The sequence below is a fragment of the Phascolarctos cinereus genome, unplaced genomic scaffold (assembly GCF_003287225.1).
Source record: "Phascolarctos cinereus isolate Bilbo 61053 unplaced genomic scaffold, phaCin_HiC Scaffold_726;HRSCAF=1367, whole genome shotgun sequence".
NCBI classification, from domain to species: Eukaryota; Metazoa; Chordata; class Mammalia; order Diprotodontia; family Phascolarctidae; genus Phascolarctos; species Phascolarctos cinereus.
Window position 1 is genome coordinate 36,044,736 of NW_027556098.1, and position 144,179 is coordinate 36,188,914.

General features: G+C 37.6%; 1 protein-coding gene, 1 non-coding gene and 2 pseudogenes across 3 annotated transcripts; 1 reads left to right on the top strand and 3 right to left on the bottom strand.

The window, feature by feature from the left end:
• Window positions 1-21,461: 21,461 nt before the first annotated feature.
• LONRF2 (LON peptidase N-terminal domain and ring finger 2) lies at window positions 21,462-110,860 on the bottom strand. Of its 2 annotated transcripts, XM_020992856.2 has the most exons (12): window positions 110,053-110,860; window positions 62,667-62,785; window positions 54,046-54,168; window positions 51,905-52,066; window positions 50,899-51,124; window positions 48,864-48,963; window positions 48,176-48,290; window positions 43,348-43,469; window positions 41,873-42,031; window positions 33,564-33,726; window positions 31,273-31,422; window positions 21,462-27,074 (listed from the first exon to the last, which is right to left on the bottom strand). In XM_020992856.2, exons 1-12 carry the CDS (start codon window positions 110,858-110,860, stop codon window positions 26,916-26,918), a joined length of 2,406 nt encoding a protein of 801 aa, XP_020848515.1. In that variant the 3' UTR covers window positions 21,462-26,915. The 2 variants fall into 2 exon arrangements, with proteins under 2 accessions (XP_020848515.1, XP_078002506.1); XM_078146380.1 differs by lacking the exon at window positions 51,905-52,066.
• On the bottom strand, window positions 36,674-39,155 carry LOC110212772 (phosphatidylinositol transfer protein beta isoform pseudogene; annotated as a pseudogene).
• A 21,370-nt stretch (window positions 110,861-132,230) lies between the features above and the next one.
• On the top strand, window positions 132,231-141,065 carry LOC110212801 (AP-1 complex subunit mu-2-like; annotated as a pseudogene).
• On the bottom strand, window positions 137,358-137,464 carry LOC144454728 (U6 spliceosomal RNA). Its single transcript, XR_013483230.1, has one exon. It is a non-coding gene; the product is annotated as a U6 spliceosomal RNA (small nuclear RNA).
• Window positions 141,066-144,179: the final 3,114 nt, after the last annotated feature.

Here is a 144,179-nt window from a genome sequence, read left to right on the forward strand (position 1 = left end):
TGCAACATTCAATATTTCTAGGGTCATTAAAAATATTGCCTTAGCCCTGTTTTCAGGCCTTTGTCCAAGGCCAAGAGCCTGAGTGTGAAGAAAATGACTGACTTCTTTCTGTATCCCACCTTCTGCCTCACCAAAGGTACAGCTCAGTATAAGTCTTGCTGGGTCTCCTATACCACCTTTTAGTGGAAGATCTGGACCTGTGATTTTGATGACTAGATTTAGAGCAAATGAATCTAGATCTGAACCCTGTCACTACCATTACACTACCTGGGTGACTGTGGACTGGGTAGTTGAGTAAATCCTCCTGCCTCAGTTTCCTCAACTGTAAAATAAGGGGATTAGACTAGATCAGAAGTTCTTAACCTGGGGCTCATGGACTTGTTTTCTTAAACACATTTTGATAATTGTATTTCCATAGAATTGGTTTCCTTTGTTCTTGTATTTATTGAATTTTATGTATTTGAAAATATTATTCTGAGAAGAGGTCCACAGGCTTCACCAACATAAAAGTGGTCTATGACACTCACAAAAACATTAAAAACTCCTGGAATAACTAGTTGCTGGATTACAGGACCATAGATGGACAGCTGGGAGGGAACTGACAAACCCTTTCATTTGGTAGATGAAATTGAGGCTCCCAAAAGGATAAATGGCGTGCCGGAGGTGACACAGGAAGTAAATGGCAGAGCTGGAGTTATTAGGATGCCTTCCAGCTCTCAGTGCTATGATCCTATGATCCTATCTCCAAGGTTCTTTAGATCCTGTGTGGAAACTCCCTCCAGTAAAGCTGATCAGCAAGTAATCAATAACTTCTAGAAACAGCTAGGATAGAGCATTGGCTCTGGAGTCAGGAAGACCCGAATTCTAATTTTACCTCAAATACTTCCTAACTACATGACCCTAGGCAAGTTATTTAACTGCTGTCTGACTCAGTTTCCTCAACTGTGAAATGGAGATAATAATAGCACCTACCAAACAGGATTGTTATGAGGATCAAATGAGATATTTGTAAAGCTCATAGCACTGTGCCTGGCATATATCAGGGCTTAATAAATGCTTCCCTTCTTGGTTACCTAAGGGACACCGAGCAGTTAAATGATTTGCCTAGGGAGTCTCAGCTAGCACTTTTCCAAGGCAAGTCTTGAACCCGTCTTTTTGGCTTTAAGGCTTTCTGACTTTCCCTATTTGTTATGCCCTGCTGCTGCTGCCAGGTACAAGGTCCCTAGCTGGGCACACTTTTTGCCACACACTGTCTCCGGGATTCCAGAAATCCGGCCAGCTGCACTGGCTGTTTGGTCCCCTGGAGAGATCTCCAGTCACTCCCAGCAGCCTGGTGACAGGAAATCCCCGAGCTCTGCCTCTAAATTCACTATTATTATTACCCAACCTCCGTTTACGCTTTTCGCTTGCTGCCTGAGTCTTTTAGTGGAAAATAGCACCTTCTGCTGAAAGGCCTATTTCTGAAATGGCATCTAAGTGGCAAAGAACAGAAGACAGGCAGAGTCTGGAAGGAACCGGCGCCTCGCTTGTCTGTACCCGGGCTGCACGTACTGTTCCGAACGTCCGCACCCGCAGCATTCAGGTGACTGCAACCAAGCCCGGCCAGGACACAGACCCATTACGTTACTGCTGCGTGGGGAAGAAATCTGTGACTTGTTTCTGTTTCCTGGCGATCACTGGCTGCCTTCTTCTTTTCTTTCTTCTTTCCCTCTTGGCACCGCGCCCCCAACCCCCCAGACCACCTTCCTTTTGGAAACAATGACCCAGTCACACACAGCGGTATTCCAAAGCTTCCCAGGCAAAGGCCCGTTTCTACAAGACTCCTGAATTTTGTGTCAAGTCCATTCGGGCTGGCTGGCCCTTGGCAGATTTCTATTTGGGCAGGCTGTGGTTTCTTGTCGCTGGCTTGGACGGGAGGGATAATGCCGCTGCCGCCCTCCTCGGAGGAAATAGCAGAGTCTCTGCTGGACCTTAGAGCTGAAAAGGACCCAAGGCACCTTCTAGCCCAGCTCTTTCATTTTATATGCTGTGAGGGAGAGGAGCAGACAGCAAGTGGCACGATTACAGCTCACTCTTTACACTCCTAGCACCAGAAATGACTTTGCATTTTATACACACACACGTAATTTAAAATTTTATTTGTGTTATTCTTCCCCCTTCTCCACCCCTCAAGAGTTTCAGTTTATTCACAGCAGGGCTTACTTCGTTTTTGTAAGCTCCAGTCCCTATCACAATATCTTACACATAGTAGGTGTTTAATGAATTCTTGCTGAATGAAATGAACCAACTGCAGGGTGTGTATGAATAGCCTCTTAGCCCTTAATGTCTATAGACATAAAGACATTAAATTCGACTCACATAAATTCAAGTTCAAATACAAGGTTAATGATTTGCATTTCATGAGCCATCCTGGAAAAAAAAGTAACCTTACCAATTCCTGGTCCCTTAGTACAGTGCCTATCAAGACTGGTGGCAAATATATCAAATAAAGCCTTGCAGTTTGGAATAGGATTTTGGGTGTGGGTTTATTTTTCCCCAGTTGGGGGAGGTGGGGGAAAGGAGGGACAAGATGTGTGTATGTGCACAAAGCTAATTCCAGGTCGATGAAATCAGGAAAGGGGAGGTCTGGAGCAATTCTTGTGCCTTCTGCCTTTGCTCCCCTTCCTTCTGGGCAGAAACAGCTGCATGTCCCCCATCTCTGGTCTGCTGACCTTAGCCAACAGGTGGGGAGTCATTTGTTTTCGAATTTAAAAATGAGCTTGACTTCACAGAATGAAGACGACCTCTATACCACGATCTATTCAATAGCACAGCAAGACATTTACTAAGCATGTATTAATTGCCTCCTAGGTAGAAGGCATTGTGCTATTTGCTAGAGATGCAAAAATAATAATAGCAAGCATGTACTTAGTACTTTAAGATTTGCAAAGGGCTTTAAGATACCCTGTCATTTTAGTCTCCAAAAGTACTATAAGTATCCTCAAGCTAGGCAGCAGCAGTGGATAGGGGGTTGGACCTGAAGTCAGGAAGATGAGTTCAAATTCTGCCTCAGACACTGTGTGAATGTGGGCAAGTCACTGTCTGCCTCAGTTTCCTTAAATATAAAACTGGGATCATAATAGCACCAACCTCCCTGGATTGTTGTGAGGATCAAATGAAATAATATTTGTAAAGTGCCTGGCACAAGTAGGTACCACATAAATGTTTTCTTCTTCGTTTCCCCACTCACAGATGAGAAAACTGAGGCAAATAGAGGTTCAGTGACCACCCAGGGTTGTACAGCTATTAAATGTCTGAAGCTAGATTTGAACTGAGGTCTATCTTGACACTAGGTTCAATCCTTTGTGCCTGCTACCATTCAACTAGGCAAACAATCCCTGCCCTAAAGGAGCTTACAGTCTACTTTCTGGTTAATAATACCTTCCATTTATATGGTCCTTTAAAGATTGTCAATGTGCTTTTAAAGTACATTATCTCTTTGATGCCCAATAACAGTCTTGTGAAGAAGATACTCTATGATCATTCTCAATTTATAGATGAGGAAATTCAGTCTCAGGAAGTTTAAAAGATCTGCCCATTGACTGGGCAGAGTGTCAGAATGCAGGATTTGAATCCAGGTCTTCCCAAAACAAAATCCATACTTCTATTATACAAAATCTACCTCCCATATGGTGATGCCTCAGAGCAGCCTGATGGTGAAAAATGTTCAGTCAGACCCATCTAGTCCAGTCTAAAATGATCACTAAACTGTCAACAGACTTACACAATAAGTTTATAGCTTTTAACTTTTCAGAGCACTTTGACATTCATTGTGATTCATTTTATCCTCATAAAATCTCTGTGAAGTATGCAGGACAGGCATCATAACCCCATTTTATAGATAAGTCAACTCAGGCTTTTTGAGAACTCACAAACCCTGGGAGGTAGGTGTTACTGCGATCCCTATTTGACAGTTGAGGAATCTGAGGCCGACGAAGTTAAGTGACGTTTCTGTCATGGTCACATAGTAAGTTAATGACTGTCCAGACTAAAACCGCCATCTCCTAACTCTTATGCACACTCCAGCATTCTTTCTGGTAAGCCATAGTTCAGCTTACCTTTATACACCACTTCAGAGTATAAATGCACACAGTAGGGATAGGATGAAGATAATAAGACCTGTTAGGCATCTAGGTTTTAGAGGACTAGAACCAGAACTGAGAATTTTGGCATGTGAAGCAAATTTACTTGAGCTGAGAGAAGAGGAAGGGACATAACCACCTGAGACCCCCTAAGGCTAGCACATGTTGCTAGACGTGTCCGTGGCTGGACCTAGCTATCTCAGGTAGTATGCATCCTCAGGCCAGGATGTATATAAGCAGTCTGCCACTGTTGGGTGGTTTGCTAGTGCAGTGGTGGGGGAAGGCAGGCCCCAGGTAGTCAATTTTAATGTGGCAGGACCTTGGTCTTATTGTCCCTGCTACAAAGCTCCCCTCCACTCAATGTCAATGCCTTGGAAAAAGGAAGTGCCTTCCTTCTCTGTTTATACCATTGGATAAAGCCCCAATGGCCCTGTGTTAGCTAAAATTATAAAAAAAAAATTACAAAAATTATAAAATTATAAATTATAAAATTATAAAACCTCTACATGGAAGATTTCAATGGCCAATCATTAACTATGTATTAATGATTAATTATGTGTGTTCAAAAGACAAAATTTTGTATAACAGAATAGGATAAGTCATGGGGTGCAATGGATAGGAGGTGTTTAACAGTATGTGACACAGAGTTAGTTTTGAAGAATGCTTTGATTTGCTCCTCAAAGCCTTCCATGGGGCTATACCTAATGCTTTCATCACAAAGCATCCAAATTTTTCTGGCCCTAGGGGAATTACAACATGTGTTTGTGTGTTTGCATGTGTGCACATATATGTGTGGGGGGGTGTATGCGCGCTTGCGTGCTGGATGGAAACTTAAAAATCTTCCAGACCTATTCCCCCCATCCTCTGCCTCATTTCACAGATGAGTAAAATTAAGCTTGGAATTTAGTGACATAGCTGCCAAGTGGCTATTTCAAATCCCAGGCATCTGGGATTTGAAACCAGGATCCCTGACTCCTAGCCATTATTTCTCATAATTCTATGAATTGGGTAATAAAGCTTAACAAATAGTTCTTAACATGGTGCCTGGCATATAGTAGGTGCCTAATAAATGTCAGTTGCTTTTTGGACTGTTGGATTACTTCTATTATACAAATAAGAACAGGGATAATGATAATGATGACCACTAGAGACTTATCTTCCTGTGACTACTAGATGGCAGGGCTAGGAAACAAACCCAGAATACCTAGTATCTTTCCAGGACACCAGGCTGGTTCTCATGCCATTCAACCACATCCATCAGTATTTTGATAAACTGCAATGGAACTCAAGGTGACTCAGACCACCTCTATCCCCATAAATTTATGAAGCACCTGCTGTTTGTGCGTCATCCTAAGAAGCCTCACTACTACCTTGGTTAACAAATGATCACATCTTAAAATATAGCAATGGTAGTCTCTTGACTAGGGATGGAGTTCATCTAACAAAAATGGTAAAAATATAGATGTCTGGAGTCAAAAGGGCTGCTTTTCAGACACGTCCAACTCTTTGTGACTTCTTTTGGGGTTATCTCAGCAAAGATAACGGAGTGGTTTGCCATTTCCTTCTCCAGCTCATTTTACAAATGTGGAAACTGAGGCAAACAGGATTAAGTGACTTGCCCAGGGTCACACAGCTAGTAAGTATCTTCGGCCAGATCTGGACTCAGCTATTCCTGGCTCCAGGCCCAGTGCTCTATCCATTGTACCGACTAGCTGCCCTAGTTGAAAGAGATTTCAGATCAAAATGAAAAGGTAGAGATAAAACCGTGTATATAAAATCTACCAAGTTAAATGTCATAGCAGCATCAACAATGATGATAACAATAATGATTTATGAGCTCCTTCACCTTCAAGTCAGCACATTCTCTTCAATTTATGGCCTTAAAGAGTTGCCCAAGGCACTGAGGGGAAGGGACCAGGGTCACAAGGCCAATACATGTCAGAGCTAGGTCCTCCTGACTCCAGTCCCAGTGCACTCTCCACTGCACCATCTAGTCAAAGCCAATGCTTTTTTTTTTTTATCAGTGACTTTGATAAGGACAAGGGCAACTTGGGTGGTGCAGTGGAGAAAGCACTGGGCCTGGAGTCAGGAAGACCTGAGTTCAAATCCGGCCGAAGATACTTATTAGCTATGCGCAAGTCACTTAACCCTGTTTAACCTCAGTTTCCTCCTCCATAAAATGAGCTAGACCACTCCAATATTTTTACCAAGAAAACCCCAAATGGGGTCACAAAGAGTCATACATGTCTAAAAAACGGCTGAATAACAACAACCTATAAGGGCGTGGATGGCATACTCAATGGCATACAAATTGCTAGATGACACAAGGCTTTGAGGGAAATAACCACTGGATAATCAAGTTAGGATCTAAAAAGATCTTGGTATCCTACAACATTTGGCCAAATCTAATGAGATGGAAATCTAATAGATATAAATGTAGTCTTACACTTGAGTTCAAAAGGATCCAGGTCAGAAAAGCTTAACTCAGCAGCTGTTTACATAACAGAGATAATAGGCAGCTAGGTCGTGCAGTGGTTAAAGTTTGGAGCTTGGAGTTGGAAGACTTGAGTTCCAATCCAACCTCAGACTCTTACTAGTTGTACTTAATTCGTGGATGAGTCAAAAATAACCCTTACCTCTCAGGGTTGCAGTGAGGATAAAATGAGACAGTATTTGTAAAGTGCTTTGCAAACTCCAAAATGCTACCTACATAAATGTTATTAGTAGATCAGGAAGTTTTAGTGCACAGCAAATTCCATGAGTCAATGAATAACCAAGAGAGGTGATCTCCCTATTTATTGAAGGCTGCATGAAGAGAACCATTTTGTCCAGAACAAAGAAGATAAAAATCTCACTCTGGTCTGCCCTGCTCAGACTACACCTGTTCAGTTCTAGGTGACCCATTTCAGGAAAACATTAATCATCTGAAGAGAATCCAGAAGAAGGTGACCAGGATGGTGAAAGACCTTGAGACCATGCTGTATGAAGATCAGTGGGGAAAATTAATCTGAGAATATTTAGCTTGGATAAGAAGGGAAGGGAAAGGGAGGAAGCATGAGAATCATCTTCAGGTATGTGGAGGGCTATCTTGTGAGAGATTAGCCTTGTTTTCCTGGGACCCTAAAGACAAGGCTAAGGCAAGAGGTAGATGTTGCAGAGAGGCATGGAAGAAAGTCTTTTTAACAATTAGTTATCCAAACGTGGCTTCTTTAAAAGATAGTGGATTCCTCTTCACTTAGGAATCTTAAAATGAAGGATGATCCCACCTCAGGCTTGTGGTAGGAGGATTCTTGTTCAGGTTGGATGTGGGCTGGATGGTTTGAACTTTCATCCAATGAGATTCCCAAGGGCATTCCCTGAAACCAACATTGTAGTGCCCCTGCCAGAGTCAGACTGAACCCTGAGCATCAGCCCTGGTTTGAGACCTAGAAGGGTCAGCACTTCTTGAGATATTTGTATGAAAAGGAGCAGATTTCAACTTGGTCAAAGCACAGGAACCCCATGTCGTGTTGTCTTCTTTTATTGGCAGAAAATACCTGCAAAGTAAGCTGAGGCACTGAAGGGGTAGTCTAATGAGCTTGGAGTCAGGTATCCTCCTCCTTACCAGCCATATGCTGTGTGACAAAAGACAAGGTACTTGACCTCTGAACCTTCATTTCCGGTAAAATGGAGATAATACTTGCGCTACTTACTACATTGATTTGCTGTGAAGAAAGTGCTTTGTAAAGTGCTGTATAAATGTGAGTTATTATACCCGAAAGCATAAGAATTTCCCAGTTCTTGCAAATGTAGCCATCTATAGCATTTAAGAAAATTACCTCATATGTACACATGTGAATGTATGTATGAACCTGTGTCATGTGTATGTATATACAGCATTTGAGGAAATTACCTTATACATATATACATACATACATGTATAACACATGTATGGATATAAACGCAGGAGAATTTAAATATGTGACATTTGGGAAAATGACATACAGACACATAAATGTATATATGCATGCAGATATATACACATATGTGCAATATGATTATACATGGTATGGATATGCATACATATGTGTCTGCACAGAAGTCAGCTCTTTTTACTGTAATGGTATATAAAAACAGGAATCGCCTACCTGAGAACCATTTCTTCCTATGGTTCAGGTTTGCTTAGTCCTCCTTTTACAGGTTGGGAAAAACTGGGAAGGGGCTAGGGGCCAAACTTGGCCTGGCAAACTGAGGCTAGATGGGACATGCTTTGTTTGCTCAGTAGCTTGAAAGGTTAGGCTCATGAAAGGAATGAAGGCTCAGAGAGAGGTGTTTCAGGGGCAAGAAGGAGGTTGCAAACAAGCTAAGTGTTTGGAAAGGAGAGAGACTTCCCAGCAGACGATGCAACAGTTCAACCAGGCCATGGAAAGGAAACAGAAAATCAACATTTTTTTTTTTGCTTCTTACTGGCTATTATCAATAGGAGAGCTACTTGTCCATACCTAGCCTTCTGAGGCAAGGAAGGGTATTAGTAAGCTATTGCTGGAATAAAGGTCTGAATGATGTCTGCTGGCTCCTGGAAAATTAAAACACAGTAGTTGCCATACTGGTTTAGACCCAAGGTCTGGGTAACCCAGTATTTGTTGCTAAAAGTGGCCCCACAGGTGAATCTGGTTGATTCTTTCCCAGAACCACCTTAAAGGTTTTGCAGAAAATCCAGAATATGGTGCTGTCATTCACAAATTTGCCTGAATGCTTTTTAGAGTCCACATACATTTCCTACTTATACTACTTCTTGGGGGTAAGAATGAGGTAACAAATTGGACAAGTTAATTACTAGTTGTGTGAAGGAAGATTTCCTTTTCTGTGTCCTAAACTTACCTGTTCAAGTTTTGCTGTGTTCCTTCATCCTAATATTTTAGGGTTTGTCAACTGAGGCAAAGATCACCTTCTTCTTGGTGTTTTTATGATGCTGATACCCACTCTACATTTCAGTCAGGCTGGCCCATTTGATGCTGCTGGTCCAAAGCATTCTATTTCATCATTGGACTTTTGAAAAATCTGACCCTCTTCCCATCCCATGTCTGAATGCTCTCCCCTTCCCCCTTTGTTTTTTGGAACCTGTAGGTCAGGCTCAGCTCAGGAGCCACCTCCTATTAAGTTTTTTTCTGATTTCCCCCTGTTGTTAGTAGCTCCCTACCCCCCAAATTACAATTCTTGACAGTTTGTATGCATTTTGCATTTACCAATATGGATACATGTTATTCCATTATCAAATCTATCAACATGGATGTACTACTATGGGCTAGTCACTTTGCTAAGTGCTGGGGATACAATAACAAAAAATTAAATAGTCCCTGTCCTCATTAGAATGTAAGTTCCTTAAGGACAAGGACTGACTCATTTTCTATCTCAGGATGTCCAGCACCTAGCACACAGTGCCTGATGTTTATGGAATAGAATTGAGGTTTATAGATTTTGATTATGTCCCTTCTCAGCCTACTCTAGCCTAGTGTTCCAATTTTTTTTTTACTTTGGCTTCTGATACTGACCATTTCTTTCCCCACTCTCCCTAGAATCCCTTATTTTAGCTGTTGTTTGGTAGATCCATCCTATCTTTCTTGAGGTTTAGCCCTCAGAACTCTCACTCGCAGTAGGTAGATGTACATACCTTCAAGTAACCAAGTGGAGCTTAGCACTAGAAGGTTCTAGCATCAAAGCCACTTAGTATGTGGTAGTACTTCAAGAGATAAGGTTTGGTGGGCTTGGAAAGCTGAAGCAGAGCATGCCCGAGAGAGAGAGAGAGAGAGAGAGAGAGAGAGAGAGAGAGAGAGAGAGAGAGAGAGAGAGAGAGAGAGAGAGAGAGAACCAGCTATAGAAACAAAGCATAGGCATGGGAAAGGATTGCTGTTCACAGAATAACACAATCTACCCTTATTAGAGGATTGTTGGCTGGAAGACTTTAGATATCATATTTCAATGGGAATGGAGATTATGTGAGGCAGGATGACTTGCTCAAAGTCACAAAGCCAGTAAGTGGCAGCACCAACATCAGAACATTGTTGACCTCACCCATTTATAGAAAACAATAGATTCATAATGTCATGTGCAATCTTCTTTTTCTATTCTTTGGACAAGGAAATGTGTTTCTCAATTTCATAATAAACTTTAAAATCTCTACAAACATAACAAAAAATATTCTCATAGAAACCCAAGTTCAAGTGGAAGAATAAAAAGTAGATATTATTTCTCACTTATCTTGTCAGAATTTGGCTAACCTTGAAGGATGGGATCTGGAAATTTAAACACACACACACACACACCCCTACAGACAGACAAAATAAACATATATACCCTCTTATGGCCAATCTCTGACTTCAGTTGTATGTGAGGAATGACCTGTACTCCTGGATGAGTCAGGCTCAACCTCCCCAAAGTGGCCTTGCAAACATGGGCAAACTAAGGTGTTCTGTTTCCAGAGATGATTTTTTTTCTTTTACCCCATTTCTGACTAAGCCAGCTAGTGTATTTGAGACGTGAGCAGGGAGTGATTGTTCCAGGAACTACTCCAGTGAAATACGTGATTCCAAGCAGCCCGGCTCCCAAAGCAGGGACAAATGACTCATACTTCAGTTAAGAAATATTTAACCCTTTCAGGGCTGGCAGTTAAGATTTTCCAGCACAGAGTCCTTAGGATGGAACAAATACTTGCCTGACTCAGACAGGCTGAGAGGTGAGGGGTAGAGGGCAAGGCAGGGAAGGGAGGAAGGAGGTAATACCAGAAAATCTCCTGACTTGAAAAGAGAAAGTGTGCTCTAATTACATTATCCAGCTTTGTCAACCCTGGCTCTCACAGACTGACGACACATATCTTGGTATTCTGGAGAGAATGTTAGACCTGGGGTCCAGAAGAATCTGAGTTAAAATCTGATCTCACTCTGGGGCAAGTCAATTAAGTCCTGTCTGCATCAGTTTTTCTCTTCTGTAAAATGGGGACAATGATAGCACTGACCTCATAGGGCAGGCAGTTAGGTGGTACAGTGGATAAAGTGCCAGACCTGAAGTTAAGAAGACCTGAGTTCCAATCCAGCCTCAGATACTTACTAGCTATGTGATCCTGGGCAACTTAGCCCTGTTTGCCTCAGTTTCCTCATCTCTAGAATGATCTGGAGAAGGAAATGGCAAACCACTCCAGTGTCTTTGCCAAGAAAACCCCAAATGGGGTTTATGAAGGGTCAGACATGACTGCACAACAACACGGGGCAGTTGTGAGGGTAAAATGAAGCACTTGGCAAACAAGGTCCTAGCTAATACTGGCTATAATTATTATTGTTGATTGGTATTGTTAAGATCCTTGTTTCTTGTAGTACTATGCTACCCAAAGTGTTTATCAAGTTCAGAATAACAAAAACCAAATTAAAAAAAAATTTACCTAAAGAAAACTAGAAGGATCTAGGTAGCTGAACAGAACTCGGAACTTAAGATGTCTGCTCACGAATTGTATAGAGATCAACCTTTTTGCTGAATATGTTGGGCTGGAACTCAACTGTGGGCTTTTTGCATTGCTTATTTTAATGCTACAAAAGTAGGCACAGCCCAGGATTCCCATAGCCTTGTAACCTATTCACAATTCATCTTGTCTCGTGGTCTTCCCCAGGGCCCCACTATTCATTTTGGCACTTTGATGTATTTTAATCACCTGCATATATGGTTGCTCCTAGTATAACTCTATCCTGCTGGGGACCTCGAAGGAGGGTGTCAGCCATTTCCTCATTCCCGAGATGGTAAGAAATCAAGCCCACTCTGGCTCCATTTGGCTTCTCCACTGTTTCTTGTTTCCTGCCAGTTTAAGGAAATCTCACTCACTGTGCCTAAAAGACAGTGTTATACAGTGGCAGGAACACTGACTCTGGAGGTACAAAATCTGGATTCAAATCCTGCTCTGCTACTTACTATCTGCATGTCCTTGGGCAGTCAGAAACTCTTTGGGCCTCGATTTTCTCAGGATTCTAAGGTTTCTTCTGAGATAAGGTTTCTTCCAGGTCTGTATCTCTGATGATATGACCTGCTTGGTCCAAGGGCACTGGATTCACTGAATCTCAGTTTCCCCATCTGTAAAATGAAGGATATCAACCTGCCCTGTCAACCTCATGGGTCTGCTGTGAGAACCAAATGATACAGGTACAAAGTGGAATACTAACCCTAAATAATGACTTAAATCACAGCTTATGTGAGGACCAAAACTGTGAAAAACTCTTAAATTACTGTACTGTACTTTAGAAAGTTAAGCTCTCATGAAAGGGAGGAAGGCAGTGTTCAGTCACAAAGACAACCATACCATCAGACCTAAGAGTCAGTGCAGGCACACATACCAGTAATCCTTGCTACTGAGGAGGCTGAGCTTGGTAGACTACACAGGCTCTGGAGTTCTCAGCTAGGCTCTGCTAAGCTGTTTGGGCATCTACTCTAAGTCTTGGCACCAATATGTGAGAGCATACTGAGAGCAGGGGGCCACCATACTGCTTCAGGAAGGGCTAACCAGCCCAAGTTGAAAAGAGAGCAAGTCAAAACTCCCATGGTAATCAGCAGTGGGGCTGGGTCAACAAGTGTCCGCTGCGCTTCTGGCCCAGATGAAACAGACCCAATCTCAAAAAGCAAAAAAAAAAAAAAAGTCAATTTAACTGGGTGCAGGTGTCCTCTGGGTACCAGTGTCAAGGGTGAAATGGGGATGATACTATTTGCATCAGCAACTTCATAGGGTTGCCGTGAGGACCAAATAACATCTGAAAGGCAACATGGCAGTGGACGGAGCATTGCCTGGAGTCAGGAAGACCTGGATTCACATCCTGATTCTGTTTAGTTGCTTGTCAGTCGTTTTTGACTCTTTGTGACCTCTTCTGGGGTTTTCATGGCAAAGATATTGGAGTGGTGTGCCATTTCCTTCTCCACATCATCTTACAGATGGGGAAACTGAGGCAAACAGGGTGAAGTGACTTGCCCAGGGTCACCCAGCTAATAAGAGCTAGTAAGAGGCTGGATCTGAACTCAGGAAGAGAAGTTTTCCTGAATCCAAGCCTGGAGCCCTATGCACTATGGGGCTGCTTATCCGCCCCCTGATTCTGACACTGGCTGTTTCAACCTAGGCAAACCACCTAAATTTTGAGCCTCAGTTTCACCTGAAAAATCAAGATAATAAATATCTGGTATACCCATCTCATAGGGGTTCTGTAAGGCTCAAATGAGGCAACACATGAAAAACAGTTTGGAAACCTCAAAGCCCTGTATGTCAGTTACTATTTTTTAATTCCTTTGTACCCAGTTAATGACTCTTTAAGATACATTGCGAGTGTTATTTTCTCTATTTGAGAGACCATTCTGGAGACCCCTCCCCAATACACTGATGAACAGTATTCCTGTAATGAAACCTGCACTGTTTTAAAAATGTTATTCAAGCGGCAGCTAAGTGGCACAGTGGATAGCGCTTTGGCCTTGGAGTCAGGAGGATCTGAGTTCAAATCTGACCTCTGACACTTGACACTTACTTACTGACCCTGGGCAAGTCACTTAACCCCAACTGCCTCACCAAAAAAAAAAATGTTATTCAAGAAGGGGGAGCTAGGTGGCATCTGGCCTCAGATGCTTACTTAGCTGTGTGATCCTGGACAAGTCACTTAAGGCCAACTGCCTCCAAAAAAAGTTATTAAAAATGTACTATACTGTGGTCAAAGACTCCAACTTTCAGAAAGCAGTTTATAAAAGTTGCAGGATTTTAGGGAGTTGTTAACACCAATATTCTTCCAGTGTTACAAGGCTGGGGATGCTCTGCCCTACAAGCAGATCTGGAACTAGGTATATCTTTACCTGGGGCAAAAGCAGTTGATAATAGGGATGAGTGACTTATTTAAGGTCACAGTGATAGTAAGTGGCAGAGCTGTGGTTTGAACCCCATTCTTGGAAGTCCTGACTCCATATTCCGTGTCACAGACAACATTTATATACCACAGAGTTAAGCATAAACTGAGACTGAGAAGGCAACCAATTGACCTACCTGCCTACCCAAGGAGCAGACCCAGGATGATAGCTGTCTTCCAATATTTGAAGAGTTGTCTCCACTGAGAAGGCATTCAACTTCTGCCTGGTCTCAGATGGCAGGACTGGGAGTAATAGAGAGAAGCCACAGAGAGGTAGATTTGGGTACAAAGCAAGGAAAAATGGCTCGCCATGTGAGCCGTCCCAAAGGAGAAGAGGCTGCCCTGGTAGGTGGCGGAGTTCCCTTAGCTGGAGGTCCACAAAGGCTGGATGGCCATTTGCACGTTGGATGCGGGTCTTACTTGGCCGAGTCAGCTGGGTGGCACATCGGATAAAACATGGCACTCGTGAGTCATTAAGACCAGTTCTGATTCTATGTCAGACACTTCCACTAATTGTGAAGCCCTGGACAATTCACACTAACCTCAGTCACAGAACTCCCTATAAAATGGGCATGATAACAGCATTTACTCCAACATAGTTGGTATGAGACTCATATGTAAAGCTCTACGTAAATGCTGTTATTATTATTCAGGTAGGTGTTGCACTACCCAGCCTGGCCTCTGAGATCTCTTTCAACTGAGATTCTGTGGTAACCACACCATAACAAAGCATCAGGAGACATTAACAGAGAAACAGGACAAAGACTTTAAGGGTTAAGGGAAAGAAGCCTAGTGTGAATACAGGTGGAGGTGGGGGTGGAGGTGAAGGGAACAAGAAGCAGAGACAATCTGTGGGTTACTCAAGGAGAGGGGGTAGTCTGACCCTTGCTCCTGTGAGATTTAGGTAGGGATTGGCAGCTTCACAAAAAGGGGTGCCACAATACCAAGAACTTTGGTGGATGGGAGAGAAAACTGGGGGAGAAGTATTCCAGGGTGGTATCCCAGGGGAGTGGGATACCTGGATAGGAAGGTATTGCCTTTCCACGTTATTGCTCTAGGGCAAAGATGCCCAGTCTTATACTCACTACATCTCTTCAGAGCCAGAAGATACTTGTCTCCAAAGAATTAAAATTGTGTAACACCCAAAGGACAAGAGAAGACAAGGAAGCGGGTACAGGGTGGTTATAGGTAGGTTGCAACATGTGACCAAAGGACTGTGTAAGTGAAGCATGTTACTGGAAAGATGTATGGCCAGAAACAAAGCAGGTTTGTCATGTATGGGTACACCCAATCCACACGCTCTCTAAAATGTTAAAATATGGGAGTTCTTAACCTAGGGTACGTTTACTTAAAAAAAATTTGGATAATTATTTTAATGGAATTGATTTCCTTTGTAATCTTACACATTTTATTTTATGCATTATAAAAACCATTCTGAGGAGTCTATAGGCTCTAGCAGATTGCCAAAGTGGTCCACGACACAAAAGAGATAAAGAACCCTGTATCTAGACAATGGCCTCTTGCATTTTGGGTGCACTTATGGAAAATTTAAGGAAGGACAGGGTCAAAAGGACAAGGAGGAGGCAAAGTCTTTCAGTTCACAATTAAGAACAGGGGCAAATACCTATGGGAGATTTAACAGGCTGACTGAAATGAATAGAGATATAAACTGAGAGCAACTACCTGATCCTTTCCAGATGGCAGTTTTGACAGTGGGAGTGGGGATCAGGAGAGGAGGAAATTATCACAAACGAAATTGAAGGGGAATGCGAGAGGTCCATGGGGAAACATTCAAAGAGTAGAATTAGTCACAGAAGGGTTTCATCCTTGATGTAAAGATGCTTTCTGTGGAAAGGATGAAAAAGGAGGCTCTGAAGGAGCCAAAACCTTTGGAGAAATCATTTAAGCAGCAGACTAGCTTATGAAGGACAGCATTCACAAGAATGATTACTTCAGTTGATGAATCTGTATTAAAGCTGCAAAGCCGTTTGACTCCAAATTGGCTTTAAGTCCTATAGGTATGGACAAGTACCAGGAAGAGGGGTGGGGATGGAGGTCTGACTCCAAGTCTAGGACTTGAGTGTCAAAAAGCAGGGTGGTATAAAGGAAAGAACATGGAACTGGGAGGAAGGAGACCTAGTTTTTCCATCACCATAGTGCAATATCACAGCTAGAAGGGACCTCAGGGGTTTAGTCCAACCCCACCATGTTCAAAGATTAAAGGAAATGAGGCTCAGAGGGACTAAATGACTTGCTTATGGTCACAGTGTGTGGCAGGGTTGAGATTTTAACCCAGATTGACTCTGAATTTAGAACTCCGTTTATTGTACCACACTGGTAATCTTATTTGCTCTTCCATTTCTTTTAAACATGGAAATGGTGTGTTAATCTCAAAATACCATCTGTAAAAGCAAAAGACTCAAGGGAACATAATGAAGCCTTTTGAAAAACTGAAAAACTACTACTGCTATTACTACTACTACCAGCTAGTATGTACATAGAGCAGTAAGATTTGCAAAAGTGCTTTACAAGTACCTCATTTGCCCCTTCATGACAACCCTGAGAGGATGGTACAATTATTATTCTCACTTTATGGATAGGATAACTGAGGCAGACAGAGGTTAGTTGACTTGCTGAGGGTCCACCCAGCTAGTAAATATCTGAGGCTGGATTTGAACTGAAGTCTTCCTGACTTTAGGCCTAGTGCTTTATCCACTGAGTCACCTGATTTGGTCTTGACTAGGCCAAGAAATAATGCAGTTAATCAGTTCTTTGGGGATTTCCTCCCAAGTTTTATTTGAGAGTGTGTGTGTGTATGTGTTGTCCCTCTACCATTTGCTTTACATGAAACGTTGCATGTAATTATTTCCCAATATTGAACATGTGGACATACAAGAACTAGACACATACATTTTAAAATTATTTTACAATAGGATTTTCTCTACTGCAAATTTTATATTTTCCCATCAATAATAGTTCATATTCATATATTTTTATTAGTTAAAAAACATTCTCTCACAATAAACCTTTTTAGGCATAGTACAAATATTAAAACCTCATTTTGCAGATGAAAAAACTGAGTCTTCGAGAAGACTGCTCATGGTTTACAAGGTAAGTAGTAGCAGTCAACACTAAAATCCAGGTTTCCCTACTCATAGACCATTACTCTTTCCATTCTAACACACTACCTCTGAAATCAGTTTACATTTATAAAGTACTTTATGACCACAAAGCGCTTCCCTGTATATTATCATTTGATTCTCAATACTCTCCCCTCAGCAGTAACAGTTTCAAGTATCATTACCCCCATTTTATAGCTGAGCAAAGTGCAACTCCAAGGAGGGGACGTTTCTTGCCCAAGGTAATAATCGGCAGGGCCTGTGGTCTGTTGGTAACTCTAGGTTTGGTGTTTAGAGGATGCCAATTTTAGCACAAAACACTGGTAAACTGAACCAAAATGGCATTCTTTGCTTGATCCTGGTATCATTTCCCTACATTTTCACTTTGGGGTTGGAGGTTCTTTATAAAAGTACTAATAAAAGAAATCTAACCCTGCCATGTTTCTTTTTTTCATTTGCTTAATATATTTTTTCTCCAATTAAAAACAATTTTTAACATTTAAAAAAAAATTTGAGTTTTATATTCTCTCCTTCTTTCTCCCTCCCTGCCCCTGGCCCCGAAACAGTAAGCAATCCAATATAGGTTATACATGTGCAATCATCACATAAAACATCAGCATAATAATAATTTTTGTGGAAAATTGCCACCCAAATGAGGGGAAAGTTTTAAAATGGAACATCTATTGGTAGAAAACTTTTTTGACGCTCCCATTATAGATATCTATTTGAATCTGAGTTTGTTAAGCTGAAATTTTGTCTTATCAAACAAAAAAGGTGGTGAAGCAGGTTGCTTCCTTAGTTTATAGCTCGATAATTTATGAGTATGACCTCTATAGATTTAATTTCTTACAACTGCATTCATCACACACTACCACATTTCAATATCTAGGATCAAACAAATGTACTTGAGAGATTCCCTTTCTACTTTCCTCTACAAAAAGCATGGCATACAATTTCACTGGATCCTTAAATCAAGCTTCAAAATCTTCCAATTGTCTTTAATACTATTTACGGTGTCAAAGGCCATAGTAGCACTGTCATGCAGACACTCTGGCGAGGACCAATCTGAGCAGCTCCAGTAGCCTTATGGTCACATGACACCCCACTCAATGCCACTTTCTAAACACTTCAGATATAATGAGTGTGGACAATAGGCGTATTTGATTTCTAAGAATTTAGTTTTAAAAGAAATGTCTTAATGACCATAACACTATTAAAACAAAAAGAAACAACATGTAATAACACTTCAGATATAATGAGTGTGGACAATAGGCATATTTGATTTCTAAGAATTTAGTTTTAAAAGAAATGTCTTAATGACCATAACACTATTAAAACAAAAAGAAACAAATGTAAAATAAAATAAATTGCACCAAGGAAAAAAATGTTGAGGGAAAATATTTTTAAGAAAATAATCTTGGTATATATGTAGTTTCAAGTTGAAGCCTCTAACCTATCAAAAATCAAGCTGAAATTCAAGACATGAGTCACTAAAGAGTCGTTGGAAATAGAATCTAAGAGTAGGAGGAGAATGTATAGAATTACTACTAAAGGGTTATAAGGGATTTTAAGAATTCTTTTTTTGGGGGGGTTGGGCAATTGGGGTTAAATGACTTGCCCAGAGTCACACAGCTAGTAAGTGTTGTATGTCTGAGGTTGGATTTGAACTCAGGTTCTCCTGACTCCAGGGTCAGTGCTCTATCTACTGTGCCACCTAGCCACCCCTGGTTATAAGGGATTTTACATCCTCTAGTTCCACTTTCTTTCCAATGGAGAAATCCCCTTCACAACATTCTTAAGAGATATTTAGCTTGAAGTACTTTCAGTGATGACAAGCTCATTCATTACCTTATAAGGCAAGTTCACCTTTTTTTATGTTCATCTGAAATATGCTTCCTATAATTTCAACTCATTGTCCACAAGTTTTATACTCTGGGGCTATGTAACATTATCACTCAACTTCCTGCACATTATAACCTTTCAAATGCCAGATAACGATGATCACATCCACTGTCTGCTTTTTTTTGGTCAAATGTAACCAGTGTCTTCCAATATTCCTCTATGACTAGAAGTATGCATTCAGTTCATTGATTTGATTCCCATTGACATTATTCACATGGACAGACTGAACTAACCTGCTCCTCCATGATTTCTTACCACAAGACTGGACCTATCCAATCTTATTTCCCCACTTCTGCCAACTCAAAGCCTGAGCTCTAGTTTGGTTTCCTTTCTACTGTACCTGCAGGGACCCCCAACAAACACGGCAGCTAGGTGGTGCAATGCATAGAGCACTAGGCTAAGAGTCAGGAAAATATGAGTTCTAATCCTGCCTCATACCAGCTGTATGACTCTAGGCAAGTCACTTAACCTCTGTCTCAGTTTCAAAAAAATGGGGGTAATTGCATTTATTTCCATAGGGTCATTGTGAGAATCAAACGAGATAACACAGCGCCTAGTATATAGCAGACACTTAAAAATGCTTATTCCCTACTTTTCACTTCTGTCTCTCTGCTTCTGTCAACAGCTACTCCCTTCCCCTTAAAATGCCTTCCCTATCCTTTTGGTTTCTTCAAATCTTTCCCATCCAGCTCAAGCACGAGTTCCTTTACACAAACTTCCTCTAGCCCATATTTCTTTCTCATTTCTAGAGAAGGACGAGAAGTATCAAACTCAAGATGGTTACCAGGCTCAATGCATAAAGCTGTATGAACTCAGTTATTATGAATTCCCATTGACCTCTCTGAGTTTGGTCCCATCTTAATGTGTGTGATTTAGCATTTCATGAAAACTATCATGAATGTTTTCTAATTGTTTCATTATTGGAAATTGTTTCCTCAATAAAAGATTAAAAGCTCTCTAAAGGAAAGAGTTGTATTCTCTGCTTTTTTGTTTGTTTCAGAGTGAAGAACATAATGATGTAGTTAAACTAGAAATATCTGTTGAAATCAAATGGGAAATACTGAACAATGAATTCTGCATCAGACTAAATCCAGGAACTTACAAAAATAATTGAGAGAAATCCATGCATTTGGACACTTAACGAATAGCAAGTCTGCATGATATGGAGGGTGAGGCAGGGTTTGAGCTGTCCTTTCCCACATACAACCACTGCCCTATGGATGCAGGAGATAACACACCTAATTGGCATCAGTGGGGCAGAAACTGGACCTGTGACTTTACTGGCATAGGTAACTCCCAGGTGAGGTAGCTCCTCTACCAATGCAACTTACAAATGTTAGAGAGCCCTACAGCAGAGGTATCAAACTCAAATAGAAATGGATCCCTGCAGGCTGCATACTGATTTAGAAAACTACAAATTAACATTATTGATGTTATATTATATTTTTATTTATTTTGTCAGACATTTTCCAATTATACTTTAATCTGGTTGATGCCCTTGGGGAGTTTTGCAGAATAAGGGTGCTCCGAGTTTGATACTCCTGGCCCAGAGCACTCATAGGGCTCTTGTTTGAGTCACAGAGCCAGTACACGTTTGAGGCAGAACTCAAACCCAGGTCCTCCTAGCTTTAAAACCAATTCTCGCTTCACTACAATACACTTCCTCACACAAGGTATAAATCAGTGTTAATTATTTTTATAAACACGATATGAATAAACTAATTCTTCAGTGGATTATTCATACTGCTCACTGTAGAAACACACTGAAATCACCAAAACAGGAAGCCTTCCATATTGCGTGGTTTCAATAGGCTCAATTTTTGAGTGTGATTGGTGGCCTGATATTTCATTTTCTATTTAAATATGTCTTGGGTAAGGAGAAGTGTTATATCCTTCCTGACTAGGTAAGCAAAAACTAGGAGTTCTCCAAGGACAACGTGCAGCAGGAGATCCTGAGGTCCCAAAGGCCCTTTTGAGCAGCTGCATTAGTAACTGAGCTTGAAGAACAATCAAAGGGTGGTTTGTGGGCTGCCCGAGATCCTGCCCAGATGGAGGACGGGGGAGTCAAAAGGAAGGACAACAGTTTCACAACACTGTCCTAAAAGGAGAAATGATCTTAACTAGCCTCGACACTGTGGCAGTCAAACAAGTCCTGGCTCGGATGCTCGATCCCTGTGTGGCCTTGGACAAGTGGACCTCTTTCAGTCCCAGCTACGTTAAGGGTAAAATGAGACGGCTGGACCATATGCTTCCAGAATCTGGGCCACCCCTAGATCTATCATCCTCATTTTGGCCCTGAAAATAGGCTATAAAAAACATCAGTGAAGAATAACCAGTACAAGTGAAGAGGGTGAGGAAAAGATAGTAAATGGGATCTCACTTCCAAGTCACTATCTTCTAATTCATGAGAGGTTTTATTACAGCAGATATGCAACAATGAGAATTTGATTTATTTATTCCAAACATCACATAAATTAAATACACATTTCCAATGAATATTACAAATATACATGAAGTGAATATTGCAGCATTTCAGTTTGGCTTTACTTATGCAACAAGAATGCCAAACACTGTTATGACAACATGGACCTGTCTTATACTTAATATAAAAGAGAAGGCGCAGATTAATAATTTATATTACACAGATGTAAGAACACATTGTCTATCTTTAAACAGGTAAGAGCATGATTTCATTTCAAGTTTATCTATGTTAAAACTTACTTGTTCAAACCTGCTCATTTAATTATATAAAAAATACAGATCAGATTCTTAATTGGTACAATCATTTCACAACTGCAAAATTAAGGCGCTACCAATACCAACTCCACTAGCATGAAAGCTACATGTGAATATAGTACACAACTTTCCATCTTAGCAAGAACAGTTTTTCCATGTATTTCAGTGTGAAAACTGTGTGGGGGTACGCAGTGAGAGGTATGAAAGTCTGTAACTGATCAGACTGTTAGTAGTATAAAGCTTGACAAACTATTAATGTTATCATGATAGATGGCAAAGGCCCCAAATGGCATTTTTAAAAATGGTCCCTGAAAAGCAAAAAGTTAGAGTCTATTCATGTTAAAAGCTGATTTTCATTTTTTCTTTCTAAAGGCTTATATTTGCCAATCCAGCCTCATTAACTGGGCAACATATTCAGGGCAGAATCTTGGTCCAAATTCCCTTACCTAGAAGTTTCCATACTCTCTGTCCTTGCGTGCACACCTCTGATATTTAATCCTTCATGCAATCAAAGGCTTTTCTTCTACTTCATGATGGAGACAAGTGGCTACTTCATTGAGATGTCATACACAAATTGCATAGTTGGGGTGGTTGCAGTCACAAGGCCTACCTACATATCACACTTTTACTTACTTGCCAAGGGTAGATGTCTTCCATGAGCTGAATCCAGATACACATATCTTGGCATGAATTATGATCCCCAACTTTGCCAGAGTGGAGCTGTGGCACTTCTACGTGACTATCTCATGCCAAAATATTATTTTATAAAATGCAGAACATATACTAAAGGCAGAACTGTTACTGAAAGGCTATTCTATGGGTTGGTCAGACTTGGGACAACACTTCTTAGCATTTAAACTTTTTCGAGTACTTCAGTTGGTCCTTTCCTAAGAGTTTAGATGCAAACTGCTTAGGATTAAATATTTAGCACCAGTGAGAAAAGGAGGTGAGAATCAGTAACATTTCAGGGTTCAGTGTTTTCTACCTGTATGGATGGCTCAATATAAGAAATGCTCCCACTTTACCTACTCATGACTGTGTCTCTGAATTAGGTTTTAATAGGCAACAGGAAAATAACTTATCCAAAATACTGTTATGCCATTTAGTGGGAAATGATTCTCGGTACAGAATGCCCAGAGAATCACCAGTTGCCATTGCCAATCTGTGACTCCTGTGCTGTTTCAGGGGAGAAGAGACTCCCATCTAGGAAAAAACAATGCCATGAGCACTGCAGAAATAGATATTACCCGTAATTTTCTGTTTCAAACTTCCTAGATTGCCTTTTCTTTTTTATTATTTCCAGTCACAATTCCTCTTTCTAGAAAGTTATTATTCAAATTTGTTTAGGTTATAACTTTATTTGATGGATAAAGTATACAACTTTTGGGTATAAATGTTGAATTGGTAGAAATTAGTCTAGCTTGAGTGATTAGAAAAGACAACAGAAAAAAGATTAGAAGAGTTAGAAACACAGAACTACTTCAATAGGGAAAATTTAAAATATTACAGTAAACTCTCTGTTATCTGCCAATTTTAAAGAACAGTGAACTCTGACTGATAGCTACTACTATGGTAGTTACAATGTATATATTACTAAATTCCAATGACTTTTAATATAATAACACCAAAACTTGATTCAGATATTCCTTACAAGAACTTTTCAAAATTGAAACCTTTCACATATATTTAATCACCTGTTCATGAAGGGTCATTACAAAACAAACTGCTTCTAGTACTTATTAATCCTAAAAATGGGTAAACATTGGCCCATTTTTTATACAGTAAAAGAATCTTACCTTGGGGCTGCTGACACAGGTCTCAACATTCCATCTTTTCATTATTTACAACTGCCAAAAAGTCTAACTTCTGCTCTGGGAAAGAAAATTGTGGGTATCTCATTTTGAAGTAAAAGTGTTTCTACTTTGATGTAGAAATATCCTCATCTTGTGAACTTTCATACTATTGCAGCTAGTGACCATTTTTACCTTGTATTTTTGCAACCTTAGATATAAACAGGCTCATTTGGCTAGGGAGAGAACATCGGGAGAACTGGAAGGAGTCGAAGGAGTCTCAGGAGTCATCGAATGCAGCTCGCCTTACTTTACCGATGAAGACCCTGAGGCACAACAAGGTAACAACCCAAGCACTGATGGGGGTGGGATCTGACCCTGGTCCTTCCTGATTCCAAATGCAGAGATCTTCTGCTATGACCATACTGTCAGTTCCAGTTTAAAGGATGTTAAATAACAGAGAGCTTAGCTGTACTCAAGGAGCAAAAATTACTCTTAAGAATTGGTATTACTATTATTAAACTTAGTACAAGTTAAAAATACTCATTAAAAAGAAAGAAAAAGCAGAAGTTGTTAAGCTGATATAACTAAAATGATACTGTTCAAGAACATTCACTTCAAAATGGAAATCAGAAGGCCCTGGCTTTGAAAAACAGGTTATATTAATTTTCAAGGAATCCTTAGAAATTGTTAGGTCTCTAATCTTAGTTAATAAAAAAGATTTGATTGGCTATTAATTCTGAGATTTTCCCAAACTACTTTTAACGCTCCCAAGTTTTGGACAGAATTTCAATGAACTGAAGTTTGGGTGTTTGTTTGTTTTTTTTCCCATTCATTTTTAACTTGAAGGTTTCCTTCAAAGAATTATTGTGGCAAATATAAATCTGGCTTTCTGGTAAGTTACGTCTTCTGTCATCCAGGTGCACTTCAAGTACCCAGGTGCTGCCAAATATTGGACAAGGTATTTTGCAACAGCACTAAAATTATGAACTTTTAAGAGGGTCCTAAGATCTTTACCTATTTCCTTTGGTAGCAAAAATACGTGTGTTGCTCTGATGTGCAGCAGCATTGTTGTATAGCATGTACTAACTTTTCAAGAAGGGAAGGAAGACAGAAATTAATATATTTGGCAAGACTCAAACAGAAATAAATGAAAGGAAGAAAGAAAAGAAAAAAGCAACAATAATGATGCTAACTCACCTATAAAAGTCTTTGAGAATTGTGAGCTGCATTTCAACAGTGCAGAGGACACTATGACATCTTATAAAGTTAGTACAAAGAGCACTGATACAGGTAACCCTTTTATTACTCTGACCATAGAAACTTAATTTTCAGAAAGGCTACCGGAGTTGTTATGCCACTGGTGATTAATTATATGCCTAAAATTTTAATAATATTCACAAGTATATGGAGTTAAGATAGGAAATATTTTCCATAAGGAAAAAGATACAGAATATTCAGTGCATACTATCAATTTTCATGAACCAGTTATAATAAAAGCTTTCTGGAACATCACACACTTGTTTTTTTGTTTTTGTCAGAAGACCAAAGACTTCAATGCCCCAAAAAGCTGAATACTGTTACAGTTGTTAAATGTTTTTATTGATGCAATATTTTAGAACTGATTTGGGCAAACTGATTTTAAACTACATCTGTACTGAGATAAGAAATTCAAAATAAGCAAGTGAGGCACTTTAAACATTTGATCATGAAATATTTTCAAAATTCCTTTTCTTAGAAGCATAACATGGCACAGGAACCCTCCATGTCTCTTGGAAAGATCAAATTTACCCCACCCCCAACCTTCTGCTGTTAAGTAGTTTTATGTATTGGAAACCCATACAACTTGAACTAAAATAATACTGTCATTTTACTAAATTCCTAATTATCTAATTAACGGACTGACAAACCAGAAACATTTGGTATTACGAAATATATTTTAAAAAACCAAATACCATATACATTGAATGAAGATAACAAAACTTGAAGTGAGATTTGCCTTTCGTTTACATCAAGTCCATGCCTTCTTTTATATTGAGAACATCAATATCATGGACCAAGAATCTGTCCACATGCACCAACTGATATGTAAATCAGAACAGTAACCAGCACAGGTTAAAATAGTTCTTTTAACCAACACTGTTCCAAACATAATACGTATTAGGTTGGCACATACAGGCATACTTCTTTAATAGATAATACCTGTTCTGATCATTGTAGGCTATCTGCTTCTAAAAACAAGAGTTAAGATTTTTAAGCTGGTGTTTTAGGGAAACTTGCGGAATGCTTACACACCCACACCAATCACACACAATCATAAATTTTCCGTGGATCTGAATTGAAACAGAAAACTCTTTCGTAGCAGCCTTTAACATCTTCATGTAGTAGTGGAGGGGTGTCAAACTCAAATCTATTCATGGCTTGCTTTCTGCTTATGAAAATAATGGTGGGCTAGACTAATATTTCACAAAACACACATCATCCATTGAATTAATAACAGGGTTATTTATATTTTTTAAATGTTCAGTGGGCCAGCTCCAGCCTATAGGCTGTATATTTGACATCCCTATAAATGTAGTGAACTACCTTGGTCTTGTTGATTCCTTACTGAATAGCTAGCTTCTGACCAGATGCACTACTTTTAGGGTTTTTCTATTTTCAAAGTACACCTCTTTCAGATGTATTTTGACATTCATTTGATGACAACATGCAAATTACAACACTAGGGACTACTACAGGCTACCAAATACGGCTCTATTTAGTAGCTATCACTTATGTAGACATTACATAGCTTTCATTGGACAAAGCCTTAACTACTCAACTTCACAGACAAGAATATTTCGTAAACACAAAAAAGGGTGGCAACATTGTACATCAGCAATGTGCTCTGGGAAAACTACTTCCATATGAAAATTTAGTTTCCCTCTGGCAAATACACCTAATTTAGCAAGAGATTTTACTGTCAAGGGAGTTCTTTTCCCCTATCAAATTCAAACTGCACATAAGCCACTTGTGGTGTTCCAGTGCTTTGAGCACAGTGTATTGCAGGCTAGAAGCATTTACTATGAAGAGTTTTTCTTAAATTGTTTCCACATCTATGGACTCCATTATAATTGTAGAATTACATTATAGAGGCTCAGGTTCCACCAGGATGGCAGGCACAGTGTTTTCACTTCTGAGTAGGGTTCAAAGTTTAATAAATTGTCCATTTTGTGACCCTATAATTAGTGTGTCTAACACACCAAAATGGATGGCTATTCACCTGTGCTTAACACTTAAAAGCATAAGGGTTTCCAACAATCTTGAGAGAGACAAAAATCTCAGTTTGTCCTCTGTCTGGTTATAAATTAGCCCTTGTCATCTGGGTCTTTTACGTGTTACAAATATTAATACACGCCTGATGGCAATTAGACGATCTTTAAGGGATGTCATACCCAGTATAGCAAGCTGAGCCCGGTTTTCTAATGGCAACACAGCCAGGAGCCACCAATACCATGCTGGACCACTAGGATTACTCTGAAGAAAAAATAAAGACAAAGAAACAAAAATTACTATTTCGAGGAGAATGCTGGTTTCACCCCCACTATATTCCCTTCAAACTAGCTTCCTGTTTATCATGAAGCCTCTGTTATAAGCCAAGTTCACATTTCACCCTATCTTCAAGATGCATGGTTTACTTTTAGACAATCACTTACCCACAGATGTTGGATGCTACACAGCGAATCAGTCAGTCAATAAACACTTATTAAGTTCCTACTATGTGCCAGTCATTGGGCTAAGTGTCAGAGATACAAAGAAAGGAAAAAGACAGTTCCTGCTCTCAAGAGTTCAGTCTAATATGGAAGAAAATATGTAAATAATCATGTACAAATAAGATATATACTGGATAAAATTGAAACAACCAATGTAGGGAAGGCCTAAGTATTAACAGAGATTGACAAAGGCTTCCTGTAGATGGTGGGATTTTAGCTGGGATTTTAAAGGAAGCCAAGAGGATAAGATGAGGAGAGAGAGTACTCCAGGCATTTGGTACAGCCAGTGAAAATGCTGAGAGTTTTTTCTTCAAAAAACTGGCAAGGAGGTCAGCTTCACCAGATCACTGAGTCAGTGTATGTGTATATATTTTTTTAAAGCAATTTCTTCTAAGAGAAAATATATCAATCAGCTGGCTCTAGAGCTCATTTTATCCTATTTACTAAGATTACTAAGATTTCTTCTAGGAAAACTGCCCTGGTATCTTACATCCAGAAACAGAAATAAAAAAGAATACATTGACTACCTCTTGAAAGAGATCCCAAAATGAAAACTCCCCAGATCAGGGAAAAAATATTGCAAGCAGCCAGCAATAAACAATTCAAATACCATGGAGTCACAGTCAGGATCACACAAGAATTAGCAGATTCCATGTTAAAGGAGCAGAGGGCTTGGAAAACATGGCAAAGTATCTAGGATTACAACCAAGAATAACTGACACATCAAAACTGAGTATAATCCCTCAGCAAAGAAAATGGATATTTAATGAAACAGAGGACTTTCCAGCATTCCTGATGAAAAGACCAGAGCTGAACAGAAAATCTGACATTCAAATGAAAGAGTAATCATAAGGACTCAATAAAACTGAACTGTTTTACATTCCTATATGGGAAGAGTATACATGTAACTCCTAAGAACTTTATCATCATTGGAGCAGTTAAGAAAGAGTCTACATAGAAGAGTGATCACCCACTCCAAAAATTTAAGGGATGTATTGGGAGATGGGTGAAGGGAATGATGGAATAGGGGGGATTTTCTCAGATATAAGAGGCTTGCAATGAAGAGTTTTTATAGTGGAGGGGAAAATAGGGGGCAGGGTTAGGGCTGGTAGGTAAAGCTTGAACTTCACTCTCATTAGAATTGGTCCAAAGAGGGAAGAATATATCTATATCTATAGATCTATCTATCTATCTATCTATCTATATCTATACACACACACACACACACACACACACACACACACACACACACACACACACATATATATACACACACACCCCTCAGCTGGGTATAGAAATCTATCTTGTAGTAGTTGTTGTTCAGTGTTGTTCAATGGTATCTGACTCTTCATGACCCCTTTTGGGGCTTTCTTGGCAAAAATACTGGAATTGTTTTTCATCTCCTTCTCCAGTTCATTTTACAAATGAGGAACTTGAGGAAAACAGGGTTGAGTGACTTGCCCAGGGTTACACAGCTAGTAAGTGTCTGAGGCCAAATGAGTCTTCCTGACTCCAGGCCTGGCACTCTATCCACTGTGCCACCTTGCTGCCCATGAGAAATCTCTTGCTCAATAGGGAAATACCAGGGAGTAAGGGGATTCTAAAAGGGGGGGATGTGATACAAATGGGAAGGTATGATAAAAAGGACAGCAGATCAAGGTAAGCAGTGGTCAGAAGCAAGAGAAACTTTTGAACAGGGACAGGGTAAAGAGACAGAAGGCTAAACAGGGAAAAAATAATGGAGGGAAATAAACAGCAATCATAAAATGGAAGTGGACAGAAAAATGTATTAGAAACCAGAATCTAACAAAATGTTGTTTACCAAAAACACACTTGAAATAGAAAGACACACATAGAATTAAAATAAAGGACTGGAGCAGAATCTATTACGAATCTATTAAAGCTGAAGTAAAAAATGCAGGAGTAGCACTCGTGATCTCAGAAAAACCAAAAGCAAAAAGATTTAATTAAAAGAGATAATCAGGGAAACTGCATTTTGCTAAAAGGTACCACAGACAACAATGTAATATCAAAAAATTTTACAGTGAGTTTCTGTGATAAAGGCCACATTTCTCAAATATATAGAGAACTGAGTCAAATTTATAAAAATAAGGGTCATTTCCCAATTGATAAATGGTCAAAGGATATGAACAAGCAGTTTTCAGAAGAAGAAATCAAAGTTATTTATAGTCATATAAAAATGCTCTAAATCACTATTAATAAGACAAATGCAAATTAAAACAACTCTAAGGTACCACTTTATACTTATCAGAAATGATAAATGCTGAAAGGGATAAGGAAAAATAATTACACTAATAAACCATTGGTACAGTTGTGAATTGGTCCAACCGTTCTAGAAAACAATTTGCAACTGTGCCCAAAGGGTTATTTATAAAATTGCACATATTCTTTGACCCAGCAATACCACTGCTAGGTCTGTATCCCAAAGAGATAAAAGAAAAAGGAAAAGGACCTATTTGTACAAACCCCCCCCAATTTTTAGTGGCTCTTTTTGTGGTGGCAAAGTATTAGAAATTAAGGGGATGCTCACCAATTGGGGAATGGCCAAACAAGTTGTGACATATAATTGTGATAGAGTACTAGTGTGATATTAAAAAATTATAAGGGGGTAGTTTCAGAAAAAAAAACCAAAAACATGGCAAGACCTATATGAACTGATATGTAAAGTGAAGTGAGAAGAACCAGGAGATCATTGCACACAGTAAGAGCAATGTTATGATGATGATCAACTGTGAAAGACTTGGCTACTCTAATCAATACAATGATCTGAGATATTCCAAATAAATCATGATGAAAAAATGCTATCTACCTCCAGAAAGAACTGATGAACTCTGAGTACAAATTGAAATATAATTTTCTGCCTTTTTTTTTGATATGGCAAATATGAAAATGTTTTGCATGATTTTACATGTATAATTAATTGATATCAATTTGCTTGCCTTCTCAGTGGGTGGGGGAGGCATGACAGAATTTGTAATTTAAAATTTAAAAAGAAAAGAACATGCAAAATAAATAAATAATTAAACTTTTTAAAGGGTGAAAAAAAGGAAAAATCAATTTGGGTTAATGAACAAATAGATGGAAAGTTTTGGAAATGTTATCTGAACTTAATCATCTTCCTTTCCCAATACTTAGTTGAGATACACCCAGGTGGTAGGAGCTACTACGAATAAACTAGTTCTACAGTTCTAGGCTGAATATTGTGCCGGGCAAACAGAAGGTAATGAGGAGCTGAGCAGGAGCTATGTTTCCCCACCTTGGCTTGGAACCACCAAATCTCAGTTCTCTCACCATATGTGGAAGAAGCTATATTCTATCATAAACATCTCATAAATGTCAAACCCTTAAGAGGCATCACTTAAAGAACCAGTTACATAGGAAGAATTTCCAGAGAATACCGAGGGAAGTCAACACTGACTCATAATAATAGAATGACATTATTACAGAAGGAAAACAAATATTCTAATTTAATAAGAACAGTTACAAGATTTTAGAATCTCATCATTCACTCAACAAATACTTATTTAGAGCCTGTGATATATAAGGTACTGTTATATACAATACACAAAAAGGGATTTGCTCTTTATTGATGATTAGATTTCAATGATATGCTGGTGTAAAGTTTCTTGCCATCAAATCTCTAAATCTTACAGTGCTTATGAGACAAACGAAGCTGTTCCTGTGGTTAACTTAATCAGGATAATCCTTTTAAATAAAAGGAAAGTTCTATATTACTTTCTGCTCCAATAGTAACAGTGTCCAATATAAAAGACACTGTATTAGATGTTTAACCAAACTTTAAAACATGTGACATAGTTGGTTACAATCATAACTAAAGTCAATAGGTTATTTCTGCCAAACACAACAGAACTGTGCAATGGAAAATTTATCTTACCATGTAAACACAGATCATGGCAACAAAAGAATAAAGGAAAGCATACCTGTGGTGCAGATTCCTTGCTTGGCATTGACCCAAAATGATTTAAAATTTGTGCTTTCATGTTCTCCTTAAGAGAAGTGAACCAGGAAACAGCTTGATCATATACAGAATCATGAAGATGGACAAGTTCTTCATAGTCTGGTCCCTCCACCTTATCCATGAACAAGAGAATACATAACTTGATCAATTCATGTGCTAGACTAAAAAACCAATTCACGTACTATGCTAAAAATCTACAAATATATGCAAAATACAGTGAATTAAGTAAGATCTTTAACTCATTCTTAAAACCCACTAAACAGAGATGTCACTAGTACTGGTCTTTCCTAATGACTAATCACATAGATATAGGGAATAAGAATATCACTTGAAATTTGTATAGAATTTTCCAGCTTTTATATTATGTAAAAGAGCTTTCATACATATGATGTCATTTGATCCTCACAACAATATGACGTTGACTGGGCAGGTACTTTTATTCCCATTTAACAAATGAAGAAGCTGAGGCTCAAAAAAGGACAGTCACCTGTCTAGCTAGATAAGTGGCAGAGCCAGAAAATGAAAACCTCAGACTTCTGACTCGTTACTCCGGTCTTACCAGATAACATCCATATTCTGGTTGATGTTAAATTGGAAATGACTTTTAACTTTAGCTTTGAGTTTTTCTGTCTCTCAACCTTTCCTCAAGAAATTAATGACCCAACAGGTCTTACAAGGACTGAAAGAGGTCCCACTTAAAGGAGTAATGCTGGAGTGGAAAGAGAAGCTAGCCTGAAAGTCAGGAGAAAGCTACCAGCTCTGCCACTAATTACACTTCTGGCCTAGGCCATAAAGCCCTCTAAATTTTATTCCAGATTTATAAAATGAATAGGCTGGAGCAGATTATCTACAAGGTTTCTTTGAATTCTTACAATTTCTGATTATATGGAATTTTGTAAATTGAAGAATCCTTCAGTAATGCAATAACCTATCCCCATCTCCTCCCTCCCCCACCCCAATCAATCTGGATATGTATTTTTTTAATTGTAAGAAAAGACCTACTTTTTAAAGACTATGGGTATTTAAATTCAATCTTAATTAAAATTATCTTTTGAGAGAAGTATCTCTGAGAACTGTTGATCTAAAAAGACAGAAGTTGAAGGTCTTCAAACATCTAAGACTGACAGCAGAGGAGATCTGCAAGGCCTGATCTGACTTCTTCCAAACTGAACTATGTTTATATCCACCTAAAGTTCTGATTCATCAACCTCAAAGTTAAAAGTCTGGAGTCAAAAACAGACCAGATGTTGCTACTACTAATTATATAGTATTCTGTGGAAGAAAGTATCCTTGGATGTGATTTTATTAGAATGAGCCACAAATAATTATCATGTATACCTAAAGCCAATTGCAATGTCAAGACCAAAGATTCTGATGGTTAAATTCTATCAGCTGAAAATTTCCAATTGTGGACCAAAGAAATTTAACACCAAACACCAGTTAACAGATATTTAAAAGTGCAGTGCGGAGCTAAAAAGAGAAGTACAACAATTCCATTAAATTTCCAGTATTCTTCAAAACCTTGGAGCATATGTAGAACTCTCAATACCTCAGTGATTGATAGAGGGCAGGTTGTCCTTCAGTTGTTTTAACCATACTCAACTCTTCATGACCTCATCTGCGGTTTTCTTGGCAAAAATACTAGAATGGTTTGCCATTTCCTTTCCAGCCCATTTTACAGATGAAAAACTGAGGCAAACAGGGTTAAGTGACTTGCCCAGGGCCACACAGCTACTAAGTGCCTGAGGCCAGATTTGAACTCAGGAAGATAAGTCTTCCTGATTCCAAGCCCAGTGCTCTACCCACTGTGCCACCTAGCTGCCCCACTCCATAAGGAGCAGATGATCCAAAACTCTTTTAGTATTTGTCACTGGAAATTGTTTTGGTAATAATATTTAAAAACAACTGTATCTGATGTTCAAGGTATTAAGAATACTTCAAACAAAACAAAAAGCTATACCACCTATACTCATCTCACACTGCAAATCTGTAAATGTATACATTCCATAGAGGCAGTGCGCTGTTTTATCTTAAAATACCTCCTCCACTAGCTTCTACTCACCTAGAGTAAACAGAACCAACTGACGTTAGACAAAACAACCCAATGCTTAAATAATTTAATGGAGTATTTAATTAAGTGGTTAATGTCAATAAGGATTTAAAAGGTCTGCAAAACAGTTCATTTATAAAAGGAAAACGGTGTGTGAATCTTTGTTTAGTACACACACCTGTACAGGTTAAATAATACATTACCTTTTTATCTTCAAGGTATTCAATGTTTGCAGTATTATACCCATCTCTCAGACCATGGCTTAAGACCCTGAAGCGACTAATGCCAACTGTATCAACGACTGAACTTCCATCAGGAAAAAATCTGACATCCCTAATTTCCAACATGCATCCAAAATCAGCAAACCTAGAATGATAATTGAGGAAGGGTGGATAGAAAAAAATTCATATCATTTGGAAGTATGGATGATGTCAAGTGATTTTCTGGCCTTTTATGAAGAATTCAATTTGTTATTGAATCTTGAAGAGAACAATTAATTATGTCACTGTAGGACTAGGAGCATATATGCCTCTAGGAAATACATGCCTACTATATATAAGAGCAAAACTTTTACCTGAGATTAGCACTCAAAATGTTTACTAGAAAGTTAAAAGTGAAGAGTAAGAAGACTCAAAGGTGAAATAGTAGAGATTTACCATCAGTTCAAACAAGATAAATGTTTAGAGACAGAAAAGCAGGGCAGGAAAGGCAGTACCTCCATAACACTATTGGTTATTGTCCCTGCCATATATAGTAAGAGAACTTCCCTCTCTGTTCTCCATTTCTTCTCTCAAAGTACTGAATTTAATTAAAATATTTTCATTCTTCTCCCACATGCTACTGGGTTCATGTGGGTCTCCTGGGAGAAGGTGGGGAAAAAGTAAAAGAGTCCTCCACAGTGCATACTTCAACCATACTCTAAACATCTAGCCCTTTCCTTTTTTTCTCCAATGCCACATACAAATATACCTACCTGTTGCTCGGCTCCCCCAAACCAAATAACCTCTTGTCATCACCACTGGTGGTTTCTTCTTCTTCTTCTTCTGGTACCAGTCAGACTACCTCAGTTGTGATGCTTAGCAAAGAAGAGACAGGCAGCAGGAGATTCTATTTCAATTCCTACTGTCTCTACCATAATCCTCTGATTATATACAATGTTTGATCTGAGGAAGATGTCTAGGCTTTGGTTGTTTTTTTTTTTAAACTAAATGGCACCTTATTAGATAAAAGCATTCTTTCAGAAAGAATATTCTTGTGATGCAAAGTTCTGTGATCTCCTTGCACAGGGGACAATATAGAGTCTCAGCACAGTATTTTACTACTCTGACCTGCTTCTAAGTAATCATCCACTCTTGTAATTACCCCAGGAAGTTTGCTTGGCAACTGGTAACAGAAACCAGCATATAATTTTACAACTAGATGTGACCTTAGTTATGGAGTTTGGTGACCAAATTTTACATAGGGAAACTCAAGCCAAAGAAGTAAAAGTGACTTACTCGGGATCATACAACTAATTAACTGCAGAGCCAGACAGTAGGAGATTGTGTCTCAGCTTTTATTAGATCAGAGTCTGCTGACCACACACACTAAGCAAGACGTTCACGTTTCTTAAATGAAATGTAACCAGATGAAAGCATTGTTCCACTAACAGAATGAATACATTTGGGATTACTCAGCTTCATGATTCCCTTACAAATAAGGGCAAAAAAAAATCTGTTCAAGTAATCTTTTGGGGTCTCATTTAATTTATCCTGTGTATATCTTATTTGTAAACAGCTGTTTACATGTTGTCTTCCCCATTAGACTGGGAGCTTTTTGAAAGCAAGGACTATCTTTTGCCTTTCTTTATATCCAAGTGCTTAGCACAATGCTTGGCACATCGTTGTTCAGCTGTTTCAGTCTATTCCAACTGTGTGTGACCCCATTTAAGGTTTTCTTGACAAAGATACTGGAGTGGTTTGCCATGTCCTTTTCCAGCTCATTTTACAGATGAGGAAACTGAGGCAAACAGGATAAAGTGACTTGCCCAAGGTCACACAGCTAGTAAGTGTCTCTGAAGTTGGAGTTGAACTCAGTTCTTCCTGACTTCAAGCCTGGTACTCTATCTACTACACCACCAAGCTTCCCTTGGCACATAGCAGAGCTTAATAAATGCTTGTTGACTTAATTAAACTTATCATGCTGTGGAGGTCACCCTGGATTCTCAAGGGTCATTCTAGTAGACGTTAAACTCTGTTAAGTCCTACTGAACAAGAAAAGCCAAGGACAGGCCTGGTTAAGGATTGCATATATGTTCAAAAATCAGCCTAAGTTTAGTGACACTTATCACACCAAATTAGCCAGAGATGATGAGTTTTTGGCCAGAATACTTTTCAAAGACCACCTACTAAGTTACAGAGGCACTGTGATCTGCATCAATGGAAAAAGCACTCACACTGATAAAATTACAGATCCTTGAAATAAGTGAATGGGTAACTCTTTCACCATTTCCCAATTTCTTCTAATTCTTTGATTGCTGGGCATTAGCTAAAGAAAGTTAGTATTTAAAGGCTGGTATGTGGTTGAATGACATTGCTCCAATCTGTTCCAGAAGTTTAGGGACTTTGGAAGTTTTTCCACAAGTCTGGCAGGGAAATAGGTAAAATTATAGGCTTTATTATACTGAGGCTAAGTTGAGGTGCTACAATAGGGGTAGCTGTATGAGCAACAGAGAGCGTGATGAGGCTGATGTAAGAGGCACACCTAAGGCTCAAAGTGAAATAATGAAGAATGGGAATTTGGGGGTAGGGGAACCAAAGCCTTCAGGCAGCTGAAGGAGGAAGAGGAAGGAGAATAGCAACAGTTCTGTTAAGAGGCTGACCTTGGATTTAGCTGGCCCAGCATTACGAGCTTTCCATCATTCTTTCTACTCAATCATCAAATGGCTATGGTCTCATCTCCTCCACACTAAATCAGCCTTGACAAGAGGCATGAGATTTATAGGAAGGGAGGTGGGTAAGCTAAGTAAGATTTATTTCTAGCTTCTGATGTCACAGGCAGAAGGATGTTAAGGATTGACTAGTGGAAGTCTCAACTACGGAAGCATGGAGCATGTACAAATTTCTAAAATGGAGTATGGAATTTCTCAAAAAGAAATAGGTATAGGCAAGAGGAGCAGACTTGTTCAGAATGGTCTGTCACAAATGCTCAGAAAAATCTCCCTAAACAGAGGTTATTGGTTTGTTGCTGTTGTCTTAACAACAAAGGCATAGTATAGTATGACACACATAGGATTTATAGTGTACATGAATTAAAAGTAACTTAAGAGATGAACTCTTTTATAGTTCATTTTTATTTTTCCTCAGAACTGAAGTAGTGGTTGGGATTATTAATGCACTCAACTTGCCAAATTATTACTGCCAAGATCTGCCAGGAAGCACTGAAATGTCTAAACCTTCTACGGAAATTTTAAGAGAATATAATTACCATCATCATTATTATCATTATTTTTTTTTCTTTGGGAGTCTGAGAGTTTGGGAGAGGCAATATAAGGTTTTAACAGAAATTTAAGAGAACAACAAAAAAGTAGATACTGGCACATAATTTGACATTCATAAAACACACTAGAAAGCATTACAGTGTAATCAATTCATGCATTAATGGTATTAATTTAATGGGAATAATTATTTAAAATCTGCTTCTGGTATGTATAATGAAAATATTTTCCTTTGCATTTTTGCTGAAGATAAGTAAAATACTCTGGAGAACAGGTACCAATCCCTTTAGCACATATATGTATGTACATATAAACACAAGTGTGCATGTTGGTATCTATTGCTCTACATGCATTTTATATATAGCTACAATTATACACACACGTACATATATGTTTGGAGAGTAGTGTGTATATATATATATACACATATGCATAACTCTGTAAAAATCAACACTGCTAGTCACTGATCACATCTCTCTTCATTTGTCATGGCAGCATTGGTTCCTCTCATTTGATCTTATTACATAAACAGCTCCCTTTGGACGCTGACCCAACATCAGCAGCCTATGCATCTTGAATGGAACTCTTCCTTCCCATGCACAGCTTCTAGTTCTCTCTGGGTTTCATCTTCCATAGTCAGGTTAATCTACTTGTCAATACATCTAAAGAGTTGGCAGAAAAAGTCTGTGAACATCTGTTCTTTTTCTTGTTCTTGAACAAAGTTTCCTCCTTTATTATAGTCTCCACTAGGTGAATCTGAGCTTGTAAATACACATCTGGGGGACAGTCTTGATTGTTTGCCAGCTCTTTTTTCCAGCTAAGTCGCAGAGATCCTTTCTAGATCTTGACTGACTGGAATGATGCTGAGTCTTCATCAGGCTTGTAATCTGTGCATTCTACTTACTTCAGCCTACAATGTTACATTGATAGGAAAATTTCAACTGTCTTCCAAACATTAGGATTTTTATGTACATTTTTTAAAGCTCCTAAATCTGGTTTGGGCAAAGTTTCAATTTTAATGGAGAATTCATATTTCATACAGTCATTCATCACAATTGTTCAACAGCAGGGATATGCATTCCAGGCTTTTTCATGAACTGCCAAAGAATCTTGAGTAAATTTTGTTTGTATACTGTCTCTTCTCTCCATCCTTTTCATAGGGTTATGCATTAAGATTTCAATCCTTCTCTACCTCCTGTTTCATTCTAACTAGCTTCTGGCAGAGTAAAGTTGTCCGCCCTGATATTCTTGAACTGACCATAGTAAAGCCAAACAGAATTCCTTAATTAGCATCATTATAGACAAACTGTACATACAAGGTATTAAATATGCATATTTCTTTTAAGAAAATAAGCTAAAATGTTTTTGTGTGTGTATGTATGTACTTTCAATAATTTTTTAATGAAATTAATGCCTGTGGGTCAGTGAACTATATAAAAATAGTATTTCATCCCTTTGCTCAATCAATTTGACCAAACTCAAGTGTCAGACTACATGCCAACATGAAAAAGGGCTGGTTTCAATTTTAGACTGGCGATATAGTACAGAAATCAATTTCAGATTAATACAGTCCACTTAAAAGATCCTATTTTCACAGATTTGGGACAAGCGAAAAGTCAACATGCTCCACTCCCTCATTTTATGGAAGAGGAGAGTAAGGCCCAGAAGGCTAAGTGAGTTGCACAAGGTCACATATGGGCAGTAAACAGCAGAGTTTGGGTTCAAACTTAGGTCCTGTGCCCTCCAAATTCAGTGTTATTCCCAGTGCTACCCTAGGCCAACTTAAAAGTCATGACATTTTCTTGAAATAACTTTAGTCCCACTGTGTTAAAAGTGTGTTTATAATGTATACAAACATACATACATGGGTTTTTTCCCCTCCATTCTGCATCTATCCATGAACATTTGTGGGAATATCTAAGCAACTTGTACAAAATGGTGATAACATAGAGTGTAGATGATGGGGGTGAGGGTGGGAAGCAACAAAGAAAATGTGAACCTAAGACATCCTCTACTAGACCCCAGCCCAAAGCTCATCACCCTGATGTCTCTCATGTAATGCATATACTGGAAGCACCCACCCCTGTGGCCCCCCTCTCTGATTGGGTAGCTACTCCCACACGCTCCATTTGAGGAGGGTGCCCAGGCCAGCCATGTCTCCTTCCTCTTCAGGTTTCTTTCAGCACTTTCTCCACTATGCCTGACATGAGGCACTGCCCTGTTCCCCAACTTTTTAGCTTCCATTAATGTGTTATCTTTCCCTATTAGAATGTAAGGTTCTTAAGGGCAAGGACTATCTTTCTATTAGTATTTCTATTCCCAGCACCTAGCACAGTGCTGGGCATGCAGTAAACTATGCTAGTAGACTGATAAGAGCACAAAGATTCAGGAGATAAGCAATATAATGCAGTACAGACTTTGTAACTTAATCATCAGTGTGGCTTTGGGGAATCACTTAATCTTTGTGGCTTAAATTTCCTCATTTATAAAATTTGTGAGCTAGACCTAGGACTTCTTAAACTATGAGTTGTGACTGAAAAATCTGGCAACAATGATAGGTTTCTAAATGCATAATGACCAAAAATTAATCTGAGGTGTTTCTGGCAGCGCTTGCCCATGTCGCATTGCACACCTTCACTGAAGCCTTGGTTCTGAACACAAAGCACACACACTTTGCACTGTGCATGCCCTCAGGCCACACAACACCAACAAATGCTGCCAAGAGGCCCTGAGCTAGACAAGACATGTTTATGATCACTTCTAGGCTTAACATTTTAATACCATTAACTCTAAGCAATCCTTATTTCTGCTAACTATAGACTAAGAAAATTTCCTAGGTTTCACTTAGTAAGAAATCTGGACATCTTGTTCATATAAAACATTATATGTGATCAGAAGAATCTGGTAGACACAACAGAAACTAAAGCTGAATCTCCAGCTATCTGGATCTTCTTTGGTAGCTATCACAGTTGATGTAGTCTAACTAGTCCTAGAAGAAACTAAAAAACTCGTAGTGGTGGTGACAGGAGCCTTCTTGGTTTGGAGGAGCTAAGCAAGACATGGGTATATTTGTGTGGTGGCACTGTAGAAAGAAGGGATAGGGCTATTGGTATTGAGTATGACTGACGTACAGCATTTCACCATGGAAGACCCTTTCACTTTCTTCCTGACTTCCGAGAGACCCGAGGAGGGGAAGGAGAAGGTAGTCAGTTGCCTAAGAGATTCCATAGTGTGACTCACTTCGTGGAACAAGAAAAAACAGGAGCTTTAGAGTCTCTGAGGAAGGTTATTAGTGACCATGTCTATATTAGGGAATTCAAATGGAATCCAGTTACTAACTGCCACCATCTTTTCTTGGCCGCTCTCTCAAGAAAGCCTTTAAGGGAAGATTCTATCAAAAATAAATACCTGTAGGAGGATGTGAAGGGAAAGCGACACAAAGCCCCTTAGTGGTCCCATCTGGTAAATTATGACAGGGAGGCATGGAGTGGCTGAGGCAAGTGCCTACCAGAGAGTAAAACCTTCTCATTTATGAGATGGCACAGTCCAACCAGCTAAGAGGATAAGCAAGTATAGTGCTAGGCCCTGAGATACACACACCAAAGGGAGAAATACCTGACCTACGAGGAGCTAGTACTTAATGGGCTCACACACCTGTGAGCAGCTGATATTTAATGGGTCAGCAGAGGCCCCTTAAGGCAGGAAGGTGGGATTAGGAGTACTGACCAAGGGCAGCTGCTGCCATGCCCTTGATTAATTTACTGCTTCCAGAGCCAGAGAAGAATCAGAAAGGAAAGTGTACCTACTGGTCAGGACAGACAGCAGGCCTAGTGTTCTGGTTATTGGCTAGACAGGATGTGCACAGAGCTGAAAGGGGCTTCAGAGGTCATCTCATGCAACCCCCCTCATTTTACAGATGAGAAAACAATTCCAGAGAGGTTTGGTAATTTGTCAAGTTATATTGGGAGATGGGGGCAAAGGCAGTAGATGAACCTGGGTCTTCTGCTCCAAAGGTAATGCTCTTTCCGTTATACATCAATCACTAAGGTCATTTCCAGTTCTAACAGTCTAGGAGTCTATGACTTCTTGGCCAATCTATTGGGGAGGGGGGAACAATTTATTGTTTTTGTTTTGTTTGTTTGTTTTTGGTTAGGCAATGGGGTTAAGTGACATGCCCAAGGTAACTCAGCTAGTGTTATGTGTCTGAGGCTGGATTTGAACTCAGGTCCTCCTGAATCCAGGGCCATTACTCTATCCACTGTGCCACCTAGCTGCCTCGGGAAGAACAATTTAAAAGTAACATCAATTCATAAAAGCAAAATCTCCTGTCTAATGTCATTGGTTACTTTAGATGTCATTGGGCCTTGTGGCAACAGAATGATGCCTTTGTACTTTATAAAACAAGTCTGATAAATTATATTAAATTTTAATTTTATCTCGGGGAGGTTAAATTAATCCTTCAGTACCAAAGCAAACATTCTAAGAGACAAAAATTCCTTCTGACATAAATATGTCTCTAAATGACAAATCCTAAAATTGAAAATAAGTCCTAGTGATTTAATAAACATATGACTATTTTTGGCTATTAGGTATATCAAACACAATTAATCTATCCCACAATTCGTACTCCTATATCTACTCAGATTTTTTTTTATCAGTTTTATTCCTCTCTCTCTTAATAATATGCTTAGGGAAAAAACTTTCTAGACAATAAAACTTCAGTGGATATCAGTGGGATTCAATGCGAAAAGCTAAGTTTCACCATGGTGATATTTAAAAGTAGATAAGTATATCATTAGCTCCCTCAAATCCCCATCACCTTACCTCACCTTCAACTTCTTGTTCTCCTCACTTTGTCTCAGACTCAAATAATATCACACAAAATAAGATAACACGTAAAATGAAAGACTAATGATTGACTGCATTTGCAAATATAGAGCAATAGAACTCAAAGGATGAAACTATTTCTTAAGAAAAATGTCAGATTATGCATTTCATTTTTAGGGCCTTTTAAAATCTTAATATCTAATTTCTTACCCTTTAAGCTCATCAGCTAAACACATGCCAAACCGTTTGGTGCCAGTTTCCATGCATCTTCTTATCATAAGCCTATATCGAGGTTCAAAGACGTGTAGTGGACAAGGGATTGTAGGAAAGGCCATGGTGCACACAAAGATGGGAACATCTTTAGTCAAACTGTAAAACAATGAAAAATTTTAACTTATTTACACTTCCTAAGCTCAACTACTCAGAACAGGTGAGAATAACTGGCAGTATATAAGGCAGATACAAAAAAAGCTAGAACTCTCTCTCTCTGTCTCTCGTTTAAATAATGAAACCTGGCTTCAGACAGTACATGTTTTTGTTGCAGTAAAGAACTGGAAATAAAATATATCTCCACAATGGACATCTGAACAAACTGGGGTGATATGAAGAAAATGGAATAGTATTGTGCCTTAAGAAATTATAAATATGGCAGACCAGAGAAATCTGAAAAGACTAATATGAAATGATGTGATGTGATGAAATAGCACCAAGACAACAAATTACAAGATGACTACCATAATGTAAAACAAAATAACTTTTAAGGACTTCTGAAATTTGATCAAAGCAGTAATCATTTACAACTTCAGAAAACTGATGATCAAGTCTGCCTCTCACTCTTGGTAAAATGGTGATGAAATATGTGTTTTTGGCTATAGCTAATGTTATTAATTTATATTGCTTGGCTGCATTTGTAGGCTGTAAGGGAAGGATTCTATGGGGGGGTGATTTTGCATGCGTTGATAGTAAGAAAAATTAAAATGTTTAAAAAGAAAAAAGCATCAGTAAAACATTTTAAAATATGCAGAATAAAACAAAGTTCACAAGGGAACATAAATGTAATGTAATGGTGTTACTACCTTGTTAATTGATAAACACTTAAAAAAACCCTATCAGTTCAGTTTCTTTTATTTTTTACATATTAAAATGTGTGTACATGCTGGTAATTGAAATAACACAGAATTTTTAAAAATACTGACAACTTCATGGTTGATTCAGTGAGCAAGGCCAAAATCTTAAGGCTTAGTGAACATTGAGGTCCTCTGTTCATCTGGGCCTTTCACCATATTCCATTTTATTTAATGGTGAAGAGGAACAATTTCCTGGCTATATAAATCATGAACTGTCGTATTAGTTTACCTGAGAAGTTTGAGGATACAACTAGGATAAGATTTCCATAATGACTTAAGTACTATTATGTAGTAGTTTACAGTAGTACTAAGAAAGAATGGAAAGGTTCTGAGATTTCAGAAGCAATAACACCTTATATTAAAAGTAAACCAAAATCAGAGTTCTTCCATACCCAATTATAACACAAACAAATCTGCTTTACCAGATTTATAACTAAGTCTCCAATTTAGAATCTCATTTTCTTTGCTACATTTAAAAATATTTTTGTGAGATTATGAGATTAACAAAAATGTATTTTCTGTCATCTCAATAAGATGTAACACATGCACAGCACTTACTTTGATAACTCCTTCATTTCATCATCATAAACTTTCTTTCTGTCGGATAATTCTTCTGGTAAATAGCGAAGTATTAATTCTTCAGTCAATGTGGTTTTTTTATAACTTCTGCTTGCCAAAAACTGAAATAAAATGTTACAGCAATAATCATATTGACATATAGCAAATTTAAAGAAATTAAATAAAATCAACACAGCAATTAATTTTGACTATAAAACTCCTGTTTCTCAGTCTTAAGGTACAAAAAAGAGCTACAGAACAAAAGCACTAAAAACTCATAGGGCAGTGCAGGACACTACAGAAAAAAAGAAATATCCAGTAGCTTACAAATATATAAAGTTGTTTCAAAATTTCTCTGTCTTTACATAGATGCATTAACTGGTATGGAAAACAGTATTTGTTATAATTTGTTTTATTTGTAAATTTTTTTTAAATTTTAAACAAATACAAAATGAGGAAAGAAAAAAAACTGCCATGTACACAGTAGATCATAAGAGAGGACTCAAAATAAAACAATAAATTTCCCTCTCCAGAAAATCTACATATAAATACAACATATTGTTTTCAAAGCTGCCCAGCTTTTCTGTTTCCTTGCTGATTTTCTTTTGTTCTCTCCTGTGTACTTTTTACTTTAATTTTTCCTATCTCTGCACCCACAACCCTATAGAAGGCTACAATTAAGCATGGATACACACACGAGTTATCTATAAACATATATACACATGTGTAAGACCATACTGTGCTTATTTCCTTCTATCATCTATTTCTCTGAAGGGGGATGGCATCTTCCTTCATAAGTCCAAGTCTTTCCATGTTTTTCTAATTCAACCAGCTGATCATTTCCTACACCACAGCAATATTCCAATCCAATCACATCCTGAGAGACTGTCTATGAAAGATTTTTCCCCCCAATTTTCTATACTTCTTCTATTCCTGTCTATATAGGTTTTATTTACATAAGAAAACTTAACTTTAAAATAATCAAAATTATTCTTTTTATACTTCAACAATGCTCTCACCTCATAACATAGTATAAGGTCTGATACCGCTGACTCTACTTCTTTCATATCTTTTTCCCCTGGTTTCTCTAAAGTTCCTGACCTTTTGTTCTTCCAACTGAATTTTATTATTTTTTCTAATACAGTAAAATATTTTTTAGTAATTTAATTGGGATGACATTGAATAAATAGATTATTAGGTAAAATTGTCATTTTAGAAATTATATTGAAAAAAAATTATACTGGCTTCACCTACCCACGAACAATAAATAGTATTTCAATTATTTAGATCCGTGTTTATTTGTATAAAAAGTGTTTTATGTTTATATAGTACTTGTGTCTGTTTTGGCAGTATACAGTCAGGTATTTTATATTAATTATTTCAAATGGTCTAAAACAATACTGAATATATTGCTGATATATAATGTAGTTTCTCTATTTTTCACTTTTGATTAAATCTATTTTAACTTTAATTTTGTCTGAGATCATGATTACTATCCCTGCTTTTTTTATGTTAATTATACTTCTGCCCTTTTTAAATTTTTATCTTTGTGTGTATCTCTCATTTTTATAATATTTCCTGAAAGCAACATATTGTTGAATTCAAATTTTTGACATGCTATCCATTTCCATTTTATGGGTAAATTCGTCCCATTCACATTCTAAGCTACAATTACTTGTTGTGTATTTTCTTCCTTACTATCCTTCTCACCCTATTTACCTAATCCCTCCTCACTTCTATGCTTTGCTTCTATCTGCTCCCTGGACCCCTCTTCCTTCACCTACCCACCTCTCCAAGAGTCCCTCCCTCATCCTCTCCCCTTGCCCTCTTATTTCTTTCTGAATTTCGAAGATTTTTACACACACACACACACACACACACACACACACACACACACACACACACGTGTGTTTCCTCTTTAACACATTCTTGATGAGAGTAAGGTTCCAGCACTATCTACTTTCCTTACTACTAGCTTCTTCTGTATCAATTTTTCCTCTTATCCCTTATTTCTCTCTCTACACATTTTTATTTTTTTAGAATTACCCCATCATGCTCAACTCATGCCTTTCTTTCAAACTACCCAAATAATGATGACAATCATAAGAGTACTGCTAATATTTTCACATATACAAGTAAACAACTTGACCTTTTGCGTCCTTTATAATCAGTCTTTACCTTATATTTCTCCTGGATGTTACATGTCAAATTTCCCCTTAAGTTCTGGGGTTTTTGTCACAAAAACCTGAAAGTCTTTGAGTTCATTAAATGTTTTTTTCTCCCATTCAGAATGATACTTAACTTTGTGGGCTAAGTTACCCTTAGTCATAACCCCAGCTCTTTTGCTTTATGGAATATAGTATTCTAATACCTATGGTCCTTCAATGTAGCTGTTGCTAGATCTTGTGTAATCCTTTTTGCAGCTCCATGATATTTAAATGGTTTTTTTGTTGTTGCTTCCAATATTTTCTCCTTAACCTGGGAGCTTTGAAACTTGGCTATGATATTCCTGTAAGTCTTCCTCCTGGGATCTCTTTCAGGTGGTGATCAGTGGATTTTTTTCTAATTCTACTTTGCCTTCCTGTTCTAGAATTTTCAGGGAAATTTCCTTGTAATTTCGTATCAAGATTCTTTATTTAATTGTAATTTTCAGGTAGTCAGACTATTCTTATATTTTTCTATTCCATCTGTTCTCCAGATTGGTTGAGATGTCCCACTTTCTATGTTTTCATTCTTTTGATTTTATATTATGATTTCTTGGTGTCTTAGAATTATCATTACCTTCCCTTTGCCCAATTCTACTTTTCAAGGAATTATTTTCTTACCTAAGTTTTTTGATTCTCTATTTCCAGTTGGTTGACTTTCTTTTCATAATTTTCTTGATTTTCTTAGATTGCTATTATTTTTTCTAGTTTTTTCCTTGCTCTCTCTTATTTGATTTATAAAGTATTTTATGAGTTCTTCCAAGAACTCTTTCGTGCTTGGGACCATTTGATGTTTCTCACTGAAAAAGGAGTGGCTTTTTTAGCTCCATTATCTTCCCCTGAATATGAACCCAGATCTTCTCTATTTCTATAGTAACAAAATGGCACATCTTGGTCCTAAGTATTGAACAAGTTCCATATGTGGGAATATGATGTGATGATATTTATTTTCAACAAAATTCTTCCATATGTCAAGTTATATATTTTCAGGGCAAGACTGAAATGCTATACTCAATGCCAAACATTTTTGTTTACTTAGACTTAGCTCAGCACACAAACTAGAGTAGCTAGGTTAAGTGAGGTTTTTTTTGGGGGGGGGCATATTTCTGGACTCAATCTTGTGTAACACTCTAGTAACTTTCCAGGAGGCCAGCCCCAGTTTCACTGTTACTCTTAAAGTCTTTGTCCACATATTTTAACTTTTTCCTAAGGAGTTTTATAAATCTCAGTAGGAAAGGCCAGATATAAAATGACAGGTCACAATACTGCATAAAAATTATTGTATTATCAAAAAAGTAGTAATATATTACTTATGTGCTTATGTATTTTATTATTTTTAAATTCTTAAAAAAATTGGTAGCTCACATATGGCATATATGATACCTTTCTATGACTCAAAAGACTTCATTTCCTATCACATCTGACAATATAAATACAAAATGCCCCACTTCTGTGAAGCTGACTTCTAGAAACCCTAGTGTCTAGTGTCATTTGTAACACTGCTATGAGCCTAGAAACAAAAGAGGCACAGACACAAATACCTGCCACAAAAATCTACATCCTTCCATAGCAGATAAGGGTACATACAACAAAACAGCACATTACAAGCAGGCTCATTCTTATAACAAAAGTGATAGTTGACAGCCAAGGGAGGATATAGAATAATTATCAACATAAAAGCACAAAACCCCAGGCCACTTGATGTAGGGACAGAGAATCCTATGTACCCCCAAATCCCCACTAACTACATTACTTTACAGTGGCAGATATGTATAATGGATAAGTGTTCAATTAAAGTGTTCAGCATACGGTTTTAGAAAGCACAGAAATGTGTATTATAGATTATTTCCAGCAAAAAATGGTTAAAATAAAAATGTTTTGGCATTGATCGCAACCTCATAGGAAATTCATTTAAGTGGAACACTACATTTTGCATAAAGAATTACTGTTAGTAACTTACATTTGCTTAGTACTTTAACTTTTCAAAGTGCTTTTATATCAAGTGTCTAATTTAATCAATGGTATGGTAAAATGGGGTATATTCCTATGATATAGAGGAAGAAACCAAATCCTGACTGGTTGTGACTTGTTCAAGATCAAACCCTAAGTTAATGAAAAAGCTGGGCCTGGGGCTCAGGCCTCCTTACTTTTTGTCTAAGTGAAGTTTATCTAATTTGAATCTATATTTTAAATCAAAAGAATAAATTACTGAGTTAGAGGTACATTTCTACGTTATTACATTTATTTCCACAAGATACAAAAAATCACTATAAATAAGGATAAGGAAGCATCTGATTTCCCAAGGAAACCTAGGTTTTAATGGTTTTGGTTCCAAACTAAATGATGTGATTACACGCTACATATATTTGAGACTTGAACCTGTTTTGTCAAGTATATGTCCTTTGTACCTTTAAATTATTTGACACTAAAAATAAATTATGTGTTCACTCAAATTATGGGTGTGCAATTAAAGAGAAAAAAGTCAGAGAGAAAAAAATAGACATGCCCATTGAAAAGTGACAAGGTCAAGAGGTGGTGAGAAACTTCACACCTTTTACCTATGTGTGGAAGAAATTATCTACCAGAGAGAAACACAGCATGCCCTATTGTATAAAGATGCTTACTTCAGAAAGCTTCTCTTTGCACAATGGACAATCTGGCGTATGGTCAAGGCAGCGCTCAAGACATTTTAGGCAGAAAGTATGTCCACATGGTGTGGTAACAGGCTCATAGAATAACCTGATAAAAGGGAGAAAACAAAATCTGTATTATTCTCAACAAAAACATGAAAATATTCAGAAAAGACTTCACAACTTAACTTCTATTCACATTAACTTTAATTACTATTTGTTTTTACATTTCTGTTGCAGCAGCAATTTCATTTTTATTTTATCTTCCTATTGAAAGGAGACTAGAGAAATATTTTCCCAAAATTTACTAATTATTATAAAATTTTATGAAGTAGTTCATAATTTGTAATCACCTACTATAGCTAGGGTTTTTAGCCTTTTTGTGTCATAGACCACCCCCACCCCAGAGGTATGGTGAAGACTATGGACCTTTTTTCAGAATAATGGTTTTAAATAAAATAAATAATAAAAGTAATATAAAAATAAAACAAAATCATACAATTACAAAAAAATACAAACAAATCTAATTGTATTGAAACATAGTTATTAAAACCCCCCCACAAATTCATGAACCCCAGATAAAGAAGCCTTGTACTACAGAATAAAATCTATTTCCTTTTAGGCACAAAATTTAACAAGATTATGTTTTATTTTTCATTTCTATAGTTCCATTATACCATACCTCATACAAAGAGAACATTCAAAGTCTGATGCATCTACAAAGATTACTGGACTCTCTCCCACTTTAGTACTTGGAATAATTTGAGGCAAGTTCTCTCCATCTAAGACAAAAAAATGACAACATTATTAATAACATTTAAGTCAAGCGCATTTGAATAACAAAATGCAACATGTATCCTTTCTTTGGAATAAAAGCAGTATGTAAATTCAACATAAATAAGTTTTATAGAATTAGAAAGATAATGGGGCAGCTAGGTGACACAGTGGAGAGAGCATTGACCCTGGAGTTAGGAGGACCTGGTTCAAATCTGGCCTCAGACACAGAACATTTCCTGGCTGTGTGACTCTCGGCAAGTCACTTAATCCCAACTGCCTCACCAAAAAAAAAAAGAATTAGAAAGATCAGATAGCAGGCTTGATAACAGGTTAAGTACATTGCTCCTCTTTTAGTTAGCAAGCACATAGAAATTATGATCATGTACACAATCACATAGATTTAAACTAGCCCTAAAAATTATTTATGAGCTATCTGCCTTAAAAATCAATCCTAGTTAACGTGACAGCTAATGGTATCTATCATTAGTAATCATTTGTTCTCTTCAGTGGTAATTAATGGCCTTAGAATATGAGCAAGTGAAATAAAGGAATTAAATCAGCTAATTTACTACTTACTAGAAGTTCTGACGTTGTTGTTGCTGTTGTGATATTTTCAGACTGACTTAGGAATTAAAATTCGAAACTAATAACTGAAAGATTTTTGTCCAATGTGGATTTCAATCCATCATGTCAATGTGTCTTTTTAATAGAGATATTTATTAACATGAGTTCGTATTGATCATCACACAGTGATATAATTTTAAATTCAATTTACCACAGCTTAAATTCTGCAAGTTTAGAAACAAAACTATACGTAATTGGGAAAAAAACCCACAAACCTCATAGTAATCACTCTTTTTAACTTAGATGAAAGTTCTACTTCCAAATACTCCCCACACTATCAGGAATTTTGATCCTCTCCAACTTTAACTGGACATAATTAGCTGGGATATACCTAACCTGATCACATTGCAAGAAACATCACAGAAATGAACTCTGCTTTCTGGACTCCTTATTTCTAAAAATTTAATTGGTTTGATGAAGAGTGATGGTATTCAAGAGTAAAGAACTTGTATCCTGGAGGCCACATGTGGCCCTCTAGGTCCTTAGGTGCAGCACTCTGACTGAATCCAGACAGAATCTGTGATGTCTGGAATCAGTCAAAAGAACACACTGAAGACCTAGAGGGCTGCATGTGGCCTTGAGGCCACAGGTTCCCCACCCCTGAAAGACATTACCATTTCAGCTATTAAAATACAGAAAGAGATTTGTTTTGCACCTTCTTCTTTAAGGGAGAGAAAACAAATCATCTGGCATATTAATAGAACATCTGATTCATGTTATGTTATGATGACAAGCACAACAAATTATTTAAAATAGATGAAAGTAAATAATTATATGTGAAAGAAAACAACACGCAAGCATTTCTTACACAAAACAACTGAAGAAAATGCCAATGCTCTGAAGGCCTTTATCACTCTTGAGTCAGTATGTAATATTTAAACAATTATGATTTCTTAGTAGTTTGTAATCTGTAGCAAAAACATGCTTATGAAGTTTTAGTAGCTTGTGAAGTGTGGGAAAACTTCACTTTGGGAAATCATTAAATTTATGCCCAGACCAAGAACCTAATAAGTACTTCTGCCCAGCTGCCACCACTGAGGAAGTTTTCATTTCTTCTTTCTCCCTTTCACAACACTGTACTATATGTATATTTTTTTAACTCAATAATGCTATGAGTTTTTCAAAGTTTTTTTTTGAGGAGGGGTAAAACTGGAAGGATTGAACCACAAAGCTGTACAAACTTTATTCAATTTGCTACAGTATAAAAACAAATATAATAGAGTATATCCTTCTTACCACCCCTTTTAAGATACACACCAGAACTTAATACTCAATGCTTTGAAGTCACATCCTCCAATGAACTGTAGGCCACTAACCTTCCTTGGAAATTTTGTTAGGGACGTTCAGATTCTGTACATCTTCCAAATCAGTGGGAAACTCTCTCTTTAAACTAGTGCTACATACACTGGAAAAGGCTGTTTTAAAAGTCTTTTTTTTATCTTCAAAATGTTGATCGAGTACATGATGTGAAACCGAAGAATCAGAGTTTTGACAGACATCAGACTCATGGGACACAGTTTTATTGAATTGGAACAAAGAATCCTGGGAATAAAAGATATAAACAATTTAAAGGGGCAATATCAGGAAAAAAAAGCTTAGTGATTTTAAAGAAACAAGAGCTTACAATCTTCTTCTGTAACCTGCTTCAACTGCTATTAGACCTTAAAATGCCAGATTTTCATGGTGAGGATTTCTTCAGAAAACCAACTGAGCTCCATTCTTCTACACAAAGAAATCTTCTCAAATTTCAAAGTATTCCCTCCGATTTCTCTTCTCCAGGCAAAATAATACAATTCAACTTTTTTCTTTCAAAGGTCATTTCTTTTAACCCTTTCTTGAGTTATTTATGAGGTATTGCACAAAGGATTCGGAACTTAGTTACAAGATTCTTGAATTAAAATTCTCCTCTGACACTTAACAACTTGGCTACCATGGGGAGGTTACTTAAATTTTCCAAACCTCAGTTTCCTCTTCTATAAAGTAGGAGTAATAACACTTGTAATAGCCACTTCACAGAGTTCTTTTGGGAACATTTTGATGTGCACAAAACCTTAAAATGTCATAAAAATGTGCACTTACTATAATTTTCATCACTCTCCTTGACATCTTCCAAATTACCTAACTTTCACAACCCAGATGTTACAAAATGCAGTACCTTAATTGGTATTACAATAAGACACAAACTAAAGCTAAGCAGAGCTCAAGGATTATTTGTAGATTTTTCATGTTGTACTTAATCTCTTAATTATTTTGCTAAATATTTTTAGAATACTACAGCAGTATTAAATCAAGACTATACCAAAAAACGTAGGGACTTCCTACCTTAGAACATCCTGCACTAGAATCATCTCGTAGTTCAGACTGGGTATTTTTGTTACTCGTAAATTTAGGTTTCAATCTGGTGTAAGGTGTTCGACTTCGAAAGGAAGATGTTAAATTTTCATGTACATTTTCCAAAGCTGGGAAAAACACTTCACACATTATCTAAATAATTACAAAGAAAAGAAAATATTTGGGGCCACCATATTTTCAGAGACAACATACCTCAGGAAGCTTATAGATTATGAAGTCTAAAAGATGTTTTGTCTAAATAACTCCTAAAAGAACTGCCATATATTGTGCAGATGAAAAACAAAACAAAAACAAATAAAAATCTAAGGTTAAAAATATCTTCCCCAAAATAGAGCTGATTTTCTCACAGAGAATATTTGCAATTAAATTCTAATCTCCTCAACTTTAAGTAGTTACAGTACCTGGTCGTCTGATGTTTAAGCATCTGCTACTGGATTCATATGACAAAAGTTTCTTAGAGTATTTTTATGAATAAGAAACAATTATCTCTCTCTGAAGTACCAGGCTGTTATGGGAAAAAATTCTAACAAAAAGTTGACCTATATTACGCTTATAAGTGAAAATCTGAATAATTGCTAAAAAAAAAGAAATTCAGGTAAATTCATTTAAACTGCATTAATATACTGCAACACTAAGACACTTTGAGGTATCCATCATTTCCTTGGTGTGTTTTCTCCACTAATGCAGACTACCACCCCATCACACCTCCCCATTCTATGCATTATCAACACTTGATCTTGTCCATGTTTTCCCATAAATCCTCCATAAAAGATCTACCCAATGTGTTAAAGGCTCTTCTCTTGTTCTTTTGGTAAACTGAGATTATTTATTTATTGTTTCTCATTCTCATTATTGGAAACATCTCATAAATAAATATTCTCAATAACATATTTATGCCCTTTATGCTCAAATCTTATTTCCACTAACATCACACTGATGATGGCATGGAAGCAAGCTTGAGTTTTTGAAGGCTATGCCAGTGAAACACAAGCTCTGGCAGTCTATACCAAACTGGAGAGGCTTTGAGAAAGCTCCAACAACAGACTATTGTTGTTGGTCCTAGAACCAGTCTAGTTAAACGCAAAAAGACTCAGCATCAGAAAGGTGGCCCCTGAGTGATTTTTTTTTTTTAGAACAAATATATGATACAATGAAAAATTTATTGAGATTGAATTTTTGTCCCCAACTATAAAAACTGTAGTTACTTCAGTTATTCACGCCAGGGGAAAATGATCTAGACATCCATGCCTATTGCATCACATTAAGTCTCTATTTCCCCTACTATATTATCATTATTTCACACAGAATTAAGTCACGTGTATCTACTACCATAAGGCACTATTGGCCATAGAGGGGGAAAAGGGTATCCAACTCAGATACAAGAATAGTAAAATTCTTAAATTAATAGAATGTAGAGAAAGTGCTTCTTAATAGCTAAGTTTAAGAAAAAATGTAGAACTTATAAATGCATCCCAATGGCAAAGAACTGGAAATTGAGGGGATGCTCATCAACTGGAGAATGGCTGAACAACTTGTGGTATATGATTGTGATGGAATACCACTGTACTAAAAGAAATGATAAGCAGGATGGTTTGGGAAAAACCTGGGAAGACTTTCTGAGCTGATGAAAAGTGAAGTGAGTAGAACCAAGAGAACACTGTACACAGTAACAACAATAGTGTAACAATGATCAAATTCTGAAAAGACTTAGCTACTCTGATCAATACAGTGATCCAAAATAATTCCAAAGGACCCACGATGAAAAAGGTTATCCGTCTTCAGAGAAAGAATTGATGAACTCAGTGCAGATTGAAGCATCCCCTTTTCACTTTATGCTGCTTGCTTTTTGTTTGACAACATGGCTAACTTTTGCATGACTTCACATGTATAATTAATATATTGCTTGCCTGTTCAATGGGTGGGGGAGACAGTAAGGAGGGGAGAATTTGGAACTCAAAATTTAAAAAATCAGCATCAAAAAATGCAATTGGAAAATATGTCACAAATTTATTCACAAAATAAATAAAACAATAAAACCTTAAAAAAAGAAAAAGAAAAAATGCAGCCCAATTTTAAGAAAAAAAACAAACACATTCAAATAATCACTCTACCTTTTGGGCTTCTTTCTTTATTATTCCTCGTGCAGGATTTAAGGCAACACAATAGAGAAACTCCTTCAATGCCTCCTCATTTCTTCCCAATCCAGAAAGAGCCTGAGCTTTCACATAATGTCCCTATTTGTAGCAAACAAAAAGATAAATACTTAAAATGCAATATGCATGTAATTCATCCTACTTTAAGAATAATAAGCTTGAAGAATAATCACTGAAACTAATTTGTTAAGCAAATTTTAAAATAAATGAGCCATGTGTGAATGACTTCTACTATATTCCTTTGACAAAGTCAATGCCAAGTTATTAAAGTCTAAATTTCTCCAAACTATCTACTTACTAGATTATGAAGGAACTTCTAGTATTTTATAGCTGGAAGAGACAAACTACATATAGGAGGCTTGACTGTTCTAAGGCCAACCTGATAGCTCAGTTTTTGCTAAGAGGAATACACATATATTTTATATATTTTTAAATTAATTTACATGTTTTACCAGTGTCTGCTTGAAAAGAAGCAGGACTTCTTTTCATTTATCACAAATTTACCTCATTTGAGTTTCAAATTGTTGTACTTTTCACCAAACAAATTAGACTTAATTCCTTACAGAGAGTATGCCATCTTTTTTTCCTCAGTGGAATATTCTGGTTTAAGTGATTAGTAACTTGTTATATGTTCACATAGATTTTTCCAAAATCAAAATTAAAATCACTCTATAGTTCTTTTTTTCCCCCCACATTCTTCACATTGTCTCAATTCAAGGTTTTCATATAAAAAAAATGACTGTGCTCTGGGCATATAAGCTATTAATAAGGGATTACACATGTTAGCAATAGTTCCCCAGTTTCAGCCCTATATTTTTTAAAGTCTCTGCTATATGTCATACATGTCATTTTCTCTTGTGATTTATTTTGTCAATTTAGCTTAGAACAAGTAGACTTTAACTAATTTGCTTATTCTAATTTTAAATCAAAGGCAACCATTTTCATTAAAAACACACACAACACACAGAACATAAATTGGAGATAATCACTGAACAAATACACTAGCACCAGAAAGACTATAAAAAGCCTTTTGAAAGAGGTGGAATTTTAACTGAGACTAGATAGAAGCCAGGAGAGTCAGGAGGCAAAAATGAAGAGGGAGAGAATTTCAGGCATTGGAGACTCAGTGAAAAGGAACCAAGTCAGGAGGTGGAGTGTTGTATGTAAAGAACAGCAAGGAGGGCAGCATCACTGGATTATGGAAGATTATGGAAGATTACTAAAATGTAAGAAGAATGAAAAAGTAAGAGGGCCAGATTATAAGGGGTTCATCTCTGCCTCCTGGCCTCCCTCAAGTCTCAACTAAAATCCCACCTTCTGTAGGAAACTTTTCCCACCCCCTTTTACTTCTGATGCCTTCCTTCTTTTAATTATTTCGTATTTACCTTGTATAGCTTATTTGTAACATATTATTTTGCTTGTTTTTTTCCTCATTAAATTGAGAGCTCCTAGAAGGCAGGAACTATCTTTGCCTTTTTTTAAAAAATATATATATTCCCAACACATAGCACAGGGCCTGGCACTTAATAAATGTTTACTGACTGACTCTGAAAGCTAAAAGAAGATTTCCTATTGCGTGCTGGAAGTGGTAGGGGCCTGCTGGAGTTTATTGAGGAGGTAAAGGGTAACATGGTCAGACACATGCTTTAAGAAAGATCATTTTGGCAGCTGAGTAGAAGACAGGGTGAAATGGAGAGAAACTTGCGGCAGAGAGACCAAGCAACAGGCTATCATAGCAGTCCAAAGTAAGGAGAGAAGGGAATGTATAGGAGGAAAATTACAAATGTAAAACTGACAAGATTTGACAACAGACTGGAAATAAGGGATGAGAGAAGTTGAGGATGACAGTTAGGTTATCAGCCTCGGGGACTAAGGATGGTGATACTCTCTCCACAGCAATAGGGAAGTCATGAAGAATCCATAGTTCTGTTGGGCTTCAACTTTTTGGAACAAGATGCCCTACCACCAGTTATTCCTTGGTTCCCCCTGCTCCTATTCTAGCTTCTTTTTGTGAGCTGTCCCTCCCCATTAGATTGTAAGATACTTGAGGGCAAGGATTGTCTTTGTCTTATCTGCATTCCCAGTGTTTAGCACTGGCAGATAAGAGGTGCAAAACAAATATATATATTTGTATAAAAATGATCATTGAATATGAGGAGACTTGAGATCACCAAGCAAAAATAATATAGAGGGCAAAAAGAAGAGAAAAGGACACAGGACATAACCATGTGGGACACTCATGTTTAATGGACTTGACTGAGATAAAGATCCAGCACAGGAGACTGAAAAGAAATGGTCACACAAGCAGGAGGAGAACCAGGAAAGAGCAGTGTCATGAAAACTTAAGACAGAAGAGAATATCAAGGAAAAGAAGATGATCAACAGTGTTAAATGCTGTAACAAGGTCGGAAAGATAAAGATGAATAAAAGGCCGATGACAGATTTAGTAGTTAAGATTTGATCGTAGGTAACTGGAGACAGTAGTTTCATTTGAATTATGAGGTCAGAAATCAGACTGTAGAGAGCTAAGAAAAGGGTAAAAGGAAAGGAAGAGGAGGCACTGACTGTAGGCAGCTTTGTGAAGAAGTTTAGCTATGAAGAGTAGCAAGATATAGGATGATATCTAGTAGGGATGGATGGATCAAGTGAGTATTTTAATGGATGGGAAAGACACGAGTATGTTTCTATGCAGCAGGGAAGCAGTCAGACAGGGAGAGATTAGAGATTAATGAGTGGGGATGATAGTGGAAACAATCTACTGGAAAAGATAAGCTAGAATGGGATCACTTGTTCAAGCAAGAGATTTTGCTTGGCAGAGAAATGGGCCACCACTTCATGTGATACAAGAGTGAAGGAGGAAATAGTGGGAGAAGATATTTGGATAATGTGAGATGGAGAAGAGGGAACTCTCAGTGAATGGCTTCATGTGACATTTAAAAGAGCAGTGGACTGTGAATGAAGAGATTTGAGTTCTAATGGTTCCAAAATCAATTAGTTGGTTATCTCCCTTATTCTCTCTGGGCCTTAGTTTGTGTTTGTGTGTGTGTGTGTGTGTGTGGTGTTTAAACTGTAAAATGAAGGAGATGAACTAAACTATTTCTAAGAAATTCCATGGCTGAATGGGGAATGGCTGAATAAGCTGTGGTATGAGTGTGCTAGAATACAATTGTTCTACAAGAAAAGATAAGCAGGATGGTTCCAGAAAAACCTGGGAAGATTTATGTGAACTGATACAAAGTGAAGTGAGCAGAACCAGAAGACTGTACACAGACACATCAATATTTTAAGGAAGATCAACTGTGAAAGACTTAGCTACTCTGATCAATACAATGATCCAAAAACATTAAGAAGGACTCATGAAGAAAACTCCTATTCACCTCCAGCAACTGAACTGATAAAGTCTAGGTGCAGACTGGAGTATAATTTTTGTTTTTACTTTCTTTATTCTTCTTGTTGTTACTTTGCAACATGGCTAATACAGAAATATACTTTGCACCATTTAACATGTATAACTTATATCATATTGCTTTCCTTCTCAATGGATTGAAGGGCTGGAGGGAAGGAGAGAATCCAGAACTCAAATTTCGTATTAAATGAATGTTGCAAATCATAAATTTTTAAAAAAGAAATTTCAATAATTGATAATTCAGGAAGGGTAGTAGTTTCTTTTTTTCTTAGAATTGAACTTTTTTTTTCCTTTCAGGATAGTTTGCAATTGCCATATCTGAGAAAGACCAGATAGATGGAAATTACATAGATAGTTGCACTGGAGCTGACACATCTTTTTTTTTTTTTTAATTTAGCATTTTATTTTTTCCCAATTATCTGTAAAAAAAATTTTAACATTCTTTTAAAAAAAATTTTGGGTTCCAAATTCTCTCCCTCTCTCCCCCTTCCACTTTCATTGAGAAGGCAAGCAATGACGTTGGTTTTATATATGTAGTCTTGCAAAACACATTTCCGCGCAAGTCATTCCGTAAAGAAAACACAGACCAAAAAAAAAAGAGAGAGAGAGAGAAAAGAAAAGAAAAAGAAAAAATGAAGAAAGTAAAGAAAAAGTATCTTTGATCTGCATTCAGGCTCCACCAGTTCTTTCTCTGGAAATGGATAGCACCTTTCATCATAAGTCCTTCAGAACTGTCTTGGATGACTATGTTGTTGAAAATAGCTAAGTTATTCACAGTAGATCATCCCAAAATATTGCTGTTATGTACAATGTTCTCCTGGTTCTGCTTATTTCACTTTGCATCAGTTCATGTAAGTATTTCCAGGTTTTTCTGAGAACATCCTGCTCATCATTTCTTGTAACATGATAGTATTCCATCATAATCATACACAACTTGTTCAGCAATTCCCCAATTGATGGACATCTCTATTTCCAATTCTTTGCCACCACAAAAAGAGTTGTTATAAACATCTGTGCACAAATAAGTCATTTTCTCTCTTTTAAAAAAATCTTTTTTGAGATACAGACCTAGTTAGTGGTATTGGTTGGTCAAAGGTATGCACATTTTTGTAGTCCTTTGGGTATAGTTCCAAATTGGAGCTGGAATATCTAATCAAATTTAAGCTCCTTAAGGGTAAAATGTGTTTATTTTTGTTTTTATGCCCTCAACACCTAGTAGGCACTTAACAGAGAACTGTTTTTTCAATTGAACACATGCAAAAAAGTCCAAAGAGTCTTCAAGAAAAAAAAAGAAATTGCTACAGTAACTCTAAATGACATTTTTCCATGTGAAAAAGGTTACTTCTAGAAATAAGGCCCAAACAGAACTAGGACCAATGTACAGTAGTACAAGAAGGAAGACTTTAGTTTCAGTTAAGAAAAACTTTCTGGGAACTTCCACTTCTGGGAGCCAAGATGGCAGAGCAAAAAGGTAGTTGCTCTCACTGTCTCCTATCAACCTCTGAAAACCCAGAAAATATCACCCCAGAAAAAAAAAAAAAAGAAGAAGAAAGACAAGGAACAGCAGTGCAGCAGCCCAGAAAATGGGTCTCCCAGTGCCTTAGCAAAAATAAGGGAAACAGCACCACAAAGGGCCCCAGGCAGATAAATACCCTGCAGCATTCATCTGGAAGGAGCTGAAGAAAGCAACCTAGAGTCTTCCTAAAGTCCCAGACTTGCTGATTCCAATCCAACACCAGGTAAGTTGCCAGAACCCTACAGCCTCCAACTGTCAACCAGCAGGAGATCCTGAAGCCCAGGTGGTAGAGCAGGCAAACACCAACATCTGAACCTCCAAGTGCCTCAGTGAGGGCAGAGGAAATGGTGGAAACCAGCTCAGAAAACTACCAGGTGCCTCAGCACTATACCTCAAAGGAATCTCCCAGTGCTTTAGTAGAAAACAAAGGAGGCAGCAATGTAAGGGACCCCAGGCAGATAAACACCCTGCAGCACCCATCTAAAAGGAGCAGAAGAAAGCTAAAGGAAAGGAAAAGCAGGTAACCTAGAATTGCCTGAAAGTTCCAGCCTTGCTGATTTCAACCCAACACAAGGTAAGCTGCCAGAAACCTACAGCCTCCAAATGCCAACATAAGAGGCCCCAGCACACAAAGCCAGGGACCAAGACCTAGGCTCCCAACACAAGAAGCTTGGGTCAGTGCCTTCTGTTCCCCAGCAGGAGAGCTCAATCTCTTTAAAGGCTGGGGGATAATGAAATCATGAGTAAAAAGAAATATACCATAGATGCATATTATGAGAAGAGTGAAGATCAAGACAGAAATTCTGAAAAGGACAACATTGTCAACAAACCCACATCTGCAACATCAAAAGAGAATATGAACTGGTCTGAAGCCCAAAAAGCCTTCTTAGAAGAGCTCAAGAAGGATTTTAAAAGTCTAATGAGAGAGATAGAAGAGTCCTTAAAAAATACAACTGGCCAACTGGAAAAAAATACACTGAAGAAAACAAATCCCTTAAAAACACAATTGGCCAACTGGAGAAGGAAGTACAAAAACTAACAGAAGAAAACAATCTGTTAAAAACTAGAATTGGACAAATGGAAACTAATGACTCTATGAGAGAGCAAGAATCAGTCAAACAGAAACAAAAAAATGAAAAAATAGATGAAAACATAAAATACCTCATCGGTAAAACAACTGACCTGGAAAATCGATCCAGGTGAGACAATTTAAAAATTATTGGACTACAAGAAAAACTTTCTGACAATTAAAACTGTTCTAAGTAGGATGGAGTACTTTGAGAAAAAAACGGAATTCTCCATCATCAGAAGTCTTCCTGGAGAGATCATCTGTTGGGATTATAGGAATTAGAGGTAGAAAGAACCTCAGAGATGTAGTTCAATGCCTTCATTCTACAAATACAGAAACATCTTCAAAGTTCAGATGTGGATGTTCGTAGATGATACCTGTTCTAATTCTATGATAGCAGCAAATTCCACAACTTTTCTAGAATGACTCCACCATGGTAGAAGATACAACACCTCCTTTCTTTGCCCACTCCATCCTAGTGACTTCCTAGGAGCCATAGCTGTTCCTCTTCTTCACTAGCTATGAATCATAAGTTGAACCCCAGAGGAGGCAAGTCATTATGACAGAACATCACGTATTATCAAGTTCCCCCAAACTAAAGATCCACAAGCTGGCTTAATTATTTAACAGCTAAATCTAAAATCTAAATCTCTAATTACATGCTTATAGATAGGTTCACATTCTCTTCTGAATGTGGCTTCTTCAACTTCATTAAGCCACAAAGTAAAAGTATGGAGGATAATTTTTGCTTTTAGACACACTCTATCATTCCTAAGCTTACATTTTTCCTTCAAGACTAAAATAAGAAACAATATAATTTAGAAACAGAAGTACAGTTAAAGGATGGTGAGAAGGCCATGAGACATACTGGAACAAGCACTGTACTTAGAAGACAGCTGAATTCAAATTCTAGCTCCACGCTACTGGGCCTCTTTGATCCTAAAATAAAGAGGCTTGATCAATTGGAGAATGGCTGAATAAATTATGGCAGATGAATGTAATGGAATATTATTGTATCATAAGAAATGATGAAAGGGACAGTTTCAGAGGAACCTGGAAAGACTTGTATGAACTAATGCAGAGTGAGTGAGCAGGAGAACAATTTACATGATACATGATCAACAAAATGACCAACTAAGATTTCAGAACACCAAAGATGAAGAAGGTTACCCATCTCCTTACAGAGAGGTGTTGAATTCCATATGTAGAATGAGACATAAGTTTTTGGATGTGGCCAATGCTACAATTTGTTTCATCTGACTTTGCACATTTGTTATAAGGGTTTTGCTTTTGTTTTCACTTTTTTTTTTTGTCCAGGGGTAAAAGTAAAGGGCATAGGAAGGAAAGAAAATAACTGCTTGTTAATTTTTTTAAAAATAAAATTAATTTAAAAAACAAAATAAAGGAGCTGGATTAACTAGATGATCTCTAAGGTATCTTTCAACTTTCTATGATTCCAAAGGTATGTGGTTTCTTATAATACAATCACTTAATGGGCTTCATTCATTTGAAAAGAATTGCTATATTTCAATTTATATGTTTCCCTTATTCTACATGATTGATAAACACTGATTCCCAAGAATAGAAAATAAAACAGGACAAAAAATTCTTTAGTTAACACATGATTAACAAGATCAGATTTAGATTTAGATCAGTAAGAAATATCAATCTAGTTCAATCTCATTTTACAGGCAAGGAAAGGGAGGCCCAGAAAAGTTAAGTGATTTACCTCCTGTGACCATTACAATGATACTCTTTGAAGCATGATTTGAATGTAGGATTTATGACTCCACAGCAAGGGTTCTTTTTACAACACCGCTTGGTATTTCTTGGATGACAGGAAGATAATGAATTTTTTAGTTTAAGAATTCAAAATACAGATGGATATTGGAGAGGCTTTAAATGACAAGTTTAGAAAGTTTCTACATATTTCCATCTTTGGCTTCCTGAAATCCATTAAATCTAATTTAAGTTACCATTGTTGGACTATTGTTATTTACTAATATTCCTTTTTCTGCCAGTGTGGGGAAAATACTAATCTCCTTACTTACAAGATCTGGGGCCAAAGTCAAACATTCTCATTAACACTATTTCTCTAGCATAAATTCTCTGTTTTTCTTAATCATTTTTTCCTTTATTTAAACCTGTCTACAATACAAGTGTACTGTCTCTAAATGTCACACTTCAATATTATTTACATTTACACTTTAAGTTATAAAACCAGTTATACTGCTTAAACGTGGAATTCCTAGTATACTTCTTCACTTACCACTCCACAAAATGCTTACTTAACTTTGTTTAGAGATTATAGTTGACTAATATTTATTCAGTTATCCATATGTCATTTAGCATCTGTCCAAATTAGTGATATATTAGGTAAAGTTTCTAGGAAGGCCAAGACTATGTCTTTTAACCTGATTAGTAAAAGCACAATAATTCATAAAGATACTTGTGTAATTATGTAGAAACTGCTATTGTCCATATGTACTTAATGTCAATTATCTCTCTTTTTTTAAAAGGTTTCCTAGACAAAAGTACTATTCCTCTTGCAGATAAATTATTTTCCATTCAAAATCAAGAAATAATACCTTTGGCCATAGGGGTTTACTTCTGCAAACTATGTCTGCATCATGAAGGGCTTGAGTATACTTCTTCATGACTGTGCATAATTCTGCTCGTTGTACTGTTAACAAACTGTCACCAGGAGCTGGAATAAACAAAGGGAAAAAAAACTAATTAAAAGTACTGATTCTAATGTAAACTACCTGAAAATCTTCAAATACCTAGAAAATAAACATTAAAATGAAAGCAAAAATAATTCTTCCTACATACCTTCAATAAATTGTATGTATTTCCTTAGTGAGCACTAGGGTAGTGTGATTAATAGGCTTTTATATAAACTCTTTCAGATATCCATAAATACTTAAAATGTCAGAAAGCATATGCATATACACACACAAAAATATCCAAAACTTCAGTTCGGTAGCCAAAGTGAATTATCATTACAAATACCTTAGCTAAAATAATCTAAACTATTAATTGATGAATTATGTAGCTTAAAGTCAACAGCTACAAAGGACAAAGAAAATAACTCACAAGAGATTGTCAATAATTATACCCGAGATATTCATAATGTTGATGACTTAATTTGTTTCCCTATGTGTAATAAACCTGATTTTCTTGTGTGAACACAGAAAACAAACCATATACTTTCTTCTTATATGCAAAAGGGAAGAAAACTTCCTTTCCTCTACTTACCCTTCAAATGGGTGGGGGTATGGGGTATTACTAAGAATTGCTCATCTACTACCACAGACATGCTTTCACACTGGCAAGAATGGCAGTAATAGGAAAGCCTTTTTCTGTTCACTGATAGCACTCAAAAAATTGGTTAGGCAAATGAGTACAGGAAAGTAGCAAATCCAGGACAGACGAGGGCATTATGCGGGCTCTGTTTAATAACTCTACTTTTGTCTCACTATAATATATGTCAACTTTTAAAATTGTAATGAGGGCTATGCTTCTGGGAACATAACTAAGCATAGCACCAAAGAATGAAAACTTGGAAAGGAAAAGACACAGAAAAAGAGAGAAAACAAATTTCCTTAATTTTTTTGATGAAATTCACAATATAATGATAATGGTGCGTATTTTTTTGTAATACAGGTCTACTAATGGGAATGGTATTCTGACTTTTAGGATAAGAGGTTGGGCACAAATAGTCCATCTGAACATTTGGGATGGAGGTTTTTGCACATCTCACATTTCCTTTGTGATACTACAATTCTGCTTTGCTCACAGAGCAGAATACCTTCTTGGATGCAGGCATGCTATGCTAAGCAGTCCTGTGCAAGCATCTCCCACATCTCACAACTATTACTAAAGGTTTACACAGATAGGTATTGTCAAATGTTGATGTCATATGATTTTAATTAAGCAAATTAATCACCTGGAAGACATTTATAGGGTTTTATTAGAGTCTTTGCTTGATATTTGCTTTTTGGGATGTCATTATGTTACAAATTAATCATTTTACATTGAAAGTTAAGTAGAAGCTCCTTAACTACAAAATTAAATGAATTTTGAAATATAGGAATTTCTTTCAAACTTGCGTCAAGGTCTGAAAACACTGGTAGCACTGTAGTTTGAGCTCAGAAAATACATCACTACAAATCTGTGTGGGAATGGCAATCTGTTTTCTATGTTTTAGCTTTTGACAGCACGGAAAGTGTATTAAAAAACTTGACAATGCTTGTGATTCAAACATTAGTCGTCATGTTAATTTACTTTAAAGAATATAAATTTCACACATAAGCACTGTTTTCCCTTCTAATTTTAGGTTGAATTCATTAAGAAATATTCTCAAGTCTGCAAGCAAAAGCTAATTTCCAAAACCATTCAGCATATGATGTTTGATAATAGTGGTTGAGGGAAGTTCTTCTCATTCAGAAGAATTTCAATTTGGCATTAAGCTTTAAAAAATCATAATTAAATAAAAATATAATAAAAAATAATTTTTTTTTCTTGTCTTAACATGATTGGTATGTACTGGTGATAAAAAAAATAAATAAAATAAGTAACAATGATACATATGACACTTGAAACACTGGAGTTAAAACTGCATCATTGTAATTTGTAGTACACCAAACCGTAGTGGGAAGTAATCAGAGCGCCACATGTGGTCTTACAGCTATTCAACTCTGCCACTGTAGATGAAAGCAGATAGAGACAACAGTAAAGGAATGAATACACTTGTGTTCTAATAAAATTGTATTTATTGACATTGAAATGTTAATTTAATTTTCACATCACAAAACATCATTTTTCTATTTATTTTTTTCAACCATTAAAAAAAGTTTAAAAACCAATCTTTCCTCAAAGGCCATACAAAAACAGGAAGTGGGCCAGATTTTATTAGGGCCAGTTTGCCAACCTTGGATTTTCATGGAGAAAGGGAAGGGTATTCATGCTCAATATTAATGAATTCAATTACATGCAAATCCAAATTATATATACACACATATACAGATGTGTATATATGTATATGTTTATAGAATACAGAATGTATATTCTATATATATTTGGTAGATATATGTGTGTATGTATATATACACACATATACATATTATATATATATATACATGTATGTATACGTGTATATATATACATATATTCTCCAAAGTAATAGCTCTATTTTTAAAATCTGATGAACCATTTTAGAGAATAGCAGCTTATGTTAAAATTGTATCTTGTTATTGTCTTATTGTCACCGTGACCATTCCAATAGTAGTGTCATAAGTAAATATGTAAGTAGCCAGTGTAAGATAATAACAAATAGGAAATAGGAATTAAGAATGTAAGAAGGAAACAAAGAAGCCACTTGCCAAAACTGCCTCATCAATTCATTAAGGCCACATTCAGAGACTAAATTCTACATTAAGAGAAGCCAGGCAGACCCCAACAAAGGGCCCTCAGCCAGCAAGATGCAGATGAGTACCAGACACCCAATAAAGCCAGAATAACTTTATGTTAATGAAGCAACCCTCAAATTGTCTTGCTAATTTTCAGATGACATTGATGTGTTAACGAAGCAACCCTCAGAGGGCGTGGATTAAGACTTAATCCACCTTCCTCTTACTAGAATCCCATAAAAATAAGACCCCAAAATCTTGCCCCTTGAGCATTACTCCTACTGCTATGGGTCCCTGCTTCCAAAGTGTTCCCAACTCTGATCCACAGTAATGTCAGTGACTTTATTTGTCCTTCTCCTTCCCCCATCTGTTGTTTCCTATGCTTTCTGCCTCCCTCTCCCACCCTATCCTCTATGCCCTCTGCCTTTGGACTCTCTGCACCTTATTCAGTGTGACTGATGAACTCTGCTTGCTGCCACCCAGGTTAGGCCCAATCTGTCAACAGTCACACCTACTGGGGGTGGGGCATGCTGGTGGGGTGACACATGGCACTATGAAATGACAGGTAGAAAGCAAGACTTAACAAATGAATCCTATGTCCCTCCAGGTGGTGACTTCCCTTCATGGTTGGACTTGATAGAACACAGCTGCAGAAAAACATCCAGTAATTCATAGGAGACAGTATCCAGGAAGAAGGACAATAATAACATGGCTTTAAATATCTATCAGTGTGCTGTTAACAACAGCAACAATAAAGTGCTGCACATTCAATACACCAGCAAATTTGGAAAACTCAACAGACCACTGCATTGAAAAAGAATCCATTTGCATCCCAATCCTAAAGAAGGGCATTGCTAAAGAATGTTCAAATAACAATTGCACTCATTTCACATGCCAGCAAAGTTACACTTAAGATTCTGCAATCTAGGCTTCAGTAATATGTGAACTGAGAATTTCTAGGAGAACAAGCTGGTTTTCAAAGAGGCAGTGGAACTAGTGACCAAATTACTATGGAGAAAGCAAGCAAGGGAGTTTCAGGAAAAAAAAATCTACTTTTGCTTCATTAACTACAATAAGCCTTTGATTGTGTAGAACACAACAAAATGTGGCAAGTCCTCAAAGAGGTGGGTATACTAGATCATTTTACTTGTCTCCTGAGGAACCTGTCTGTGGGTCAAGAAACAACAGTTAGAACCAAACATGGAGCAACTGATTGTTTTAAGGTTGTAAAAGGAGTATGAGAAGGCTGTATACTCTCACTTTATTTAATTTAAATGAAGAGTACATCATGTGATATTCCTGGTTAGATGAATCAAATCCAGAATTAAGGTTGCTGAGAGAAATATTAACAACATAAGACATATAGACAATGTCACTCTGATGGAAGAAAGTGAAGAGAAATTAAGAAGCCTCTTGGTGAGAATGAAAGGGGAGAGCATAAGAGCCATCTTGAAGCTTAATATAAAAACCAAAACCAAAACCAAACAAAAAACTATGATCTTGGCAACTGGTCCCCATTACTTTCTGGCAAATAGAGGAAGAACAAATGGAAGCAGTGTCAGATTTTATATTCTTGAGCTCAATGATCACTGCAGATGGTGACTGTAGCCATGAAATTAAAAGATGCTTGCTCCTTGAAAGAAAAGCTATGACAAACCTTGACAGAATACTAAAAAGCAGACATCACATTGCCAACGAAAGTCCATATAATCAAAGGTATGGTTTTTCAATAGTAATGTATGTCTGTGAGAGTTAGACTATAAGGAAAGCTGAGTTCTACAGAATCAACATTTTAGAATGGTGGTCCTGGAGAAGACTTTTGAGAATTCTTTGGACAAGGAAATCAAATCAGTCAATACTGCAAAAAAATATTTCAGACTATTCATTGGAAGGACAAATAATGAAGCTGAAACTTAATGGCCACACAATGAGAAGATGGGACTTACTGTAAAAGACCCTGATGTTGGGAAAGATTGAAGGCAAAAGGAGAAAAGGATGGCAGAGGATGAGATGGACAGTGCATGAGCTTGGACAGACTTTGGGAGACAGCTGAGGAAAGAAGAGCCTGGCATGCTATGGTCCAAGGGGTCACAGAGTCAGACACAAATGAACTACTGAATGACAAAAAATGTAGAGAACAAGGATCACAATAAACAAAATGAAGTTTGAATTTAATGAGGTAAACTTTACCTCATAGAGACTACTACAAATTAGAGGGATATGATTCATTACTACAACGTGGCAGTAGAGAAAAGGGGTGGTGAAGCAGCACATATCAAGATGATGTACTATGTTCAGAAATCTATGAAATGAGAGAGAAGCATGGCAAAAGAGCTCTTGGGTAGGGATATAAGCAGGGAGGAAAAGGAGCAATAATGTGGCAGGGTAGGGGCAAAAGGAAGTGCTCTTTTTGAAGAACAGCTCACCTAAGTGGTAATGACAGGAACCTTGAAAGGAAATGATATCTTGGCGAGGCCATGAAAGTATGAACAAGAGGCACAGTCTTAAGACTCTATGAGTAGATCTCAAAGAATTCAGAGAAAGGATGGGTTGAAAATTCCATGTCCTAAAGATTCTACAAGGTACATGTACTCAAAGGCTCTTGAGCAAAACTGTTATGACACACATTTAATTGATTCCAAATGAAGAAGAAAACAGGAGAGTTATCCAAATGAATTAATGAATGAAGCATTTATTAAGTGTTAACTATGTGCAAAACACTGTGCTAAGTGCTGGAGATACCAAAAGTAAAAAAAAAAAAACAGTCCCTGCTCTCACAGAGCTCATTCTAATGAAGGAGATAACCCAGATGGAAGGTTTCAGCTGCGGGTCAGATGGAAAAATCCCTTGGTTCTTACAGGGCAGCAGAAAGCAGATGGTAATGCTTCTTCTTTAATGCCATTTCCACTGATAAAATATCAGTTTCTGATGCTGAGTCATTTGAAAGTGCTAAGAACTCTGTTTCCTGAGTCTTCAGTAGATGTGACTGTGGCACCTACAGGAGTAGTTTCGAGGCTACATTTCCACAAGTTTTTTTTTTTTCCAGGATGATGGCTGTGAGCTGGAAACACCCCCAAGGCTCTTGGGTTCAGGATTCTGTGCGATCTCTATCAGGATCTATGGCTGTACAGATTACTTACTGACCAATTTAGATTTTAAAAATATGTGCAGAAGACAGAAAAAAATGACAGGTAAAGATAAAGCTAATGTAGGGACTTTTGATTTTATAACAATGTCAGAAATGCTTAAAGCCTTGAATAAATTGGAGCTTTCTATGAATATTAGTGATTAGCTATGATGGGACCAAATGGAAGACTAAGAAAGATAAACTGATAATATGTCAGAAAGAAGGCAGAACTACTCAATTCCCATCGTGCTTTTGTTTTCTCCAACAAGGAGAATAACCTTAAGACTCAGAGTTACAATAACAATAACAACAGTACTTAACAAGGACCTGAAACTTAAGCTTCTTGCTATGCATGAGTAATGAGATGGTAAAAGAGCATCTTTCAATGAGCACAGGTCATTACATCTAGTCAAATTATATCCAAGAGTATTGAAAGAACTTTCAAATTTCAATTTAATCAAACAAGAAACTGTACTAGATACTGGAGATAAAAAGACAACTGAAACAGTTGCTGCCAGATTACAGAAGGTTTTTAATGATGAGCCAAGGAATTTGTATTTTAATCTAAAACCAATAGGACGTTACTGGAGGCTTTTGAACAGGAGAGTGACCTGGTTAGACCTGTACCTTAAGCAGATTATTTTGACAACTTTATGTGTAGGCAAGAGAGTGGAGAGTACGAAAGCAGGGAGATCAACTACAGGACTATTATAATAGCACAGGTTAGAGGAGACTTAGAGTTTAGGCCAAGTGAATTCAAGAGTAAAAAGAAATGGACAGATGAAAGAGCTGCTGTGGCAATAGAATCAATAGGTCCTGGAAACTAACTGACTATCAAAGACAAGAAAAAGAGAAGAATCAAAGATTACTTTGAAGTTCCAACATGTGTGAATGGAGGACAGTGCTATCATCAAAATGAAAGAGAGAGATTTGATCCAACCTCCCATAGAGGATCTTGGAGGCTGACAGTAATGAGAAACTTACTCTTATGAGGAGACTATTCTACTTTTGGATAGCTCTCATTAAAATACTGTCTTGCACGTAAAAGAAGTTTGGCAAAAATTAGTTTCAGACTAATATCTTACATTATTAAAAAAAAAAGTTGGAGAACAAGATCAGGTACCTCTCAGAGCTATAGGTAGGGGGAAGACTTCCTAACTAAAGGATCAAAGGCAACTACAAAAGATAAAACAGATAATTTTAATTACATGAAATCAGAAAGCTCATGCATTAACAAACTCAACATAACTAGGATAAGAAGGGAAGCTGTCAATAGAGAGGAAAAACCTTTGAATCAACTATCTCTGATAAGGGTCTGCTATTAAAGACATAGAGAAAATACAAATATATAAGCCATTTCCAGTAGATAAAAAGTCAAAGACAAATAACAAACAGTTTTCAAAAGAAGAATTGTAAACTACCAGCCCAGAGAATAGTTCCTATCAACAATCAGACCATCAACCCTGCTACCATCTTGACTCCTGCAGACATTGTTCAGGACAGTAACTTTTGGGGAGAGGTGACATGTCAGCTATGTCTACAGGTGCCATAGAATCCACCTCCTCAGAAACAGTTACCAAAAACCCAGAAAAGAAAGTTTTCATGCCTGAAGTTCTAGGTACAGTCAAATGACTCAATATTAGGAATAAATATGGGTTTTGTTAATGGAAAGGACAAACTCTAAGGACCACTGGACCCTTCCATTGGACTTGTAGTTGAAATGTCTTCTATGTGTGGTCTTATATTTATCTGGGGAATAGGAAGATCTTTGAGAGAAAAGACTGTCTTGCTTTTTGTTTTGTACCGCTAAAGCTCAGCCTTGTGCTTTGCAAATAGTAAGCTTAATGCTTTTTCATTAATTCATTCATTCATCCATCCTTAGCCTAAGTTCCATTTAACTCCACCCCTCCCTGTTTTAGAAATCCATTACCTCCACTCTAAACCTCCCTTTCTTCCATTCAGAGTCTTGACCTTGAGTTTCTGATCAGTCTAACTCTACACCACTGGTTCTCAAAATGTGGTCCAGGGAACCAACCCCCCTGGATCCCCAACACTCTTTTAGGGGGTCCTTGAGGTCAAAACTATTTTCATAATAACACTAAAATTTTAAATTTCTAATGTAGTAAGTATCAATAGATAAAATGAATGTAAACAAAAAGATCTTTGGGGGAGAGAGTAGGAATAATTTTTTAAAATTTACTTATTTTTAGTTTTCAACATTCATTTCCATAAGATTTTGAGTCCAAATTTTCTCCCCATCTCTCCCCTTCCCCCAAGATGGCATGCCATTTAATATAGGTTCTACATATACATTCATGTTGAACCTATTTTCACATTAGTCATGTTGTAAAGAAAAATTAGAACCAATGAGAGAAACTACAAGAAAGAAGAAACAAAAGGAAAAAAGAGAGAGCAAATAATATGCTTTGATCTGCATTTGGACTCCATAATTCTTTTTCTGGATGTGCACAGTATTTTCCATCCTGAGTCCTTTGGAGTTGTCTTGGATCCTTGCATTGCTAAGAAGAAATGAGTCTATCATAGTTAAGTCATCACACAATCTGACTGTTACTGTGTACAATGTTCTTCTGGTTCTGCTCACTTCACTCAGCATCAGTTCATTCAAGCCTTTTCAGGTTTTTCTGAAATCTGCCTGTTCATCATTTCTTATAGCACAACAGTATGGGTAGGAATAATTTTTAAGAGGTAAAGGGGATCTGAGACCAAAAAATTTGAGAAGAGCTGCCATACACTAACAGCCACCCATGAATCCCTTCCTCTTGTCTTATCAGCAATGCCTTGTCAAAACCAAACCCCAGTTACCCCTACATACCTACCTTCTCTGTTGCAATGTGCCTAAGCCAAATGCTGCTGAAAAAAGTCACACAGCTTTACTGCCTGGGTTAACTAAAACTTATCTTATCTAAACTGGGTCCTCACAGATGCACAAAAATCCTTTCACTCTTTTCTGATTGGATCTCCAACACTCTCCAAAGCAGTTATTCCAAACCTTCTCTCTGTTCAACATCTCTTCTTCTGTCCTTCTCAGTGGAGAACTTAACTTCCTACTTTACTGAGAAAAGAGGCAATACATCAAGAACTTCTCATCACTCTATACTCCTGAAACCCATTTTATCACCTCATTCTCACCTTTGCTCTAGTCTCTAATAGTGAGTTGGGCTTTCACTTCGCCAAGACTAACAGCCCTCCCCTTGCACCCCTGATCACTCTTCTTGATTTCCTCAAGAAGCTTGCCTACTCCTTTCTTCCTCCTCTTTCATCTTCAATCTCTCCTTTTTCCATTGGCTAATTACCTACCAACAATCCTTAAGTAAATCTTGATTTAACCTTATCTGGTCCCTCAAATTATATATCTCATTTCCCTTTCACTACCAAATTCCCAGAAAGTGTCATTTACAATTGTCTCCATTTCCTCACCTCTCAGTTGTTTCTCAGATCCTTGCAATTCAGTTTGTGATGGCACTGCTCAACTAAAACTGCTTTTCAAAGTTAGTAACAATATCTTAACTAAATTCAAGGACTTCTTAGTCTTCATTCTAACTTCAACGCTGTGGTTTTGCACCCCGTCAACACAAAGGAGAGCAAATAGTATGTTTCCATCTGCATTCAGATTCCATAGTTCTTTCTCTGGATGTGGATATCTTTTTCCATAGTGAGTCTTATATAGTTGTCCCAGATCCTTGCATTGCTGAGAAGAGCTAAGTCTATCAAAGTCAGTCATCATACAATGTGGCTGTTCCTGTGTACAATGTTCTCCTCGTTCTGCTCACTTCACTAAGCATCAGTTCATATAAATAAGTCTTTCCAGGTTTTTCTGAAGTCTGCCTGTTCATCATTTCTTATAGCGCAATAGTATTCCATTATATTCATATACCACAACTTCTTCAGCCATTCCCCAATTGGTGGGCATCCCCTCAATTTCCAATTCTCTGCCACAGGATACTTCTTTCAAAACAACTCTAAAACGTATGGTTATCTTTCAATTTAGCTCTATGGTCTCCACATTAATAGCATTCTGCCCAATTTATGCATGAAGAAATGGAGGCTCAGTGAGGCTCAGGTGCTTTGCAGAGAGAAGAAATGGACAGCAGCCATCAATCTAAGCATTTATATCTAAATACTATGGCAACTAAAAGACCCATGAAAAAGTTGTGACACGATTTTATCCTAGTAGTTCACCAAGAATACCTCTTCAGTGTACAGCACACAGGAAATGCAGTAACTAAACCCAAGTAAAAATTATTTATGTAATAACAAAAAAGAAACTCATTTATTTTTCCATTTTCTAGGATAGCCTTCAGGATGTTGCCAGCTCATTCATCTTTCCTCTCCTAATTCAATGCATATTTATTTACTTTTATCCACTGCTCAACTGCTATTGAAAAATGAGTTCTAAGTGAACAACATGATTCAGCAGTAGCTCTCAACTTCAGTTGTAGTCTAGGGAGAAATAATATGAAGACTCAGGTTGAGTTCTGTTTTTACCCTATCACCCTGTTGACTCATCAGGATATCAGACCACTACCATATCTCTTCAAGTCTCTTTTATTTTTCTTTCTTTTTCTCCCAGAGAAACTGCTGTCTAGCAACATCTACCCCATTTTCTACTTGAGTTTTTATTTATTTTTTTTATTTTTTAGGCAACTGGGGTTAAGTGACTTGACCAGGTCACACAGCTAGTAAGTGTCAATTGTTATGTGTCTGAGGCCAGATTTGAACTCAGATCCTCCTGACTTCAGGGTCAGTGCTCTATCCACTGCACCACCTAGCTGCCCTCTCTACTTGAGTTTTTTTTAAAAAAATCTACTTGACCTACTGTAGGTCTTTACATTTACTTGTAACAAATTTCATTCTGTTGATTGTCTCAGCATTCTAATCTGTCAGTACTTTTTTGGATCCTGCCTCTTGTCATCTACTGAGTTGATTATTCCTCCCACTGTGTGTCATCTGCTTTTATTCAAGTTACTGACAAAAATGTTAAACAGCACAGGAACCACCCAGATCTTAGAGCACTCCACTAGTGACCCCCCCCCTCCAAGCTGGCATCATCATTAGTGATTACTATTTGGTTGACTCAACCTGTTACAGATTAACATAATTGAATTATCCCACATCTTTCCATCTTTTCCACAAAAATACCATGAGAAGAAGCCCCAGTAGGTATAATGAAAGTAAATGGCATTAGGTTTTAGCCAACTACAATTTGAACAACTGAGTCCTTAAATAATCACTCTCCTGCCTATTACCACCTACAGCTGTCTTGCATTGTTATTTTCCTTAGAGAATTGAATAAATTCAAGACATTGTTTAAGGAAGGAGAAATATAACTAAAGACAAAAATCCACTGACAAGGACATCATGGGAGAACAAAGAAAGAATAATTCAAATCTCAAATTTGTTAGTGTCCTTATCTTACTAACACTTGTTACAGTTCATTGAAACAACTATTTATTGAAAGTCTCTTAGACACAAGAAGTCATTTCTACCTTTACAGAATTATTAACATCTACATAAATATCCCACCTCAGTGTCTTGGATGATTTTGATTGGCACTTAAGCAAGAAGAACACACATGGGGGATGGACACGGACACAGATAGGAAAGGATGGGTGACCAGCAGGGGCCAGGGACAGAAACATCGTACCTGAGAGACAGACAAAAGACAGAGGGAGTGGGAGTCCTGGACATAAAGGTGTAGCAAAGGCCTGTCTTGGAACTGGAAGTTTCAAGCCAAACCCCTAATCCAGCAGTAGTAGCCTCTCAGTTTTTCTGCTTTCAGTTGTAGGGTTTATTTGGGGAATGCAAGGAGGAGTCCAAGGGAGCAGAGGGGCAGAAGGGGGGGGGGCATATAATGCTGTGCAGTAAAATTAACGGTTTTTTTTTTCAGAATGCAGATTTCTTTCAGAATTCTTTACATAAAGTCAAATTTGCATACATAAAACAAGAATTGTCTACAATACATACACATATAAAAATAGTCAAAAGTTCCATAGAAAAATTAATGAGCTAAGCAGTAGTATTAAGTGTAAAAATTATCTCACACTCTTTGGAAATGAGAGTGTTTTACTACTGAGACAGCAAAAGTTATGTCCATTGTGTGTATAATTGCTTTTACAATGTATGTCTGGAAAATTTAGGAACAACTCCTGCCTTCCAATTTTGTTCAGTGATTTCTCTCATTTGGAGAAATTATTTTCTGAGTACATTAATTTTGTCAAAACTAAGTAATAAAACAACAGCATTTAAAGCATTTTTCTCAACTCTTTTGTGACTAGGTAGTGTATTATCCCCATTTTACCAATGAGAAAAGTGAGGCTCTGAAAAATTAAATTATTTGCCTGTGAGTATACAGTTAGAAAAAGTCCAAGGCAAAATCTGAACCCAAGTCTTTTTACTCCAAGTCCAAGATAATATACTACCATGCTTAACATGTTCTACACAAAGCTAGATAACAAAAAGGCTGCCATATAAAGAGAAATGAAGGAAAATGACCTTGCTCCATTTCATGTGATCATAAAACCACACGCAATGATTCACTGGGGAGAAAAAATTATAAATATTACACAGAAATCATGAAGTAGGCAATGTCAAAGACAGAAATTGTTACTAATCTAATGTTAATGGATGAGAAAAAAAATTGCTTTGTACAACTAAATCCATACTAAATCCACCACAACTAAAATAATACACCAAAACAAATTAGGTTGTGTTCTTAGCTTTATGTCAAGGACATAACCTTAAAACTCAGAATCTCTACAATGAGTTTTCTCTAGAAGATAACCTGCTAGCCACTATTTTAAAAACTGGAGTTTTAAAAAATTCAATTCATCAAGCATTAAGTGTCTTACTCTAGCAAAGCACTAGGCCTTGGGGACCCCAAGTTAAAACAATAACAAAAAAGTTTCTACCCTCAAGGATCTTACATTCTAACAGAGGAATGATGCATTTAAATAGATAAATACATATAATATAATTTGAGAAAAGAAGATAGCCTAAGAACTAAATAGGTCAGGAAAGATAAATCTTAGCTTCCCTCAAAGCTTAACCAAGGTGTCACCACCTTGGGATTCTAAGGAAGTATTTCAGGCATATAATTAATTCAGGCATGAGATGTCTAGGCAAAAGCAGGGATGAAGGAAGGGGAATGAAGAGTCTGGGGAAGAACAAGTAGACAAATTTGCCAGGAAGGAGCATGCATGAAAGGGGAAATTATGTGAAATAAGTTTAGAAAGACAGGCTGGAGCAAAACTGTGAAGGGTTTTAAATGCCAAGTTGAAGAGTTTGCATTTTATACTGGGGATAGCAGTAAGAAGCTCCTGAAGATTGTTGAACTGGGTAGTGAGATGGTCAGGCCTATATTTTAGGAAGATATGAATTGTGGTTTCTGCCATTGGGTTGGTTTGACTGGTTAATATCTGAAAGTGCCTTTTAAAGAGCTACTACTAAAGTAAAAACTGCAAAATGTATTTTACTGCATAAACTGATTGGTACATTTTGCCCTGAACCAAAATACAATTTAAGTAGTTAAAAGAAAATTCTAAAAATAAACACCATCTTTTGTTCACTTTGAAAATCAATGCAAAGTGCTTTTCTATTTCTTTTCTGTCTCTCTCAAACATGGTATAAACATGCTCCAAACTTTGCATTTCTGTTATGATCCTAAGGAACTAACTGCTAAAGGAAGAAATGTTAGTGGATCTAGATCTGAATCTCCACTGACTCCTGTATAACTGTGGCTCAGAAGAATAAGAACTAGACTAGAAATCAGAAGACTTGGGTTCTAATCTTAAATTATTACCAAATAGATGTGCAACCTTGGACATAAGTCACTTAGTCAATAAATGTTTACTGAATGCCTACTCTATGCCAGGCACTGTGATAACTTCGAAGATACAAACAAAGGCAAAAGACAGCCTTTCCTTTCAATGAGGCTGCAGTCTAATGAGGGAGACAACATGCAAACAACTACACACAAACAAGCTATATGCCGGATTAACTGAAGATAATCAGAAGAAAAGTACTAGAATTAAGGGGAATGAGGAAAGACTTTTTAAAGAAGGTAAGATTTTATCTGGGACTTAAAGGAAGCTATGAAAGGCAGGCAGCATTGATGAGGAAGAGATAATTCCAGGTAGGGGAGACAAGCAAGAAAAAAATACCCTCTCGGGAGATAGACTGTGGTGGGCAAAGAACAGAAAAGAGACAGTGTCACTGGATCCTAGAACATATGAGGGGCATAAAATAAAGAATACTAGAAAGGGGAAGGGGAAGAGAGCACATGGATTATGGAGGGCTTTGAATGCCAAACAATTTTATATTTGATTCTGGAGGTGATAGGGAGTTTACTGAATAGGGTTGACATGGTCAGAGCTGTGTTTAGGAAGATCACTTTGACAGCTGAGTAGAAGATGGGCTGAAATGGGGAGAGGTTTGTAGCAGGGAGACCAAGGAGTAGGCTAATGTAATAGCCCAAGAGTGAGGTGCCTCTAGGGTGGTTTCCAGGTCTTGACCACAAATAGGATGGGGGAGCAGGAGAAGGGAGGGTTTGAGGATAAAAATGAGTTCATTTTTGCACATATTGAGTTTTAAGACATTTATGGGACATCCAGTTCAAGATGTCTGAAAGGCAGTTGGAGATATAAGACCAAAGGTTGACAGACAGTTTAGGGCTGAATAAATATATTTGAGAATCATTAGCACAGAGGTGACAATTGAATCCATAAAAGCTGATAAGATCACCAAGTAAAAAAACAGTGTAGAGAGAGAGAAGAGCTCAGGACAGAACTATGTGGAATGCCACTGGTTAATGGGCATGATCAAGATGAAGATCCAGCAAAGGAAACTGAGGAATGGTCACAGGTTAGAAGGAGAACCAGGAAAGAGTGGTGTCTTGAAAACCTAGAGAGAAGAGAGTGATAAACAGTGTCAAATGCTTCAGAAAAGTCAAGAAGGATAACAATTAAGAAAAGTCCATTGGATCTGACAATTAAGAGATTGTTAATAACTTTGGAGAGAAGAGTTTGGGTTCAATGATGAGTTCAGAAGTCAGCCTGTAGAGAGTTAAGACCAGAGTGAGAGGAAAGGAAGTGTAGGCAATGATTGTAAATAACCTTTTCAAAGAGGTTAGCCATAAAAGGAAGGAGAGATATGATAAGCCTGAGAGATGGATGGATCAAGTGAAGGCTGCTGGAGGATGGGGAAGACATAGGCATATTTGTAGGAAAAGGAGAAGCACCAGGAAATGAGGAGAGATTGAAGAATGAGAGAGTGTAGATGACAGAGGGGGTGATCTGCTAAAGAAGATAAGATGGAATGGGATTACTTGTGCAAGTAGAATGGTTAGCCTTGGCAAGGAGAAAGGCTATCTCTAAATGTGAAACAGAGATAAGGGAGAAGATATTGACAGAAGACATATGAGAGATGTAAGCTGAGAAGGAAAGACGAAGCTCTCAGTGAATGGCCTCAATTTTTTCACAGTAATGCGAGACAAGAGATTCTTAGTTGACAGTGGAGGGAGGAAAAGATATAAGAGGTTTGAGGAAGGAAAAGCTTTGAAAAAGCTGTTGTGGTAAGTGGAATAGTGAGTTAATTATGCAGGTGCAAAAGGACTGCCTTGAGACCCAGCTGAGAATTAAAAAAAAAAGAACTTTCTTTTTAATTTTTGAGTTCTAAATTCTTTCTCCCTCCAGTTCCTAACTCACCCATTGAGAAGGCAAGAAATATGATACTCATTACTCATGTGAAATCATATAAAACATATTTTCCTATTAGCTATATTATTAAAAAAAAGAAAGAAAGAAAAAGAAAGCAAGAAAAATTAAGAAAAGTGAAAAACAACATGCTTCAATCTGCTCTTAGAAACCATCGGTTCTCTTTCTGGAGGTAGACAGCATTTTTCTTAGTCCTTTGAAATTGTAATGGATTATTGTATTGATCAAAGTAGCCAAATCTTTCACAGTTTATCATCATTACATAATGCTGTTACTAGGTATAATGTTCTCCTGATCCTGCTCACTTCACTTTTCATCAGTTCATGGAAATCTTCCCAAGTTTTTTTTTTCCTGAAACCATCTTGTTCATTATTTCTTACAGCACAATAGTATTCCATCACAATCATATACCACAACTTGTTTAGTCAATCCCTAACTGATGAGTATCCCCTCAATTTCTAATTCTTTCCCACCACAAAAAGAGCTGTCATATTTTTGTATATATAAGTTCTTTTCCTTTTTCTTTGACCTCTTTGAGATACAGACCTAGAAAAGGAATTACTCAAAGAATATGCACAGTTTTATAGCCCTTTGGGCATAGTTCCAAATTGTTCTACAGAATGGCTGGACAAATTTGCAACTCCAACAACAGTGCATGAGAATCCTTATTTTTCTACATCTCCGCCCTCATGATTTTTTTTCCTTTTCTGTCATGTTAGCCATTCTGATAGGTATGAAGTAGCACTTCGGAATTGTTTTAATTTTCATTTCTCCAACTATTTCTTATTTATAATAGTTTTCTTTTGATTATTGATAGCTTCAATCTCTTTTTATGGGCACTGCCTGTTCATATTGTTTGATCATTTATTAACTGAGGAGTGGCTCTTAATGTTTTTATATAAATTTGGCTCAGTTCCCTATGTATTTGAGAAACGAGGCCTTTATCAGAGAAACTTGCTACAAAGTATTTCCCTGTTTCTTGCTTTCCTTCTAATTTTGGCTATACTGGTTTTGTTTATGCAAAAAGTCTTAATTTCATGTAATCAAATTTATCCATTTTTCCTCCTCTGATCCTCTCAATTTCATCTTTGGTCATAAAATCATTTCTTATCCATAGATCAGAGAGAAAAATGAACAAACAACAGTAACAAAAAAGAACTTGACCACAGAAAGTTACTTTCATGACAAGGAAGATCAAAACACAAACTCAGAAGAAAATAAAGTCAAACTAGTTACATCCAAAGCCTCAAAGAAAAATGTGAATTGGTCTTAGGCCCTAAAAGAATTCCTGATACAGATCAAAAAGGATTTTAAAAATCATAGGAGAGAGAGGGAAAAAATGGCAATAGAAATGAGAGTAATGCAAGAAAATAATGAAAAAAGGAGTCAACAGCTCACTAAAGGAGGCACGCCAAAAAAAGTACTGAAGAAATAACACCTTAAAAAACAGAACAGGCCAAATGATAAAAGAAGTACCAAAAAAGTGAAGAAATAACACCTTAAAAAGCAGAACTGGACAAATGGAAAGATATAAAAATTGACTGAAGGAAACAATTCCTTAAAAATTAGAATTGGGCAAGTGGAAGCTAATGACTCCATGAGACATCAAGAAACAATGAAACAAAATCAAAAGAACAAAAAAAGAGAAATTGTGAAATATCTCATTGGCAAAAAAAAAAAACCTGACCTGGAAAGTAGATCAAGAAGAAATAATTTAAAAATTACTAGATTATTTGAAAGCCGTGATTAAAAAAAAAAGAGCCTAGACATAATCTTTTAAGAAATTATCAAGGAAAACTGCTCTAATATTTTAGAATCAGAAGGTAAAATAGAAATTGAAAGAATCTGCCAATCACCTCTAGAAAGAGTTCCAAAAATAAAAATTCCCAGAAATATCATAGACAAATTCCAGAGTTCCTGAGTCAAATAAAATAATACTGCAAGCAGCCAGAAAGAAATAATTCAAATACCATGGAGCCACAGTCAGGATAACACAAGATTTAACACTTCTACGTTAAAGGAGTGGAGGGCTTAGAATATTCTGGCAGGCAAAGGAGCCTGGATTAAAATCACAAACCATCTACCCAGCAAAACCGAGTATAATCCCTCAGGGGAAAAAAAAGAGATATTCAATGAAATAGAGTACTTTCAAGCACTTATAATAAAAAGACCAGAGATGAACAGAACAATCTGACTTTCAAATACAAGATTCAAGAAAAGCATAAAAAGGTAAATGAGAAAGAGAAATCAAGGGATTCAAAAAGGTTAAACTGTTTACATTCCTACATGGGAAAATGATACTTGTAAGTCCTAAGCATTTTATCATTATTAGGGCAGTTAGAATGAGTATACATAGACAGAGGGCATGGGTGTGACTTCTCTATGATGATGGGATGGGATGATATCCAAAAATAAAAATAAAAATAAGAGCTGAGAAAGAGATATAACTGTGACAGGATGATTTCCAAAAAAATAAAGTTAAGGGGTGAGAAAGAGGGATGAACTAGGAGAAGGGAGAGGTAAAATGGGGTAAATTATCCCACATAAAAGAGGCAAAAGAGCTTTTACAGTGAGGTGATGACGGCGGAAGAGGGTTGACAGGCAATGATTGAACCTTACTGTCATCAGAATTGGTTCAAGGAGGGAATAACACAAACTAAGTTGAGTACAGAAATCTACCTTATACCTCACTCTTTCAGGAGCTAATATTCAAGTAAAATTCCAAATAAGTGTCAACTCTCCCATATTTACCTCCAAACAACTGAAAGGAATCTGACCACAGAAAGTTATTATGATGAGAGGGAAGATTCAAGACACAAACTCAGAAGAGGACAACAGTATCAAAACACCTATGGGCAAAACCACAAAGAAAAACAAGAAGCCCAGAAAGAACTCATGGAAGACCTCAAAAAGGAGCTTAAAAAAATCATATGAGAGGCAGAAGAAAAATTGGAGAAGAAATGAGAGTGATGCAAGAGAACTATGAAAAGAGAGCCAACAGCTTGGAAAAAGAAAACAACTACTTAAAAAGAAGAACTGGCCAAACAGAAAAGAAGATACAAAAATCCACTGAAGAAAACAACTCCTTTAAAAAGTACAATAGATCAAATAGAAAAGAAAGTACAAAAGCTAATTGAGGAAAACAACTCTTTAAAAGTCAGAATTGGGCAAGTGAAAGCTAATGACTCTATGAGACATCAAGAACCAATCAAATTCAAAAGAATGAAAAAATAAAAGAAAATGTAAAATACCTCATGGGAAAAACAACTCACCTGGAAAATATATTCAGAAGAGACAATATCAGAATCATTGGACTACCTGAAAGTCATAATCAAAAGGAGGACCTGGCCAGCATCTTTCAAAATATAGTCAAGGAAAACTGCCCTGATATCCTGTAACCAGAGGGCAAAATAGGTATTAAAAGAATCCACTGATCACCTTAGGAAAAAGATCCCCTCAAAAAAACTCCAAGGAACACTATAGCCAAAATTCAGAACTATCAGGTCAAATAAAAAATACTACGTGGCCAGAAAGAAACAATTCAAATATTGGGGAGCCACAATCAGGATTATACAGGATTTAACAGCTACAACACTAAAAGGTCAGAGGCCATGGAACATTATATTCCAGAAGGCAAAGGAGCTAAGACTACAACAAACAATCACTTACCTGGTGAAACTAGGCATAATGTATGAAGGCAAAAAAAATAGTCATTCAATAAAATAGAAAGATTTCAAGCTTTCATAAGAAGACTAGAATTAAAAAAAGAAACATAAACAGGTTAAAAAAAAGGAAAAAGAAAATAAGGGATTCAATAAAGCTAAAGTGTTTACATCCCTACATGAGAAGATGATACTTGTAATTCTCAAAAACTGTATCACTAATAGTACTGCTAGAAGGAATATACATAAACAGAGGATATGGGTATAAGGTGAATTTGAGGAAATGACATAAAAATAATTATGGGATGACAAAGAAGAGTACATGGTGTGCAGAAGGAAGGGAGAGGTACAATGGGGTAAATCATTTCACATGAAGCACAAAAGACCTATTACATTGGAGGGGAAGATGGAACGTTGGGCACTGGGCATCTCTTCAACCTTATTCTCATCAGCATTGGTTCAAAGAGGGAATAATATATACAATCAGTCGAATTTCAAAATCTCTCTTATCCAACAGGAAAGCAGGAGGGGAGGAGATTAAGTAAAGGGGAAGAGGGGGCAGAGACTGACAGAAGTGAGGTGAGATGGGGGGGTGACAGACATAAGCAAAACGCTGGTGAAGAGGGAAAGGGTAAAAGGAAAGGACAAACAGGAGGAAAAATAGTATGGAGGGAAATACACAGTAATCATAACTGTGAATGTGAACGGGATGAACTCTCCCATAAAATGGAAGTGGGTAGCAGAATGGATCAAAAACCAGAATTCTACAATATGCTGTTCACAAGAAGCACACTTAAAGCAGAGAAACACACATAGAGTAAAGGGGCTGGACCAAAATCTATTATGTTTCAGCTTAAATTAAAAAAAAGAAAGCAGGGGTAGCAATGCTGATCTCAGACAAAGTAAAAGTAAAAATAGATCTAATTAAAAGAGATAAGGAAGGAAACTACATGGAAATGATAATGAAGCAATATCAACACTAAACATATATGCACCAAATAATAAAGCATTCAAATTCTTAAAAGAAGGTAAGTGAGTTACAGGAAGAAATAGACAGCAAAACTATACTAATGGGGGACCTCAACTTTCCTCTCTCAGAACTTGATAAATCCAACCAAAAAACAAATAAGAGAAAGAAATTAAAGAGGTAAACAGAATATTAGAAAAGTTAGATATAACAGATCTTGGAGAAAACTGAATGGGAACAGAAAGGAATATACCCTTTTCTCAGCATCACATGGAAACTACACAAAAACTGACCATGTATTAGGGCATAAAAACCTTAAAATCAAAGGCAGAAAGTTATAAGTATTAAATGTATTCTTTCACAATGAAATAAAAAGTACATTCAACAAAGGTCAGTGGAAAGACATAAAAAACTAATTGGAAACTAAACAATCTAACTAAGAATAAATGGGTCAAAGAACAAATCACAGAATCAATAATTTCATTAAAGAGAATGACAACAATGAGACAACATACCAAAATTTATGGGATGCAGTGAAAGCAGTACATAGGGGAAATTCATTTCTCTAAATTCTCATGTCAATAGAAAAAGAACAGATCAATGAATCAGGCATGCAACTAAAAAATAAAATTAAAAAAAAAACTAGAAAAAGAACAAATTAAAAATCCCCAATTGAGCACCAAATTAGAAATCCTGAAAATCAAAGGTGAGATTAATAAGATTAAAAGTTTGAAGAAAAAAAAAACCTACTGAGCTAATAAGCTAGGAGCTGGTTTTATGAAAAAATAAATAAGATAGATAAGCCAGTGGTTAATTTGATAAAAAAAAAGGAAAAAACCAAATATCTAATATCAAAAATGAAAAAGGTAAAATCACCAATAATGAAGAAATTAAAGCAATCACTAGGAAATATTTTGCTCAATTATATGCCAATAAGTCTGATGATTTGAGCAAAATCTATGAATATTTATGAAAATATAAATTACCCAGATTAACAGATCAGGAAATAGGATGCCTAAATAACCCCATCTTAGAAAAAGAAATTGAATAAGCAATTAATGAACTCCCTAAGAAATAATCCCCAGGCCAGATGGGTTCACAAGTGAATTCTACCAAACATTCAAAGAATAATTAATTCCAATACTATATAAACTATTTGGAAAAATAGGTGAAAGAGTCCTACCAAACTCCTTTTACGCACAAGTATAGTGCTGATACCCAAACCAGGAAGTGCTAAAACAGAGAAAGAAAACTACAAACCAATTTCCCTAATGAATATTGACACAAAAATTTTGAACAAAATACTTGCAAGGCGATTACAGCAACATATCACAAGGATTATGCACTATGATCAGATGGGATTCATACCAGGAATGCTGGTTGGTTCAACATTAGGAAAACTATCAACATAATTGAACATATCACTAACAAAACCAACTGAAATCATATGACTCTCAACAAAAGCTGAAAAAGCTTTCGACAAAATACAGCATCCCTTTCTTATTAAAAACAATAAGGAGCATAGGTATGAAGGGAGCATTCCTTAAAATAAGCAATATCTATGTAAAATCATCAGCAAACATTATCTGTAATTAGAATAAGCTAGAAGCTTTCCCAATAAGATCAGGGGTGAAGCAAGGATGTCCATTATCACCACTAGTATTCACTAGTATACTAGAAATGTTAGCTATAACAATAAGAAAAAGAAATCGAAGGCAATAAGAAAACAAAACTACCACTCTTTGCAGATATGAGGGTGTACTTAGAGAACCCTGGAGAATTAACTAAAATGTTATTTGAAATAATTAATAACTTTAGCAAAATTGCAGGATATAAGATAAACCCATATAAATCATCAGTGTTTCTTTATATGACCAACAAAGCCCAGCAAAGAGACAGAAATTCCATTTAAAATAACTGTAAACAATATAAAATACTTGGGAGTCTACCTGCCAAGACAAACCCAGGAACCATACGAACACAATTACAGACACTTCCCATACAAATAAAGTCGGATCTGAACAACTGGAAAAATATCAATTGCTCATAGGTAGGCCAAGCCAATATGATAAAAATTACAATGCTGCCTTAACTAATTTACTTATTCAGTGCCATATTAATTAAACTACCAAAAAAGTATTTGATAGAGCTAGAAAAAACAACAAAATTCATCTGGAAGAACAAAAGGTCAAGAATATCTAGGGAACGAATGAAAAAGAAAATACAAAGAAGGATGGCCTAGAAATACCAGATCTCAAACTATATTATAAAGCACTAATCATCAAAACTATCTGGTTCTGGCCAAGAAATAGAGTGGTATATCAGTGGAATACATTAGGTACACAAGACACAGTAGTCAATGACCATAGTAACCTAGTGTTTGATAAACCCAAAGATGCCAGCCTTTGTGTTAAGAACTCTACCTATTACAGCTCTAGTCTTGAAATACAATATACAACTAGATCTAGATGAGAATGGCAGGAGTGATGAGTTTTTGAAGGAGGATAGTGGGAAGTAAGGCTGGAAAAAGTAAATTAGACACAGGCTGTGGAGGGCCTTCAAGCCCAGACTAAGGAGTTCTTTGTTTATCCAACAGTGTCAGATTTTATTCTCAAAGATCACCGAAGATAGTGACTGCAGCCATGAAATTAAGACACTTGCCTATGCAAATCTGGAAAGCATACTAAAAAGGAGAAATATCAGTTTGCCAACAGAGGTCTGAATAGTCAAAGCTATGGTTATTCCAGTAGCAATGTATAGTTGCGAGAGCTGAACTATAAGGAAAGCTGACTCTGAAAAATTAATGCTTTTAAAGACTTTTGAGAGTCTCTTGGACAGCAAGGAGAGCAAATCATTCAATACTTAAAGAAATTAATTCAGGATATTCACTGGAAGGTCAAATACTGTAGCTGAAGTCTAAATATTTTGGCCATCTAATCAGAAGACACACTGAAAAAGACTGATTTTGGAAAAAAGGAACAGAAGAGAATGGCATGGATGAATAGTGTCATGGAAACAACAAACATGAACCTGGATAGACTTCATGAGATAGACAAAAGAGCCTGGAATATATACATGTATAGTCCACAGGGGTCACAAAGAGTCACTTAATGACTGAACAACAAGAATAGCCACAAGGGACTCTTTGAATGTGCTTGAGTGTCGAAAGAAACATAAAGTCATATAATGTGTTTTATAAAGAATAATCTGGTGGCATACAAGACAGATTTAAGGCCAAGAGAAAACAGAGTGAAAGAAAATAGGTAGGAGATTATTTTAGTAGTCCAAATGTAACACAGTAAGGGTTTGAACCAGGGTGGTGGTGGGCACTGAAGTTTTTAAGAACTGTTTGGGTCATTCTCCAAACATGCCTTATCCTTTCCCAATCTTCTCCTTTTTGCACATATCATTCCCTTTCATCCGTGTTTCCAATTGTTTAAATACCACTTATCTTACAAAAGCTCAAATTCTACTTCCTCTACGAAATATTCCCAGAACACTGCAGTGGAAATTTCTCTCCTTTAAATGGACCCCTACAGAATTTATTGTCCTCCAAAACAGTAAAATGATAACTGTTGGAGAAGACTGGAACACTAATGCATTGTTGGTGGAGTTGTGAAATGATCCAACCATTTTGGAGAACAATTTGGAATTATGCCCAAAGGACTATAAAAATGTGCATACCCTTTGACCCAGCAATAGCACTTCTAGGGCTATACCCTAAAGAGATCATACATATGGGAAAAGGACCCACATATACAAAAATATTCATAGCAGCTCTTTTTGTGGTGGCAAAGAATTGGAAATTGAAAGGATGCCCACCAACTGGGGCATGGCTAAGCAACTTGTGGTATATAAATGCAATGGAATACTATTGTGCTATAAGAAATGATGAACAGGCTGACTTCAGAAAAACCTGGAAAGACTTGTATGATCTGATGCTGAGTGAAGTGAGAAGAACCAAGAGAACGTTGTACAAAATAACAGCTACGTTGTGCGATGACTAATATTGACAAACTTAACCCTTCTCAGCAATACAAGGATCTAAGACATCTCCAGGGGCTTCATGATGGAAAATGCTATCCACATCCAAAGAAAACTATGGAAGTTGAATTGCTACCTTTTTTTCCCTCTCTTCTGTTGAGTTTTGTTTCCTCTTTCTGATGGTTCCTCCTATTAGTTTTAATTTTTATTTACAACATCACTAATGTGAAAATATGTTTAATAGGAATGTAAATGCATAGCCTATATCAGATTGTGCGCTGTCTTGGGGAGGGTGGTGGAGAGGAAGGGGGAGAAAAATTTTCAACTCAAAAGCATATGGAAGTGATTGTTGATAAATCAAAATAAATTAATAAAATAAATTTAAAAATCAAAAAAATAATAAAATTAAATTAAAAGAATAAAAAAAGAAAAAAAAAGAATTTATTGTCCTCATCAGCCTGGTATTACAGTTATTTCTCCATGCATTCAGCAAACTAGGATGGCGTACGTGAACATTTTAAAATTGTAAAGTGCTATACAAATATAAAGTTATGCCAACCATCATGACCATCTCTCCAACCACACTAGCCTCTTGGAAGGTAGGTAGTGTATTAACTTTTTTTTAAATTTGTCATAAATACTTCTTTTTACCTGGTGTAGAGCAGCAGTATCTTCATCCTATAAGAGAAAGATGTTTCTGGGACCCATGCATTCATCATAACCTCTGTGTTTCTGCTGCTAAATAGTGACAACAGTGGCTTCTAGATCATGTCCACATTGTAATATAGCTACCCAGAGCAGAATATTGTAGGAATTGTCCACGATTCCATATCCCTGATATCTCATGGAAATAAGATCATGGAGAAAAACCTAACATTTGTATCTACACGCAGGATCCAATTCAGGCTGTGCATCAGACCTAAGTATGAGTCTCAAGAGTTCTGCAACATAGGCTTATTCACCAGCTGGGAACATGATGAGCTCATTTCCCTTCTTGATATTAATAGCAGCTGACATTTGCACAGGAATAGGTCTGCAAAGCATTTTACAGACATGATCTCATTTGATCTTCACAACAATCTTCTGAGGTAGGCATTACCTATATTATTTTCCTCATTTTACAGATAAGGAAACTTGGACTTAGAGAGGTGAAGAGAAGTTACACAGCTAGGGTCAGGAATGGTATCTGAAAACCTGGGTTCCACCTCACTCCAACTTCAATGCTCTTTTCAAGCTAGCATGATGCCTCTCATTAAGGGAAAATTTTTTTAAAAAGCCTTTGGTTTACTCATTCTTTCATAGCACCCTTCCTCCTCTTTACATACTTTATAGTTTTTCATGAAAAAAAAAAAATTCAAGGGCTCACTGAGACCTATATATATATAAAAGTCAAATGCGCTTTAAGCCAAAGGTTCTTAACCTAGTGTCTAGGAAATCTGCTTGTTTTTTAAAAATATATTTATAAACATTCCAACACAATTTGTCTCCTCTGCAATCCTATGTATTTTATGTGTTTAAAAAAATTATTCTGACCAGAGCACTATAACAGAAAAAAAGTTAAGAACCTCTGCTTTAAACATAGTCTTCTTTTCTTACCTTTTAAGCAGAGATTTCTGAGATAGGAGAAAGGAGCATTCTAGGAACATAAAATAAAAATTACTTTTAAAAATTGATTAAAAAAATTGTAAGAATTCTTCTGTATCATCCCTTTAGAATGTTTGGCAAAAATTCTCAGTACCTATAAATGCAGTTAAATAGCTGGTCAAAGAATAAAAAGAATAAATTGCACTAATTTTGATTTTTTTTTACTATTATGAAAAGCCATAAGCATAATAATTCAAAGCTATGTGAAATACAGTTGATTTACAATGAATTAAATCTTTAAATACATTAATTTAATTCAACAACCTTTACTGAGCATTGACCTTAAGAGACAGAAGATATAACTGGTCTAATAATTTAAAACACTACATCATCACCTTTTTGGTACACCCATCAGACTACAAATTACATAATGCTAATCATTTAAAATGCAATGTTTTCTTTTCTTATAAAGGAAAAGACTTCATCTAAGAAAATTACACTACAACCACAATAACAGCTATCTAGGAAAAATTAAGGGAAACCTCTAAATAAGCTATTTTTAATTCTTGAACTATATTCAGATACTATCTTAAGGACTTCTTGGCTTTAAAAGTTTTGCTTTTAGGGGCAGCTAGGTGGCACAGTGGATACAGCACCAGCCCTGAAGTCAGGATGACCCGAGTTCAAATCCGGTCTCAGACCAAACCACTTGCCACTTGCTAGCTGCATGACCCTGGGCAAGTCACTTAACCCCAATTGCCTAAAAAAGAAAAAAAAGTTTTGTTTTTAATTGAAGCCTAAGAGAGAGAAAACTAAAGTCAATGAATAGCTCCTTATATTCAATCAAAACATTACCACATTCCTGTCTTTGTTGGCTACTACAGTTCAGGTGGGGAGACTAGGTGCACAGCACCCCAAGATCTGGAAAAATCCATGTAAAAATTTTTAGCCCTCTCTATGTACCAGATAAGAAGTCTGAATTATTACGGTATTAAGAGATAAAAAGTGTTAATATTACACAATGTTATACATATAGTTCATGCATTTCCGAGTTTCCAAACTTTTTCCTATGTTGACTGCTGGCCTTTGCGTGTCATCTGTGACTTCTGCAAAACTCCCCCAAAATTTCCATTTAATTTCTTATGCCACCCATAATATATTGAAACCTCAATAGGAAAGTCATGATGTGGAAGGGAAAACTAGACTATACTTTAGTGGCCCATTATTAAGTTCTCTCAATTAGTTAACAAAAAAAAGTTTCTCTAACAAACATAAAAAAGGGAAAATTTCTAAAAAGAGAGGAAAACCCAGGAAATTATGATAGTTTTTCAACAGATATTCATAACTGAAAAGGGAGAAGTTTAACATAAATTCTTCTTCCATTTACCTCCTACTTAATGACAAAGATTTTGAAATATGAAAGACATTGCCTAATTTTCTAGTACCAACAGCCCTCAACTTACAAATACCTGATTTACAAACAACCTTTTAAGTACTTTATAATGCTGGCTCTACTTTCCCCTGGTAATAAGCAAGAGAGCTTGAGTCTAGCCTTCTTAACACTATCAAATATGTACAACATTGTTTCCTAAGGAGAAAGAAGATCTGAATTTCAAACAACTTGATTTACAAACCGACCTTTGGAACAGAACCCTTTTGCAACATGGATATTTGCTCTAAATTTTCTGGTCACCTTATGATTTACTCACTAGATGGTACTATGAGGCAAGGAGTGCTCAAAAGACCTAAGTTTAAATCCTAGCCACCCTAAGACCCACTGACCTTGGGCAATTTGTTTAACCTCTTTGGGCTTGTTTCCTTATCTGAAATGTGGGTTCTTAAAGAGGACCCACTGTGGATGGATTTCAGGAGTCCATCAACTTGGACAGGAAAAAAAATCTTTATTTTTCACTAACTTCTAACTGAAAACTAGCATTTCCTTCAATTCTTTAAAAACACTATTCTGTGAAAGGATCCATAGGTTTTTACCATGGACTAAAGGGGTCCATGAATAAAATTAAAAAACTTTAAGAACACCTGAACTAGATAGTATCAGTCCCATAGACTATACTCTCTTCTCAAAGGGATCCTTCAATAACCAGATCATCAGAACATTTAACATTAAAAATAAAACTAACCCTTCTGAAGATTCTGTTTAATCATCTTTTAAGATCTTTATCCTTAGTGATATCAATAAAGGAAATGTTTTCCCATGTAAATCTTGGATTTCTAGACCTCTAGATAAACAGAGTTTAGTCACTGGACCAATTCCCTTACTTGGCAGAGGAGGAAACAAACCAGAAGAAGGACTTGTACAAATGGATCGTTAAAGGACTAAGAATAAGATTCATGCCTCTCTTTTCAATATACTCTTCTGTCTTCCTCTGAGATAACAAGTGACAGAAAGTAAAAAGAAGTATTCTTGGAATAAATGCCATTTATCAGAAATATTTATTTAGCCTGTTTTGAGTTCTTTAACAGTAATGTACACCGACTCTATTCCATCCTAACATTTTAGCCAACCTCATATTTTCAGTCAGTTTTCAACAAGGATCTTTTCTACTGGAATCATCCTCATCCTTTTCATGGTGAATCTTAATTCAGGCATTCCCCTAATTTAGGAATAAGTCATATTGCAGAAAGTCAGTAATTTTTTGGGACCTTGGAATCTTTTCCCATAAATGTTATAAAGGGTGTTTAGGTTTCCAGGTTGGTTCACAAAAAAAAAAAAAGGACAAACTATAATTTGGCTGACATGTTAGACAGGAATAGGAATACCCAAAAGAAGACAATCACTTGTCCTTTTCTTGGGTGAGAGAGCACAAGATCTGTTGAAGACAAAATTCTGAGACTGGAGATGTTAAAGACAAACTTTGCCTATATGCTTCCTGTACCTTTTCTCTTACCGCCTAATCCCTCTTTTGCCAGACTCTCAGTAGTCTCAGGCTGACTTAATAAACACAATCCTAAACACAAATCCCTACCACCACCATCACTACCAGACATAGACCTGTTCTCACACCTAAAGTTCTCCAGATATTCCACATCTGTTTCCCTCTGTTTATGCTGCAAATGAAGGCTACAATTTCCATAGCAATTTATCTCAGCTAGGAGTTGGAAGGAAAGCTACCTGAATTTAAAATAATGTATTAAAAAAAAAAAGAAAGTCCAGACAAATTTCCCAAGTATTTTTATTTTTTAAAGAGGCTTGTAAAAACAAATTAATTTTTAATTAGTGCAATCACAGGCAGTATTTAAAGAGAATAAATTCAAGCAACAGAATGGATCAAGAAATTTTAGAAGCAGGTTGGCCTTGCATAGCATTTTGCTCTGGATTTGGCTTCACTAAGCTGTCTTTCAGTTTCTTCTCTTTCTCCATTTCCGAAACAACAGACTATCTAAAAGTTCCAAGTTTTGTTTTGTTTGTTTGTTTTCATGGCAGCTACCATGGCAGTGCAGGCTCTGGCAGGGAAAGGGAGGGACAAGAGCTCTTTGAGTCAGTGTTTGTAAGTCAAGAATGACCTGTACAGTAAATGAGCTATGGCAATACAAGGAACTTTTATGAATCTTTCCAAATAAATATAAAAATGAAGTTCGCAAACCTAGAAATTCAGATCTAAAGCCATATTTACATTACACACACAAATGCTTATATGTACGTAAACATACACAAACACATGGATATTATAAGAGACAATTGAATAATGAACAATGACTCTGGAAGTGCTGATAAGCATTGGTAGAGGAAATTCCTTATTGCTAGCTTCCTTCATCAATGAAATGAAGGAAGGAAGGGAGGAAGGAAAGGAGGAAGGGAGGAAAAGAAGGAAAGGAAAGGAGAGAGGGAGGGAAGGGAAGGCAAAAAACTAAGACACTCCCAAGGATAAACTTCACCTGACAGTACCATCTCTTCAACTTATAGCCTAAGCTTAGAGAACTCTCTATAGAAGCACTGAGAGGTTAAGTGACTGCCCAGGGTCACATGGCCAGGATTTATTAGAGGTCAGATTTAAAGCCAGATATTCCTGACTCCCAGGCCAGCTTTCTTCTCACTCTATTAGGCTGCCTCCACTTTCATATCATGCAATACTACTTACCAGATCCTCAATAAAGTTAGCTTTGATTCCATTTATGTTTTTAAAGTTGATTTAGACATATTATATTTGGTATATATACAATGAATACAATAACAGAAAGTGTTTTGCAGACATGAAGAGTTAGAGAATACATATCTAGATGAATGGTTCTTAACCTGGGGTCCAAGACCTCGTTTTCTTTAAAATATTTTGATAACTATATTTCAATATAATTGGTGTCCTTTGTAATCTTACGTATTTTTTAATTCCTTTAAAAACATTCTGAGAAAGGGTCAATAGCTTTTTTTCAAACTGACAAAGGGGGACCATGACAGAAGAAAGGTTAACAATCCCTGATCTAGACAGAGAAATATTTTGTCCTTCCCCAAGATCAGACAACGATTCTTGTTGACAAAGCTGGCAAGATTGTCTCAGTGAAAAGATGGGATTTCCTATACAAGAGGTATACCTGTCAGGCACACAGGAAGTAGATGGCAATCATAAGGAAAATACTTTCTACTTCTGTTCTAAATACATACTTTAAATTATATCGCATAAAAAGAGGTCTGATCGCTTTAAGTAGTCTCTAACAGAGGCAAGGCTGCAAAACTACAGATCTCTAGCTGTCAGTAAAGAAACCAAATGTATGCTAATGTCTATCTATCTGATGGAAGAAAAGACCTCAGAGGTCTCAGAAACCCTCAGAGGTCATCTCATTTAACCCTGCTACTCTTTCATGTGAGGTCACTAGAAAGATGGTATGACTTCCTAAAGGTCACACAAATAATTTCAGAGTTAAGATTATTCCCCAGGTCTGCTTCTATTAGTGCCTTTTCCACTAGCCAAACTGACTGACATAAAAGCTGGCTACCAAGAAGACTTTGATCTGAAAATGACTATCATAGGGGTTTTACACAAAGGTAGCCCTGAAGGAAGAGGCACCTGAGATTACTATAGCCAACTAACAACACTGCTGTAATAAACTGCAAGTAGACAGCTTCTCTAACCAGAGAAAAGCAAAGTGAAATAAATATAAGCTACCTGACAAAGGTTTTAGACACCACACTGCTTTGTAGCCCTTAATTGCAAAGTCAGAACTTGTATATACCCCCAAAGAGTTTTTTGTGTTAAGGGAAAATTCAGGCTGAGTTAGAGAGAAGGTTTTATCAAGCAGTGGTAACAGCTTCAAATTAGTAAGAATGAGCCAATTTGATACTTCGGGTAATATCCCTAGGTACCTATATTGCTTCTTTAATGATTGCTTTAAAATAGTGTCATCCTTTTAAATAATATTATGCTGGAAATAGGTAATTGCTTCTCTTCAGCTAATCTAAGAACTTCTGTTTTTATAGAAAAAGCATGTTAATCTATGTTGTTGATGAATTTGAAACTGGATTGTACTGGCCATTTAAACTTCAAAACTATTGTTCATTCACCACTATTCACCTAGAACAGGGATTATTGACCCTTACGAGTGACAAAGACTCAACTTGGCAGTCTGTTAACAACTGACCCCATCTAAGAATGTTAAGTGCATAAAAAACAGAGGATTACAAAGAAAAGCAATTCTATTAAAATATAATCTGTAGATAGAAAGATTGATCAGGTATAATCTAGCAGCAAGTCTAATAACTATGATAATTTTTGAAGTAGTAATAAGCATAAACAATACTGAGTACTCTATAACAACTGGAATGTGATATAAAAACTTCTACTGGTGAAAGTCGCAGGTACTGCTACTACCACCAGAGTTTGTTGTCTACACTCAACAATTGAAAGAATTGTTAAATTTCAAGTAGATGTTGGTAAAACTAAAAAAGCAAATTTTTTTGCATCCAAGTTCATGGGCCTCCTGAAACTTCCCCCCACATACCAGGTTAAGAGCCACTGACCTAAAGGTAACTATAAAAACTGTACCTGGAAGGAAATATTGCTCTGAAATCTTATAAACAAAAACTATAAAGTTAGATCAAATATCAAAGAATATAAAGATTGTGGAAAGATTCACAAAAAAAGGACCAATTATTTAACTCAGACAAGATAAACTACAAAAACACTGCCAGAGTAAGGCCACATGGTTGCTTTTTTTTTAATATATGTGTGGAGGATCAATGCTAGTCATAAAAGAATAAAAGAGTTTTTAAATGGTCCCAGAAATTACCAAAAGTTAAAATAAAAATAACACTAGTATTTAAAATAATATTGGAAATAAGAAATAAAATATCTCATGTATGAGCACAGTCCTTTGCTGGACCATTATATCAGGACAAAAAAAAGTATATACCATTTTAAAATCTTCAAACTGAACAACATGCTTTTCTCTCAGAGTATTTGGGGAAACTTATACAAGGGTCTGTAACTTAATAAAATGATGGAAGAGTATTACATGGCTATTCCTACCATCTACCTACAGACTAGTCATTAAGACACGTGACAAATGGGTTTACAAAGCTTCTAAATGTGAATGTAAGACATAAGTAGCATGTGCTCAAATTTAGACTTAAGCCCCATTAGATTTTGGTTGCAATAAGTGGAAAGACGCTTTGCAAAAAAAAAAAATTTAAACTGAGAAATAATTTAAAATTGTATTCTCAGAGTAAGATTAGCCTCAAACAGTTAAACTATTATTCTGGCATTTGCCTGCAATAAGAATTTTTTCCCCACTTTTCTAGACAGAAAATCTATTCCTCTCACAATCTGTGCTCAGGGATTTTTAACATTATGGGTATCTGTCTGGCCTTCTTTGTAAAAGGAGGACTTTCCAAAAGTCCTAATTTGGCTTTTGAAGACTACAGCATTTCTCAACTGTAGATTAATGACTGATATCCATATGCCAATAAAAAAAAAGTTTATAATTTTGGTTTTTAATATCTGTCCTTCACTGTTTTTTTTTATCCTAGGCATGATAAGAGTTTTTGTGTTAAGCTTGATTCCTAACAAACTATTTTTTTTAAACATGCGTGATTACTATATTCTTTAACCAAGGGCTTTTCTTTAAGAAATTTAAAGATACTAGTGGATCAAAATTATTTTAGATATACCTTAAGTATCAAAAATCCTTAAAACTAAATTAAATTAATAACTTTTAATGTACAAGAGGAAAGAACGTAGGTCTAAATTATACAGTAGAAAACCATGGCTTATAGCATTTCAATAGTCTTAGCTTTACTAATAATACATATTTTCAAATTACTAAAAGAAAGCATACTTCCTAAATCATGTACTACTAAATGATGCACTTAATTTATATTTGGAAAAAGAGTCCATTTTAGTAATTTCTATTGCTAAAGATTTTATTTTTATCTAAATTTCCTACTTTACCTATTATTCAAGATAGTACCTATCACTTTTCTTCCAAAACCTCCCAATTCTATCAATGGCATAATTTATAATCACCCACGCTTAAAATCTCATTGGTACCTTTGATTCTTCCCTTTCCCTCACCCCCCACAACCAGTTAGTTACCAAATCCTGAACATTTGTCCCACATTATACTTTGAACCCATTCTCTCCTTTCATTATCCTAGTACAGAAGTACCTTTGTTACTATACACCTGCACCCCTAGAGCAGTCTCCTAACCTATCTTCTTGACTCCACAATCATCCTTCATACCACTACCAGAGTAACATCCCTTATACCCATATCTGTTCTCATTCCTCCACTCAAACCTTCAAATGTCTCCCTACAGCCAAATGAATAAAGTCAAAGGGCCTTAGTTTGGCATTCAAAGGCCTCCATAATCTCATGCATCCCAATCATATCACATGATTCCTTACAACACTAGAGCCAACCTTTTGTCCCTCATATATATTCTATACTTACTCTGTTTGTATCTTTGCTCACCTTGTTTCCTATCCATCTCTACCTTAAGAATCCTTCTAGTCCTAGCTCAAATAGCACGTTCTTCAAGAAGTATTCCCTGATTCACCTAGGTGAAAATGATCTTTTCTTCTTGTGGCTTCACATAGCACATTGTGCCTTTTTTTGTTACCTTAATAATATTAAATACAATATTAATATTTTGCATTAGTTAATATACAATTATTAAATAGTATTATGTACCTGTGTATGCAACATGCCCACTGCTCCACTATGGGGGCATGTCTTAATTATCTATCTTCCCTTACAAGCCTATAAGAGTGCTCTTTATATAGAATATCCCAAGTCTTAGTGCAGTTTTAAGTTATTAAATCTTTCAACTGCACTAAGATTTGTGGGATACCCTATATATAGTAGGCATTTAATTATTGTATGAATATTATTACTAATACAAAACTAATTGGAAAACATAACTCCTATCTGAGTATATGTAAGTATGTTGTTTGTTATGATTTATACTCAATCTGAGTTATACTCAATTTGATGTTTACATATACATAAAAGGGTCATCCCCTCCCCCCATCAAAGCAAAATGGTAAAATAATTTTTCACATTTTGTTCATAAAGGTTTATCCTCACCTTTTTTAAGCACTTACAAAAAGTGTCCATTCCTTTTCCAATGAAATAAAGGCTCTCAACAACCAGGAGTCCTGGCACCTACATAAAGTACAATACATTTCTTTATGGCATTATATAAAATGCCCCTCCTTAATTTCTGTATATAACTAAAGAACCGTTTGTCAATTCTATAACATGGAAATAAGTAATAATCAACTACCATAATATGCCTCTGTTATGGGTAAATTCCATTTTTAAAATTAATATACAAAGATGAGCAAATCAGGATTGGAAAAGACAGTACCATTTCTCAGCATCGTTTAATTTAAACTTTGTTTTCTTAAAACCCTAACAATAGAAGCCAGTTACCTAAGAGTCTTGCTTTTCTTCTTCCTTACTCTCTAACAGAGGCAATTCTCTTCTTTAAGTGGACTATGGGCATAAATTGGAAAATCTGAGAAAAGGCAAGGAATTCTGAAGCCAAGTAATACAATGGGAAGAGCACTATCTATAGCAGAAGACCTAGCTCCGTTATCATTGAACCTGTGGTAGTTACTTAATCTGCATATCTGTTGTTTCAGCTACAATACCTGAGAGATATTTACCTTACCTACTATCTTATGGAATTATGAGTGTCAAAATAATGGATATGAAACTCCTCTGACAAGCACAAAACACTATACAAATGTGAATTCTTTCTGAAATGGAGGAAGGCAATTGGAGAAATAATTTTTTAACTCTCTTTTTCTGTAAGAATATTTTACCACAATGAACTTCATTTTGAACAGAGTATAGGACAAATTACTTGGGTGTAGTGGTGAAGAGGTCTGGGCTAGGAAGGATATTTATATGTCAGCTTCACACACTGAAAAGTGGACTGGACTAGGGAGTTAGATGGTGTGGGTTCAAACCCCACCTGGCCAGAGTTCAGATTGCCCAACATTTGTGTGATCTTGGGTAGGTCACTTGATATTTCTGAACCTCAATCCCCTGATGATAATAATATTTTTCTATATATCAAATGAGATAATGCAGAAAAAGTATTTAGTAAACATCAAAGCTTTATAAGATATAATGGTAATTCATAATGTCCTACGTGAAAATAAAGCTTTCTTACCTATAAACTACACTATAATCTGGTAGAAGGAGATGCTAACAATCTGGTGGCAGGGGAATGGAAAAGATGGTCTATAGCAAATCTATTCTAATCAAGTAGCATGTCCCAATTATTCATCATAAATTTATTTACTAAGCTTGTCTACCTTATATGCAAGACACAGTGCTAGATTTAGATTCTAGAGCTGAAACTAAAAACACCCTTTACCCTCAAGGAGATTGCAATTTAATGGGGATACATTTACAGGGATACCTATATTATATTCCCTAAAAGGAATAGGTAATTTCTTCTCTCAAGTGGCATATGGATATAAATTGGAAAATTTGAGGAAAAAAGCAACCAAACTGAATAAGTATGATATAAATAAATATGATATTATGGTTTTATATTCGTGGGAGCCAGGAGAGGGAAAGGTTCTAAGTAAGACACTGAATGTTTAGGTATTTTTCTAATGGTGACCCTGGGCTTCTAGTAGGTAGAAAGGTGGAACTTCATATAATTTCTGAATCTTAAACCTCCCCTGACTTCCCCCCCTCTCCCACTCTCTAAGCTGAAAAATCTAGCTTCATATTTTATGTAAAAAATTGAAGTCATTCATCATCAACTCCCTCTTCCTCATCTTCTATCATTAAGGTGCCTCCTGCTACTTTCACCTCCTTCACCTGTTTCACATGATGAGGTGGCCTCACTCCTTACTGAGGCTGATCCCTATTGTTCAAACAATCCCATTCCATCCTATCTCCTCCAACAGATTGCCTCCTCTGTCATCCCCATTCTTTCACTTATTTTCAGTCTCTTTCTCACTACTGGCTCATTTCCTACTGCCTACAATATGCCCCTATTTCCCCTATCCTGATAAAACCCTCACTTGATTCTTCCAGCTCTATCACTCCATTTCTCTTCTGCCCTTTGTAGTTTAACACCTTGAAAAGGAGTTACAGAAACTACAGTACATGTCCCCACCCACTGAAACTGCTCCCTCCAAAGTTACTAGTGATCTCTTAGTTGCAAAATCCAATGATCTTTTCTCAATCCTCCTTCTCTTTGACCTCTCTGCAGCGTTTGACACTGATGATACTTTCTTCCCCTTAACATTCTCTTTTTACATTTCTTAAAGAAATGATCTTGGTCAAAGAATACAGTAATCACATGTGTTTTAAAAAATTAGTTTGTTATCATGAATTAAGCTTAACACAAAAACTCTTTTTCATGCTTACATAAGAAAACAGTGAAAGGAAAGATATTAAAAACCAAAATTACAAACCGTTCTGTTTTTAGATGTAGGATATCTACTTGCTTAGTATGAGGATATCAGTCACTAATCTACAATTGAGAAATATGGTAATCTTCAAAAACCAGATTAGGACTTTTACAAAGGTTTTTGGGACACCACTTTCTCTTGGTTCTCGGTTCTCATCCTACCTATCTGACCACACCTCTGTCTCCTTTGCTAGATTTTCATCCAGATCACAACCTCTAACAGTAGGTGTTTCTAGGGTTCTGTCCTGGGTCCTCTTCTCTTCTCCCTCTATACTATTCCATTTGGTGATCTCATCAGCTCTCATGTATTTAATCTTCATCTTTATGATCTCAAATCTATATATCCTGCCCTAATCTCTCGGCAGACCTTCAATCTCATATCTCTGCCTTTCAGACATCTCAAACTGGATATCCAGAAGATGTCTTAAACTCAAAACAAACTCATTTCATGCCCAAAACAGAACTCATTATCTTCCCCCCCTAAACTGCCTCCTTCCCAGTTACTGTAGAGAGCAACATCATTCTCCTAGTGCCTCAGACAATCACCCTAGAAGTGGAATTCCTCCATATCCAAGTTGTTGCCAAGACCTACTGATTTCACTTTTGCAACATTTCTCCAACATAACTCTTCTTTCATTTAACACTCTCACCACCCTGGTACAGGCCCTCATCACCTCACACAGGAATTACTGCAATAGCTTGCTGGTGGGTTTGCCTGCTCAAGTCTCTCCCCACTCCAATCCATCCTCCATTCAAGCCACCTAAGTGATGTTCCTGAAACACAGGTCTGATCTCGTCTCCTCTCTACCCAATAAACTCCAGTGGTTTTCTATTGCCTACAGGAACAAATACAAAGTGTTCTGTTTCACATTCAAAGCCCCATATAACCTAGCCCTCTCCTACCTCTCCAGTCTTCTTACACCTTACTCCCCCCAACACATAATATTCAATCTAGTGATGATAGACTCCTGCCTGTTCCATGAAAAAGACACACTCTCTATTCTGGACATTTTCTCTGGCTATTTCCCATGCCTGAATACTCTCCCTCCTCTGCTCCTGCTACTGACTCCCTGGTTTCCTTTAAATCCCTTCCCAGACCCTACTTAATTTGAGTGATTTTCCTTTGTAAATGATTTCCTATTTATCCTGCACAAAGCTTGCTTTGTATGTATTGGTTTGCATACTGGCTTCCTCATTAGACAGTAAGCTCTTTGACAGCAGGGATTGTCTTTTCCCTCTTTTTGTATCCCCTGCACTTAGCACAGTGCCTATAGAAGGCACTTAATTTATTGAATTATTGAATTGAATTGAACTTCCTTGGAAGAGGAAATATAAGACACAACTCAACAATGATCCATGTAGCCTTCATAACATCTCACTTGGACTACTGCAATAGTTTAATAGATCTCCCGGCATCTGGTCTCTCCTTTCTCCAATCCAGCTCCAACACAGCTACCAAAATGTTCCCTGAGGCAGGATGTCACTCACCTGCTCAAAAATTCCTGAATTGAATTGAAAAGAGGGAACATTACAGGTCTTGTTAAATGGATCACTGAAACATAGGGTTTATCAGAGAGTGCATTTTGGCCGGAATGTGAAATCTGTGAAGAGGAGTAATATGAAATGAGGCCAGAAAGGCAGGCCAGAGGTACTGAGATGGGGCAAAAATAAGAGGCTGGGGAGTCTGTATTTTATCAAAGGCAATGGGGGGCCACTAGAAGGTCCTGAGTAGGAGAATAATATGTTCAAGCATGTGCCTTAGGAAAATGATTTTGCTAGCCATGTGGAGAATGAATTGGAGGGGCCAAAGATGAAGGATCTTGCTTGTTCAAAGAGCCACAGGTCAACATTACTTCCCCATACCAATGACCAGAGTAGCCTAAAATGAAAAAGACTTGAAGTATAAATTCATCTTAGAAAAATAAAGGAGGTAGGCGAAGGGAATACTCTAAAACTATAGCTAAGAGACATAAAAGGAGATTGTAAGGGGCTAAAATACAACCTTGCCAAGCCAACCAACTCCCTATAAAGCTAAAACTGTTTTAACATTCAGGTTACACAGAAGGAGGCTAGCAAACACTGTGGACAAGACCTGGCAGAAGAGGATCAGTCAGTAAGAGACAAAATTAAGAATGAGTGAGGCTTAAGTTCTCTGTAGTTTACAGGCAGGACCAGAACTAATAAGACCTTTGTTACTTTTAAACTTCTTTTTGATTACTGCCCCCCCTTCTTTTTTCTGTAGCACTTTGTAGAAAACTTAAAAACATTTCAAGAAAAGAATGTATGCCTTTTATAAGGAAACATAGCAAGGCAAGTAAAAAGTCTGTTATTTCCTACATGCAAGGTGGTCTGGTGGGAAAGCAGTTCATAAAGAGGGTTACAAGCAATAAGATACTAGTAGGGAACACTAGGCAGCCAAGAACTGAGGTTTACTGGTGGGGAAGGGGGGGGGGTAATTGGATCTGGAATCACCCGGAATCATGAATGGAAACAAAAAACTGAACTGGTTATCAGGAAACTTAGCTCTCAGCCCCACTTTTAAATGTAGCTAGCTGGCAATTCGCTTAAACTCTCTAAGCTTCAGTTTCTTCATCTATAAAATTAACTCAACAACATTTAATATTAGCATATATTTATATAGCACTTTATAGCTTACAAAGTGCTTTTCTTACAACCACCTTATGCAGCAGGCAGTGCAATTAGTATTACTCCCATTTTATACAGACAATCCCTGACCTCGTAGCACAGGAATGATACATACAGAAATAGTAATACAAAATAATAAGAGAATTCATGAGAGGTATAAATCATGCACTATGTTCAGTCTAAGGGAGTGGCATTGAGAAATATAACAATCTCAGAAGGATCACAGAGGTTTCAAAGAGGGAATAATTTTTGAATTGGAAGCTCATACATCTGTTGATATGTCTGCAAAAATCCTGGAGAATCAGTTGCTTCAGACAACCAGTATTGTGGAACAGCAGCTGGACTCTGAGATTTCAAAAACCTGAGCCCCTCAAAGAAAAGGGGCTTGAAGCACTAAAGAAAGCACAAGTAACCTAGCTGTACTGGTTTCTGAAATTACTAAACAGTACAGTCCAAGTACCTTATACTAATGCAGTAGCTACTATCAGTCCTCGATTTTAGGGGTTGATTAATGTATCCTTGCCATTGTTTAAAATTTGTACAAAGCAAGTGTTTTTAGCTTAATCAGTTTTTTGAGTTGGACCTCTAAAAAAGATGGGGAGGATTTTAAATAGGAGAATATTAAGGGGAGGGAAAAACAGGATAGTCTAGCTCCAGGAAATGGTATGATCAAATGGGTGAGTACAACATTAAGACAAGCAGCACTGGAGTCAGACAGCTGGGTTCAAGCTGAAGCTCTGTTATTTTATACCCACATGAAGTCATCACTTCACTTCTCTGGAAGACTTGGTTTCTTCTTATCAAAAAATGAGGGAGGTGGGGAGAAAGTTAGACTAGATGGCTAAGCTCCCTTGAAGTTATAAATCCTAAAAAAATTTGGAAAAGCACTGAACCTATGCAGTAGATAGTAAGTGATACTGTTTGGTTAGAGCATATAGGATACATGAAGGGAAGAGTATTACATAAGGTTAGAAAGATATTGTAGCACCAGGCTTCGAAGGGTTTGTTTGAATGCCAAATAAGAGATCAGAACTTTCTTCAGTGAGCAACAGGGACCCATACAGGTTTGAGGCATGGGAATTACATGAATTAGATGTGTCTATAAGAAAGGTTAGTTCATCATAAAAGGAAAATAAAAATAGATGGAAAGGGTAAGAGAAACAATATTCACCAAAGACATGTTAAAGAACTATTTCAATAGTCCAAGAGGGCAGTGAGGTCTGCACTAGAGTGATAGCAATGGTAACAGAGAACAGTGAACTGTTTCTGTACCTTTTGATGGGCTAGCTCTCTTTTCTCATTCCTTTCTCCCCTCTCTCCCTCATCCCCAACACCAAAGCAATACAGAAAGGGGAAAGAGGAAAGTTAAATTATAATGCCTGATCTTTTTTTTTTTAGAAAACATTAAAATGCAAACACCAACCAAAACTCCACAATATTCAATCAAGTTTGACCTTAGTATTAATGGTCATTTACCAAAGATAAAATAGCTTATTTTGTCCATCTTAGAGTCAAAATAAGTATTGGACAAGAAATTCTTCAACCAGTTAAAGCATGATTGATATTTTAAGATCCTTGGGTTGAGAAAACACCCTGTTCCATGTATTTTAAAAAATCATGGCCACTGCATATCAACTTTGTTCTAAAGCTACAAATGCGGTCATTAACACTTTCAGCACTAATTCCCACAATTGCTAATAAAAGTTTTAGTGTATTAAAAAGTCATAAATCTAATCTAAGTTTTTCCCCTGTGTAAGCAAAAAAAAAAAGTAATTCAATTGTATACCAAGAAAGAAAGCAACAGTACACACTTAGCCAAATTTACTTCTATTTTAAGTCATTATGGTAAAGGGGTCATTAGGTAGCACTTAAGGCAATACAAAAATAGTTCCTTGGAACATAGTACTACCAAGTATCTACTACACTGCCTTAGGCTTTATTTGTGGATCTCTGACAACAAAAACTGCTAGCAAACCAAAAAAATTTTACTCCTGACCTCTGTAACATTAGTTCCCAAATGCATGAGAGGCTAAAAGAAACTGTAGAGATGTCTGGGGCAAAGATCCATCACAATTATTGTTAAAAACAAAAAGACAAGCAAAACCAAAATTAAAAAAAAAAGTTTGACCAACTGTTCATCTAACCCTCTTCATCTGGCACTTTTTAAGACCGCTACTATCTTCAGTCAACAACCTTACTTTCTTCTTGCCAAATCCTATTATTTTAGTGTACAGTATTTGATATAGTTGGCCACCCCTTCATTCTCAAAACTGTCTCCTCTCTTAGCTTCCATGATACTATGCCAGCCACACTGTTCTACTGCCTGACTGCTACTTGGGGGAATCTGTTCTCCTGCCTAATAGTGAGCACAAGACTTAGGATCTTCTCTCTATATCCATCCTCCCATAGAACTCACAGAGCTATTACATTAGCTCAGTATGGATGACTTCTGAATATCATCATCTCCTTGAGGTCAGGCGCTTCCCTACTTTTTCCATCTTGGCATTCCCATCACCTAGCCTAGCACAGACACTTGAACTTGGCAGGTCTGTTGACTCAAGCTCTAGCCTCCTATCTCCCAAATGTGTATTGGATTTTTCTATTCGGAGTTAGTATTATAACCACAAACTAAAAAATTTGTTATCAGTGATTTATCCCTATCCTTCAAACCCCTGTATCTTGTCAATTACCAAATCCTGTTGATTTTGTCCTTCAAAATTTATTTTTACTTCTTCTACTCTTATTCATACTCCTGCAACAGATTCAAGAGCTCATCCCTTTACACATACTACAAAACCTTCCTAACTAGTCTGTCTGTCCCCTAACCAGCCTGCATTTTGCCATCAGATTTATCTTCCTAAAACACGATTTTCATCATATCGTTCATTACCCTACTCAAAAACCTTAATGGGCTCTTATCCTAATATGTCAAGTTCAAAATAGTCATTCAGATTCTTTATAATTCGGCCTGCCCCTTACCTAAGCAAGCTTCCTTATTACTTAGCAAGAGAGAATCTGGCCCAGCCACTTCTCTAATACTTAACCTCTGAATATACGTTAGTCTTTCCTGAATCTCTTCCCACTGTTCCTATAGCTGCCCTGAAAAGTTCACCACAACATATTTTATATATCCAAACCAACCCAGTCTTCAAAACTCAGTTGGGTTTTGACTCCTTCATGTTGCCTTCCCAAATTCTTGGCTGAGCTTCCATAATCATTTCAGCAACAAGACTATAAGCTCCCTGGGGGTAGAAACTGTGTGTTGAGCTGCTTTTCTATAATCTCTTCCACATCTCTACAACTAATAACATGCTAAACAAAAAGGATTTAAAGATGGAAGGAACCTCAGCAATTATCTAGTCCAATTAATTCTCCTCTTACAAAGGAGAGCACTATGCAAACCCTTGTCCAGGGTCACACAGCTAGTAAGTGTCAAGTGTTTGGTCTGAGGTCGCATTTGAACTCGGGTCCTCCTGACTTGAGGGCCGGTGCTCTATCCAGTGCACCATCTAGCTGCCCCTTGTTTGTTTTTTTTAATGCTGGATTTGGAGTCAGAAGACCTGGATTCAAATGAGATTCAGTTTCCTCATCTGTGAAATGGGGATAATACTATCTACCTTATAGGATTCTTGTGAGGATCAAATGAGAATGTATATAGAGTACTCCATAAACTTTAAAACATTATATAAATGCAGTTATGTTACTATTATTATTACTACAGAGGAAGCTAAGGCTCAAGAAAGGTTCAATAACTTGCTCAGTGTCACACTGTGACAATCAGAACCAAGAACTTCTGATTCCAAATCCAGAACTCTTTGTACCATATCGCTCTCCTTTTAGGGTTGACAATTGACACTTTAATAATCAAATATTAACTGATCACTTTATATGTGCAAGATGCTGTCCTAACGACTATAGGTGAAAATAAGGTCGCACAAAGCCACAGTCCCATCCTTTAGAAGTTTACAGCCTAGTTGGGAAGATAAGACATGTACAGATGACAAAATAACTACAATAGAAAAAAAGTATATTTTATATAAATGCCAAATGAGTCACAGACAATACTTTAGGAATGCAGAAGAAAAGACCATTTTGACTACATAATTAGGAAAGGTGTTGTGGAGGAGCTTCTGAGTTCCCATTTGAACAACAAATAAGAGTTTTAACAAGTGGAGAGAGGAGGAGATAGGGCAACCCAATTGGAGGAGTGGGGAAAGAATGATATAAGCAAAGACAAGAAGGTAGGAAACATCAAAGACAGTCTATTTGGTTGTATATATGTTTTGTGTAGGAAGTGGTTGGGGCCAGAATGTAATAGGTCTTCTTTTAGAGTTGGATACAGCATGGATGGACACTTAGCAGTCATCCTTCCACAATAATGACCTTCAAAAGGCTAAGAAAAGTTGGCTTAATGATATTTTAAATAAAGTCACATTAGGCAATGTCATTTAAACTCATGAATTCAGACACTAGTGCAGTGACCATTGAGCCCTTGCACAAAGAGTAGTAATTTCTTTCCAAACGCAGAAAGATGACTTTCTTCCTTTTGACTAATTTAAACTAAATTGAGAGATCTTTCAAGAATAGGACAGGGGTTGGTGGGAGAGAGGAGAAGAAAGCTCACTTTTCTTTTCCAACAGAACCTGATTACAGAGCTCACCATATCTCCTGATAGTTTAAGTTTCTCTTTGTGGCACAGGTGAAATAACCACTAATTTTTGCTTTAAAAAATTTCTACATGTTAAAATAAATAAATAAATAAATAAATGAAATAAATTTCTACATGCCATAAGTATAACCAAATTTTTTAAAGATAAGTATGTGATTTTGCTGTAGAAAAACACACTGAAAAAAAGGTTATATAAAAAAAATGTGATGTTTCATGTGAAAAGGTTTAGAAAATTTAGAGAATTGTAAATGCAATACAAGTCACCAGCAGGACTTGGAAGCTCAAAAAGCCACTGTGATTTCAGCTGCATTAAGGAAGTATATTATCTAGTACAGAAGAGTACTGTGATAGTACAGTAGTCGGTCCTCTACTGTAAATGCATCTGAAGTATTGTGGTCTTTTCTAAATACTTTGTTTTAAGACGTTATTTGATAAAGTGGAGACCTTCAAGAGAAGGGTGACCTCAAGGATGATGAGGATCTTCAACACCATGCTTTTTTGTTGTTCAGTCATTTCAGTCATGTCCAACTCTGTGATCCCATTTGGGGTTTTCCTGGCAAACATACTAGAGAATTTGCTATTCCCTTCTCCAGCTCATTTTACTGCTGAGGAAAGTGAGGCAAACAGGGTGAAGTGACTTGCCCATGGTCGCACAGCTAGTATCTGAGGTCAGATTTAAATTCAGGCCTTCCTGACTCCAGGTCTGGCATAATATCCATTGTGCCACCTAGCTGTCCAAAACCATGCTATCTATAGGAAACTAAAGAAAGAGAAAATGTTTAGCCTGAAGAGAAGGGCTTTAGGTTTGAGTGAAACCAAAATATTTTTATTTGGGCATCTAATGAACTGTCAAGTGCTGGACAAAATGGGGAGCAATGAATAGAAGCTACTGAGTGGTAGACCTTGACTTCACGTAATGAGATTTCCTAAGCACTGGACCAATCCCAAAGGTCATAGGCTACCAGTAAAAGTGTTCAAGTGAAAGTGCAGGACTTTGTGGCAAAGGTACCCCAAGTCATCCTTGATTCTTCACTTTTCCCTATCACACCCATATCCCATCAGTTGCCAATGCTCATCAATTCTATCTCTATAACATCTTCCTCTTCTCTCCAAATCTCATGGCCATGACTCTAATTTCAGGCCCTCATCATCTCTCTATTTCAATAGCTTCCTAATTTGTCTCCCTGCTTCAAGTCTCTCTCCTTTCTAACCCAACCTCCACACAGTTACCAAAATAATATTCCTAAAACACAGGTCTGACCATGTTGCTCCCCTGCTCAAAAAGCTCCAGTGGCTCCCTACTGCCTCTAGGATTAAAAAGTCCTCCGTTTAGTAAACAATCATACTCTGGTTTCTGGCTCTTTCCAGACTTATCAATCCTCTCTTCCCTCACTTTACAGCCCAACCAAATAGGTCTATGTGCTGTTCCTCACCCATGACAGGTGAACATTCTAGATCCAGATTTTCTGCTTTTGCACCAGCCAACCCCACATCTCAAATACGTCTCCTCCTCACTTTCACCTCTTAGAAACTTCAGATTCTTTCAAACCTCAGTCCAAGGGCTACTTCTTAAATGAGGTCTTTTTTCATCCCTTCAACTGTTAGTGCCTCCTTTCAGCCCTGAAATTACCTTGTGTGTGAGAATGTACATAGTCTTCCCTTTCCTGCCTCCTTCTCCCCTAAGATACTTTAGAACTATAACTGTTTCATTTTTCATGGTCTTTAAATCTCCAGCACTTAGCATAGTGGCTGTCACATAGTAAACACTTAATGAATATTTCTTGTTAATTCCAGAAGATCATTAAGGTCTCTTTAAACTCTGAAATTCTGTAATTAGTCACGATTGTTATCCTTTTAATAGAGTTAACAAAAATATCCACATATAACCTCTTGATTTAGAGGTGAATTACTAATTAACTTTGACAAATAATATTTTAATGTACATGTAATTTTTTTTTTACTAGATCTATGATTTCATTAGCATTCCTCTACCAATGCAGATCAGCACCTGCTGCTGCAACTTAGGTTAAGTGACTTGCCCAGGTCAATGAAGCCAGTACAATGAAGCAGAACTTGAACTCAAATCTTCCAGACTCAAAGGTCAGCTAAGCTACACTTGTTTCAAATAGCATACACCTTCTAAAACTAAAAGTCCATGGTGTCTAAATTGTTAAAAATTTGCATTAAGGTTATATAATAAAAGAATTTAAGCTCTTTGAGGACAGGAATTGCTTCATCTTTGTATCCAATGCACCTAACAGAGTCTAGCAATAAACAAAAGTTCAATAAATGCTTGTTGAGTTGAAGAATGCACCCAAGAAAGTTTGAGTCTTAACTCTCCACTTAAATACATTTATCAAAAACAACACTCTAAACCTTGCCATTAAAGAGGTCATTTCAAGTAGAAAGCTCACACCTCTAAGACCTATCACAATTGCCAGTAGATGGGGCTTTCAAAAATCAAATAAAATAGTAGAAGTTTGGCAATGCTTCAAAGTAGTTACTCCAGAATGGGAAGCTTGTGCCTGTCACTCATGGGGGGTGAGGGTGGAGAACGGGGCTTCAAGTATTATTCTCTTACCCTCCCCCAATCTATCGAATTCTAAAGCCACTTCAAAAAAAATTTTTTTAAGTTAACAAGCCCAGTAAGATATACATTATTCCAAATATTCAAGGAGGTAGTGGGGAAAGAAGGCAGTGTAGCAAAAAGACAAAGGAAACAAAATCCTAGCTTTGGAAAGGCTGTCACACTCAGCAAGTCTAGGGCAGAAGGCAGTGTGTTATTTGCATTTTCCTGCACGACTAGTAAAGCACTCAGATTACAAAAGTAGGTCACATCAACACCCTCCCTCCCCCTCCTGAGGCAACAGCTGATACATGAGGAAAAGTTATACTTCAGCAAGAGCTCCAGGGAAGACTTAGCTATAATAAATATAGCAGCCCAAAGAAGCTGAGGGAGAGACCCTGAAAAATCCACCTATGTCAGGGATAAGCTGGGGGGAGGGGGAGGTGGGGATGACATGTTTCAGGTCACCAACATTGTACAATGAATCTATCCCTGAAGGGCTTGGCTGCTAAAAGTTACACACTACATTTTTTTTAAACAAAGGTAGGTCCACAGCTGCCTGTTTAAAATGGAAGAAAATCTTGGTCAAACCCTGAGCTTTTCCATCTTTTCACCGGCTAACCCCTGGGTCCCACCCCTGTGGCCTGAAGGTAGCGTGGGAAAGGAGGAGGGGTTCTGGCTCTCTCTCTCTCTCACACACAGACCCAGATACATACACACACACAAACACACTCACCCAGATCCAAAGCCTGGTCGTATTTGTGCAAGGCTGCGTCCAGTTCGTGTTGGTGCCGCAAACTCTCCGCCTGGCTGGCTAGCCTCCGCACCCGGCTCTCTGTCTGAAAACATTTCTCGAGCAGGTTGCCCAGTACCACGTTGACTCGAGAGGGGCAGCTGTCCCTTCGACTGGGCGGGGACTTGGCGGCTGGGCAGCAGGGGCCGGCGGGGAGCCCGGGGTCCGTCTCGGTGCAGCGCTTGCACAAAGTGTGTCCGCAGTGCAGGGTCACCGGGTCGCAGAGCAGGAGCCGGCACCGCGGGCAGCAGAACAAGCCCCAGGCAGCGCCGAGGCTGGAGGACAAGGAGGAGGAGGAGGAGGAGGAGGAGGCGGAGGAGGCGGCGGCGGCGGGAGAGAGGGGGCCGGTGGCCGCAGCAGGCTCATCCCCGGCGCTGGACTCGCCGCCGCTGGCGGGGGCCGGCTCCCAGGGGGGCAGGCGCAGCTCCTCGCGGATGGCCAAGGCGCAGCTCTCCACGAGCTCCTTCAGTTCCTCGGGCCGCAAGCTGCCCAGGCGGGCGGCCACGCTGTACGAGTCCAGCGCCTCGGCGGCGCGGCCGGCCCGGGCTAGCGCGTCCCCTCGCCGCAGGCAGAGGCTGCGCTCGGGCTGGGGCAGCTCGGCCAGCTGCGAGCCGTAGATCTCGGCCGCCAGCTCGTAGTTGCCGCCGCGGAAAGCCTCTTCCGCCACCGCCAGCAGCTCGGGACACGGGGCCCCGGAGTCTGGGCCCGGCGGCGGCGAGACCGGCTCGGTCCGGCCCGGCTTGGTGCCCATCCCCGTGGGGCAGAGGCGCCCCTCACGCCATAGCCGCGCGCGCTGGGAAGACTCGGAGAAGGGTGGGGATGGGGGGGAGGGAGAGAAGAAAGGAAGGAGCGGAGAAAGGAAGGAGGACGAGGATGGAGGGAGGGAGGAGGACGAATAAGATGCTCCACTCCCCCGTGCCCGGGCGGCGGCAGCAGCGGCGGCGGGGCTACCAGCGAGGAGAGGAGCTGCCGCCGCCGCCGCCGCCGCCGCTAGTTAGGGGTCCCGGCGGCAGCGCGGCGCCCCGAGCTGCGGCAACGACAGCCGGCGGCGCTCGCAGCGGCTGGGCCCGGCCATCAGAGCGGGGAGGGCGGCGGGGCTCCCCGGCGGGGCTGCATCGCCCACCCGGTCCAGAAGAGTGGGACAGAGGAGAGATGGAGAAAGGTTGGGTCAGGGAGTGAGCGAGCTCCCCCTCCCCCGGAGACCCTCTAACTTCGGGCGCCAGGCGCACCCCCAACCCCGGGAATGCCTGGAGTGTGTGAGGGCTGGGCTGGGCTAGGCGAGCAGAGCAGAGCCGAGCGCCCTCGCCGACACGCACGCACCCTCGTTCTGCCGCCGCTCCGACTCCCGCTCGCCAGCCGCCGCCGGAGACCCCACCCCCACCCCGCGCGCGCGGAGCCCCCTTCCCCCACCCCGAAGCCGGGGCAAGCCGCGCTGCGCGAGCGGGGGCGCGCGGACCGACTGACGCGCGGGCCGGCGGGCGCAGCACACTCACACCCAGTCCCCTCAACACGCAGGCGCGTCGCTGCCCCCGCCAGGCTGGGATGCCGGAGGAGTCCCCACGGCCTCCCGCCGCTCTTTCCAAGGGGTCAAGCTGGGTCCAATGCCAAGCTTGATTTCTACTCCCACTTACAGTGTCTCCCCTTTTTTTTAACTCCCCTTCCTCCTCTCCCGACCGCCGGCCCCGCCTCCCAAGCACCAGGTAACCCCAAACACCCCCCCCACCCACTCCCACCAAGCTCTCCCCCCTTCCCCCGCGCCGCAGGCTCTGGCACGGAGCTCGGGAGCCACGTGAGACCGAAGGCGGCGGCGGTTATTGGCGCGCGCCGCTCTTCCCCCCCTCCTCCCCTCCCCGACCGGCTTATGTAATCGGAGTCAGTTGTGTAACTGTGGCGACCCTCCCCCCCTTCGGCGTCTCCGCCAACTCCTTTCCATTCTCCTCCCGGGCCGGCGGCCCTGGCAACGGCTCGGAGCCGCCGCCGCCGGAGTCAATTGAGCAATGCCTGGATCGGGGAGCGTGGGCTTCACTCCCCCCCACCACACCCCCACACCCACAGTGTCCCCAGGCTGCGGCTTCCCCGGGCTCGTCCCTCTCGGGTCCGGTCCCCGCGACCGCCCGGCGGGGGGCAGGGCGGGGCCGGGGTGCCCTCCGAGTCCCCTCCGCGCGTGGGCCGGCCAGAGCCCGGCAGGTGGGGGGGGGGTCTCCCCGCCCGCAGCTGTTCACCCAGAGGAAGTTCGTTGCACATCTTTTTGGTGTGCACCTTTCCCACGGTGCGCGTGTACACACACGCTTTTTCCTCTCCTTTACACGCACACGCGCGCGCAATATTTTTCTCCCTCGAATCGAAGCAAACCGGGTCAGCAGCAGTCAGGGAGAAGAGGGAAAGGTGCTCAAGGCACGAATCGCATTTCACCTTTGGTTGTTCAGGCTTCTGACTAGAGCAATGGGCAGAAGTTACTGGACAGCTGGACCATCCGCAACCCAGATTCAACCGTCATGGGGGGGGGGAGTGCGTGTGTATGCATGTACTCACATGTGCACATGCAGGTTTGTATCGATGAGTGTATGCAGTACACATACATATGTATATAACATGTATACACGGATATACCTAGCTATACATGCACATACAACAACTATATATGCATATACGTGCATGTATATGTCTGTAAACACACCAAACAAAAAGGGAAAATAATGAAGTGCCTGCTTTCCAGGAGCTCGAATTTCATGGAGGAGACTACAGGCAAACGAAGATGTACAGATAAGAATAAGTGAAGGGGTGTGCTGAAGAGTTCTGTCTGGATTGTGAGATTGTTGAATTTTCAGGGTGAGCATTACACCTCAGAAATGGACAAATCAGGGCTTGAACTTATTTTGTAGACTGTTTAGACTTCAGAAAATGAGAGAGGAAATAATGCAGATTGAACTTGAAGAGGGTGTGTGTGTGTGTGTGTGTGTGTGTGTGTGTGTGTGTGAGACCAGCACACCCCTGAACAGATTGTAGGGTAAGGACTAGACCCGTGATTTCACTGGTGTAGGAAGTCCCAGCTGAAGAAGCTCCCACTACCAATGCAAGTCATCTGTCTCTGCAATTTATAGTGTTAAATCAGGAATTCTTAACCTGTTTGTGTGTCACTGACCCTTTGACAGTCTGATGAAGTCTCAGAATTATGTTTTTTAATGCAAAAATAAAATACATGGGATTACAAAGGAAACCAATGATGCTGAAATATTGTTATTAAAAATAGTTTAAAAAACAGATTCTCTGATGGAAGTTAAGAACCCCTAGCTTAGAAATTTGTCTGTAGCACTGCTCGGTGAAGTGATTTGCCCAGGGTTTTAAGATCAGAGATGGGATTTGAATGAAGGCCTTCAAGCAGAGCAGACAAGTTACACACTCCTATTTTTTCTTTAACTCACAAATTTTCATTTAAAGGAGAAAAGCCAAGGTAATGACTGTTCCCACAGCACCAGCAACAACTGACAACTATGATTCTTTCAAGACAAGAAATATAAGCAGTAAAATTCTGTGTTAGTATAGAAATAGCTTTGTATGCTATGCCTTAATAAATAGGGAAACGGAAAACATCCAAAAATAGAGATTCTCAAAGTGGAGTCCTACAGTAAGTTTAGAAGTTGCCAGATTGGTAGGAAAGAAGGGTAGAAGTGAAAAATACAATTTACATCAAGGGTAGGGATAGATTGGAGGAGAAAGGAAGCAAATCTTGACAGAACCAAAATATTGTGAAAAAGTGAGAAGTGATGGTAAAAGTACTGAAATTTCCTCATTTTAATCAGGAAGTAGTATTATTGTATGTTAGATGAGAGAAAAAAATCAAGCAGTTCCATTGCCTCATAGAATCTTAGATTGATAAGTGAACAGAACCTCAGAAGCTATCAAGTCCAACCCCCTCATGTGTGCCCAGGGTCACATAACTAAAAAGTGTCTGAAATGGAATTGAAGTCCAGGTGTTCCTGATTCCAAGACCACTAAGTACCCTATTCTCTTCTCCCTTGTCCTGCGATACAATACACATCCTTATGAAGTAGGGGGGTTTGAATTCAGGAAATTAGTTCCCATTCTTTTTCTATAATTGGATCTTGTCTTCCAAAGGTAAAAAAAAAAATTGAGCAGATCCATGTTTCTGTTCAGCACATGGTACAATATTTTGAATCTTGAAGAATAGCAATATTATAAAACTTCAATTTATGTTCTATAAACTTGGAATTTTCAGTAATTTACATATGGTATAATACATATGTTGTTCCACTATGAAGAAAAGATTTTACTAACCAAACTGATAGCTTAAATAAAGTTTACCAAGAAGCAAAGATGAACAAACTGATTTGAAATACCACTTGAAGTACATTTGCATATAAAAACAAATAGGCTAATAATTAAGCAATACTCTTTAGAACCTTTCAAAGTTATGGAGTCTGCTCTGTCCATCCCTAGTCTGATCATTGGTTTATACATGGGAGTAATAAAATACATTTTCATAAGTATCCTTTAACTCATATTGTTCACTAGTGAAGTCTAATATTCAACAAAGCTAGGCATTGAGGACATTCCATGCTGATTCAGGTGAGAGAAGCTCTCTTGCTTAATTGCACATTGCTTTTACCCAGATCAAGCATCAGAGCTCCCCCAGAGTTCTTCCTGTGGGCTGCTTCATACTTAGGTGACCACGAAATGATGGCATAGAAAAGATTCTGAAAGTCACAAGTGATGTTAACCTATATAAGAAGTGTGAAACTTAAAAAGGTGTCTCTAAGAGGTAATCAGAAACCTTCCACCTTGTTATTGTTTCCAAAGTCCTGTGGGAGAAATGTTTCTTGGTGTATGATTTCCCTGCCTGGATACATTCCAATCAAGTTTTATTTCCTTCATCTTATCAGTAGCACACTATCAGATGAAGTCCCAGACTCTAGAATACATTTTTCTGCGTGAGAAGCCCTTATCCTTTCATGTCACAGATTACCTTTTCTCCCTTTATGGGGTTCACCATGGAGTCTGACACACAATCATACAGAACATGGCATTTTCATCCACATTGGTCATCCTTGGCAGGTAGTACACACTGAGAGTTGGCCAGAACCATCTCTGGCTGGTGCCATACTTGCCAGACTTTAGGTCAGAGGGGTGGTTGTTAGTCCTGAAATCAAGATCCATATATACAGTCTCAAAACTAATCAATGACAGCCTTCTTTAGGCCAGTTATTATATTTTATGCATGAGATAGTAGGTTTCACTGTGACTGAAAGATACAATAGATTTCTGGTATCCCTAGTACTGCTATAAATTACCCCCAGGACACCTAGATAGTATATTATCAATTTATCTTGTATATCTCTCTTTTTAAAATTTTATTTATTTTTAGTTTTCAACATTCACTTCCATAAGATTTTGAGTTCTAAATTTTCTCCTCCTCTTTCCCCTCCCCCTCCCGAAGACTGCATGCAATCCGATATAGGCTCTGCATATACATTCATATTAAACATATTTTTCACATTAGTCATATTATAAAGAAGGATTAGAACCAATGGGAGAAACCACAGGAAAGAAGAAACAAACAAAAAAGAGCAAATAATGTGTTTCGATCTGCATTTAGACTCCTTAGTTCTTTTTCTGAATATGGATAGCATTTTCCATCATGAGTCTTTTAGAATCTTCTTAGATCATTGCAATGCTGAGAAAAGCTAAGTCTATCAAAATTAGTCATCATACAATGTTCCTATTACTTCATACAATGTTCTGGTTCTGCTCACTTCATTCAGCATCAGTTCATATAAGTCTTTCCAGGTTTTTGTGAAGTCTGCCTGCTCATCATTTCTTAGGGAACAACAGTATTCCATTACATTCATATACCACAACTTGTTCAGCCATTCCCCAATTGATGGGCATCCCCTCAGTTTCCAATTCTTTCTTTTTTAAGGCAATTGGGGTTAAGTGACTTGCCCAAGGTCACACAGCTAATAAGTGTCAAGTGTTTGGTCTGAGGTCGTATTTGAACTCAGGTCCTCCTGACTCCAGGGCCAGTGGTCTATCCACTGTACCACCCAGCTACCCCTTCAGTTTCCAATTCTTGGCCACCACAAAAAGAGTTGCTATAAATATTTTGTACATTTGGATCCCTTTCCCTTTTTTATGATCTCTTTGGGATGTAGACATAGTTGTGGCATTGCTGAGTCAAAGGCTATGCACAGTTTTATAGCCCTTCCGACATAGTTCCAAATTGCTCTCCAAAATGGTTGGATCAGTTCACAACTCCACCAATAATGCATTAGGTTCCAATTTTCCCACATCTTCTCCAACATTTATCATTTTCCTGTTTTGTCATGTTAACTAGTCTGATAGGTGTGATATGATACCTCAGAGTTGTTTTGATTTGCATTTCTTTAATCAATAGTGATTTTGAGCAATTTTTCATTTGACTATAGATAGCTTTAGTTTCTTCATCTGAAAACTGCCGGTTCATATCCTTTGACCATTTATCAATTGGGGAATGACTTGTATTCTTATAAATTTGACTCAGTTTCTATATATTTTAGAAATAAAGCCTTTGTCAGAGACGCTGGCTGTGAAAAATTGTTTCCCAGCTTTCTGCTTCCCTTCTAATCTTGGTTGGATTGGCTTTGTTTGTGCAAAACCTTTTTAATTTAATGTAGTCAAAATTATCTATTTTGTATTTTCATGATGTTCTCTATCTCTTGTTTGGTCATACATTCTTCTCTTCTCCATAGATCTGACAGATAAACTGTTCCTTGCTCTCCTAATTTGCTTGTAGTATCAGCCTTTATATCTAAATCGTATACTCATTTTGACTCTATCTTGATATGTGATGTAAGATGTTGGTCTATGCCTAGTTTCTGCCATACCATGTTCCAGTTTTCCCTGTAGTTTTTGTTAAATAGTGAGTTCTTATCCCAGAAGCTAGATTCTCTGGGTTTATCAAATAGTAGATTATTATGGTCCTTGACTACTGTGTCTTGTGTACCTAACCTATTCCACTGATCCACCACTCTATTTCTTAGCCAGTACCAAGTAGGTTTGACAATTACTGCTTTATAATACAATTTAAGATCTAGTATGGTTTTAGGCCACCTTCTCTTGCATTTTTTTCCATTAATTTCCTTGATATTCTAGACTTTTGTTCTTCCAGATTAATTTTGTTATTATTTTTTTCTAGCTCCATAAAGTAATTTTTGGTAGTTTGGTATGGCACTGAATAAGTAAATTAATTTAGGCAGAATTGTCATTTTTATTATATTAGCTTGGCCTGTTCATGAGCAACTGATACTTTCCCAATTATTTATGTCTGACTTCATTTGTGTGAAAAGTGTTTTGTAATTATGTTCATTCCAGTATATCTCTTTGTACATGTTTGTTTGCATGTTGTCTACTCTCTTAGATTGTGAGCCTCTTGAAAGTAGGGACTGTTTTTTTTTCCCTTTATTATATCCTTAGCATTTGGCACAGTGCCTGTCACATAGTAGACATTTAATAAATATTTGTTGACTTGATTTGACTATATAAAACAAAAAGACAAAGGACTTACTTGGAACAACAAAAGTTAACAGTGCTGTATGAGTAAGGCAGTTAACCAAGTCCTTAAAAGCCAAGTCACATTTCTTATCCCAGTGATTTTCTTTTTTTGTTTTGTTTTTTTTATTTTTAGGCAATTTGGGTTAAGTGACTTGCCCAGGGACACACAGCTAGTAAGTGTCAAGTGTTTGGTCTGAGGCCAGATTTTAACTCAGATCCTCCTGCCTTCAGGGCCGGTGCTCTATCCACTGCACCACCTAGCTGCCCCAATCCCAGTGATTTTCAAAAGTTGCCAGTGATCCAGTCAAGATTGTACTCTTCAGCTCTTCTTATGCTACTTGTTTCTCTCAACCATATATATTGATTGAGAGGTTTTGCAATGGTGGCATTTTGTTGTTAATGTCGTTTAGGCATTTTAGTTGTGTTGGACTCTTTGTATACCCATTTGCAGTTTTCTTTGCAAAGATATTAAAGTGGTTTGCCATTTCTTTCTCCAGTTCATTTTACAGATGAGGAAACTGAGGCAACCAGGGCTAAATAACCTGCTGAGAAGTCACACAGCTAGGAAGTATTTGAGGTCAGATTTGAACTCAGGAATTTGAGTCTTTCTGACTCCAGGCTCAGCATTCTATCCACTGCACCACTTGACTGCCCTTCTGGTAGTATAGACCTTTATAAATCTCTAAAAGGAGCAGCCAAGCCCTAGAAACGATTTCAGCTCCTAATAATCCTTTGGACATGACCAGGTGATGAGCATTTCTGTCTTCTCAGGATCAATATTCACTCTCTGCCAAGATGCAGTGTGACCTAAGTTTGACAGAAGCTCAGTAAAATTCACGTGTCAATTGATTATTTTAAACTAGCATCCTCTAGCTCATCTACTATCTTTAGGTGTTTTTCTTCATATTCTTCCAATGTCTTCTGCCCTAACGATGAGGTCATCTCAATAAATCTGAAATTGTAAGTAGTTCAAGTGGCTCAAAAATAATTTCCATGAACTAATGAAAAGGGACATGACCATAGAAATCCCTTGGAACATTTACTCAAATTGGTAGACCTCCACTGGACAAATGAAGGCCATTTTTCCCTTATTTTTCTCTACCACTGGAATTTGATAATACCCACTGCAAAAGTACAACAGGGAGACCAATTTACTTCTCAGCACCCTGAACTCATGACACTGTGCATTGATCCAAATTTGTTCTTTTATTTAGGGTTCAGTGGCTCAAATACATCAAACTCCTCCTAGTTACTTTCCATTCTACCGCTATGGAAGAGACTTAAGAGTATACAAGACAACTTAGTAATGCCCCTGACTAACAGGTCTTTCGAATGTTGCCTGAGGTTCTCCATCTTTGAGATCTTCTAGGACCACTTTCTAAAAAAAGGTAAGAAAGAGTAATGGAGTTAGATCATGTAGGTCATGTGTTACCCCTCTGTGCACTCTCTACATGCAGGGTAAACACCTTGGTTCTTGTGCTTTGTTTCCCCTTAGTCTTACCACTACTCAGACAACATTGTCTCTAAAGAAATACTTTTTTGGATCCACCTCTGGGGTGTATGATTCACCATGTCCCTGGGGATGCCATGTTTTTATCATCTTCTATGTTCTCTGCTAAGACTGTCTTCTGTCCTACTAGAAGCTTCTGCACAATATGCACGTATGATCATAGTATACAGGTATTCAAGTTCAGTCTCAAATCACTGCTTGTAGTTTTCAGGTAATGTTCTGTATAGGCTAGAGTTAATTCCAGTCAACGACTATCTGTCTTCTTCTTGACAACCACAATTTCATTAGAAAACGTCAAATATATTATGATGAAACTCTGACATGGATAGTCTTTCTTCCTCAAGCCACAGAGGTTCAGCTCTCTCATAGGCTCTAGAAGTATGTGACCAAAGTTTTCTTTATAAAATGAATGGAATAGATATAATTTGGGATCCAGCATGACATAACACTTCATATCTTCATCCTCACTGTCACTCCTACACAAGGTCTTATGAATCTAGACATAAAGGACCCAAAATAGACTGTGGAGACAGTGATTAATTTCTTAGGTACCTGGGCCAGTCTTTGTCCCTGATCCCTTCCCTGTTTCTTGACAGTGAACCTTAATTTCTGGAGAACCAGTGTCCAATCCTTTCCAGAAACATATGTCCATTTCATTCACAATACCTGGCCTCTTCTAATGTATTCCTTTGGTACCAATTCCAAAGCAAATGGCTTTAATCTCTGAACTCAAACCTCCTTGGCCCAATGATAGAAATTACTGGATAGACTTCAGACTTGAACTGAACTTTTAAATCATGGTCTTATCATGTTTGGGTTAATCTTTGTATTGAGATTTGGGTTGTTGTTGTTGGTCTTTATTTTGGTCTTGATAGCCCATACCTAAGTGGATTACTTGGGAACTTACGGGACCAACTTTCATAGCCTCAGTCTGCTCCCTTTGTCCATATGCTCTGGCTTCACTTATCAACGTGATCAGGTCTGAGTAAGGGAAAATGGTTTGCCCTGCTCAGGAGGCTGTAGTTGTTACAGTAACATTTCATCTGGAATCCCCTTGATCTAGCATTTAGCACAGTATCTGGCACATGGTATTTTGTAAATATTTTTCATTTCATTTCATTCATCACCTGATTAAGCCTAATGTCCTTTGTGTGTTCTACATCCATCATATTTTTTTAAATCCCTACTATTTCTCCTATTGGGAGATAGCTATTTCCTCCTCTGTTCTCTCAGTGCCAATAAACTGGCTAGCCAGTTCCCCCAAACATTGAAGCATTAACCCCAGTGTGCTCCATCTTCAAGGTACAATCAGTGTCGAAGATAAGTATCCCAATTCTCTTGTAATCCGTCATAGGTCTCTGCCAAAAGCTCCAGCAGCATCTGCATCATAGCTCTGACGTGTTCCATCCAGGGCTCAAAAGCTTTTTCTTCAGGTAACCAGATACTTTTACTTGAAAGTAACTATAGTAATCTGTCAACTCCACAGGCTGCATTGCTTGCTCTGAAGCATATACCATGGCCTAACCCCAGGCTTCTTTTGGTACTGGATGCCTATTTCAAGGGGAGGGTGTTCCACTCCCTAGCAATCTCCTTACATCTTCTGTAGTCCACTACTCCTTCTGTCTAAGGGCCCTCATTTTACTTAGCAAATTTTGGTGAAAAGTAGAACATTTAGTAACATGAAGAATTGTTCCCCCCTGAAAAGAACTTTGTTCTTATACCATATACCAAGATAAGGTCAAAATGGGTACGTGACTTAGACATAAAGGGTGATACTATAAGCAAACTAGGACAGCAAGGAATAGTTTACCTGTCAGATCTATGGAGAATGGAAGAGTTTGTGACCAAACAAGAGATAGAGAACATTATGAAATTCAAAATGAATAATTTTGATTACATTAAATTAAAACGTTTTTGCATAAACCAAGCCAATGCAACCAAGACTAGAAGGGAAGCAGAAAGCTGGGAAACAATTTTTACAGCCAGTGTCTCTCATAGAGGCCTTATTTCTAAAATATGTAGAGAACTGAGTCAAATTTATAAGAATACAAGTCATTGCTAATTGATAAATGGTCAAAGGATATGAACAGACAGTTTTCAGATGAAGAAACTAAAGCTATCTATAGTCATATGAAAAAATACTCAAAATCACTATTGATTAAAGAAATGCAAATCAAAACAACTCTGAGGTACCATATCACACCTATCAGATTGGCTAACATGAGAAAACAGGAAAATGATAAATGTTGGAGAAGATGTGAGAAAAAATGCATTGTTGGTGGATTTGTGAACTGATCCAACCATTTTGGAGAGCAATTTGGCACTCTGCCCAAAGGGCTATAAAATTGTGCATAGTCTTTGACCCAGCAATACCACTTCTAGGTCTGTATCCCAAAGAGATCATAAAAATGAGAAAAGGACCCATATGTACAAAATATTTATAGCAGCTCTTTTTGTGGTGGCCAAAAATTGGAAATTGAAGGGGTGCCCATCAACTGGGGAATGGATGAACAAGTTGGGTGTATGAATATAATGGAATACTAGTGTTCCCTAAGAAATGGTGAGCAGACAGACTTCAGAAAAACCTGGAAAGACTTACATGAACTGATGCTGAGTGAAGTGAGTAGAACCAGGAGAACATTGTATGAAGTAACAGCAACATTGTGTGATGACTAACTTTGTTAGACTTAGCTCTTCTCAGCAGTGCAATATTCTAAGACAGCTCTGAAAGGCTTATGATGGAAAATGCTATCCACATCAAGAAAAAGAATTATGGAGTCTGTATGCAAATTGAAGTATACTATTTTCTCTCTCTTTTTTCTTTCTCATGGGTTTTCCTCTTTTTTCTGATTCTTCTTTCACAACATGACTGATGTGGAAATGTATTTAATATGATTGTACATGTATAGCCTATATTGCTATCTTGGGTAGGGGGAGGGGAAGGATGAGGAAAAATTTAGAACTCAACAATCTTATAAAAGTAGATGTTGAAAACTAAAAATAAATAAATAAATTTTTAAAAACAGTAAATTGAGAAAAAAGAAACTAACTTTGGTTGTGAAAGCATTCACATTTGTTCTTGTTCATAAAACTATGAAACTAATTGGGAAACTGGGTTTTTTTGTTTTTTGTTTTTTCTTTGTAGTCAAACTAAAAATCAAAATGCTTCCCTTAATTTTTACCATTATATGTAAATGCATTAATTTGTTTAATGGATGCCTTTTATTTTTATATTCCATTCATATCTGAACATATCTTGCCTCCTACCCAATGAACCATCCTTGTGCCAAAAATTAGAAAATAAAAGGGGAAAATGCAGTTTGGCACAGCTTACCTATGTATTGACAATGTCTGAGAATACATACACACACACACACACATATATATGTATGTGTGTGTGTGTGTGTATGTATATATGTATATGTGTAACTTCTCACCCACAATCTTCTAGCTCTTCAATGAAGAAAAAAAGGCATATTTTCTCAACTCTTCTCTGGGACCAAGGTTGGTCATTAAGCAGAGAGTGATTGGTTTAGATTTATCATTCTTTCCATTTACATAGTTATAGTCATTATATATATTGCTTTCCTGGTTCTGCTTACTTTGTTCTGTATCAGTTCATATAAGTCTTCCCGTATTTGCTGGAATTCTTTATATTTGCCATTTCTTATCACATAGTTATATCACATTATTTTATATCATATTACATTCATACACAACAATTTGTTTAGCCATTCCTTAATCAATGGACATCTTTCTTTTTAGTTCTTTGCTACTTTCCTCCCAAAAGTACTCCTCTGAATATTTTGCTATATATAGTATCTTTTTTTCTCTCTTTAAATTCTTTGGGAGAATCCTACTTGCCTAAGTAGTGAGATCTATGAGTCAGGGTATGGGCATTTTATTTTCTTAGTATAATACCAAATTGCTTTCCAGAATGTTTGGACCAATTGCCATATGATAGGCGTATTAGCATGGCAGTCTTCCTGCAGCTTCTTTAACATTGACTATTTCCATCTCTTGTCATTTTTTCATTTCCATTTTTCTGAAATGTGAGAAAAAAACCTCAGAGTTTTACATTTCTCTTATTGGTAATTTGGAACAATCTTGCATATAGCTGTTAAAAGCTTTCAGTTCTTTTCAGAACAGTTTATTAGTATTTTTGACAACTTTTTGGATTTCCTTTAATTTTCAACTGATATATTCATGTGTGTGGGACAGAAGGATGGAAACAATGAGTGAAGTCATGATGGAGGGGTGAGTAAAAGCTTGCTCCTGCAGAGCAATAATTTTTGCTAACTAGGAGCTAGTTAGGCTGAAGGTAATCCAGCGTTCCTGTGAATCGATAGCCTTGATGGTGGATGAAGGCTTAAAACCTTTTCTGCTCACCTGTCTCTCCCCTCCACCACCACCTTCTGTGACCATGGGAAATCCTTAGTACTTATTTCTCCTTATAATTGATGGTAGGTGAAAAGTGGCCCTATAGGGTGGTAAAGACAAGTATCCTCTAACAAGGTCAAAGTTAGTGAAAATAGAGGTCAGAGTGTTGTTGGCACTGACCTGAGCTAGGCAGATATATGTCCTTATTGTTTTAGCCATAACCTTGTCTATGGGAAGGGGATAACAGAAAGGACTATATCCTTTACCCCCAAATGTGAACGCAGGCACTTACCTTCTCCTCCTCTTTAGGGAGGTGAATTAAGAGAGGAAAAAGAGCCAGCATCCTCAAGAGGCTGGCAGAGGTGTGAACTTATGGCAGTTATACTTCTATAACATGGTGCTTTGGAAAAAGCACTCTCTCTAGAGATTGAGTTCATATTCTTCCTCTTACACTTACTACTTGTGTGACATAGGGCAAGGGTCACAATGATGAAGATGTTAAACTAAATGGCCTCTGAGTCTCTTCCAGATCTACAATTATAATTTTAAGACATTGATGAGCTCCTCAATCCCTGCCACCATAGTGGTTACACCACAGAGTGTACTGTCCCATTTCCAGTTCAAGGTCCACTTCTCACCCCTACCTGGGCCAGGACTGGCTACACAACACAGAGCTCAGTTTGATCCTTAATGATGGAACATACTTTCCACTACCTCTTTACCCACCATCAAAGCAAATTAATTAATTACTCTTCATTGTGTTTGGAGATCAGATCTTTTAGAAATATTTCATTAGAAGATATAATTTAAAATATTTAAATACTTGTTAAAAAGACACTTATCAAATAAAGATCCTTCTCTATCAAAAAATTTCCTAGTTAAACATAAGAGGTTTGGCTCATATATACTCTTATGGAAATTCTAAGGAAAATTACCTCCTACTGCAGAGTTATACATTAAGTTACAGCTTAGGCAATGGAAATTCCTAAATGGAAAGAGACTTTCCAAATGGGAAGAGAAATCAAATCAAAGTTGCATTTTGTGATGTTAAATCATAACAGTGTCATAAAATTTCAAGGACTTCTGAGAGGAAGTAAAGATACTGTATGTTACAAGGGTCAAACAAAAGTAGCTTTTTTCCTTTTAGAATAAACTAACTTCTATGTTATATACATAAGATGTCAGTGTATTTTGATATAGTGGATACTAGAATTATTACATAGGCTATTTTGTTTTAATTACTAATTAGTATCTTACAACAGAAAAGTCCTAGTGAACTTTAGCTAAGCCTTATCTATTTATTATTTAATTAGTTTTATCTAAAATTAAAAACCCTAATATTTTGTTTCTGTATAAGGTTCCCAATGCATCCTGTTACTGCAGTTTAAAGATTGAGGGGCTGCCTAATGTTTCCATCATCATATATCCATTCTGGTCTTGGCTTGGGTTGGAGGTATCTAGGATTTGGGGACCACTGGCAACCTGCAGGAGGAAGAGATAACTCACTATGCCTCCTTCAAACCTTATTTTTTTCAGAAGAGACATTTATGGGGTGGAGTATATTGATGGCATCCCTTAGAAACACTGGCCATGTGGTAAGTGAATCAAGTTTGTGGTAGAGTTGGACATACTGGTAGTTCTCTTCTTTCTGTTATTCTCCAGGAACCCCTATTGCAAACAGGATTGTTTTTTTACACGAGTGAACTGGCACCCTAAACTTAGCACCTTATGAATTCAGTGGCACTGATTTAATGCCTCCAAGTTTAGAAACCTTTAGATTCATTGGAACTTGAGATAAAGCCCTTTTTGCTCCTCTCTGATTGTGGGCAGTGAAGCAGTAAAAAGCTCTTTTAATTTACAATCACCCTTAACCAGGCACTGGGAAAGATTAGTGACTTGTAGTTCTCTTAAACCAGAGAACTGCAAAGTTCCTTAGTTTGGCTCTTTGGGAAATGCAGACAAGCTCAGAAAGCTCCTCATTCAACAGGATTCTGCTTTGTTCAGTCAGCTTCAAGCCTCTTCTCATAGTAAAATAGATGCAAATCCCATCTTTCCCACTATATTTCTTCCTTTTATGGTAGAAGTGGGGCTATAGAGAGCAACTAGTCACTTCTGAGGGGTTTCAAGCTGACAATATATATTTTTTTAAAATGTAGCTCAAAATACATTAGCATTCAGCTCTGTTCTAATGAGCTTCCCAGCAACTGCTCTGGTCTTTTATTCAGCCAATCAAAGCAATGCCTGTTTTCCAATCAACAAGTTTCCAGCATTAGCAATTGAAGCCTTTCTGTCAACTGACTCTACTGTTAGCTTCTTCACACCTAGCCTTTTCTTTATTTCCTTTGCCCAAAATCAGAGCCTCCTAGAGTCAGTCATCTTTCACCTACAAGGTAAGACTCATGAAACCCATCTTTGTGCCAGGTGTGAAACCAACAGACCTTAGGTAATCTTTCCATGGTCTCCAAATAGTTATACAATTTACAGTCTCGTTCATTGAAATTTTAAAAACTCTTTTAAAAAATGACCAAAATGCCCTGCAGCCACCATAACATCAGTCATTTTTTATACTGTCGAACAAGTCTCCTTAGTACATTGATCTGAAGGGCAATTATCCATCTGGTTCTGTTGATACCCTGTCTCTTCACATTTTATCTGAGAAACTGTGTTTCTTCCCAAGTAAATTTTAATGTTTTTTTTAATAAACAGAAATCCTTTTTCTACCCCTTTCAGCAAACGAACTTTTCAAATGTGAAAGAAGCAATACCTTAAAGCATCCTTCAGAAATTGATTTCATCTCTTTTCTTTACACAAAAGTTATTTTTCTTTCTCTTTTATCAATCAAACTATTCACTTACAAAATGGGCAGTACCTTACAATGACATGCCTTGAATATCAGAAAACTTAGTAAATATTATTTGACTATTGAAAGCTAGTTTTATACACATGACTTTAATTACCATTGGAAGTTCTTGGCAGACTCTGGAACTGACTTTGCCGTTTGAGTGTTCCTTGGATCTCAGAGACTGGTTTGAGTATGTTCTTCTGCATATTCCTAAGTTTCCTAGGTTCCAAAATGGATGCTTAGAATCCATCCCTGCCCAGACTTGTCTATCATATAGGTACAACCTGAAGCCTTTACCTTTTCAACTTTGTAATTATAGTTTCAACATTAATAGTAAAAATTGTCTTTTTAAAAAAATAATTCTGGGGTAGCTAGATGCCACAGTGGATAGAGCACCAGGCCTGGAGTCAGAAAGACCTGAGTTCAAATCTGGCCTCAGGCCAGACACTCGAGGCACTCGAGGCTTACTAGCTGTGTAACCTTGGACAAATCACTTAACCCTAATCTCCTCACCAAAAAAAAAAAAAATTCCCATTTCCTTCACTGAGAATTTTTTCCCCAAGACATCACTCACTTCTGTTTCCCTCATCTATAACACACGGTCTTTTAGTTTCTCTGCAGATCAATTATTCACTGTCTTTCCTACATATTCTCCAGATTATAAAGGAGAAAAATGTGTTACCTCTTTTAGGATGACCAGGTGACACTATTGTTCTATGCCAGAAATAGGAACAAGATATACTTTGAAACCTTCACTCAACATGCATCCCATCCTGTATGTAGCATTTTTATGACTGAATACTTTTAGCTGCACTAATGTCCATTATTTGAAATAAATACATTTTAATCATAGAAATAACAGCATTATAATGTGCCACCAAGGGATTGGTGCCTTTTCCTTTTAAATAGCTCAGCTTTATACCATTTCTATTCTAATAATGCTTTTTTGCCAACAGAATCCAGTGGGAAGAGCCCATTATCCCATAACTATATCCTATTGAATTTACATTCCTTGAATTAATATTGCTCTTAGGTGAAAAAACCTAAGAGAAGCAAACCCAGTGGGTGAACTATAAATATTTTTTTAAAAGCATAGTGACTAGCTTAGAATTGTGCCTAATACTATAAAATATCAAGAAAATTGTCCTTTTGTTTCCTCTATCAATTAATGTATGTTTATATGCATTTTTAATTTCATTTTTTACTGTGTATTTGGAAGTCATGTTCATAAGCCTCCATACCTGGATTTGGCTCCTGTGTAAGTTTCCTCATCTGTAAATTGAGCTGGAGAAGGAAATGGCAAACCACTCCAGTATCTTTGCCAAGAAAAATCCCCAAAAGGAGTCATGAAGACTTGGATATGACTGAAAACAACTAAGCAACAGAAATTCTGGTTTTTGAAAGTTGTATCTTAAGTCAGAAATAATATTGGCTAAGTGGATTGTTGTGAGATGAAGAACTCAAATTATTCAATTCATCCTAGAAATCAAGAGGAGATTATATATTATGTTTTTCTGAGAAATTTACATATCAGAACAGGATAGCTGATTTCAGTATAACTTAAATGTATCTGAAAGTAATAACTCCCTTTGTTTTAAAATAAATGTGTTCCTACAAAGTTGCATAAAGTCAAATTTATCAGAGATGCTATGTTTATGTGAAAAAATTTCTAATTTGTAGGAAAAGGGTCTTTAAGATCACTGAAGCTCATGAGGTCAAGCTGCCTCTGCTTCAGATATATCCAGTTTTGGTGCTTGGTGTTCTTCTCTCTGTCCTTTTCTGAAATATTCCATGTCTGGGACCTTATCATGTTAGAATCTTCTATCCTAGAAACATTTACAGCAGGGCCTCCTAGCAAATCCCTGTCTACCCTGCCTATGACATCAGACGTGTAAAACCTACTAAAGACCCCACCCATTTTTATGAAGCCCCAAACTCTCATCCACATAATTGATTTATCCTAAGGTATGATGAATGAAACCTAGGTGTTCCCATTCCAAATTAGGAGTGGTAAGAACCTGTTGAACCTAGGTTTGTTAAGTCCAAACAGTGGCTTTTCAAAAGGTGATTAATTCCTTTCTTCTTCCCAATGTGGCTCAAAATTCATTATATCCAAGGCCCAGCAACACCTCTCTTCTGATTGAGTTCTGGTTGTCTTTTTATGTAAGATAGTGTTCCTTTCTTAACTGGACATTTTAATTGTTTAAAGGGCTAAAGAAAAGATATTTGTGTGAGAAACAAAGAAATGCAGAAAAAATAGATATGAGAGGTTCTGAGAGAGAACAGCTTTTCAGAGGGAGGAGAGTACTGACTGTTAGGAGATCTGGCTGCAATGCATTGCTTCCCAGTAGTTAATTTATTTTTTTTAAATTAATAATTCTTATTGCTTCATCAAGGGCATTCTTTTTTAAATTAATATTTATTTTTAACATTAATTTAAAAATTTGTTTTGAGTTCCAAATTCTCTCTCTCCCTTCCCCTCCTCCATTCATTGAGAAGGCAAGAAATATGATATTAATTATACGTGTGAAATCATGCAAAACATGTTTATAGTAGTCATATTGGAAAAAATAAAGAAAGCGAAAAAAATTATGCTTTAATATGCATTTGGACTCTATCAATTCTCTCTCTAGAGGTGGATAACATTTTTCCATTATGAGTCTTCAGAATTGTCTTGGATCATTGTATTGATCAGAACAGCTGAGTTATTCACAGTTGATCATCCTTAAAATATTGCTGTACTGTGTACAGTGGTTTCCTGGTTCTTCTCACTTCACTTTACATCAGTTCATATGCTTTCCCAGATTTTTCTGAAACCATCTTGCTAGTCATGTCTTATAGCAAAACAGTATTCTATCACAATCTCTAGCAGTTAATTTAAATATGATTGCTGTCAATACATTGGACTTTATTGCTCGGGAAATTCTGAATTAAAGATCAACAACTGGGAACTATGAGAAAATTGTATGTTAACTATTTTTAATGTATGACAGAAATGTGGACTTGATGTTTCTCAACCTAAGATAGAGGTGAGTCACTGTATATGGGAGGCCCTGATTTCAAGCAGGAGGAATAATGTGAAATCCCAGTCAAAGAAATGAACAGAGAAGCTACTTAAAAAGTCAAAATATCAGAAGCAAGAATGTGGAAACTAGAAGCCACAGAAAGAAAGGTCAGTGAGACCGGATGACTAAGGACAGACAGGTTTTGCAGTTGATGCAGGGAGCTGCTCTGATTAGAGAAAATATTTGATGCTAGGAACTGATTAGAGGAAGCAGAATCTTCTACTGTGTGAAGATCTGGTTGGAGAAAGGCCTTGCTCTCTATCACTATATATAGCTTGACAGAAGGAAAAATACCTCAGAAGCTTGACTACTATGCCCTTTACTACCCTCTATGGCTCAAGTGGAGGGATCCTCTCAAAGTCCAGACTTGAATGGTTTTGCAAATCCAAGGCTTACGGGAACTACTTTTCACCAAAGAGTATAATGTTGCCAAATCAAGTGAATAGCCCTGGAAAGCTTTGCACATTTCAGGCTAATAGCTGCTGTTTGCTTTAAAAAAAAAATGTTTAACACTGCTTCAGCAACCTGAGAGTAGCAGCTTTGTCCAGCAAGAGAGTGGAGAAGCATAAGAGAAGAGTGATTTTCCCTCCACCAGGTTATATATGCTACTAACTTCCACAATAAGAACAAAGCCTTCAGTCCAGAGTCATAAATTTCTTTGGGCACATGGGTTTCCGTACTCATGTGGCTCACTGCTAGAATTCTGTAAATTCTGGGAGTTTCAATCATACCAATACTTTAATTTACTTTAATTGTTCTTTGAATGTTTGATGAAATTCACTTGTAAATCCATCTGGTCCTGGAGTGTTTTTCTTTTGTATTTCATTTATGACTTATTCAATTTTGTTTTCTGATATAAAATTATTTAAATAGTCTAGTTAACTTTTTGTTAACCTGAGTATTTTTATTTTTTCCAAATATTTATCCATTCCATCCAACTTATCAATTTTCTTGACATATATAATTGAACAAAATATTTTCTCATGGCTTTCTTTATTTCCTCAGGTGTTGCAAATTTTCTTTAATTTTTTACACCACTCATCTCCACCCCCTCCCACCACCTCCACCATTGGAAAAAAGAAGAGAAAAGGAAATGGGAATAACCAAACAAAACACATGCCCACACTGGCCACATCCAAAAAATATATACATCTCATTCTGCACACTGAGTCCATTACATTTCTATCAGAAGGTGAATAGCTGACTTCATCATTGGTCCCCATGGTTGGTTATCTTGTTCGTTAGAGTTCTTAAGGTTTCAAGGGTATTTGTTTTTACACTATTGTTGTATATATTGTTTTCCTCAATTTGATCATTCCACTCTGTTATCATTCCTACATTTCTTCCCAGTTTCCATTGAAGTTATCCCTTGCATCATTTCTTTATAATTTTCTTGCATCACTCTCATTTCTCTTCCCAATTTTCCCTTTCTCTTACTTAATTTTTAAAATCCTTTTTGAGCTCTTCCATGGCCTGAGACCGATTCATATTTTTCTTTGAGGCTTTGGATGTAGCAGTTTTGACTTTGTTGTCTTCTTCCGAGTTTGTGTTTTGATCTTTCCTGTCACCATTGCAACTTTCTATAGTCAGGATCTGTTTCTGCTGTTTGCTTTTTTTCCACCAGCCTACTTCTTGACTTTTAACTCTGTGCTAAAGTGAGGCTCTGCTTCTAGAGTGGAGGGGGTACTGTTCCAAGTGTCAGGCTTTTTTGTGCAGCTGTTTTCAGAGATAATCCTGGGGACTTGTAAATTTTTGGTTCTTCCAAGGCGGTATAATCTAGGGAGAAGTGTATTTACTACCCTCTTGGTTTATGCTCTGGTCTGTGAGTGACCACAATCACCCTTTTCCACCTTAGAACTGTGACCAGGGTCCCAGCTTCCCTGCAGCCACAGGGTCTGGTGTGCTAGTGCTCCTCCTGACTCTGGGACTGAGACCCAGGGCTGTGTCCCAGATTGAAGTGCGGTCAATGGAACAGTCTTGCCTCTAGTGCCAGCAAAAAGATCCCTGTAATGTCTTGATCAAGTATCTGACCCCCCCCCATACCATCTGTGAGCTGAGAGGTCTGAAAACCACCACTGCTGTCACTGATTCAGTAGCCCCAAGACCTACTGCTGGTTTGGTAGGGCATGGCCTATGCTGGACTACACTCTCATCCCAGTGCAACAGACCTTTCCTGCCAACCTTCTAAGTTGTCTTGGGCTGGAAAACTGTTTCACTCCATCATTTTGTTGGTTTTGCCACTTAAGAACTTGTTTTGAGGCATTATTTAAAATTGTTTGGAAGGGCTTTGGGGAGAGATCAGGTGACTCACTGCCTTTTCTCCACCAGCTTGGTTCTGCCCTTCCCCCTTCATTATTTCTCATAGCACAAATAGTATTTTATAACATTGAAGCACCATAATTTGTTCAGCCATTCCCCATCTGATGGCCAACCACTTAGTTTTTGGTTCTTTGCCACTGTGGCATGAAATATATCATTTTAAAAAATATGACCAGCAAAAAAGGTAGCTGGAGAGAGGGAAAAAAATCTATAAACACTTCTGTTGTTTTCCATGCAGTGTTAAGAGAGCTAAAAGAAAGCACGGTGGATGGATCTCCTATAGAAGATTTATGGGATGTTGTGGATAAGTGAGAAGGTCTGGATGGATTGTAATCTATTTTTTGGAAGGAGAACCCACATTGAAGATCTAATAGAGCTATTGAAGCACCCAAGAAGTATTGGGGCCACTAATGGACTGTATGTTTGTTGTTATAGGACAAGCATAGGTAAGTTCAGAATGATTAATCAGCGGATGTTTGGCCATCAGGTGATCGACTACAGCAACTCGAGAAGGGATTGTGAGCTAATGTAATAAAAATAACAATTCTATCTAAATTAATTTACTTATTCAGTGCCATACCAGTCAAACTACCAAAAATTATTTTATAGAGCTAGAAAAAATAATAACAAAATTCATCTGGAAGAATAGAAAGTCCAGAATATCAAGGAAATTAATGAAAAGAAATGCAAGGGAAGATGGCCTAGCCTACCATATCTAAAACTGTATTATAAAGCAGCAGTCATCAAAACTATTTGGCACTGGCTAAGAAATAGAGTGGTGGATCAGTGGAAGAAGTTAGGTACACAAGATACAGTAGTCAATGACTATAGCGATCTACTGTTAGATAAACCCAAAGACTCCAACTTCTGGGATAAGAACTCACTATTTGACAAAAACTGCAGGGAAAACTGGAAAAGAGTATGGCAGAAACTAGGCATAGACCAACATCTTACACTGTATACCAAGATAAGGTCAAAATGGGTACATGATTTAGACATAAAGGGTGATACCATAAGCAAATTAGGACTGGGGGAGGTGGGATTCTGTTTTTATTCTGTCTGCACAGGCAAGAATGCACTAATGATTGAGTGTTAATTGCTTAGTGAGAAATATGCTTCTACCAGTTCTCTTCAGATAACATTTAGATAGAGGTTAATTTAAGAGGTGAGGTCAGCAAAATTTCTATTAACTAGTGCCAAAGACTAAGACTATTTCAAAAAACACATAGTGTAGCATAGTGGAAAGAGCTTTAGCATCCGAGTCAGAGGACCAGAATTCACATTCTACTTCTTTCACCTACTTGCCTGTGTAAATTTGGTGAAGTCATTTATCTTCTCTGGGCCTCGGTTTCCTAATCTACAAAATGAAGCGGTTGGAATAGATGGCCTCTGGGGTCCTTTCCCGCTCTAAATCTTTGATCCTAAGATGTGTAGCTTTGAAATATATTCCTGCAGGAAAACCCCACTACTGCTATTGTGGAGGTTAAAAGCTTTACCACTGTGAATTCAGTATGGGCCTGGAGAGTTTCCCATTCTATTCTCTTGGGTACACAAAATTAGAGAGCAAGTCTCCTGACCTGTTTCATAAAATGGAACTGGGAAAGCTGCCTGGATGTGGATTAGAGGTTAAGTCATCTCTGCTACTGTACAGTATTTCATCAGTGTATGTAGCACTAGCAATAATTTTGTAGGATTGTGTGAGAATACCCATAGAACTACAGAAAAGTGTCTAAAGAACCAATTTAAGAATTCGTAAGTTGTATGTAAATTGATCTTGGTTATATAGAAATAAGAACATTTTACTATGAGATAGTTCTGTACAATTAGGGAGAGAATCTGGTAATAAGAAGCAAGTAAATATATTTTGGCTCTCTCACTATCTTTAAGAAGCAGCCAGGAATAAGTAAATAACAGTTACTGGAATTCTGACTATCATCTCATCCAGAAGCTTAAAAAAAAACACTCTAAACTGCTGGTTATGACATTCTTGGTATAAAGAAGACCACTTATTTTTGGAATCTAGTCCAAAGAATTTAGGGGCAGCTGTCTTGTTTTCAGAATTTATGGTATGGATGTCATAAATATAGACCTATTGCATTCCTCAATGTATTAAATAGAAAGAAAATGGTCAAAATTAAGAAAGTCTAATAAACCAGAGACATCTTGGAAGAAATATTATAAGAAGGAGGAGTATGAAAGTATAATCTTGGTGTTACGGAGTGGGTCTACTTTCTAAGGACCAGCCTACCTAAGTATATGAGGCTTATTACCAGGAGATTGGCCATTAGGAAGTGAATTTTTTAGCCATGGAAATTGACAAAAAAGATAAAATATGAAAACACCCATAGTCCTGTACAATCCTCTCTTGATTTACAAACTTTAGAGAAAGAAGGGACCTAGAAGCCATCTAACTAAACCCCTATATCCTTTCAGCCTTTGCTTGAAGAACTCCAGGGTGGAGATCCCGTCAGTTTCCAAAGTAATCTACTTTGGAAGAACTCCAATTATTGGGAAATTTTTCCTTACATTAAATTTAAATCTGCCTCTTTGCAACTACTACCAATTGCTCCTGGTTCTGAATTCTGAGGCTAAGCAAGAAAGATTTAATACCTATTACATCAGACATCCCTTCACCTTTTTAAAAACATACGTTATGCTTCTCCTAGGTCTTCTCTTCTTCAGGTCAAACATCTCCAGTTTCTTCAACTCATCCTTATGTAGCATGAACTCAAGGCTCTTTACCATCCCAGTTGCCCTCCTCCAAACACTTTTAATCTTTCCCAAAATGTGCAATCCAGAATACTCTACACAATACTCTAGTTGTGTTCTGATCCAGACGGAATACAGTAGTCCTATAACCTCCCCGATACTGCATACTATATCTCTCCTAATGAAGTCCCAGACTGGTCTTTTTGACTGCCAAAAAGAACACTCCTGACTTAAGGGGGCAACTAGGTGATAATGCATAGAATTCAAGTTTGGCCTCAGATATTTGCTAGCTGTGTAATCTGGGGTAAGTCACTTAACCTCTGTCTAGCTCAGATTCCTCAACTATAAAATGAGGACACTAGTAACACCTACTTTCTAAGGTTGTTTAGAGAATCATATAAGATAATATTAGTAAAGCACTTAACATAGTGCCTGGCATATAGTAAGCCCTTAGTAAATGCTTGTTTCCCTTTCTGCTTTGCACTGTTTTTCTTCCTTCTTTCCTTCCTTTCTTCTTTCCTTCCATGTCATTCATATTGAATTTATTATCCACCATTCTTTCTGTTTTTAAAGATATGAACAATTGCCATGCTTCTCTTTCTTCTATTTGTGCAATTGATTCCACGAATCCAAGTTTAGGATTTTATATTTATCACTTTAAATTTAATCTTATTTGGTACAACATTTTAGCCTTTTGGTGTTGTGACTGACATTAGCAAGTTAGCAATCCCTCTCAACTTTGTATGATGTATAAATTTGTGTGTGCTATCTATTTGTGTATGCCTTCATCTAAATCACAGCTAAAAATGTTAAATAGCACAGGGCCAAGGACATATCCTTGAGGAATTCCACTACAGAGCTCCCTTTGAAACATTTTGAAGTGCTTTAGAAATGATGTAGCCTCTCACATAGATTTCTTCTGAATCTATCTGGTCAATTTCAGACACTACTCAATTTCGTCTTCCTAAGTGCACCCTCACATAGGAGAGCAGTTACTGAGGTGGTGGAATCTGCATGTAATATGTTGTTCTTTCCATCACTGATCACCTGTAGCACTGGCCCAACATGTAGTTTTGCCTCTTTCTCACCTTGTAGTTTTCCCCCCCTAGTCTTTCCTGTGTGATAATGTTTCTAGATTTGTAGAAGTACAGAAGACAAGTAAAATCTTCCAGTCTAGGAATTTTGAACTTATGTAACAGAGCAGGTATGGAGTTATTCTAGGAGATGTCTGCTGGCTGACCCCACTAAATAATCTGCTCTTCTTGGCATTAAATTTGCATATGCAAGCATTCTAGGAATTTCTCCAGAATGGTCAAAGCCACAAAATATGTAGCCTGCCCTGCTAACAACAGATGTATCCAGAAAGTTAGGCTTGGCTAGGGAAAAGTAATGTAAAACTATAAAAGAACTTTGTGGGAAGCCCCTACTGGGTTTCGAGGCTTAATAAGAGCCTAGCTCATGCAAGATACTCTACTGGGGTTCAGGCCTTATTTATAGTTTTGGGATTAAGGGAAACCAGGAAGTTGCATATTGACCAGCCACTGAGAGCGGCAGTATTCTTGATTTAACCATGTATCCTTGTTTGTACAAATTGTAGCACTAGAAAGCAAAAGTGTTAGGTTTGACTCCATTTCAATATTGCAATAAGAGCCCTGCGCAATGTTTGAAATTGACACAAAGATAAACCATAATGTTCTAATTGAAATATTGGGCTAGTATATGTAATGGTTGGATTGCAACCTCTACTGGTGAATTGTGATTTTACAGCACAGTTTGATTAGAATATATGTATGTATGTGTGCGTGTGTATACACACACATATTCACATACGTATACATGTATATACACACGTATATATGCGTATATACACACGTATGTATATGTGTATATATACACACATAGACATACATGCATACATACATGCATATTCAATTTCATAGAGCTTTATTGATTTTGTTTTTTGTTTTTGTTTTACATCCTAGTAATTTCTCAGTACCCAGTTGTGGCAGGGCCATCAACATGTTAGCTGACACAATACTTTTCATAATGTCTTTTTTTTGTTGTTTTGTTTTGTTTTGGCTAGGCAATGGGGTTAAGTGACTTGCCCAAGGTCACACAGCTAGTAAGTCATAATGTTTTATCTCTGTAGTTCTATACCTCTGACAATTATGAGTGGAAGGAAATTATTTTTCTTCCTAGAGATTTTGTAACTTCCTTGCCATGAGAAATGTAAATGAATCAATATTGCTTGCTATAGAATATATACTATACATACACATACATATTAATATACCAGTATATTAATAACTAAGGTCTATAAATCCTTTTGTTACAGTCGTAGTGTATTAGAAATTTATCTCCCTCCTTCCCTCAAATCCCTATGGAATCTGAGTTAGCATTTCACATGTAGAATTCTAATGGGGACAGCATAAAAACCAAACATTTCTATGAAGCCTTTAATTCCTCACTTGAGAGAACAACCTAAGGTCATTCTTTTGCCATATGTCATATAATTGTCTTATATCCTTTAAGTATTAATTATTCCTTGCTGATTGTTTTGGCCTCTAAAACCATCCAAAAATGTTGGTCCTTCTTTACCCAGTAACCTCATATATAAAATGCTCCATAAGCCCAGATAGCCCCATGCACCCAGAATCATAGGTAAGACTCATATTCCCCTTGTTGGCTAAGCTTGAATAAACCATAGAACATTCTAGTCCTACAATCTCATTCCCTTCAAACAATTACTACTCTCAAAGATCCCAAAGGGTAAATCAGGAGGCAGTGGTAGTAGGCAATACATTGCTATCTGTCAGTTTCTTCTTGGAGTCTCTAAAAAGGAAGGACCATTTCTTTTTTTTAATTTTTATTTTTTTTAAATATGGAACGCTTCGTGAATTTGTGTGTCATCCTTGTGCAGGGGCCATGCTAATCTTCTCTGTATCGTTCCAATTTTAGTATATGTGCTGCCGAAGCAAGCACGAAGGACCATTTCTAATGCATGCCAGAGATCAGACTTTTTCTTATTAAAATAGATATTATTGCCATCTTGGTTTTTTCAATTTTTAAAATAATATTTTATTTTCCCCCAGTTACATGTTAAAACAATTTTTAACATTTTTTTAAACTTTGAGTTTCAAATTCTATTCCTCTTCTCTCTCCCCTTCCTCCTCCCTGAGATGGTAAGCAATGTGATACAGGTTATACTTGTGCAATCATGTAAAATGTTTCCATATTAGTCATTTTGTACAATAATATTTGAACAAAAAGAAGAAAGAAAAAGAAAGGAAGAGAAAAATAGCATGCTTCAGTCTGTATTCAGACAGTATCAGTTCTTTCTCTGGAAGCAGATAGCATTTTTCATCATGAGTCCTTTGGGATTGTCTTGGATCGTTGTAATGGTGAGAATAGCTGTCATTCAGAATTCTTCATTGAACAATATTGCTGTTACTATGTACAATGTTCTCCTGGTTCTGCTCACTTCACTTTGCATTAATTCATGTAAGTCTTTCCAGGTTTTTCTAAAATCATTCTGCATATCATTTCTTATAGCACTATAATATTCCTTCATAATCATACACCACAACTTGTTCAGTTATTCCCCAATTGATGGTCATCCCCTTGATTTCTAATTTTTAATCACCACAAAAGGAGCTGCTATAAATATTTTCTTACAAGTAAGTTGTTCCCCCCCCCCCCTCCCTTTTTGGTCTCTTTGGGTTATAGACCTAAGAATGGTATTATTAGATCAAAGGATATGCACAGTTTTATAGCCCTCTGGGCATAGTTCTAAATTGCTCCACAGAATGGTTGGATCAGTTCACAACTCCACCAACATTGCATCAGTGTCCCAGTTTTCCCACATCCCCTCTAAAATTCATCATTTTCCTTGTCATATTAGCCAATCTGATAGATAGGAAGTGGTGCTTCAGTGTTGTTTTAATTCGCATTTCTTTAATCAATAGTGATTTAGAGCATTTAAAAAATATGACTATAGAAAGCTTTGATTTCTTTGTCTGAAAACTGCCTGTTCATATCCTTTGACTATTTATCATTTGGGGAATGACTCGTATTCTTAGCAATTTGACTGAGTTCTCTATATTTTTGAGAAATGAGGTTTGTTTTTTTTTTTATATCAGAGATACTTGCTGTAATCCCCCCACCCCCAGTTTTCTGTTTTCCTTCTAATTTTGATTGCCTTAGTTTTGTTTGTACAAAACCTTTTTAATTTTATATATTCAAAATGATCCATTTTACATTTTGTAATGCTCAACTTCTTCCCTTCTCTATAGATCTGACAGGTAAACTATTCCATGCTCTCCTAATTTGCTTATGTTATCACCCTTTATGTGTAAATCATGTATGCATTTTGACCTTCTCTTGGAATACAGTGTGAGATATTGGTCTATGCCTAGTTTTTGCCATACTGTTTTCCAGTTTTCTCAGCTGTTTTTGTCCATGAGTTTTTGTCCACAAAACTTGGATCTTTGGGTTTATCATATACTAGATTACTATGGTAATTTACTGCAGTGTATTGTATACCTGATTCCACTGATCCATCACCCTATTTCTAAGTCAGTACCAGATTGTTTTGTTAATTACTGTTTTATAATACAGTTTGAGATCTAGCATGGCTAGACCCCTTCTTTCACTTTTTTTCCCCATTGATTCCCTTGATATTCTGGAACTTTTGTTCTTCCAGATAAATTTTGTTATAATTTTTTTCTAGCTCTAAAAATAATTTTTGGCATGGCATTGAATAAATAGATTAATTTAGGTAGAATTGTCATTTTTATGACATTGGCTTAGCCTAACCATGGCAATGAATATTTTTTCCAATTGTTTAGATCTGACTTTATTTTTGTGAAAAGTACTTTATAATTGTGTTCATAAAGTTTGTTTTGGCAGGTAGACTGCCAATACACCAAGTATTTTACATTGTCTACAGTTATTTTAAATGGAATTTCTCTATCTCTCTTCCTGCTACACTTTGTTGGTAATATATAGAAATGCTGGTGATTTATGTGGGTTTGCTTTGCATCCTGCAACTTTGTTAAAGTTGTTAATTATTTCAACTAGTTTTTTAGTTGAAGTTAATTCTCTAGGATTCCCTAAGTATACTATCATATCATTCACAAAGAGTGATAGTTTTGTTTTCCTCATTGCCTGTTCTAATTTCATCTTTTAATTTTAGATCACCGAGATCTCTCCATATATTCTTTAACCTTTCTGTACCATACAGTCGCCCCTTATTATAAAGATTTTTTTAATAAATAAGAAAAAGGGCTGAAGGTCTCCTTCCCTGTTACCCCTAGCAAGGCGTCTGCTCTGACCAGGCCCTGATGCCACCAAGTCTGCCTCTGCTGTCTTATTCTGGACCTGAAGGGAAAGCCCTTGATCTGTTGGAACTAGAAGGGGGATGTGGGCATGGCAGAAATTGGCCATTTCATGCCCTGGCTGATACAGAAGGAATGAGAAGGAGCCCTGTCCTATGGCATGGTGAACTTCCTGTGGATCAAACATAACAATCTTTACTTGGTGGCCACCACACTCAAGAACACCAGCACCTCCCTGGTATACTCCTTTCTCTACAAGACTGTAAAAGTATTCTCTGAGTATTTTAAGGAACTGGAGGAGAAGAACATTCCAGACAATTTTGTCATTATCTATGAGCTGTTGAATGAACTCATGGATTTTGGCTTTCTATAGACCATGGGCAACAAATTCTTCCAGGAGCATATCACCCAGCCAGGCAACAAATTAGAGATAGGCAAGGCTTGGGTTCCCTTGACAGTCACCAATACTGTGGCCTATCATTCATAGGGCATCAAATAAAAGAAGAATGAGGTTTTCATTGGTTTGATTAAGTATCAGTCTACTGGTAGGAGTGTGCTGCTGAGTGAGATTGTACATACTGTTAACCTGAAGGTGTTCTTGTCTGGCATGCCAGAGCTGAGATTGGGCCTTAGTGATTGGCTCCTTTTAAACTCACCAGCTGCAACAAAACAAATCTGTTGAATTGGAAGATGTTAAATGCCATCATTGCCATCTGGCTTACTAGATCTGACAATGATCAAATCATCTCCTTCACCTGATGGTTACTTTGACCTCATGTTTTATTGGCTCAACACCCAGGTAAAACCACTGATCTGGATTGAGTCTGTGATTGAGAAGTTCTCTCACAGGTAGGTAGAAATTGTGGTTAATTATGGTTAAAGAACCAGTCAGTGGCCAACAGTGTAGAGATTGCAGCACGAGTGCCCAGTGATGCAGGTTTTCCCCAATTCAAAATTAATGTGGATAGTGCCAAGTACCTGCCTGAGTAAAATGTGGTTAACTGGAATATCAAGTACTTTCACAGAGGAAGAGAGCACATGATGAGAACACACTTTGGCTTACCCAATGTGGATAAAGAGGAGGTGGAGGGCCAGCTCCCGCCTCTGTTAAATTAGAGGTATTTTATTTCACTGTCTCTGGGATTCAGGTTTGGCACATGAAGATCATTGAGAAAAGTGGATACCAAGCCCTTTGCTGGGTTCCATATATTACTCAGAGTGGGGACTATCAACTTTGGACCACTTAGAAAAGAAACACACCCTGGACACTGGAGGCTAACTCCTTATCCTATGGACCTTCCTATGCAAAGTTTTTTTTTTAAAAAGTGTATGCATGTTGACTAATATAGAAATATGTTTTACATGACTGCACATATATAACCTATATCAAATTGCTTACCATCTTAGGGAGCAGGGAGAGGAGAGAAGGAAAGAGAAAATTTGGGACTCAAGTTTTACAGAAAAAGAATGGTAAAAATTGTTTTTACATGTAATTGGAAAAAAAATAAAATCCTATGGGGGGGAGGGGAGGAGAACATATGTGTTTATGAGTGTGAATGGCCCCTGTTCTTATATTTATTTGTGAGGCATCCTATCTGTGTCTGTGAATGGGAGGCAACCCTGTCTTTGAGTTTAAGGGGCAGCTTTGGCCCTTATCTATTTGAATGACACCCATGGTCCCTGTTTGTGAAGTCTGCCTTGTCTGTATTGGGAGTGGGGGTGGGCATTCATGGCCCTTTTCTGTGAGTCTCAGCCTCTTCGTTGTCCACATATCTCATTTGGGGGCCCAAGACTGGAGGCAACCTCATGTAGGTGGAACCCTTTCTCCTGACTCTGTCTCAGGTGGGATTTTCTCTTATTGGAGAGAGAAAGTGGGGAACAAGTATCTTCCTAGAGCTCTCTTCTTCATATTTTTATGTGAAATAAAGTGGGGGAACTGATTTACCCTCACTTCCCCTTCCACCTAACTTCATTGTCAGGAGAACCTGCTGTGTATTGGTCCCCCTGCATTTTCCACAATACTGTATTCTGAGAGTGGGTTCAGTCAAGCCCTGCCTAGGTAGGGCTTCTCCATTTCCCCTCCTTATCTAGTGTTAGGATTTAAGATTAAAGAAAGTTGACACCTGGCAAAAAAAAAGAAGAAGAAAAAGAAGAGAATTAAAATTCAACAGAACCAATCTGATATTAAAATCAGCCTCCCCAAATCTGGCATGAAGTGCAATGTTTCAAACTTGTAGGAACATCCCCACAAATCTGCAAAGGAGAGGGGGATATATCTTCTAATATCTCTTCTTTAGGGCCAAGCTTGTTCTTTGTAATTACGGAACATTCTTTTTTTGTTGTTTGTCACTGGTCTTGCTGTTTGCATGATTATAATCATTGTACATAATGTTTTCTGTCTCCCTTTACTTCACTTTGCATCAGTTTGTAGGTCTTTTCATGCTTTTCTATATTCATTATTTCTTGCAGCACAGTGATATTCATGCACCATGATTTGTTTAGCTATTTCCCAATCAATGGGCATCTACTTTGTTTATAGTACTTTGCTACCACACACATGCACACACAAATGTTGCTTTAAGTGTTTTGACGTCTACGGAGCCTTTCTTTTTGTCGGTGATCCCCTTTGGATATCTGCTTGGCAGTTGAATGAATCTCTTTATTTTCACAATTTCAAATTGCTTTCCAGGATGGTTGTTCTAATGTCAAATGCACAGCAATACCAAAAATGCTTCAATGTGCTTGTGTTTCCACATCCTCTTCAATGCTGCTTATTTTAGATGGGACTTTTTCTACATAAAAAGGGAAAGCTGGGAAGCTATCTTTGGAACTGCTATACCACCCCAATTTAGAGAGCTGTTTCACTGTTGCCCCAATCTAGACATAGATTTAGAGAGTCTGCATTGTCTCTTTTTATTATCGTTTACTTGTTTCAGTCATATCTGACTCTTTATGACTCCAGTTGGAGGTTTCTTGGCAAAGATATTGTAGTCATTTGTCATTTTCTTCTCCAGCTCATTTTATAGATGAGGAAACGGGCAAACAGGGTTAAATGACTTGCCCAGGGTTACACAGCTAGTAAGTATCTGAGGCCAGACTTGAACTCAGGAAGATGAGTCTTCCAGATTCCCAGTGCTCCTATCCACTCTGCCGCCTAGCTGCCCCATTTTTATCTCTAGTCGGTTATAAAGCATGCTCTTCAATAAATCTCCTCTGAAATTTAAGTTTTATACATGGGTTGCCTATCTTTCTCTCTCATTTTGATACTTGAGTTACCATAAAATCACAAACTTGAAGAGGCATTTATCACCAAATGAAAGAATTTAAATGGGTAAAAGTAAGTGATTGTTTCTTGGAATTTTTTCAGCTCTTTGAACCTAAGAAGCCCTTATTTTACTTGTTACAATGAGTGACATTAGTTTACCAACAGAACTTTCTCTTTTAACAAAGAAGTATAGGGGGAAAACTGACATAATGATGATTGTACAACAAATTTTCCAAAAACAAAGAGAAGAATGAAGTTCTGGTGTTTGTGAGCTTAAATCCAGTGAAATACTAGGTAAGGTGAAAATTCTTAGGACCCAGTAGAGGTATCTGGGTAGTGGATAGTCAAGAAGAGATGATGAAATGTGTAAAGAGCTGCAAGATGTCGAAATGCTTCAAGTGAAAAATTAACTGCTTGGTTAAGGACTATAACCAACAAACAGCATATGAGACAGTGCCCAGCTATTTGAAGGAAATCACGTAATTGCATGATTCATAACATAATTTATGCCATTGTTCTTCTCTCATGGCTTCATTTCTGACATTCTGGATTTTTCTTCCTCTATTCCAGTAGTCTTCTCACTGTAGAGAAGAATTCTCACCATCCCCTGTGGCCCACTCCTTTGAATGGTGAATTCTTCCTCAGGACTGTAATTTTAGGAAGGAACCAGATCATCCATGCTTACTTCTCTCTTGGCTCTGCTCCTTACTCTAAACTTTTTCTATCTTGTTCCTTTGCTGGTACTCTCCCCCCTCCCGACTCCCTCTTAATGTTTTGTTTCTTCTCCCATTAGAATGTAAGCCTCTTGAGGGATGGGACTATCTTTTCTGCTTGTGTTTGTATCCCAAACTCTTAGTATAGTTAGTGCCTGGCACGTATTAAATAATAAATACTCTATCTATCTATCTATCTATCTATCTATCTATCTATCTATCTATCTATCTATCTGTCTGTCTGTCTGTCTATCTACCAACTTGCCTACCTACCTATTATTATTGAATTAAGACTACTAATTAGGTGGATTTGTGGCTGCTTGAACAAGCATAATCAAAGATTACTAATTAATAGATCTGCATCAACCAAGGAGTTGCCCTAG

Excerpts from the sequence above, each read along its gene's own strand:
- LONRF2 (XM_020992856.2), bottom strand. The coding sequence starts at position 110,860 with ATGGGCACCAAGCCGGGCCGGACCGAGCCGGTCTCGCCGCCGCCGGGC. Across the intron at positions 48,964-50,898 it reads TAACAAAATTTCCAAGGAAG|ATGGAGAGAACTTGCCTCAA; the intron begins GTTAGTGGCCTA and ends TTTTTGTCTTAG. Across the intron at positions 31,423-33,563 it reads AATACCTTGAAGATAAAAAG|GTGGAGGGACCAGACTATGA; the intron begins GTAATGTATTAT and ends TTCATGGATAAG.